The sequence below is a fragment of the Mobula hypostoma genome, chromosome 10, assembly GCF_963921235.1.
Source record: "Mobula hypostoma chromosome 10, sMobHyp1.1, whole genome shotgun sequence".
NCBI classification, from domain to species: Eukaryota; Metazoa; Chordata; class Chondrichthyes; order Myliobatiformes; family Myliobatidae; genus Mobula; species Mobula hypostoma.
The window spans coordinates 120,104,551-120,225,927 of record NC_086106.1 but is presented as its reverse complement, the minus strand read 5'-3'; the positions used below and the strand labels follow the sequence as shown (position 1 = coordinate 120,225,927).

Below are 121,377 nucleotides of genomic sequence, written 5' to 3'. Positions count from 1 at the left end.
ACCAGCAGGCAGGTTGGCTAGAGTTGTTCGGGAGGGTTTAAACTAATATGGCAGGGGGATGGGAACCAGAGCGATAGGGCTGAAGATGAGGTAGCTGGTTTACAAACAGACAATGTGTAGTGAGGAGAGGCTGTTGATAGGGAAAAATTGCAATCAAAAGGGTGAGTTGCAACGTAAAAAGCAGACAAAATCAAAAAGGGTGAACGCAGGACTGAAAGAGTTATATTTGAATGTGCGCAGAATAAGGTAGCATATTTACAGATTGGCAAGTATGATGCTGTAGGCATCACTGAATCATGGCTGAATAAAGATTATAGCTAGGAGCTCACGTCCAAGGATACACATTCTATCACAAGGATGAGCAGGAAGGCAGAGGGAGTAACATTGCTCTGTTGGTAAAAATGAAATCAAGTCATTAGAAAGAGACAACATAAGGTTGGAAGGTATTGAATCATTATCGTTAGAGCTAAGGAACTGCAAGGGTAAAGAGACCCTGAAAGGAATTGTATACAGGCCCTCAAACAGTGGTAAGACGTGGTCCACCAATTACAATGGGAGATAGAAAATGCATGCCAAAAAGGCAATGTTACAATAGTCAGAGGGGGAATAAGCTCTTCTCAGGCTTCCAGCTGGGTACGGGTATCTATTTTAACCTGCACCTGGCTGGAAGTTTGAGAAGAGTTTACTTGTCATATATGCCAGGAAAGCCATCAGGGGTTTCAATATGCAGGTAGATTGGGAAAATCATATTGGTGCTGGATTCCACAATGGGAAATTTCTAGAATGCCTATGAGATGGCTTTTTAGAGCAGCTCATGGATGATCCAATGAGTGGATCAGCTATTCTGGATTGAGTGTTGTGCAGTGAACCAGAATTGATTAGAGAGCTTAAAGTAAAAGAACCCCAAGGGGAAAGTGATCATAATATGATCAAATTCTCCCTGTCATTTCAGAGGGAGAGGCTAAAGTCAGATGTATCATTATTACAGTGGAGTAAATGGAATTACAGAGGCATGAGAGAGGAGTAGGCCAGAATTGATTGGAAAAGAACACTGGCAGGGATGATGGCAGAGCATCAATGGCCGGAATTTCTGGAAAAAATTTGGAAGGCACAGGATATAGACATCCCAAAGAGGAAGAAGTATTCTAAGAGAAAGATGACACAACCGTGGCTAACAAGAGAAGTCAAAACCAACATAAAATCCAAAGAGAGGGCTTATAATAGAGTAAAAATTAGTGCGAAGTTAGAGAATTGGGAAGCTTTTAAAAACCAACAGAAGGCATCTAAAAAAGTCATTAAGAAGGTAAAGCTAGAATATGAAAGTAAGTGAGCCAACAGTATTAGAGGATACCAAAAGTTTCTTCAGATACATGAAGTGTAAAAGAAAGGTGAGAGTGGATATTAGACTACTGGAAAATGATGTTGGAGGGATAGTAATGGGGGACAATGGAATGGCAGACAAATTGAATAAATGTTTTGCATCAGTATGGCAGAAGTTCCAGATGTCAGGGGTCATGAAGTGTGTGAAGTTACCAATACTAGAAAGAAGGTTCTTGGGAAACTGCAAGGTCTAAAGTTGGTTAAGTCACCTGGACCAGATGGTGTACACCCCAAGGTTCTGAAGGAGGTAGGTGAAGAGATTGTGGAGGCTTTGGAAATGATCTTTAAAGAATCACTAGACTTGGAATGGTTACGGAAGACTGGAAAATTGCAAATGTCACTCCACTCTTCAAGAAGGAAGAGAGGCAGAAGAAAGGAGACTATAGGCCATTTAGTCCGACCTCAGTGGTTGGGAAGATATTGGATTTGATTATTAAGGATGAGGTCTCAGGGTACTTGGAGGCACATGATAAAATATGTCTGAAAATCTTGCCTGACAAATCTGTTGGAATTCTTTGAAGAAATAGCTAGCAGGATGAACAAAGGAGACACAGTTGATGTTGTGTACTTCAATTTTCGGAAGGCCTTTGAGAAGGCGCCACACATGAGGTTGCTAAACAAGCTATGAGCCTATGGTATTACAGGAAAGATTCTAGCATGGATAAAGCAGTGGTGATAAGCAGGAGCAAAGAGTGGGAATAAAGGGACCCTTTTCTATTTGGCTGCCAGTGACTAGCGGTGTTGGGACCAATTCTTTTTACATTATATATCAATGATTTGGATGATGGAATTGATGGCTTTGTTGCAAAGTTTGCAGATGATATGAAGATAGGTGGAGGCACTTAACAAATGTGTTTCCTCAATCTCGTTACAGGTGGTACGGATGCATGGCAGTGATGCTTCAGTCCCAGATGAGCTCGATGTCTTCTATACTCGCTTTGAAAGGGAGAATAAAACTACAGCTATAAGGATCCCTGCAGTGCCTGGTGACACTATGATGTCTTGGAGGCCAGTGACAGGCTGTCTTTCAAGATGGTGAACCCTTGCAAAGTGACAGGCCCCGATGCGGTACCTAATAGGGCTCTGGAAACCTATGCCAACCAACTGGCAGGAGTGTTCAAAGATATTTCAAATCTCTCATTCCTGCAGTCAGAAGTTCCCACCTGCTTCAAAAGGTTCTTTACTCTTGTTATCTTTACCTTTTATTCCGACAGACAGATAAAGGCTTTGTACTCTCAAAATTTCATTTTTGAAGGCCTCCCACTTACCAAGTACACCTTTGCCAGGAAACAGCCCAATCCACACTTGCCAAATACTTTTTGATACCATCAAAATTGGCCTTTCTCCACTTTAGAATCTCAAGTTACATTGAGACCTATCTTTTTGCATATTTAGTTTGAAACTAATGGCATTGTGGTCACCGGATGAAAAGTGTTCCCCTGCACAAACTTCTGTCACCTGCCCTGTCTCATTCCCTAATAGCAGATCCAGTATCGCACACTCTCTCATTGGGACTTCTATGTACTGATGAAGGAAACTTTCCTGAACGCGCTTGACGAACTCTATCCCATCAACTGCTTTTACTGTATGGGAATCCCAGTCAATATGTCGTAAGTTAAAATCACCTACTATAACAGCCTTATGTTTCTTGCAACAGTCTGTGATCTCTTTACCAATTGGTTCTTCTGAATCCTTCGGAATGTTAGATGGTCTGCAATATAGCCCCATTAACGTGGTCATACTTTTCTTATTTCTCAGTTCCACCCATAATGCCTCACTAGTCGAGTTCTCCAGTCTGTCCTGATGGAATACTGCTGTGACTTTTTCCCTGACTAGTAATGCCACCCCTCCCCCTTTAATCTGTCCCGCTCTGTCACGTTTAAAACAATGAAACCCCAGAATACTGAGCTGCCAGTCCTGCTCCTTCTGCAACCAAGTCTCACTAATGGTTACAATATCATAATTCCTGGTGTTGATCCATGCCCTGAACTCATCCTCCTTTCCCATGATCTTCTTGCATAGTTGCACCGTGCTCAACCTTTTGATTCCTGACTTTATCTAAGATCTTAACAACATCTGCCTCCACTCTGCACTAACTCCACTAACTGTTCTGGCAATCTGGTTCCCATCCCACTGAAGCTCTAATTTAAACCCCAGTATGCAGCATTTACAAACCTTCCCACTAGGATATTAGCCCCCTCCAGTTCAGGTGCAAACTGTCCCTTCTGTAAAGGTCCCACCTTCCCCAAAAAAGTACCCAATAATCCAAAAATCTTATGCCCTCCCTCCTATACCAATTCCTTAGCCATGTATAATCTTCCTAGCTCTGGACTCACTAGCACATGGCACAGGTAACCGTCCTGAGATCACAACCCTGGAGGTCCTGCTCTTTAACTTAACACTGAATTCCCTGAACTCCCTGAATCTTGAACTTGAACTCCCTTTGCAGAACCTCATCGCTCATCCTACCCATGTCATTGGTACCTACATGGACCACAGCTTCTGGCTGTTCACCCTCCCATTTAAGAACTCTGAGGCCTCGATCTAAGATGTCCTACACCCAGGCACGCAAGAGGCAACGTAACATTCGGGAATCTCGCTCTCGCCCATAGAAACTCCTGTTCATTCCCATGACTAACAAATCCCCCATCACCGCAGTGCACTTCTTCTCCTCCTTCTCTTCTGAGTCACAGAGGAAGACACAGTGCCAGGGGCTCACCCACAGTGACTTCCCCCTGTTAGGTCATCCCCCCACAACAGTATCTTAAGTGCTACACCTGTTATTGAGGGGGATAGCCACAGGGGTTCTATCACAGGCTGTTTAAACCCTTACCCCTTCCTGACTGTCACCCAGATTCCTTTGTGCTGTATCTTGGGTGTAACTACCTCTCTATAGCTCCTATCTATCACCCCTTTAGCCTCCCGAATAATCCAGAGTTCATCAAGTTCCAGCTCCAGCTCCTTAACACAGAGTGTTAGAAGCTGCAGCTGGATGCACTTCTCACAGTTGTAGTCATCAGGGACGCCGGAGGTCTCCCTGTCTTCCCACATCCCGCAAGAAGAGCATTCAACTATACTGCCTGGAGTCTCTACTCTCAGTACCTCTTTCTCACTCACTCAGATACTGAAGGATAGATATTAATCTAAATCAACAGCGTGCCTTTATTAAACACAAAAAAACTCAGAGAGAGAAAAAGAAATGATTTCCCTGTTGTGTGCTAGATCCTAAAACCATGCAGGTAAAACCAGTTCTGAACTAGGTTTGTATATCAACAAAACAGAGACAAGACTTAGGCCGTATTTCTAAGATGTGTACACACCCAGCATTGGATAATACATGTTAGTCACCAGGCAGACAGACTCCGACACCTGCTAATGCAGATCTTGAACCAGTCTTCTGCAATTTAATGGTGATTACACCTCGAGGCTACTTTATTAGGTACCTCCTGTACTTAATAATATGGTCACTGAGTGTATGATCATGGTTTTTTTGCTGCTGTAGCCCATCCACTTTGTAATGCATGGATCTATTTCTTTTCGTGCATGGACTCCCCTTAGTACTACTTATTGACCATGTGAATTGATCTTTTGTCCTCTCACTGCAAAGTGAATACACCAGTTAACCTCACCTCCATGTGTGTGGTGTTATTTAATTGGTATATAGTTGTAAAGACATAACAAATTGGCAACGAGTACAAACCTGATTGTCAGCGAATATCACCAACTGCACCAACAGTTATCAGATGACAGAATTCAGAGGAAGGGAGAGAGACTGCAAGGGGGAAAGTCTGAATCAATACAGAGAAGGACGACATACACACTAACAAAGGGATGCGTGAGTAATAGTGCACAGGACACAGTGAGAAATGCACAACTAGCAAAGTTAAAGTGAAAATAACATGATGATGGCCTTAGTCGGGAAAGTTGACAAATTTAATAGTGCTAATGAGGACAAGGAATCATATATCAAGATAGTTGAACGGTATTGTAATGCAAACGACATGGATGAGGAAAAGAAAGCCCCTACACTTCTTAGCTTAATGAGTGCTAAAACGTAAAGGTTTTTGTGCAACTTAATAACTCCTGAAAACCCAGCAAGCAAGACATTCGATGAATGTTTTTGCAATTTTGCAAAATCACTTGAGCCCAAAACTGTTAGTAATAGGTGAGAGATTTAGATTTCACAAAAGGAACCAGTCAAAGGATGAAAGCATTTCTGAATCCATTGCAGAACAGTGGACACTTTCCCAATACTGCGACTTTGGAGATGGATTTTTTGATGCATTAAAGGACAGACATGTATTTGGCATGCGTAGTCAAAGCACTCAAAAGAGGCTACTGCCAGAAAGAGACCTAACCCTAGAAAGGGCATTGATAATCGCAATATCATTAGAGACTGCAGCAAAGGATGTGGCAGAACTGCAGAAAAAGAGTTCAGAATGTGAAATGCACAAAATGTCTCTGAATGGTGCAAAAAGCCAAAAATGTTATCGATGCAGCAAAACCTCCCGTGATTCAAATGACTTAGTTCAAAGAAAAGTTTTGCAGAAGGTGTTACAGACAAATCCATATAGAGTGAGTGTGCAAGTCAGATTAAAAAGCACAAACAAAGAGAAAAGCCACATAGAATGAAATTTTCAAACATAAAACTAAACAAATGCATACAGTGACTGAATGTGAAACTGAATCAGATAACACAGAGTCTGAAAAAGAGGAGCTGCCATACCTAGAACTGCATAACATTACAGAAGCAGATCTCAAAATCATATGATCATATGGATTACAACAGATGTGTTCAGTGTAAAACTGAAAATGGAGCTGGATATAGGGTCAGCTTTGTCTATAATTTTAGAGACTGACTCCAACAGGTTGTTTTATGATGTAACGCCCTGGGAAAGGTTTCACTGTTAATATGATGGTTTTTCTGTAGCAGCAAAGTTTGGGTTAAGACTAGAGATAATGGGGGTTTTGGAATGTGCGCCGGCCAATGAGGGGAGTGTTTTTCTTTCATGTGTGCCTGAGAGTGAGGCATTTGTGGTCTTTTGTTCGGCAGAAGATGGAGAGAGAAGATGCCAGAATGGAGAGGTCCTAGACTGCAGGACAGAGCAGACTTGGAATGGGTCCAGGAGTTGACGCTGCCTGGGAAAAATCGATGGATGACTAACCGGCGGGAAACCATGAGCTCCAATGTGCGCATTAGACTGTTTCATTAAAATGGGCCCTTTACTTTTTGTTTTCCTTACTAACCCCCTAGTCAAATTAAGAACTAAAAAAAAAATAAAGCTAAATCATTTAATTGCATATGGTGTACTGTTTGTTATTTCATGGTACTGATTTGTAACAGGGGAACACATCACGCAACATCCACACAAATAAGTGGTTTTGCACCTCAGATTTCACACGTTTGGCAGACCAGAGACTGTCTTCCCTAGACTAATGCCGCCAGCCGAACCTGAGAGTTACACTAAGCTACCAATGTAAAAGACCTTGATGGTGCCGAAGTCCTACACAGATGAGAAAGTGTTTCTCAAGGGCAAACTGAAAGTGAATGTGATGTATGGAGGCCAAACACAGCAGTTAGAGCTTGATGTGTTGAAAAGTGGAGAGCCAGCACTGCTCGGATGTGAATGGTTGAGAAAAATCTAACTAGACTGGCATTCAATGTGTCATTAACAGGTAGCCCAAATGGCAGCACTAACCGGAGACTATCATAGGTGCTTAATCCTAATGAGGAAGTGTTTGAGAAAAGTATTGGTAAACTCAAAGGCATGAACCTCAGAACTGAACTGGATGAAGCATCAACACCAAGGTTCCATAAAGCGCGTCTAGTGCCTTTTGTACTATGTCCTAAAGCGGATGCTGAACTTCAGAACTTGGAGGTATCTAGTATTCTTTCCAAGGATGAGTGGAGCGATTGGTCCATGCCCATTGTCCTGGTGAAAGGGAAGTCTGGAGCTGTTTGCATATGCAGGGACTTCAAAGTGACTATCAATCCTGTGCTGCACAACATGCAGTATCCCCTGCCACGAATAAAAGATATTTTTGTATTTTGCAGTATCCCCTGCCATGAATAAAATATATTTTTGTATCTTGCAGTATCCCCTGCCATGAATAGAAGATATTTTTGCATTTTTGGCAGGCGGGGAGAGGTTTTCAAAGATTGGAGATTGAAGAGTCAAGCAGGAAGTTCCTCACAATCAACACTCACGGAGACTGTTGCAGTATAATTGTCTCGTCTTTGGTGTCGCATCAGCTCCAGCAGTTTGGCAAGAAGCAGTGTTCCTAGTGCTCCAAGATATCCCTGGAATACAATGTTACCTTGATGACATCATTGTGACTGGCAAAAATGATGAAGTGCACCTCCAGGACCTTGGTAAATTGCTTACCAGGCGGAGTGAGTATGGTCTGTGTGCAAAGAGAGAGAAATGTGAGGTTTTCAAGCATGACATCTCATATTGTGGACATATCACTGAAAGCATGGTTTACATAAGCTACAAGAGAAGATTGAAGCAGTGCTACAGGCACCCAAACAGGAAAATGTGCCACAACTCCGGTCATACTTGGGTCTCGTAAACAACTACCACTGGTTTCTCCCAAACATTGCGACCGCACTGCATCCATTGAACACGCTTATACAGACAGGAGCAAAGTGGGAATGGTCAGAAAGGCGTGAAAGAGCATTCAAGGCAGCAAGGAAACTAATAACCTCAGATGAATTGCTCACCCATATTGACCCATTTCTGCCAATCAGATGGCATGCGATGGGTCCCCTTATGGTATTGGTGCCGTTTTGTCACACGTTATGAAAGATGGATCTGAGAGTCCAATTGCATTTGCTTCAAGATCACTGACAAGCACAGAATGCAAATTACACACAGATCAACTGAGAGGCCCTTAGTCTGGTAGGGGGAATAAAGAAGTTCCACCACTACCCCTATGGACAATAATTTACTCTAATGACACACCACCAGCCCCTTGTGTCTATTTTCAACTTTAGGAAGGGAATCACAGTGAGGTCTGCTACCCAGATACAACATTGGGCACTTTTCCTAGGAGCCCATTCTTATGACATAGATTCTTATGATATAGATAAGGGTACCAAACAACAAAGTAACACTGATGGCTTATCATGTCTTCCACTGTTGGCAATTGAAGAAAGAAATACAGGCTCTTTCTCTCATTAACGTGCATAGAAAATAAGAGCAGGTAGACTATGGTCCAAATTTATATTAAAAAAATTGGTTAGGCCAGAGCTAGAGTACTTGGTACAATTTTGATCTCCACTACAGGAAGAATGCAATTAAAATTAAAAGAGTTTACAAAAAAATTCCCCGGGGTGTTATCTGGAACTGTGTGCTGCAGTTATGAGAGATTGGCTAGGCTGGGTGTGTTTTTCTTGGAGCGAAAGTGAATGTGGGGTCTTGAAGGAGGAACATAGACTGGTTAGATGGAAGGAAACATTCCCCAGAGCAAAGGTATCTTAAGAGTAGTGTGCATAGGTTTACGTAAAGTCTGAAAGATTTGGAGGGATCTGAGGAAGAACATTACAATCCAAAAGATAGTTAGAACCTGAAATGGACTTTAGATCATAATAAGACCATAAGACATAGAAGCAGAATTAGGCCAGTCAGTCCATCGAATCTGCTCCACCACTTCATCATGGTAGATCCCAGATCTGTTGGATCCATCCAACCCTATATACCTGCCCTCCCGCTATATCCATTGATGCCCTAGCCAATCAGGAATCTATCAACTTCTGCTTTGAATATACCCATGGTCTTGATCTCCACGACAGTCTGTGGCAGAGTGCTCCCCAGATTCACCACTCCTCGGCTAAAAAAAAATCCTCCTTACTTCTGTTCTATAAGGTCACCCCTCAGTTTTTAGGTTGTGCCCTCTAGTTCTGGATACCCCCACCAGAGCGAACACCCTCTCCACATCCAACTTATCTAGTCCCTTCAACATTCGGTAGGTTTCAATGAGATCCCCACGCATTCTTATAAATTCCAGTGAGTACAGGCCCAAAGCTGTTAACCCCTTCGTTCCCAGAATCATCCTCATGAAGCTCCTCTGGACTCTCTCCAATGACAAGACGTCCTTTCAGAGATAAGGGGCCCAAAACTGTTGACAATATTCCAAGTGTGGCTTGACAAATGTCTTGTAAAGCTTCAGCATTATCTCCTTGCTTTTATATTCTATTCCCCTTGAAATAAATGCCAACATTGCATTTGCCTTCTTTATCACAGACTCAACCTGTGAATTAACCTCCTGGGAGTCTTGCACAGGGACTCCTAATTCCCTCTGCACCTCTGATGCTTGAACCTTCTCTCCATTTAGATAATAATCCACACTATTTTTCCTTTTACCAAAATGCATTATCATGCATTTCCCAACATTATATCCCATCTGACACTTTTTTGCCCATTCTTCCAAGTTGTCTAAATGCTGCTGCAATTGCATTGTTCAGCACTACCTACTGCTCCACCTATCTTCGTGTCATCCTCAAACTTTACCACAAAGCCATCAATTTCACTATCTAAATCATTGAGAAATAATGTGAAAAGTAGCGGTCCCAATACTGACCCCCGAGGAACACCAATAGTCACTGTTAGCCAACCAGAAAAGGCCCCTTTTATTCCCACTCACTGCTTCCTGCCCGTCAGCCATTCCTCTATCCATGCCAGTATCTTTCCTGTAACACCATAGCATTTTATCTTGTTAAGCAACCTTATCTGAGGCACCTTATCAAATGCCTTCTGAAAACCTAAGTAAATGACATCTACTGCTTCTCCTTTGTCCCCCCTGCTTGTTACTTCCTTGAAGAATTCTAACAGATTTGTCTGACAAGATTTTCCTTTACAGAAACCATGCTGACTTTGACTTATTTTATCATTAGTCTCCAAGCACCCTGCAACCTTGTCCTTGATAATAGACTCCAACAATTTCCCAAGCACTGAGGTTAGGCTAACAGGCTGATAATTTCCTCACTTTTGTCTTATTGTGTACAGTGCTCCCAATGCAGTCTTCTTTACATTGGTGAGACTCTTCGTAAATTGGGGGACCACTTCTTCGAGCACCTCTGCACCATCAGCCACAAGCGGGACTTCTCGGTGGTCAAACGTTTTAATTCTGATTCTCCTTCCCATTCTGATGTGTTGGTCCACGGCCTCCTCTTGTGCCAAGATGAGGCCAGCCTCAGGGTAAAACACCTTATATTCTGTCTGAGTAGCCACCAGCTTGATGGCATGAATATCGATTTCTCTTTCTGGTAAACAAATTCTTCCCCCATCCTCTAGTCACCACTTTCTTTTTACTTCTTCTCACCTGCCTATCACTTCCCCCTGGTTCCCCTCCTCCTTCCCTTTCTCCTCTGCTCCACTCTTCTCTCCTATAAGATTCTTTCTTCTCCAACCCTTCCCTCCCACCTGGACTCACCTGTCAACCTTCTAGATAGCCTCTTTCCCATCCGCCCACCTTTTTATTCTGGCACTGTCCTTCTCGGTCCTGAAGAAGGGTATCAGCCCTAAACATCAACCATCTTTCATTTCTATAGATGCTGCCTGACCTGCGGAGTTCCTTCTGCATTTTGTGTGTGGTCCTTTGGATTTCCAGCATCAGCACACGTTCCCATGTTTTCTCTGTTTAGCGTTTTGGAGGAAGCTTGAAAGTTATGAAATCCTGTGGTGTTCTTGGAGAGGGAGTACACAAGCCCTGATGAAGGGTCTCAGCCAGAAACATCGACTATTTATTCTTCTCCATAGATGCTGCCTGACCTGCTGAGTTCCTCCAGTATTTTGTGTGTGTTACTCTTGATTTCCAACATCTGCTGAACTTCTTGTGTTTACTCAAGGCTTTATTTTGAGATTTGTTGATGAAGTCAATGTTTTTTCAAAATAATTTATTTCTTGGAAATTGAGAACAGATGGATATTATTAGGTGCTTGAAGATTAAGGGACTATGGATGCAAGAAATTTGAAATAAAGGGTCTAAAATGAAAAACCTTTAACCTGAAAGGAAAACTCTTCTTCTCTTTCTGCAAATGTTACCTCTGATGTTATTTGCTTGTGATGCTGCTGCAAGCAATCTTTTAACTCTTCGAAATGTATTTCTCTGTACTTGTCAACCTTTATTCTACCTCAATGCACTGTTTTAATGCTTTGACTGTATGAATAGTATGCAACTCAATTTTTTTTTACTGTACCTCAATACAGACATCCCACCCTGCAAAAACTCATTTCAGGGATGTAGCACCCCCGCCTCCCCGCAATCCCACATCCACGCGCCCCCCCCCGTCGACCTCCAAGGGTGTATCGTGTATGTAATACTTTGTTTAGTTTGATTTTGTCTAATCTGTAAACCAAGTTGGGTACATGCAGAAAATGTGACATTAAGATATGTACTTATGTTATATTATCGTGTTTATTCTATTACAGCTTTAAGCAAGTCTACAGGGAGTTTGGCCTCATCACGTAGGACATCAATAGCGTAGCTCCTTGGCAGCTAGCCAGCTAGTTTAAATCAGGGGTCACCAACCTTTTTTGCATCGTGGTCCGGTTTAATATTGACAATATTCTTGTGGACCGGCCGACCCCGGGGGTGGGGGTGGGGGTGGGGGTGGAGTGGGTGTTAAACGCGACCGGAATATAGGTGATACGTCAACTATAGCTCACTTGTAAGTAGCTAATACACTCAATTTCATTTCTAAAGGGGTTTATCTAACGAATTTAATATTAAACACACAGCGCATATTTTTCTCGCATGAATATAGTGATAAGTCAATTATAACAGTGGTCCCAAACCTCCGGACCGCGAAGAATGCAGCGGTACCCAGCACATCTTTAAGAAAAAAACCGAAATAAACAAGCTAATTGATTACGTGCCGGGAGGCACCTAATTAATTAGCTTGTTTATTTTGGCTTTTTTCTTATAGATGTGCTGGGTGCCTTCCGGCCATCGCTGTATTCTTCGTGGCCTGGAGGTTGGGGACCACTGAATTATAAGTCACTTATAAGTCAATAGCATCATAACATTTTAAGTAATGTTCGGATATTAAACACACAGCACATATTTTCCTCGTATGAACATATAAAATCCTTGCAACACACCAATAATACTGAATCAGTGGGAGCCCTGGGCTTGTTTCCTTGCAACAAGACAGTGTCATGGAGGGATGATGGGAGACAGCGATACTCGAAGGAGGTTCCAGTCTATTCCTCAATTTAGTTTTCGTTGCATTCATTGCAGAAAACTCCGATTCGCAGAAATATGTTGGAAATGGAAGCAACGTTTTCGGTGCTTTCGTGGCTATCTCAGGATATTCAGCCTTGACTTTGATCCAGAATGCCGGCAGAGATGTTATGCCAAACATACTTTTCAGTCCACCGTCATTTGCAAGCTTGAGGAGTTGATATTTTTCTCGCGCTGACATGGATGATTCACCGGGGACATTCACAAATGGGTCACGGACCCATTCCTTTGCACGTTTTGGGTCACTGATGACCTCGGGTGCGTTAACATTCAACAGTGCGTGACAGGGAATGAGGAAAGGTGCAGCAAACTCATATCCTTTCATATTGCCAAATCATATCGTTTCCTCGTGGCCCGGTGGTTGGGGACCACTCTTAGCACGAAGAGAGACCAATCAGGATGCTCCCTCTCCCTCTCAAAAAAATCTATTTCCGGGATATTGTATATAATTTCCGGACGTCAGGGAGCCACTATCAATATGCAGGAGACTCCCGGAACTTCTGGGAGAGGTGGGATGTCTGTCAATAGATGTGACAATAATAGACTAATGTACCACATAGGGTTTTCATTGGACTTATGCATATAAACTTGACTTTATTTTTAATTAACCTGCTGTGTTGGGAATATTTTCTTCTTTTATTATCCCGTGAATATTGTATTAAAATCTAACTTCCGGTGACTTTGACCTCCCACGCCTTGGAGCAATAAAGATTTGGCACTGACAATTTTATTTGGACCATCTTGTGATAGTCCATGTTTACACGTGTTTGCGATGTCAACTGGGATTTGTAGTTCGAATACATTCAAGCCTCTCTTGTGTGTGGAACAGAACTGCAACTCCCGGAGTGCCAAGCGCTGAAAACGGGATTACGCAGTTGCATTCGTGTCACTCACGACGGTGGCTTGTCGACGTGGGAGGGTGCGAGGTGTGAGCATGCAGTGAGGTGGCGGGGCGGCGGCGTTTTGTCCCCTCCCCCGGAACCGGGCGCCGAGATGTGGTTGAAACCCGAAGAGGTGCTGCTGAAGAACGCCCTGAAGCTGTGGCTGACGGAGAAAAACCACAAATACTTCGTCTTGCAGCGGCGCAGAGGGTACGGCGAGGGAGGCGGTGGACTAACGGGTAAAGTTGATAGAAGCGACGGGACGGCGAGTTAGCACTTCCTGCCGCTGGGGGCGCCACAACCTGGAGGACTACTCTCCTCAGTGTCAATGGCTAAAAGTTTGACACGAGTAAAGCTTTACATTTAATTACATGTTTATCCGTTAACTTTGTTTACTCTTAGTATTTACTTTGTCTATGATGTAATCATTAGTAATCTTTTCACTCAGTCAAGGGTCGTACACTTGTGTGTACATGCATTTGTGCATATTGTCATTGGATCATGCATGAACAAATGCAATGAAAAACTTGCTCCATTTTCCACTCTGACCTTCACCAGCCTATTACTTCCCCCGGGCCCCCTCCTCCTCCCCTTTTCCTTATGGTCCACTCTCCTGTCCTATCAGATTCTTTCTTCTCCAGCCCTTGACCTTTCCCACCTACCTGGCTTCACCTATCACCTTCCAGTGAGCCTCTTTCCCCTCCCCCTACCTTTTTATTCTGGCACCTTCTCTTTTCCTTCTCAGTCCTGAGGAAGTGTTTTAGCCCGAAACCTCAACTATTTATTTTTTCCCATTGACGTTGCCTAATCTGCTGAGTTCCTCCAGTGTTTTGTGTGTGTTGCAATAAAAAACTTAGATGCAACAGTGTCACAGAGACATAGCATGAGATACGCAGCATTCACAAGAGTAAAAAAATTAAGTATAAATTGTATGCAAATTTTACAAGAAAGAACAATCCAAATAAATGAAGTGTCTATTGTAAGTGATCAAAGTGGTCATAGTGTTGCTCTTACAGCGCAGGTTGGTTCAAGAAGCAAATGTTTGAAGGGAAGTAGCTGTTCTTGAACTTGGTGGTGTGGAGCTTCAGGCTTCTTATTTGTCTGATTAATTTTTTGTCATGCATTAAGTCTAATTTATTAAGGGTGAAAGGTGAAAAGTTTAAGGGGAACATGAGGAGGAAACTTCTTCGTTCCCAGTGTTGTGAGAGTGTGGAACGAGCTGCAAGCACAAGTTTGATTTCAATGCTTAAGAGAAGTTTGGATAGGTACATGGATGGTAGGCTGTAGCCCAGGTGCAGGTCAATGAGAATAAACAGTTTAAATGGTTCAGCATGGATAAGATGGGCCTGTTTCTGTGCTGTACTTTTCTATGACTTTTTTTGTTTTTAACATGTATTCAGTTAGCTACTGGCTGATTAAAGTACTTGTCATTGACTTTTCTGTTATATTATTCAACTGTTGTAACAGCTTGTCATTTATTTGCTGGCTCTCTGTCAGTGTTTATTTGCCGTGTTCAATTTGTTTGGTTCCTATTGGGAGCATCCCATCCTTGGCTCAGATTGTGGTACTGTTTGTCTTTGAAACAGGAGGCTTCAAACATGCAAAGATCTTGGTGTGCCATTGTTAAACACATTTAAGGTGTTTTTCTGTAAAAGAACAAGGGTTTGATTACTGACGCCCGGGCCAATATTTAGTCCTAGCCAGAATCACTAAAGTGTATTATCTTGCAACACATATCAAAGTTGCTGGTGAACACAGCAGGCCAGGCAGCATCTCTAGGAAGAGGTACAGTTGACGTTTCAGGCCGAGACCATTATCTTTTTGTTTTTCCACTGTCGTTTGTGAAGATTGCTGTGTGTAAAAAAAAAATTGGCTTGTTCTTCTGGGTGCACTTACTCTATCCTGCACTTTCCATTCCATGCTAAAACTGAATGGGAAAATGTGCTTCCCAGAGAACAGCTTTATTGAGCACCAGACTGCAAGGGCTTACTTATGTTATCTGTTTGGCAGCTACTTTCTCACATTCTGAAGTTTTATTGTGCAGAGGGGACTGTTGTTTTCTTGTGAAAATTGAACATGATGGCAAAGAAAAGCTAATCTCACATTATGGGCTCTCACATCTGGGGCAACGTTTCGCCGAAATTATAGAATCAAAATGATGCCTTGCTTCCAGCTGGAAGAATGTTCCAGGACATGCAGCCTCGTGATGCATATTTGGCAATGTCATTCAGGGGGCAAAGATAGTTGATGCGAATTGTTCCTCGGGTTAAAATGCACACATTTCAATGCAGCTTCTCAGTTGTAGAAGTTCTGGTTCTTTGTGTCATATTATGTTCACTAATCAATACAGAATGATTACACATAGACTGAACATGGTATGATAAATAAAGTAAAAATGTAACTACAGTGCTACATTTGGTAGACTTTGGTTATGTGCAGTAAATTGTCATTTAAGATAGTTAATACGGTATTCATCCTCTGCTATATTTAAAATGAAGTTTGAATTTAATACAAGCATGTTTAACAATTCCGGATTTAACACTTCTGAACTGTGTTTAATTTAGGTCTTTGTTCTGTTTAATTATTCTCTTTATGTTATTCTCTATTATTCTTTACCCCCTAAATGACATTGTCAAATTTGCATCACGAACTAGCATTTTCTGCAGCATTATTGCTGCTGGAAGTGAGACAGTATTTTGATTCCATTATCTGAGCAGAATGTTCCCCAGAAGTAGAATAAATGATGTCATTATTTCATTTAAATTATTTTCTTGTCTTGCATTTCGCACAGGAGTTACCCACTCATTTTCAAACTCACACTGCTACTGGTGGAAGTTCCCACTTGCTTCAAAAAGGCAAAAATTATACCAGTGCCTAAGAAGAATAATGTGAGCTGCCTTAATGACTATTGCCCAGTAGCACTCACGTCTATAGTGATGAAATGCTTTGAAAGGTAGATCATGACTAGACTGAACTCCTGCTTCAGCAAGGACCTGGACCCACTGTAATTTGCCTATCGCTAAAATAGGTCAATGGCAGATACAATCTCAGTGGCTCTTCACATGGCTTTAGAGCAGTGGTCCTCAACCTCCGGGCCGCGGACTGATACATTGCCGCGAAGAATGCAGTGGTGCAGTGGTAGTCAGAACGCACCCAGCACATCTTTAAGAAAAAAGCCGAAATTATTACCGCCACACCACTGCATTCTTCGCGGCAGTGTATCGGTCCGCGGCCCAGAGGTTGGGGACCACTGTCTTAGAGCACCTGGACAATACAAACACCTATGTCAGGATGTGCTTCATTTAACACCATCATTTCCACAATCCTGATTGAGAAGTTACAGAAACTGGGCCTCTGAACTTCCCTCTGCAATTGGAACCTCGACTTCCTAACTGGAAGACCACAATCTGTGCAAATTGGTGATAATACCTCCTCCTCACTGGCAATCAACACTGGTGCACCTCAGGGGTGTGTGCTTAGCCCACTGCTCTACTCTCTATATATACATGACCGTGTGGCTTGGTATAGCTCAAATACCATCTATAAATTTGCTGATGATACAACTATTGTTGGTAGAATCTAAGATGGAGACGAGAGGGTGTAGAGGAGTGAGATATGACAACTAGTGAAGTGGTGTCACAGCAGCAACTTTGCACTCAACGTTAGTAAGACGCAAGAGCTAGTTGTGGAAGGGTAAGGCGAAGGAACACATACCAATCCTCATAAAGGAATCAGAAGTGGAGATAGTGAGCAGTTTTAAGTTCCTGGGTGTCAAGGCCTCTGAGGACCTAACGTGGTCCCAACATATTGATGCAGCTATAACGAAGGCAAGACAGCGACTGTACCTCATCAGGAGTTTGACAAGATTTGGTATGTCAACAAAAACACTCAAAAACATCTATAGATGTATCGTGGAGAGCATTCTGACAGGCTGCGTTACTGTCTGGTGTTGGGGGGGGGGCGGTGTATTACTGCACAGGACTGGAAGAAGCTGCAGAGGGTTGTAAATTTAGTCAGCTCCATCTTGGGTACTAGCCTACAAAGTACCCAGGTCATCTTCAGTGAGCGGTGTCTCAGAAAGACAGCGTCCATTATTAAGGACCCCCAGCACCCAGGGCATGCCCTTTTCTCACTGTTACCATCAGGTAGGACATACAGAAGCCTGAAGGCACACACTCAGCGATTCAGGAACAGCTTCTTCCCCTTTGATTCCTAAATGGACATTGAACCTGTGGACACTATCTCACTTTTTTAAAATACTATTTCTGTTTTTGTACGATTTAAAATCTATTCAATATACATATACTGTAATTGATTTACTTATTTTTTTTTATCTTTACTTGTATATCATGCACTGGACTGCCAATGCTAAGTTAACAAATTTCACGTCACATGCCGGTGAAAATAAACCAGATTCTGATTCTGTTTTGGTGATTCTGTTTTGGGAGTTTTGTACTGTCACCATAGTTATTTTTCATATGTCTGCCATGGAAATCATTATAGACACCTGATGAGAGTTTTGGGCCTCTTATGTAAGAAAGGATGTGCTGTCATAACATGGGTTCTTGTTAAGCAGCCTCGTGTGGCACCTTTTCAAAGGCCTTCTGGAAATCCAAATACACAACATCCACAGATTTTTCCTTTGTCTATTCTGCTTGTTATTTCCTCAATGAATCACAACAGGTTTGTCTGACAATTTTTTCCTGATTTTTGGCCTATCTTATGTTCTTCTAAGTAGGCTGAGACCTTCCTTGACAATCAAATCCAGCATCTTCCCAACCTCTGAGTTCAGCCTAACTGGCCTGTAATTTTCTGTCTTCTGCCTCCCTCCCTTCTTGAAGAGTGGAGTGACATTTGCAATTTTCCAGTCCTCTGAAGCCATGCCAAAATCTAGTGATTCTTGAAAGATCATTATTAATATCTCCGCAGTCTCTTTCAGAACCCTGGAGTGCAGTCCATCTGCTCCAGGTGATTTACCCTATGTTCAGAACTTTCAGCTTCCCAAGCACTTTCTCCCTAATAAAAGCAATTGCACTCACTTCTGCTTCTTGACACTCTTGAACCTCAGGCATAGTACTAGTTTCTTCCACAATAACGATACTGTAGGTGTAAAATACTTTTTTAAGCTTATCTACCATTTCCTTGTCCCCCATTACTACCTCTCCATTGTCATTTTCTGGAGCTCTGATAGCTGGAAAAAAAAATTGGTATCCTCTAGCTGGCTAGCTTACCTTCATGCTGGATAGTCATTGTGGACATAAGAGTTTCACACCACAGAAATGGTACAGTTGGTCTACGTGGATGCCTGTGGTCTACACCATGCTCTTCCTGCCTTGCTTCATTGCGGTTGTTGTAGGAGGCTTTTATTTCTTTGCTCACGTTTATCAGCTTTCACTTGAATGGTCTGGTTTAAGACAAGGCTGCTGAAATCCCACAACTGCCTACTGGCAGTTAACAAAACAAGGAATACAACTAAATACTTTATTAATAACAGTTTTACTTTAAAAAAAATATGGTAAACAACCACCGCAAACAATGAAGAGGCGCTTGAAGGCGAGGCTGAATCAGGGGTCGAAGCATGTGGGTGCAAGGCAAAGTTGGGGCGAACGTCGGGTACAGGCCGAAACATGGCAGCGGGGTCCAGTCCCAGAATTTTTTAAAAATTCATTTGCGGGATGTGGGTGTTGACAGCTAAGCCAGCATTTATTGCTCATCCCTAGCTGCCCTTGAGGAAGTGGTGATGAGCTGCCTTCTTGAACCGCTGAGGTGTAGGTACACCCACAGTGCTGTTAGGGAGGAGATTCTGTGGTTTTGACCCAGCAACAATGAAGGAATGGCAATATGTTTCTAAGTCAGAATGGTGAGTGACTTGGAGGGGGATTTCCAAGTGCTAGTGTTCCCAGATATCTGCTGTTCTCGTCCTTCTCGGTGGTAGTAGTCATGGGTCTGGAAGTTGCTGGAATTCCAAAGCAACACACACAAACTGCTGAAGGAACTCAGCAGGCCAGGCAGCATCTATGGAAAAGAGTAAGCAGTTGCCGTTTCGGGCGAAGACTCTTCTTCAGGGTCTACCTGAAGAAGGGTCTCAGCCTGAAACATGGACCATTTACTCTTTTCCATAGGTGCCACCTGGCCTACTGAGTTCCTCCAGCATTTTGTATCTGTTGCTTTACCCTACCAGTGCTGGCTTCTTCACTTATTTTTGGAGAAATAGCCCTAGCCTTTTCAATCTTAATTGTGTTTGAATATAGTTGTCTGGTACCCGTTCAGAAAGAATAACCAAAAGTCAGGAGTTAAATTAGTCAATGCCATTGATTTCAACCAACACAAATGCCCGTAGTTAACAATATGTTAATCTGAACATAATATAAACAACCTTCATATGGGATATAGAATATGATAAAACAATCCTTAATTCCGTTTCTCTTCTCACAAATGTGTCCTGAACTGCTCAATATTTCCAGCAGTTTTGTTTTATTTCAGATTTCCAGCATCTCAGTTTTTTTTCATTTTCAATGTGTGAACATATACAGGAAGCCTTCATGTAGCAAAAAGATTGTTACCTGTCATTTATTGTATTTTTTTTGAAGTTCCACCGTATTTTATCAGGTGGCAGGTTGTAGGTAAGCCTCTACATGGAAGTGTAAGGCGCTCCTTCCCTCTGCTAGCTGGCAAGTTCCCCTCGGGTTAGCTGTAGCACCTACATAGCCACCCCTGTCAAAGTCACGTGAAGGCATGGGAGCAGGTGGTGGATGGTTGTATGAGCAGCTGGTGTATGTATGTGTCAAGTCCTGGTTATGCGACCACTAATGCCAGGCAGACAATCTCTGAAGAGTATTGATAATGGCTGGAGTCACCTGTCTTTTAAACACATTGCTCAAAAGAAGGTGGCAAACCACTTTAGAAAAATTTGCCAAGGGCAATCCTGCTCATGGAAAGACCATGATCACCCACGTCATAAGACATGGCATGTAACAAATGAATGAATCCTATTTTATAAAATCAATCTATTTTACATTGTCATTGCAAGAGTGCATAATAGTGTTATATAATTGCACCATAGCTTGTACTGGTCTCAAAAGAATTATCTGCTCCTGTTTTTTTCTGAAAAGTTATCAAGATATTTGCTGTTCTTGATATTTGTTTAACTGCCTTTTGAATGTTATTATTGTTTTTTCTGTGGCCTTTCTGGACAAATCACATCAAAGAATCTTTCCTCAATAAAATCTGAGTTATCGATGCAAGAGATTGTTGTTGTAGTAGTCTGCTTTTGCTTCAGTCAGGCCCGTATTCTGGAATTTTTGCAAAATCCTGAGAAAAGTGCATGCATTTATGTTGTGCCTAGTAATGTTTTCAGCCGATGCAGTCTCTACAGAGTAAAGGTAGCACTAAATATTTGCAGTGTAAGGTCCTGCAAACATCAGTGTGATGACAAGATAATTTGGTTTCAGTAATGTTACAAGAGGGTTTCATATTTTTCAAGTCCCCACTAAGGGTTTCAGAAATAGTACATGGAATCTTTAGTGTGGATGAGGAGGCCAGGAGGTCACTGTGTCAGCACTGAACTTACTGCAAAGTGCTTGCCTGCATTATTGGAATCATAATGTACACTAAATGACACACAGCAGAATTCCTTTTAGTACATCTGTGATCACTGTTTTCATCCTTTTTGTTTGGAGAGGGATATATATGTTGCAATAAAAGCACCATCATTAAAATCTGGGGATAATCTTTTTACAGTAAACTTGAGATCAACTGTTATGACATCTGGTAATTTGTTTACATGGTTATCAATTAATTTTATCTTGGAGAGTTGAATTATCTTGTAGGATGCATGGAATTTTTGACTTCTAGCGCTGAGTGCATAACCAGATGCAGCTTCTGAAGAGATGCTTCCGTCGCTCAGACTCTGAGCCCACTTCTTTAGCGAGAATTCCATACCCTGCACAATGACCCCTTATCCCATCTCCAATCCTTCTCCTCTTGGACACCCCATTCTGGTTCTTTGCCTGCTCTGGATTTTTTCATCTTGAATTGCCGACAAAATATCAACCATCTCGATTTCAGCATTCCTCTCTACTCCTTGAAACTTAGCCCTTCTAGATTCATTGCTTTCTACTCTCTGCATCAATCCCAACCTTACCATCAAACCTGCAGGCAAAGGAAGTGCTGTTGTATTATGGTGCACTGACCTCTATCTTGCTGAGGCCATGTGGCAACTCTCAGACACCTCCTCATATCTACCCCTGAAGAGGATCCCTCTCTGGAATCAGAAACCTAATCAACTCGGGAGAACTCCCATCCACGGCTCCCAAACTCATAGTTCCCTTACCCTGCACTACTCATTTCTACCTCCTACCCAACATCCACAAACTAGACTGTCCAGTTAGACCTGTTGTCTTCGCCTGCTCCTGCCTACTGAACTTGGTGTCCTCATACCTTGATTGCATTCTATCCCCCTTGGTTTAGTCCCTTCTCACCGACATCCACGATACTTGTCATGCTCTCAATCTCCTCAGTAACTTTCAGTTCCCTGGCCGTGACTGCCTCATTTTCACCATGGATGTTCAGTCCCTATGCACTCCTATTCCTCACTGATAAGGCCTCAAAGCCCTCCGCTTCTTTCTTGACAAAAGAACCCGCCAATTCCCCTCCATCACCACCCTCCTCTATCTAGCAGAACTGATCCTCCAACAATTTTTCCTTTGGCTGGCTCCTCCCACTTTCTCCAAACTCAAGGAGTAGCTGTGCACACCTGCATAGGCCCCAGCTATGCCTGTCTCTTTGTTGGCTTTGTAGAACAGTCCATGTTTGAAGCCTTCCTCAGTAATACTCCCCAGCTCTTCCTCCGCTACATAGACTGCATTGCTGCTGCTTCATGCACCCATGTTGAGCTCGTCAATTTCATGAACTTTGCCTCTAACTTCCACCCGACCCTTAAGTTCGCTTGGTCCATCTCTTACATCTCCCTTCCCTTTCTCGATTTCTTTGTCGCCATCTCTGGAGACAAACTGTCAACTGACATCTTTTATAAACCTACTGATTCCCACAGTTATCTTGACTATAACTCTTCCCACCCTATCTTTTGTCATCTATTGTGTTCATGCCAAGATGAGGCCGCCCTCAGGGTGGAGGAGCAGTATTCCATTTGGGTAGCCTCCAACCTGATGGCTTGAATATCAATATCTTCTTTCAATAAAATTTAATTCCTTCCCCCTCCCCTCTTCTGCTATTCACCACACTGGCCTTTTTACCTCTTCTTACCTGCCTTTCATTCCCCCGGGTCCTCTCCTTTCTCCTATGCTCCACTCTCCTCTCCTATCAGATTCTTTCTTCTCCAGACCATGATCTTTCCCAGCCACCTGGCTTCACCTATCACTTCCAGCCAGCCTCCTTTTCTTCCCCTCTTTTTATTCTGGCATGACTCTTCTTTCTTGGTCATGAAGCAGGGTCTTGGCCCAAAATGTTGACTATCTGTTTATTTCTGTAGATGCTGCCCGACCTGAGTTCCTCCAGCATTTTATGTGTGTTACTCTGGATTTCTAGCATCTGCAGAACCTCTTGTGTTTCTGATTTTAAAGAGATTGACAGATGATCTAAAAACCAAATGATTTTTTTATGCCAAGTTTGGCTAGGAATGCCAAACTGCATAAAAGCATTATAGTATGCCCAAAAGAGATCCAGTAGTAGTTTTTGGAGGGAAATGGATAAACATATCAGGGAGGAAATAAATAGTACACATGTGAAACAAGAGCCAAGGAGAGAGTTCCTGTTCAAATGAGCCTGCTCAGAGCAGCTAGTCATTTATAAATTGCTGTTATGTTTAGTTATTCTCAAAAGTGTGTACAATTAAGAGCTGAGTTTACTGCCCTTTGTGCAGGCATATTGACATTCTTGAGTCATGGAGAACCATACCACAGAAACAGGCCCTTCAGCTCATCTAGTCTGGGCTGAATTGTTATCCTGCCCACTCTCTTTGACCTGCATCTGGACCATATCCCTCCATAGCACTCCATACCCCTCTGATCCATATACTTATCCAAACTTCTCTTAATCAAGCCCACATTCCACCACTTCGGCTGTAGCTAGTTCCACACTCTCACCACCCTCTGTGTGAAGTAATTCTCTCTCAGGTTCCCCAGAAATATTTCGCCTTCCACCCTAAACCCATTTATTTTTTAACTTACTATTTGCCTTTTTTAGTTGTTATAGCTCCTGAATTTCAGATATTTTAGTGTACAATTCCCCTTTAATTCAGAGTTTTGATGTGTGTTAATAATCTTCAGTCAATAATTGGAGTGAGGTTTCAGCTTCCAATCACAGTTCCTGTTCGTTATGCATTCCATGGCTTGCTTTAGAGATTTCTGTAACAATAAAGAAACCGTGGCCTGACATCTGGGGAAAGAAATTATGAAGCATAACTAAGAAATATGTTTTGATATTTTATGGTGAATGTGTTTAAATTCTTCATTTTTTTGGTACTATTTAGGTGTGTACTAAAAAAATCCTTGAAGAAAATGTAATATTTCAAATAATAGCTTCATAGAGTTATACACTTCAGCCTAACTCATCATGCTGATCAAGATGCCTATGTTTGATTCAGCTTCCAAAGTAGCTCCATATTTGATGAGATACCAAGATGCCCATTTGACTCTGTTTGGTCCACATCTCTCAAACTTTTCCATCCATGATTTTTAAACATTGTAATTGCCTGTACCACCTCCTCAGGAATTAAAGCTCTTTCCATATATCCACCACTCTCTATGTGGTAAAATTTCTCCTTTAAACCTTTTCTCTCTTGCCTTTAAACCAGGGATCCCCAACCTTTTTTATGCCATGGAGCCTTAGTGTGGACCCCTAGCTGGGAACCCCTGCTTTAAGCCTACACTCTCTAGTTTTAGACTGCCCTGTGATGGACAAAATATTGTGACTAGCTACCTTGTATATGCTCCTGATAATTTTATAAATCCCCTTGTCCCTTTTTTTCTGGGTATTAAAGTTCCAGCTTTTCTAATCCATGTTGAACTGTTTGGTCTGGCAATATCCTTGTGAGTTCACCTTTTCTGACTTAATCACATCCTTCCTATTAATTTAAATATTGAGCTGTTACTACTGACTTAATTTTATGATTTATCCACCAGAATAGCAACAGCTGTATAACATTCACAAATACCTTCACTGCAAAGTTCAAATAAGACCCCGTCACAGTAAGAAGTAGAGAAACACAAATTAATGGATTAAATTACAATTAAGATGTGATGCATATTAGCTGTGGCTTGGATGACATTTGAAAACTAATGTCCTGACAGTTCTCCTAGGACATGTGGACATGATTAATCATTTATCAATATTCTTTTACAGGATTTAATTTGTTAAATATTCTGCTTAGTGATGACATGAGGCTTGTATTATTTTAGAATAACAATGAATGTTAGTAAAGTGACTAAATATTAATGCAGTGTCTCAAAAAAAACTTGGCTGTAAATGAGTCAGTGTTGAAGATCCAAAATAGTCATTGCTTGGGATTGTTTCATATTTAAGACACACAAGCAACTTGCTACCTTGAACTTGTTGAAATAATATCTGATTGGGTCCAAGTGGCTTTTGCAAGTGGTTCCTGGTGGCTTGGCCATCCCTACATGTACAGATGTGTTTCTGTTTGTTTGGTCCTAATAATTTGTAAGATCAGATATTTACAAGAATGGAAATGTACAGTAGTTCCTTACTTGCTTAAAACACTTTTTTTCCCCTTATTCACTTACTAACAATGTGGAAATCACTGGGAAGCTATAGATGATTGTCCATTCCTAATTATCTTTAAAAGTAGTGACGATCCATTTCCCTGAGCCACTGCATTCCTCATGGTGAAGGTACTCCAAAAACGCTGATGCTAAGATATTTTCAGGATTGAGACATAGCATGTTGTACAATAGAAATACTCTAACCTTTGGATATCCTTTGTATTTATCTGAATGATGAAATGTCCTGTTTGTTCTTCCCTTAAGTGCTTTAACTCTGAAAGTAACCGACTGGTAAATTAGTCAAGCAGGCGTATTACTGAGCATACTATATGTACAGGATAATATTTCTTCAATTTATTTTCAAAGCAAAATGAAAATGGAACAGGACAAAGTTTTATATGATCTTGACAGGAGCTTTTTCAGTAATTGTAACAATCTGATACAACAATTCACTATAAATAATTTTTGTTTACAAGCCTTTATGTTTGATCAATATTCTACTCTAATTCTCATTTAAAATACATTTCCAAATGTGTGTGCTTGAATGTACAAGTACCAGAGTATTCAGGTTTAAATTGCAATAAATAACAGGAATTCTGCGCAGCAACTTTTATGTGTGTTAAATTGCAATATCTGTTTTTGGTTTCTACAGGTCTCCTTGTTGGAACACTTGACACTGTGTTTGATTCAACTTCCAAAGTAGCTCCATATCGCATCCTACATCAGATACCAGAATCGCAGATTTATTGGTCAATTGCCTGTGGTAAGTCATAACATTACTTTGTAAATAAAAACTTGTATTAATCATTATAGCTAAATCTTTAATCATCATTAGTTTGGGATTTGCAGAACTTGGTTAGTTGAAGCTATGTTAGTTAACATGTTGAGTTGGAATTGGTTTATTAATGACACGTACCAAAGTACAGGTTTAATCAACGTGTTTTGTGGATTAGACTCTGTAGTTCATGCTATGATCTGTTTCTGGTTACTGTACTCCTATTTTGTTGCATTTTGTGCAATTTCGATTGGGTCCACTGGCTCTGTGACCTGATGTTAACGAACAACGCAGCACTAGATTGAACTGAGTGAACTGAATATGTCTGGACTGGTTTGATGTTTTATATTCTGTGTTTTTCACTTGTTTTTTTTTGCTGTTTGGGCGATTTGTTCTTTTTTTTTGCCCGTTGGGAGTTTGATGTTTTTCTTTGACCTACAAGGTAAAGCAATAACAGAATGCAGAATTAAATGCATTTACAGAGAAAGAACAGTGCAGATAGGCAATAAAGTGAGAGGTCATAATGAGGTAAATCTTGAGTTCTAGACTCCATCTTAGTATACGACAGAACCAGTCGGTAGTGTTATAAGAGCATTGTAGAAACTGTCCTTGAGCCTGGTGGTACGTGCTTTCAGACGTGGTATCTTCTGTCTCTTGGAGAGGTGAGGAGAATATTTAGAATGGTGGGGTCTTTGATTATTCTGGCTTCTTTTACTGAGGCAGTGAGAGGTATTGACAAATTCCATGAAGGATAGGCTAGATTCTGTGATGTGCTGAACTGTGTCCACAGCTCAGCATATTTTTGTGGTCACATGCAGAGCCATTGCCATACCAAGCCGTGATGCATCGAGATAGGATGCTTTCTATGATGCATTGATAAAAATCGGTGAGAGTCAAAGGGGACATACCAAGTTTCTTTAGTTTCCTGGGGAAGTAGAAACTGGTGAGCTTGCACGGCCATGGTGTCTATATGTGGCTGGACAAGGACAGTTTATTGGTGATCTTCACTTCTCGTAACTTGAAGCTCTCAACCCTCTTCACCTTAGCACAGTTCATGTAGACAGGAGCATGTGCACATCTCTTCTCCCCCCCACCCCCCAGATTTCCAGCATTTGCAGATTTCCTCATTTTTGTGGTTGATTCCCACCCCCCCCCGAAGTCAATGACCAGCTCTGTTTTGCTGACATTGAGGGAATCTTTTTTGCTATGATGCCATTAACTTGAGTTCTCCATCTCCTTCCTGTACTCTGACCCATTATTTGAGATACAGCCCACTATGATAGTCTCATTTGCAACTTCTGAATGGAGTTAGACCAGAATCTGTCTGCACAGTCATGAGTTTACAGATTGTAGAGCAGAGCATTGAGGATGCAACCTTGTGGAGCACCAGTGAGTATTGCGAATAATTTTGGTGGTGTTGCTGCCTTTCCTTACTGTTTGTGATCTGTTGGTAAGGAAGTCGATGATCCAGTTGCAGAGGGAGGTGTTGACTCCTTGGTAATGGAGTTTGGTGATGAGTTTGTTTGGAATGATAGTATTGAAGGCAGAGCAATAGTCAATAAACTGTAGTATAATGCAGGTGTCTTCACTCTGCAGTTGGTTCAGAGTTGAATGTAAGGCCAGTGAGATGGTCTCAGTCATAGATCTGTTTGAGTGATAGATGTATTGCAGTGAGTTGACGTTGCACGGGTGCCATGATGAGTCTCTCAAACCGCTTCATGATGATGCACGTCAGAGTTACTGGGCAGCAGTCCAACATATAAAATAATGCATCAGCAAATCCTCATTTAAAAATCTTAAGCATGTAGTCTTTTCTTTTAAGTAACTGCTCTGGTTTAAGATGGCGCTAGTGAAACACAGTGACATTTTACAGACAGCAAACAAATCCGAACTATATTAGTTACACTTTTTCTGGACAATGATCAATGCAATGAATGGCTGGTAACTTACCTTTCAGAGTTGAGCTTTTGAACTGCCTGTATGACCTGGCATTTTTATACTGTGAGCCGAAGTTTTGAAGATGCAGGATGGTTGTAGTGTGGCTTGTATGCGCCGGATTGAGTTGGAGGGGCCCAGGCCTGAGAACGAGGAATGACCCAGTGTTTGATTGTTGCTGGAGTGGAGTTGAAGCTGATTCAAAGTGGCAGATCTAAGGCAAGGTGACCCAAGGCGTGGCAGCAGAGCCTGGGCCCAAGAGCATATCGAAGAGACAGGGCCTGGGTCCGAGAGCGAGGAATAAGCTGAGGTTTGGCCAGTCTAAGTGCTGGGCCAGATTGAAAAGGTCAGGGTGTCAGGGCCAGAGGCGAGGAATGGGCCAGTGTTCAGCTCGCTGCTCGACAAGGTTTACATGTCTCTGACCTGAGCTGAGGCTGTTGTCTGCAATTAACGGGCTCCTGGACTGGCTGCAATGATGATTGGCTACATGGCTGTGAACTCACTTTCGTGAATTTTATTTCTGAATGTTTTTTATTGTTTACATGTTTTGCGCTTTCTTTGCACAAACATTGGGTGTTTAATGGTCTTTTTTTAAAAAAAAAATAGATTTTATTGGGCTTTACTAAAACGCAAACAACAGGAATTCTGCAGATGCTGGAAATTCAAGCAATACACATCAAAGTTGCTGGTGAACGCAGCAGGCCAGGCAGCATCTCTAGGAAGAGGTACAGTCGACGTTTCAGGCCGAGACCCTTCGTCAGGACAGGACAAGTCCTGACGAAGGGTCTCGGCCTGAAACGTCGACTGTACCTCTTCCTAGAGATGCTGCCTGGCCTGCTGCGTTCACCAGCAACTTTGATGTGTGTTGCTTCTATTGGGCTTCTTTGTTTTGTGACTGGCTGTAAGGAGACCAATCTCTTAGTTGTATATAGTATACACTCTTTGATAATGTATTTTGAACTTTGACCCTGCAATTTTTGATGAGAACAGTTAAGTAAAATGGAGCACTTAAAAAAAAAACATTCTCGTCTCCTTTAAATTATGTTTTTTCCATTTCTTTTGTTTGCATCGTTTATTTTTGCTAGTGGAAATGTTTTGTTTTTATTCAGTATAACAAAACTACTCATTATGTTGAATCATTTACTAAATATTTCTTCTCCTCCTGGAGTTGCGAACTTGGATCCAAAGATCCCTCTGTGTATCAAAGCTTCTGAGGATCCTTTCATTGACTGTATTTTTTTACTCTTGAATTTGACCTCCCAAAATGCATTGCCTCACATTCTACTCCATCTGCCATATCTCTATCCAAATTTCAAACTGATGCACACTCAGTGGCCACTTTATTACTTGCTGTATCTAATAATGAATGTATGTTCATGGTCTTCTGCTACTATAGCCTGTCCACTTCAAGGTTTGATGTGCTGGGTGTTCAGAGATGCTCTTCTGATCACCGCTGTTGTAACACATGGTTATATGAATTATTGTTGCCTTCCTGGCAGCTTGAATCAGTTTTGCCATTTTTGTCAGACTTCTCTCATTAACAAGGCATTTCCGCCCACAGAATTGCTGCTCACTGGATGTTTTTTTTTCTCGTGCTATTCTCTGTAAACTCTAGACATTGTTGTGTGTGAAAATCCCAGGAGATCAACAGTTTCTGACATACTCAAGCCACCTCGTCTAGCACTAACAATCATTCCATGGTCAAAGTCACTTAGATCATATTTCATCCCTATTCTGATGTTTGGCTTGAACAACAACTGAATCTCTTGACCATGTCTGAATGCTTTATGCATGGAGTTGCTGCCATATGATTGACTGATAGAGATTTGCAATATCGAGCAGGTTTACTGGTGTTTCTAATATGGTTACTGAGGCTACGTCCACAGTACGCCAGATAATTTTGAAAACAAAGCTTTTACTCTTCGTTTTGACCCTCCGTCCACACTGAAACAGCGTTTTCATCCCCTGAAAATGGAGATTTTCGAAAACACTCTCCAGAGTGTGTAACTTTGAAAACGATTGTTTCGTGTTGTAGTGTGGACGGGGTAAACGGAGAGATTTAAAAACATTGTCATGACAACACCACAACAACAGTGCTTTTTCTGCTTCTGCTTGGTACTGCGCAAGCTCTGCTGACGGCTGTTATAACGCGCAGTCGGTGAGAATGGCGTGAGAGTTAAATTGTAAAGTGAACTTTTTTGAGTATATCCCCTAAATTGATTTGATTGAGTGTGTCTTTAAAAATATTAATGTCATATTAATGTGCAGGTCTGGCGGCAGAAGATTCCACTCACTTGTTGATCTTGGGTAGAGGACGGCTTCATGTGTGTGTTGTTAACTTTATTGTCTACGTTAATACTTGTTTGGAGTTAAACATCTCCCTCCACCTTCTCCACTGCTTTGCTGACTTTGTAGCCATTTGTAACGCGCAGAAACAGCTCGATTTCATTGTCTGTCTAAACGAAGAAGTCCAGTCTGCTTTTTCCAGCGGAGGTTTTCTTTGTATTCCTCGAAGACATTTTTGAAAACTTTCTTTCGCTGTTGTTGTTGGTACTCTAGTTTTTGACCAATGGAAATAGCACAACGCCGCTGCAGAAACGTGAATATTATACCGTTTCCTCTTCGCTTGTTTTCTGTAGATGCATCTGCGCATGCCCAGTAGGAGGAGATTTGCCCAAATATCCGTTTTAGTGTGGACAGAGATATTTTGAAAAATGCATAGTGTGGACGCCTGTCGTTCTTACTCGAAAATGGCATTTTCAAAATTATCCGGCCTAGTGTGGACATAGCCTGACTGTGTATCCTGCAGCATCCTTGAAAACTTGCCTCACAAGGGAAATAAAATCTATGTCCTTGTAATGCCTCCTTTTCTCTTCCATTAGCTGTAAACCCAAGTCTTTCAAAAGTTGGGAATGTCAGTTGCCAGGTTTGTAATCCATGGTTCTGCAGTAATCTGGTTGCATACAGGGCCTCAATTCCTTTCAAATATTAAATATTAATATTATCAGTGGCAAGTTTCCCACAACTTAGTACTTGGCACTTCAGTACAGATCAAATTTCAGACACCTTCACAGCAGTCATTCTGAACCCAAAACCTCGTCTTACATTTCAGGAGGATGTAACTGATACTAAGATGCTGTCATAAGTAATGGTGATTTTTCTTTGATCTGCCAGCTAATAAACTGGTAATCAACCTCAGAGTAATAATTTACCTGGCCAACGTTGTATTAAGCTTTGCAGCAATTATAATTATTATATTATTTGATTGTATTTCTTTGTTATTATTAGCTTTTAGTATCATGTGAGATTTTAAATATTAAGTTTATATTAGGAAATAGTTTAGACGTCCTCACAGTTGTAATTATTCTTGGGAGCATGACATTCTGTTGGATTTAGGCACAACTCCTGTTGAAGGTTTGTATTAGGAAATTACAGAGTTTAGTCTAAAGACTGTTGACAGAACAATTATTTTGCTATTTGGGCATTCAAAACAATACATCCTAGTTACAGTTTAATATTTGTTTTTACTGAAAATAGAGGTTTTGCATAATCAAACATTTGTTTTTTTTAAAGTGGTGGGTGACAGCAAAATTGCTGTAGCATTTGTCATCAGAGAATGCTCGGAGTAAGTGTAGATCACGGTTCGTAGTCCAATGGAGGAGTGATTTTTGTTGCTGCAAATGTTTCGTTGCTGACTGCCAAGAAGCTATCTCTATACAGTCGTCATGGGTATATCTTTATCTTGTTTTTGCTTTCTGCAAATCTATAGTAGTTAAACTTTTTTCTCTCTCTTTTTCTCCCTCTGTCCCTCTCACTATACTCCTTGCCCATCCTCTGGGCTTCCCTCCCCCTTTCTTTCTCCCTAGGGCTCCCGTCCCCTGATCCTCTCATATCCCTTTTGCCAATTACCTGTCCAGCTCTTGGCTCCATCCCTCCCCCTCCTGTCTTCTCCTATCATTTTGGATCTCCCCCTCCCCCTCCCACTTTCAAATCTCCCTTACTATCTCTTATTTCAGTTAGTCCTGACGAAGAGACTCGGCCCAAAACGTCAGCTGTACCTCTTCCTATAGATGCTGCCTGGCCTGCTGCGTTCACCAGCATTTTTTTATGTGTTGCTTGAATTTCCAGTGTCTGCAGATTTCCTGGTGTTATATTAGTTTAACCTTGGTCTGGAGGGTGTGGGGTGGGAGGGGCAGAGAGGTCTTTAACAATATAGTTTTCTTTTATCTTTTTTTTGGAGAGAGAATTCATCTCTTAATCTGATCTTTTATTGCCATTCATTAAGGTTGATGAAATAAGGATTGACAACATTAGCTCAGGATGGGTTGAGCCAATGTGGAGGGAAGGGAGTTGAGTGAAATGGATTGTTGTTGTTAGATTTCAGTGAAACATATTGGTATACAGCTTATATTTTCCATCTGCATCGTTTTCACAGTGGAAGACATTTGCAGTATACCGGACATTCAAGAGTGTCAGGGAAGTGAAGTTTGTGCAGTGAAAACTACGACTGAGAAGGTGCTCAGGAAGCTTAATGGTCTGAGGGTGGATAAATCTCCTGGACTTGATAGAATGAACCCTGGGGTTCTGAAGGAAGTAGCTGGAGAGATTGCGGAGGCATTAACTATGATCTTTCAAGAATCGATAGATTCTGGCATTGCACTAGATAACTGGAAAATTGCAAATGTTACTCTGCTATTTAAAAAGGGTGCAGAAAGGCAGCAGAAAGGAAACTATAGACCTGTTAGCCTGACATCAGTGGTTGGGAAGTTATTGGAGTTGATCATTAGGGATGAGATTACGGAGTACCTGCAGGCACATGACAAAATAGGCGTTGATTGTTAGGGATGAGATTACAGAGTACCTGCAGGCACATGACAAGATAGGCCAAAGCCACATGCTTTCCTGAAAGGAAATTCCTGCCTGACTAACCTACTGCAATTTTTTGAGGAAATTACAAGCAGGGTAGACAAAGGAGATGCAATGGATGTGGTGTACTTGGATTTTCAGAAGGCCTTTGTCAAGGTACTGCACATGAGGTTGCTTAGCAAGATAAGAGTCAATGGAACTACAGAGGAGTTACTAGCATGGCTGGAGCATTAGCTGATAGGCAGAAAACAGAGTGGGAATAAAGGGATCCTATTCTGGCTGGCTGCTGGTTACCAGTGGAATTCCACAGGTGTCGGTGTTGGGAGCACTGCTTTTTACGATGTATGTCAATGATTTGGACAGTGAGATTAATGGATTTGTGGCTAAATTTGCCAATGATACAAAGATAGGTAGAGTAGCGGGTAGTGTTGAGGAAACAGAGAGCCTGCAGTGAGACTTGGATAGTTTATGGGAATGGGCAAAGAAGTGGCAAATGAAATACAATATTGGAAGGTGTATGGCCATACACTTTGGTGGAAGAAATAGATGAGCAGACTGTTATTTAGATGGGGAGAGTATTCAAAATGCAGAGATTGAAAGGGACTTCGGAGTCTTGTGCAGGATACCCTAAAGGTTAACCTCCAGGTTGAGTCGATGAAGAAGCCAAATGCAATGTTGGCGTTCATTTCCAGAGGTATAGAGTATACGAGCAGGGATGTGATGTTGAAGCTCTATAAGGCACTCGTGAGACCACACTTGGAGTATTGTGTGCAGTTTTGGGCTCCTTATTTTAGAAAGGATGTACTGACATTGGAGAGGGTTCAGAGAAGATTCACGAGAAGGATTCCAGGAATGAGAAGGTTACCATATGAGGAACGTCTGGCAGCTCTTGGGCTGTATTCCCTGGAATTCAGGAGAATGAGGGGGGATTTCATAGAAACATTCCAAATGTTAAAAGTCCTGAACAGATTCGATATGGCAAAGTTATTTCCCATGGTAGGGGATTCTAGAACAAGAGGGCACAACTTCAGGATTGAAGGACGTCCATTTAGAACAGAGATACAGAGAAATTACTTTCGTCAGGGGTGGTAAATTTGTGGAATTTGTTGCCACAAGTGGCTGTGGAGGCCAAGTCATTGGATGCATTTACGGCAGAGATGGATAGGTTCTTGATTAGCCAGGGCCTCAAAGGGTATGGGGAGAAGGCAGCGGGGTGGGGATGACCGGAAGAATTGGATCAGCCCATGATTGAATTGCGGAGCAGACTCGATGGGCCGAATGGCCTGATTCTGCTCCTATATCTTGTGGTCTAAGAGGATCAATTGTTCAGCCCAGACATCAAAATGGGAAAGAAATGTGATCCAAGTTTCTTTGACCATGGAATGATTGTTGGTGCTAGATGGGGTGACTTGAGTATCTTATAAACTGCTGATCTCCTGAAATTTTCACACACAACAGTCTCCAGAGTTTACAGAGAATGACGTAGTAACCAAAAACATCCAGAGAGCAGCAGTTCTGTGGGAAAAAAGGCCTTGTCCACCAAATGAGAGAGGTCAGAGGAGAATGGCTAGACTGGTTCAAGGTGACAGGAAGGTGACAGCAACTCACGTGTTACAACCGTAATGCACAGTTGAGCATCTCTGAGCATAAAACACAACAAACCATGAAGTGGATGGGCTACAGCAGTAGAAGATCATGAACATCCACGCAGTGGTCACTTTATTAGGTACAGGAGTGCTAACTACATTGACTTTAGTTAGCGATTCTGTGATGCATCTTTCATCGAAGCCTGAATGATTGTAGTTATCTTAAGCAGTGATCAAAGTTCAAAATAAATTCATTATCAAAATACAAGTATGTCACCACCTACAACCCTGAGATCCATTTTCTTGTGGGCATTCACACTAAATACAAAGAAACACCATAGAATCAATGAAAAACTGCACACTACAAAATGGGTAAACAACCGATGTACAAAATACAACAAACTGCAAATACAAAAAAAATATTTATTATTGAGAACATGAGATAAAGAGTCCTTGAATGCGAGTCCATAGGTTGTGGGAACGGTTCATTCTTGAAGTGAGTGAAGTTGAGCGAAATTATTCCTTCTAGTTCAAGAGCCTGATGGTTGAGGGGTAATTACTGTTCCTGAACCTGGTGGTGTTGGACTTGAAGCTCCAGTACATCCTTTCAGATGGCAGCAGTGAGGAAAGAGGAAGGCCTGGATGATGGATGCTGCTTTCCTGTGCAGTTACGGTTACAGATCCCACAACCCACCTGGGTCGTAGGGGCACTGTACAGAAGAGCGCTGCACCAGTTGCCCCTCTCTCATGGTTGTGGATGAGTGCCTGGGATGCAGCAATGCTCTCTCCAGTCCACTCTGCAATGTTGTCTGCCCATTTTTTTTTTACTCTGTCTGCCCTTTTTTCATTTCCCTGCACTGTTTCCTGAAGAAGGTCTGTGAGAGTCCATTTGATCTTGTTATGTGGCCATACCATCTCAGTTTCCTCTTCTTTACTGTGGACAGTAGATCTTCATAGTGTCTCATGTGCTGGCTGATGGTTCTTCATACTTTGTTGCTGAGATATGGTCTGTATAGATGTGGAGGAGCCTTCTAAGGCATCTCATTTCTACTGCCTGGGTCTTTTTTTTTGTAGTTCTGCTGTCAAAGTCCGTGACTCGCATGCATACAGGAAGATGGAGAGCACAGATGCATGCAGGAGTTTCAACTTGGATCTGAGAGTGATGTTATTGTCCCTCCAGATTGGTTTTAGTTTAACCAGCTTTGCTGTTGTTTGGGCTGTCCTTGCAAGGACTTCAGGGTTTGATCCTTGGTTGATGATGGCGCCAAGATACTTGAACCGTTTGACAGTGGCAGTCTCTCGTTCCTGTCCACTGACTCTGATTTTTGTCATGGTTTGCTCCTCCCTGTTCTTCATCAGTTTGGCTTTCTCTGTGCTGATCTCCATGCCATATCTAGTAGATGTATCACCCAGATAGTTGACGAGGCTGGCCAATTCATCCTTACTTCTTGCCAGCCCATCAGTGTCATCAGCGAACCTGTGGTTGGTTATGATCTGTCCTCCGATCTGTGTTGATATGGCCTTACAGGGCATCTGTTATTATTTGCTCCAGGAAACGTTGACCAGCGTGGGTGAAAAGAGGCAGCCTTGTCGGACTCCAAGTGACTTGTAGAACCACTTCTATTTATGCCTCGAGCAAGTACCACACTTCTAGCTTTGGTGTAGCGTGGCTTGATGGTTTGGATCAGCTTCTGGCCCATGTTGTATCTCTTCATTGTGGCTCAGAATACATCATGCCACACCCTATCGAATACCTTCTTGAAGTTTATGAACATGTAGAAGATGTCCTGTTGACGTGGGCTGTATTTTTCTCACAGTTCTAAGAGGTTGAATATCTGTTCTTTTGTACTACTTCCACTTCTGGATCCAGCCTGCTCTTTGGTGATTATTTCTTCTGTCTGTAGTTTTAGTCTGTTCAATATGACTTTCAATGTCACTTTGCTTGCATGGCTGATAAGATTTATGGTTCTATAATCCTGGCCTCTGCTGTAAGTTGTCTTTCTTTGGGAGAGTGATGGTGAGCGATTTTGTTGCAGATATTGGTGAGCATGTCTGTCACTGTCTCTCCTCCATGTTTTGTCAGCTCAGCTGGGATGTTGTCTATTCCTGCAGCTTTCTCATTTTTCAGCCATCTTATGGCAGCTTCTGCTTCTTGCCGCAGAATTGGAAAGCCATGTCATTTTGACGCGACCTGGCTTGCTAGTATGCTGGGATCTCCTTGGGTCTGATGGTTGGAAAGGTCTGAATAACACTCAGTCCATCCTTTGAGAATGTCTTCATCTTCTGTGAGACAGTTTCCTTCTTTGCGTTGGCTAGTGGTGACTCAGTTTAGTCACTCAGACTCTGCTTAGTGAGGTCCTTCGCATCAACAGGAGCTGTAGCATACAGAGAGATCAGCAAGACGATCAGGAAAAACATGATCAAGGCCAAGGAAGAATGCATTGAGAGACAGTGTACAGAGATAGAAGATATCCTGAACAAGAACAACAGCAGGCAAGCATTTCAAATTGTAAAGGATCTCCTGTGCAGTGCTCAGTACACCAATGATATACTGGGCGGTATCCACTAATTTTTGTAGTTTTTTTTTCCATTTAAGGGCATCAGTGTTCCTATACCATGCTATGATGCAGCTATTCAGTATACTCTCCACTACGCATCTACAGATGTTTACCGAATCTTCGGAAATTGTATGAACGTTGAGATTCCTGCTGTACTTTCTTTGTAATGGCACTTGTGTGCTAGGCTCAGGACAGATCCTTTGAAATGAAACTGCCTAGGAACTTAAAGTTGCCAACCTTTCCACCTCTGATCACCCCAATGAGGACTCGCTCGTGCTCGCTCATGGATGACCAGCTTCCTCCTCCTTCAGTCAGTAATCAACTCATTGGTTTTGCTGACATTTTGTGACAGGTAGTTGTTGTGGCATCACTCAGCCAGACTTTCAAACTCCCTCGTACATGTTGATTTGTCGCAACCGTTGATTTGGTTAATGATAGTGGTCATCTTAAATATGGCATTGGAGCTGTGCTTAGCCTCACAGTCATAAGTTTAAAGCGAGTAGAGCAGGGAGCTAAACACACAGTTCCATGGTGCATGTGTGCTGGTAGTGAATGTGGAGGATTTGTTGCTGCCAACCCAAACTGAATGAGGTCTGCGAGTGAGGAAATGAGTATCCTGTTTCATGATGAGTTTTTGAGGGGATGATGGTATTGAATGCAAAGCTGTAGTCAATGAAGAGCATCTTGATGTATGCATTTTCACTGTCCAGATGTTCCAGAGTTGAGCGAAGAGCTAATGGCATCTGCTGTTGACTTGTTGCGATGGTTGGCAAACCAGAGCGGATCCTAGTTGCTGCTTGGACAGGAATTGTATGCTTCATCATTAGCCTCTCAAAGCAATTCATCACGGTGCATTTCAGTCCTACTGGATGAAAGTCCTCGAGACAGGTTACCATGGTCGTCTTAGGCACCGGTATAATTGAAGCTAGCTTGAAGCAGGTGGGTAAATAAGAATGCTGAAGTGAATGGTTAAAGATATCGGTGAACACTCCAGCCAGTTGATCAGCGTAGGTTTTTGGTACTTGGCCAGGTACCTCATCAGGGCCAGATGCTTTCCATGAGTTCAGCTTCCTGAAGGATGCTCTCACGTTGACCTGAGAGACTGAAAACATAAGTGTTGTTAGGGGCTGTGAAGGTTCATGAAGCTGCCTCCATGTTTTGTGGGTCAAAGTGAGTATGAAGAGCTTTGAGCTTGTCTAGAAGCAAAACCTTTTTGTCAGCTTGGTTTTACTTTATGGGAGGTGACAGCGTTCAAGCTGTGCCACAGTTGTCGAGCATCATTTTGTGATTCTAGTTCGGTCTGGACTTGCCACTTCTCATGTGAGATGGCTTTCCGGCATTTGTACCTGGATCTCTGTATCTTGCTTGGTCACCAGTCCTGAATGCCGCTGATCTGGCCCTCAGCAGATTGTGGATCTCTTAGTTCATTCAGGGCTTCTGGTTGGGGAAGACTTGAAATTATTTTGTGGTTTTCAGGAAAATGACTACCTAATTTTGTGATGGCACCTCTTACATAGTGATGGAGACAGAATGAAGATTTGACCAAAATTCTACTGAACTTAAGGCAGATTTCATGACATATGAAAGTTGCATGTGCCTTCATTATAAGATACAATACTTTGATACATAGCTTTTGACACTATGCCAACTGGTTAATCTAATACAACTTTCATTTTTGTATTGCAGCTATTCCTGCATTATTTTTATTGGAACAAATCTTTGCTATGTTGTCTCCTTTTATAGCCTACTAATAATCTCTTGATATTTGGTGTAAATCTGCCTCAGAGGTCACAGATTCTGTTGGAGTGTATCTTCTGTTGCTTGTGTATAGTATGTGAAAGGCCAGAACATAAGTTTTTTCACTAACCTTATTTATGAGTTTTAGTAAGAGAGTTGAAGATGTTCAGAAAATGAGAACTGTGACAATTGAATAAAGCAATGAAACAGTGGCCAGAACAGTTGGAGTCTCCAGTTATTAATCAAAAGAGTCTGAATCCTGATTTTATTAGCTAAATAGCAATTGGATGATAAGTCTTTGGCCTCTATTTTACCCGTTGTTCACATGCTCTAAGAAATTACCTGCGAGGATGTTCAGGTCTGTCTGTTTTTAAATGTGTGCTGCTTAAGGAGCTTTACTTGCTCAAGTAACCAGAGTGATTCCCATTTGATTGGCTTTGTTTGCTTAAAATGGATAAATGTATATTTAGTCATGGGCTTTAAAAATTTCAAATGGACTTTTTTTTTCTTTTTGTCTAAACTAGGAGCCAGCAGTGAAGAAATAAACCAACACTGGGAATGGCTGGAGAAAAATGTGATGCCAATACTTTCCATATTTGACAGTAATGAAGATGTTACCAGCTTTATTCAGGGAAAAGTACGGGTAAGAGCAGATTTCTCAGCCCACAAGAAGTTGTTTTCTTTTCCATTTTTATTTTTGCTTATATTTCTCTTTTTTTGCTTATTTTCCTATTTTCTGGTTTCAAGCCTTAGTTACAGAAGTTATAAGTTGGGTATGAAGCAAGTAGTGTAATAAATCAAATTCTATTGTAGTAGTTTTTTAACAAACATGATAAATCAACATATTGTTCCACCATGTCCATCTGTTTATAATAGAAACAGAAACATAGCAAACCTACAGCGCCGTACAGGCCCTTTGACCCATAATGCTGTGCCAAATATGTACTTACTTTAGAAATTACCTAAGTTTACCCATAGCCCTCTTTATTTTTCTAAACTCCATGTACCTATGCAGGAGCCTCTTAAAGGACCCTATTATATCCGCCTCCACCACCGTTGCTGGCAGCCCATTCACCACTCACCACTCTCTGCGTTTTAAAAAAAAAAACAACAACTTGCCCCGACATCTCCTCTGTACCTACTTCCAAGCACCTGGAAGGTATGTCTTCTTCTGTTAGCCATTTCAGTTGTAGGGGAAAAAAAACCTCTTGACTATCCACACGATCAATGCCTCTCATCATCTTAAACACCTCTATCAGTTCACCTCTCATCCTACGTCGCTCCAAGGAGAAAAGGCCAAGTTCACTCAACCTAATCTCATAAGGTATGCTCACCAATCCAGGCAACATCCTTGTAAATCTCCTGTACACCCTTTCTATAGTTTCCACATCCTTCCTGTAGTGAGGTGACCAGAACTGAGCACCGTACTCCCAAGTGAGGTCTATCCAGGATCCTATATAGCTATAATGTTACCTCTTGGCTCTTGAACTCAATCCCACAGTTGATAAAGGCCAATACACCGTATGCCTTCTTAACCAGGCAGTCAACCTGTGCAGCAGCTTTGAGTGTCCTATGGACTCAGACCCCAAGATCCCTCTGATTCTCCACACTGCCGAGTCTTACCATTAATACTATATTCTGCCATCATATTTGACCTACCAAAATGAATCACCTCACCTTTATCTGTGTTGAACTCCATCTGCCACTTCTCAGCCCAGTTTTGCATCCTATCAATGTCCCACAGTAACCTCTGACAGCCATCTACACTATCCACAACATCTCTAACCTTTGTGTCATCAGCAAATTTATTAACCCATCCTCCACTTCCTCATCCAGGTCATTTATAAAAATCACAATGAGAAAAGGTCTCAGAACAGATCTCTGAGACACACCACTGGTCACCAACCACCATATACAATATACCCATCTACAACCACTTTTTGCCTGCTGTGTGCAAGCCAGTTCTGAATCCAAAGAGCAATGTCCCCCTGGATCTGATTCCTCCTTACTTTCTCAATCAGCCTTGCATGGGGTACCTTATCAAATGCCTTGCTGAAATCCATATACATTACATCTACTGCTCTGCCTTCATCAATGTGTTGAGTCACATCCTCAAAAAATTCATTCAGGCTCGTAAGGCACGACCTGTCCTTGACAAAGCCATGCTGACTATTCCTATTTATGTTGTGCCTCTCCAAATGTTCATAAATCTTGCCTCTCAGGATCTTCTCCATCAACCTACCAACAACTGAAGTAAGACTCACTGGTTTATAATTTCCTGGGCTATTTCTAACCCTTCTCTTGATCAAGGGAACAACATCTGCAACCCTCCAATCCTCTGGAACATCTCCTGTCCCCATTGATGATGCAAAGATCATTGCCAGAGGCTCAGCAATCTCCTTCCTCACCTCCCACAGTAGCCTGGGGTATATCTTGTCTGGTCCTGGTGACTTATCCAACTGGATGCTTTCCAAATGCTCCAGTACATCCTCTTTCTTATTGTCTATATGCTCAAGCTTTTCAGCCCACTGTAAGTCATCCCTACAATCGCCAAGGTCCTTTTCCGTAGTGAATACTGAAGCAAAGTATTCATTAAGTACCACTGTAACCTCCTCCGGTTCCATACACACTTTTCCACTGTCACACTTGATTGGTTCTATTCTGTCACGTCTTATCCTCTTGCTCTTCACATACTTGTAGAGTGTCTTGGGGTTTTCCTTAATCCTGCTCACCAAGGCCTTCTCATGGCCCCTTCTGGCTCACCCAATTTCAATCTTAAGCTCCTCCTGCTAGCCCTATAATTTTCTAGATCTCTATCATTATCTAGTTTTTTGAACCTTTCATAAGCTTTTCTTTTCTTCTTGACTAGACTTTCAACTGCCTTTGTACACCACAGTTCCTGTACCCTACCATCCTCACCCTGTCTCACTGGAATGTTGTTGTTGTTGTTCTTCGTCCTTCGTAGTCGAAGATGACCATGGATTCAAAGTCAAATAGGAGATTGGTGGCTGTGGGTCCGGAGGTGACTGATGAGGCCAATCCGGGCCCTGAAGGCTTGCCCACATGTGGGACACAAGTGGGTGGGTGCTGTCGTGGCAGTGGATGCTGCTCAGGCCTTGCGCACAGCACGCTTTCATTGCGCCTCGATGATGCGCTGGACTTCAGCTGCACGGGCTCCTGTGGTGATCTTGCTGCGCCAAGCTGGACGGTCAAGGGCAAGCGTCTCCCATGTGTTGATGTCGACACCCAGGCCTTTGAGGGACGCTTTCAGGCAGTCTTTGTAACGTTTCTTCTGCCCCCCGACTGAGCGCTTGCCCTGACACAGTTCTCCGTACAGCAGCTGCTTAGGCAATCGGCTGTCTGGCATTCTGACCACATGTCCAGCCCACCTGGCTTGGGCTTTCAGCAGGAGGGTGTAGACGCTGCAGAGCCCAGCTCGTTCCAGGATTTCCGTGTCGGGGACTTTGTCCTGCCACCTGATGTGGAGGAGTCTGCAGAGACAGCTCAGGTGAAAATGGTTGAGCTGTTTGGCGTGTCTGCTGTAGACAGTCCAGGTCTCGCTGGCGTAAAGGAGGGTGGTAAGGACCACTGCACAGTAGACCTTCAGCTTGGTGGTAAGGCTGAGTCCTCTCCACTCCCAGACGTTCTCAAGGAGTCTCCCAAAGGTGGCGCTGGCTTTGGCAATCCTGTTGTTGACCTCAGCGTCTATGTTCACTGCGCGAGAGAGTATGCTGCCTGGAGGTTCTGGCCCTTCACCGTGATGCGCGGCTCCTGGTATGGCTTTCCTGGGGCAGGCTGGTACATAACTTCGGTCTTTTTGGTGCTGATAGTGAGACTGAAGTTGTTGCAGGCTTGTGAGAAGCAGTCCATTTCACGCTGCATCTCCTGCTCTGTGATGGCGTTGGAATGTACCTATGCAGAACATACCTGTGCAAATATCTCCTGAACATTTGCCACATTTCTGCCATACATTTCCCTAAGCATATCTGTTCCCAATTTATGCTTCCAAGTTCCTGCTTGATAGTTTCATATTTCTACTTACTCCAATTAAACACTTTCCTAACTTGTCTGTCCCTATCCCTCTCCATTGCTATGGTAAAGGAGATAGAATTGTGATCACTATCTGCAAAACGCTCTCCCACTGAGAGATCTGACACCTGACCAGGTTCATTTCCCAATACCAGATCAAGTACAGCTTCTCTCTTTTGTAGGCTTATCTACATACTGTGTCATGACAACCCTGTTATTACTTCACCGTTCCAGAATCTGTCTCCCTATCTGTTCCTCAATGTCCCTGTTACTATTGGGTGGTCTATAAAAACACCCAATAGTGTTATTGACCCCTTTCTGTTTCTAACTTCCACCCACAGACACTCAGTAGACAATCCCTCCATGACTTCCTCCTTTTCTGTAGCCATGACACCATCTCTGATCAGCAGTGCCACACCCCCACCTCTTTTGCCTCCCTCCCTGTCCGTTCTGAAACATCTAAAGCCTGGCACTGTAAGTAGCCGTTCCTGCCCCTGAGCCATCCAAGTTTCTGTAATGGCCACAACATCATAGTTCCAAGTACTGATTCATGTTCTAAGCTCATCTGCTTTGTTCATGATGCTTCTTGCATTAAAATAGACACATATCAAACCATCAGTCTGAGCACATCCCTTCTCTATCACCTGCCTATTCTCCCTCTCACACTGCCAACAAGCTTTCTCTATTTGTGAGGTAACCTCCCCTTCTTCCGTCTCTTCAATTCAGTTTCCACCCCCCCCCCCAGCAATTCTAGTTTAAACTCTCCCCAGTAGCCTTAGCAAACCTCCCTCCCAGGATATTTGTCTCTTTTGGATTTAAGTCACGCCTGCCCCAAAAGAGATCCCAGTGATCCAGAAATCTGAATCCTTGTTCCCTGCTCCAATCCCTCAGCCATGCATTTATCCTCCACCTCATTCTATTCCTATACTCACTGTCGCATGGCTCAGGCAGTAATCCTGAGATTACTACCTTTGAGGTTCTGCTTCTCAGCTTCTTTTCTAACTCCCTGTAGTCTGTTTTCAGGATCGCCTCCCTTTTCCTACCCAAGTTGATGGTATCAGTATGCACCATGACCTCTGGCTGTTCACCTTCCCACATCAGGATATCGTGGATGCAATCAGAAACATCCTGAACCCTGGCACCTGGGAGGCAAACTACCATCCGTGTTTCTTTCCTGTGTCCACAGAATCGCCTGTCTGACCCCCTAACTATAGAGTCCCCTATCACTGCTGCCATCCTCTTCCTTTCCCTACCCTTCTGAGCCACAGGGCCAGACTCTGTGCCAGAGGCGCGGCCACAGTTGCTTCCCCCAGATAGGTCGTCCCCCCAACAGTACTCAAACACTCAAACAGGAGTACTTATTGTTAAGGGGGGGCAGCCACAGGGTACTCTCTAGTATCTTGACTCTTGCCCTTCCCTCTCCTGACTGTTACCCACTTATCTGTCACCCAAGGCCCTGGTGTGACAATTTGTCCATAGGTCCTCTCTATCACTTCCTCACTTTCCCTGTAGACTAAGGTCATCGAGCTGCATCTCCAGTTCCCTAACCTGATCTCTAAAGAGCTGCAGCTGGATGCACCTGGTGCAGATAAGGCCATCCGGGAGGCTGGGAGTCTCCCGGACATCCCACATCTGACACCCAGTACAGAACACCGACCTCACAGACTTACTTCCTGTTTCTATTCTACACACCCAACTCACCTCGCCGAAGCCCCGTTGAGCCAAAGCCCTCCTACTCTGACTCCCTCTACTTTGTTGCCTGCTCTGTAAAGCTGTCTTCTTTTAAAATCATTCCTGCCGGTCTAACTTGCTGCGCTTGCGCAGTCGTGCCTTGATCAAATTCTAGGGTTTTTATGAACTGTATCACCAGTGACCGAGTTGGTATTGGATTCTCAGTAGAAGGAATCCATTCAGTCCATTGTCTAGACTCGTTTTAAATAGATGTTTGTTAAGTCCTCCTTTTCTTACTGACCTGCAGTTTTTTTTAACCCTCCAGGTACTTAACTCCTTCTGTAGGTTACTGTATTCATCACTCTGTCAGGCTGCACATTTCAAATTCCTCCTATCGGGTCATAAAGATGTTTTTTTTCTTCCTTATGCTTTTCCTGTTCTTTTCTCAATTATATTAAATGATACTTTCTGGCTATCAGTCTTTAAGCTACTGGAAATAAATTTAGACACAATTCAATAATTTAGTTTTGCACCTCAGTCAAAGCTTTATTAGATTTCCAGCATTTTGGTTTTTTCTTAAATTCCTCATACTCCTTGATTTAAGAAATGCCCAGATTTTCTCAACTCTCCACTTGTGTTAATGATTTAGATGAAGGAGCTACATGTAATGTCTCTAAGATTGTGGGTAACAAAAAGCTGGACAGGAGTATGAACTGTGAGAAGGATCCAGAGAGGCTCCAGAATAATTTTGACCAGTTGAATGGACATATGCTAAACAGTCACATTATAATGTGGATAATCATGTAGTTATCAACTTTGTTCACAAAATAGAAAGGCAGATTGCTATCTGAACTGCATGACATTGGGACACTGGTGGCTACAGCGAGACCAGGGTGCAGTTTTCAATAGAAATAAGTGTTGAAGTGCAGCAGATGCATAAGAAGGCTTGTTGCCTTTCAGAGCTGGAGGTATCCGATACAAGGGCAGAAATGTCTGTCTTCAGTTGTATGGCATCGTGGTGAGCCTACCCTAGAGTGTAATTTGATCTCCTCATCTGAGGAATGCTGTTCTTGTTAGAGAAGGGGTAGTCCAGTGAAGGTTCACCAGACTGGCCCTTGGTATGGTGGTTTTGGTGCATGAAGGAGATTGAGAAGATGGGGTCTGCATGTGCTTGAGTTGAGAAGAATGAGAGTACACCTTGGTGAAGTTTATAATATACTAATGGGATTGGATAGCCTCGATGCAGAAAGGTGTCCTGGTGTGAAAGTGCAGATTCAGCACTCACAGCCCAAGGATATAGGGTTGGCCACTTACAACTGAGATGAAAAATGTCTTCATCCACCAAATGTTGAATCTGAATTCTCTATCACGGAAGGGAGCTGAGACCAAGTCATTAAGTCCATTCAAAAAGGTGTTAGATATTTCTAATGGGGAGAAATTAGAAACGGGTGAGCTTGGATGATCAGTTATGGTTGTATGAAATAGTAGAACAGGCTGGAAGGACTGAATGGCGTACTCTCGCTCCTTATTCCTGTTTCTCTGTAGTTAACAGATCAGTAAATCTCTGTTGTAGCTTTTCAAAGTCCTTCTGGTCATTCAGGTGTCTGAAATTGGGTACTAGCTTGTAGGGGCTAAACTTGTGTTTTCTGTTTAGCAATGACAGTGGACTGTAATCCTTTGTTCATAAATTCCGGAGTCCCAGTGGCTTTGGTAATCTGTTCTGTTTCTCTCAATGTTGTCTTCAAGCACTTTTTCATGTAGTACACATTTTAAAGTTGTGTTATTTACACACTTTCTCTTTCTATTCTTTCTATGATAATACAATTCACCATCTTGTTTTAACATTGTCTGCCTAGTTTCACCATTCTGCCTGTATCATTTTTGAATTGTTAGAAGCAGCAGTGGGTCCTAATACTGAGCCTTGGAGAACTGAATATTTCCATTCAGTCTTGTCAAAAGTGCTTCTAATTTTGAATCCATTCTGTAGTTTGAAGGCTGCACAAAAAGCTGATCAGACATCTGCTCCTAAAAGTTTCCTGATGTAATTTTGCAACTTTCAGAGCAATGGAATCCAAAGCTATCCCTCATCAAAGACGTACTGTGTATCGGGAAAGATCACAGTAGAAGGCCATCAATATCATGAAGGATCCCACCCACCCTGCTTATAGACCATTTGTTCCACTTCCATCAGGGAAAAGGCTACACAGCATCCATGCCAGGACCACCAGACTCAAAAACAGTTACTTTCTCCAAGCCATCACACTGATCAACACTTTCACCCAATATTCTTCCACCACTGTATGCACAACAGCCACTCCTCTCCACAGCCCCTCCGCACACTGCATCCCCTGTGTATTGTCGCTTTATGCCTATACTCCACACCTCACACAGTCACTGTCCTATTGCATTTTCACATGGCCTGCTGCTACCTAGAAGTTCCTCTTGGCAAGAGTCACTTTTTCACTTTTCTGTCAGTCACCTCGTATACAGATGCTCTTACGCTTTGTGTCACTTCATGTACATACAATCAGTCTTTGTATAAAAACTAATCTTGTGTGTATACGGCCACACTCAGATACTTGTACATTGTGTTTTGTAGGATTGCTTTTGTATTTATATTTAATGTGCTTTTTGTTATTTTTATTGCCGCATTTCTCCTTATTGTTTTTTTTTATGCTGCATCGGATCTGGAGTAACAATCATTTTGTTCTCCTTTGCGTTTGTACTGAAGAATGACAGTAAACAGTCTTGTATCTTGAATCTCTAGATCCATGAATAATAAAAGCAATTAGAATGGTTACTCAAGCAGTTTGAGTACATGCTACCCTAACATCATTGTGCGTTTATACAGAAAAAATTGCAACATTTTACAAGACAACTTGTTTCAAAATGATATTTGTATTTCAACTAAATATGTATCTTTAAGAAATTTCCTTGCGTTTTTTTTGTTTGGATCAGTTTATTGGCTTAATGAGATGTACCACTGTGACTGTTTAAAAATCATATTTGATGTAATCCTGGATTGTTTCTGTCCAAGGGGCTAATAGCAGAAGAATCTCAAAGTACATCAATAAAGCAGGAAGATGACCCTGAGAAATTTCGAGAGGTCTTGTTGAAGTTTGATAAGTGGTTTGGACTGCCTGAGCAAGAGAAGTTGGTGACCTACTATTCGTGCAGTTACTGGAGTGGAAGGGTACCGTGCCAAGGCTGGTTATACCTCAGTGCCAATTTTCTCAGCTTCTATTCCTTTTTCCTGGGCAAGGAAGGTGAGAATCTGTGTCCTACATCCTATTTTCTGATTGATCATAAAAAGCTAATATCCAATTGCAAATATGTGGTCATGGGGAGAATGTAGAACCACTTTACAGACATTAGCGGGAATTGAATCCCGATCTCACAGCCGTGCTGGCCTCTTTTTTGGCTTCTTTTCTGTATGTTCCCGTCCCTCCAACAAGTCTTAATTTTAATCGTACTTTAGTTTTCCAACCTTTTATCCTTCACATTTATCTTTGTGCAGTGTCTTTATCGCTCTTTTTTGGGTGTAATAGTCTGATCCATGCTCGTATGGCAGCTAGATGCAGCTTCTTCAACGTATGTCTCGTAGGCTTCTCGTGCTCCAGTCTCTAGCTCATAAATCTCCAGTACCTCCATAATTCAAAGCAGATACTCATGCCTAAGACTCAAACCTTGGGAGGAATTCCAGAACACAGTTGCATCATTTCAAAATGCTTAATTTCGTATTTAAGATCAGAGGCGATTGCCAATTTCATTGGCACTGATCTGGGCCGACAAATACGTGCTGGGCGGCACCTAATTAATTAGCATGTTTATTTTGGCTTTTTTCTTAAAGATGTGCTGTGTGCGTCCCGGCTACTGTTGCATTTTCCACGAATCGGTATCTGTCCATGGCCTGGGGGTTGGGGTGGTGAGACACTGGCGTGTCATCTCATCATCGATCAGGGCAGGCAGCTCATCTTCTCCTATGACTGCCCGCCTCGATGTCGAAGGTCGAGGTTCGTTGTCTGCTGTGGCTGATGTGGAAGGCTTGCCTGACTGCTGAGCCTCACACATTTTTCTATCACACAGTTCTTTAATAAGGACTCAAACCATCCTGCAAATATCTCCTAAACTGACGTACCCTTTCAAAATTAAAGTCGTACTTTGTCATTACTCATTCGGTTTTGATTGTTATCCTTTTTTCTTCCAATTGCATCAGCTCTTCATCTGTCAGTTCTTGGTGATGGGATGCCAAAACCTCTTCAACATCATGTTCGTCAGCTTCCACAAGCCAAACTTACTTTGTCCTTGTTCACCACGATCAAAATGCATAATTATGTCTAGTTTTACCGTAAGTGTAACACCCTTACGAGCTCTTTCAGGCTTTTCTGATACCATAGAACTCATCTTGTAAACGGCTGCTCATGGGCACGTGTTAAAGCAAAGCAGTTCCCAATCCGGGGCAGAGCGGCTGCTTGGGGCGCGCTCTGCCTTTTATCGTGCGCTGAATTTTTTTTCATAACAGTGAAAACACCTTCTGAAACCGAAAACGGTACTAATGTAGATCTTTTGTAACAGTGAGGTTTCGTAAAGCGAACCTTCGAAAAGCGGGGGACACCTGTAGATGGCTTTGTTGCCAAGTTTGCAGAAGATACGAAGGTTTGTGGAGAAGCAGGTAGTGTTGAGGAAACAGGAAGGCTGCAGAAGGACTTTGAAAGATTAGGAAAATGGGCAGGAAAGTGGCAAATGAAAGTGTTGGAAAATGAATGGACATGCACTTTGGTAGAAGAAATAAATGTGCAGACTATTTTCTAAATGGGGAGAAAATCCAAAAATCGGAGATGCAAAGGGACTTGGGAGTCCTTGGCAGAACATCCTAAAGGTTAACTTGCAGGCTGAGTCAGTGGTGAGGAAGGCAAAGTTAGTATTCATTTTAAGAGGTCTAGAATACCACAGCAGGGATGTGATGCTGAGGCTTTATAAGGCACTGGTGAGGCCTCACCTTGAGCATTGTGAACAGTTTTGGGTTCCTTATGTAAGAAAAGATGTACTGGCTTTGGAAAGAGTTTGGAGGAGGTTCACAAGGACCTGGGAATGAAAGTGTTATCATATGAGGAATGTTTAATGGCTCCAGGCCTACTCTCGCTGGAATTTAGAAGGATGAGGGGTTATCTCTTTTCAAATGTTGAAAGGCCTAGACAGTAGATGTGGAAAAGATATTTCCCATGCTGGGGGAGTCAAGGACAAGAGGGCACAGCCTCAGGATAGAGGGGCGTCCATTAAAAACAGATGCAGAGAAATTTCTTTAGCTGGACAGTGGGGATTTTGTGGAATTTGTTACCACAGGCAGCTATGGAGGCCAGGTGATTGGGTGTATTTATGGTGAAGATTGGTAGGTTCTTGATTGGCTACAACATCGAAGGTTATGGGGGAAGGCGGGGGAGTGGGGCTGAGGTGGGGGGGGTGGGAAGTATCAGCCATGACTGAATGGCAGAGCAGACTCAAATGGCCTAATTCTGCTCCTATGGCTTATGGTGCAGCCAGGAGTGGGCCCAAAGCCTCCGTATTCCGTTCATCATACTAGCGGGACAAGTCACTGCAAGGACATGAAGCACAGCAGCCGGGGGCAGTCTCACAGAGAGAGAGGTGCCCCCAGACTATCTGGGCCAGTGTTTAAATTGTCTGAACCTTGCACTGAGAACTGGGCCCTGCTGCGGCAAATTGCTCCAGGCCTGGATTTTACTGCTGGAGAAGCCGTTCTCAACCTCTCCAAGTTGGTTCGGCACTGAAAGCACTCCAACCTCACCCAACTCTCGACACCCTGCCTGTCTTATCTATCTAGGCCAGTGTTTAGGTTGTTCAATAGCATATTGTACATCGCATTAGGACCCAGGCCTTGCTGCAGCGAATTGGTCCGGGTCAGGATCACACCACCCAGCGATTTTGCTGCCAAAGAAGCTGTTTTCCACCTCACTAAATTGGCTCTGTGCTTAGAGTAATCCACCCTTGCACCCAGGTAAGTTAGACGGGCGTTAGAAATTCCCCCCCTTCCCACCTTCTCTCCTTTGAATCGTCCACTATAACCAACATAGCTCCTACTCCAAATGCGTCAATTTTGCAGCACACCAGCAGGGCACATCTCTCGAATTTGCTTTGCCCTCACTTGCCTCTTTGTTGCTTGTGGTGATAGTTTACCCTAATTTACTGCAAAAAAAAAAGTGTTACTTATGTTTTTAATGGAAATCTTTTGCCTTGGAACTACAAGTAGGCTGTTGCATGTCTCCGGTAGCGCGATCTTTTCTCTTCCCTTTTCTCTTGGTTGTGAATGTTTATGTTTCTCAACCTAAAGAGCAATGGAGATCAAGTAATGGAGTATATTCAAGGCTAAGATAAATTTTTGCAGTCTGGGGGAGCCCAGCCTTGCAGGACATTAGAAACATAAGAAATTTTTTGACAAGAGCAGGCCATTTGGCCCAACAAAGCTTACCAAATTCCTTTTCACATCATGTGTTGAAATAACTATTGAGTTTAGATTTTAAAGTCTCAAAGGTACTACTCTCAACTACACAACTAGGTAGTTTGTTCCGTGTGTCCACAACTTGCTGTGTTTAAAAGAAAAAAAAAATGCTTCCTGATGTTAGTCTGAAATCTCCCTTTAACCAGTCTCCACCCATGGCCCTGTGTCTTCATTGATGGATTAATTTTGAAGTAGCAGCTGCATCCCATAATGATTTATACTTAAACCCTTAAATGATTTTGAACACCTATCATGTCTCCTCTCATTCTATAACTACTTAGGCTAAAAAGATTTAATTCTTTCAATCTTTCTTCATAGCTCTTACCCTGCAGACCTGGGATGAGTCTCGTCACCCTTCTCTGAACTCTCCAGTGCCTTCACATCCCTCACAAAATATGGAGACCAACATTGTGCATAGTACTCAAGGTGTGGCCTCACAAGTGTATTATACAGCTTAGGGAGAACATCTCTGGACTTGTACTCCACTGAGTGCATTATATAGCCCAGCATTCTTTTAGCCTTCCTAATTGCTTCTGAGCATTGTCTAGATGTTGATGGTGGTGAGTCTATCAGGATACACCCTATCCTCGTTATATGCAGGGGATACGTTCCTCGCAGTTGACGCATAATGTGAAATCGCATAATGTGAATAATTATTTAAATGGAGAAAATAGGGATGCGTTCCAGAGGGCTTCCTAAATATGTTTTATCTGTAATTTATTCACATTTTTATACCAATGCGACACAAAAGCAGTACCACAAGACAACATTTGTATTATATTTCATCAATTTAAGGTAATATTCAATGTAATAAATCATAGAAAGTTAACATCCGAGGGTGTACAGTACTCACCAACAGTGGCAGGTGTGTTCGCTCCGGGAGATGAGGGGTTGTTGTGGTGTCGGGCAGCTTTACGCGGATGAGGTGGATGGTTGTGGTCGTCAGGATCATATCAAGCACAGCAAGGGGTGAAGGAAGACTCACTGAACTCTTAGAACTGCTGGAAGTGGGAGATGACACCGATTTGAAGAAAGTGATGAAGGTTGTTTACTTGGCAGCATTTTGTTTTTCAGCATAAATTTGCTTGTAGGGAAGAAGGGTTGACGACAGGGAATGACTGAAATGCTGACTCCGTTCTAAACTTGGGTCCATGTCCATCGCCATTTGTGCCAAGTGTTCCGACTTCCACCATTCCCTCACTGTTGGTAAACTCATGGGATTTTCAAAATCGTCTGTTGCTTGCAGCATCTGAGAGATAGTTCACCGTTAAAAAAAAATCCGTACACCTTGAATGTGGATCACACCTTGGTCGAGTGGTTGAATCAGTAATGTTGTGTTAGGCTGAAGGAAATGCACTGTTATATTAGGATGAATGTCGTGCAAATGTTTAGGATGGTCTGGTTCATTGTCAAGCAACAAAAGAACTTTAAAGGCAAGATTCTGTTCTCGGCAGTAGCGTCCCAGAGCTGTGTTACCTTCAGCTGATGCCGCGCTGTTTATAATTTCCAACTTTTTTTCAAGTGTTAAAGCGGTTCTCTGCTGCTCGGCTGACGGCCCAAGACATGACATCGGATGCTTAGGAGGCATAGTTAAATACTTCAAGCGCAAAATCACTGCACCGTAGGTAAAACCAACAAATGTTTAAGAGCGCAAGATCGCGCATCCCCACCTTGCCAAAACGAATGCGAGACTGGCGGGAGTGAGATTGTGAGGTGCGCGCACCTGTCTTGTATTGGCGGGAAAGCAGTGCTCCTCACATAACTGTGAGTTTTGGACGCATGTAAGGAGACGTTGGTAGAAATAGGTTCCTCGCATAACTGAATCCGCATTGTCTGAAGACGCATATAACGAGGCTAGGGTGTACCTAAATCTTCTCATACAGTGCGCTTTCTAACTCAAGACCACCCCCCCATGTATATCTATATCTAGTATTTCTACTTCCTATATGTATTATTTTACATTTACTACGTTAAATTTCACCTGCCATTTATCTGCCCACATCTGGATTTTGTTTAGATCTAACTGTATTTATTCTGCTGCCTGAATGTTATCACCTGTCCCACTAACTATACTAGTTTATTTGTTATGTGCTTATAATGGGCACACAGGTAGAGTTGAGTGCAAGGTCAGATAAGATATGACCTTACTGAATGCTGGAGTAGATCTGAGGAGTAATATGGACAAGTCCTACCCCACTTCCCATGTTCTTAAATAACGTATGCACATCGTTGTTCTCCATAATGCCATGCTTTTATAACATGGCTCTAATTGAATAGAACATCTTAGCATATTGGTTACAGAAACATTGAAAACCTACAGCACAATACAGACCCTTCAGCCCACAATGCTGTGCCGAACAAGTACTTACTTTAGAAATTACCTAGGGTTATCCACAGCCCTCTATTTTTCTAAGCTCCATGCACCTATCCAGGAGTTTCTACCGCATAGTCCTCTATTTTCCTAAGCTCCATGTAAAAGACTCTGTCGTGTCTGCCTCCACCACCATTGCCGGCAGCCCATTCCATGCACTCACCACTCTCTGCGTTTTTTAAAAAAAAAACCCTTACCTCTGACATTTCCTCTGTACCTACTTCGAAGCACCTTAAGACTGTGCCCTCTCGTGCTAGCCATTTCAGCCCTGGGAAAAAGCCTCTGACTGTCCACACGATCAATGCCTCTCATTATCTTATACACCTTTATCAGGTCACCTCTCATTCTCCGCTGCTTCAAGGAAAAAAGGCCGAGTTCACTCAACCTATTCTCATAACGCATGCTCCCCAATCCAGGCAACATCCTTGTAAATCTCCTGTGCACCCTTTCTATAGTTTAAGTATGTTCTAGGGCATGGAGGGAAAGGTTAGACAAAGTCATTTGAAAGGTAATTGGAAAGATGACTTTACAAAAGCTGCTTAAAGGACTAAAATTAAATGGGAAGTATATTCCAGACAGTGAGGTGGCTGAAGGTTTCATTGCTGTTAGTGGTCAAAGTGCACAAAATGTTAGAGTGAGGGAGGCTACAGCACTGTATTGACTAGAGGTAAGCAAGTTCTAACTGGATAATTTTAACTTTGGGTGGTATTACAAAAGGGAGAATATTAATTGTAATTTTTATCTTATGTTTTCATTTTTCTGAAATTGCTGTAGCTTGCTTTACTTCACAATTTAAAGTATCTAACATGTTCTTACACTTTGAACTACACAACCATCAAAAGCAGTTTCCAATTTTTATTTTTTCCATTTTGTTTTGGATGCTGCTCTCACATTCCTTCACAACACACACAAAATGCTGGAAGAACTCAGCAGGCCAGGCAGCGTCCATGGAAAAGAGTATAGTTTGTGTTTTGGGCCGAGACCCTTCATCAGAACTTGCATTGGTTAAGTCAGGAAACAATTTTAGAAACTAATGCTACAGATCTCCAAAGATTTTAATATTTAAAGATGATCCAATGCATACAGGTTTAAAATAATACTACTGCAAGTATTTCATCTTCATTGGAAAGCAGGGTATGAAGGTCTGTGCATTAGCTACTGTGTTGCCTTGAAATGACCAACTCTACTATAAAGCATTTTTGGTAATTGCTATCTATATATTGATTTTATAACTTCTGTTTAACTTGCAGTTAAGATTATTATTCCCTGGGATGAAGTATCACAGCTTACAAAGACAACAAATGTAATCTTCTCTGAGAGTATACACATTTGCAGTCATGGAGAAGACTATTACTTTTCAATGTTCATGCATTTAAATGAAACATTTTTGCTGATGGAACAGCTGGCAGATTATGCTGTAAAGAGATTATTTGATAAAGAAACCTTTGAAATGGATTTATTGCTCGATGATCATTTACAAATAACAAAAAGGTAATGAAAAAATGTTGCTCTCTACTGAGATACCCAAAGCATTAAGAAATCAAATATACTTTTTTTTTGAACTATGATATTATTGAAGAAGAACTTTTGTCACTGAAGCCAAGCAATGTAGTTTATTTTTAATACATCATAAAGCTGCCCTGTAACAGTGGTTTTATTTTTTCTTCTTTTAGACTTTTGGAGAATCGAGCGAGGAATGAATATTTCACTGCACTCTTTAGGCTTCCCAGGGAAGAAAGTCTGGATGACGTACTTGACTGTTTTCTTTGGATTCCCTTTTACCATACCCATGCATTTGGGAAAATGTTCATTTCGGAAAATTACATCTGCTTCAGTAGCCAGGATGGAAATCATTGTAATGTAGTCATTCCACTGCGGGAGGTAATGAATTATTGGTAAAATTATTATAAATCTGTAGAGCAAAGCTTAATCATGGTCACAGGAGACTGCAGATGCTGTCAAACACGTTTTGTATTTGATATGTAATATTAAAAGAACTTAGGGTTAAAGCCCCTGCTAGACCTTTCTTAGAAATTTCAAAGAAGTGGTTAATGCTAAAATTGTTAAAAATCCAGCTTTAAAGTGTCTTTTCTTGGCACTATAATGAAAAGGTGAAAGATGCTTATCTCCTTATTTGTATCTACATCACACCAAGGAAGCTTATTACTAACCTGCAATGTAGGTTTGGGTTACAGTTTTTCCGCTGCTATCTTTGCAGGGAGGTTCTGGGGAGCTAGGCACTCACTAAGAGGGCCGATGGAAAGGTTGGGAATTATCGACAGTTTGAGAAATGTTCAGGTTCTCTGTTCCCACAAACTAGGCATTTACACCAAAGGAATGCTGTTATAAATCTCACTGATCTGGCTGTAAGGGTTTTTTTAATATTTCACTTCAAACCAATATTTTCCACAGGCAAAATTGCATTATCAATTCTAGCTTCAAAGAGCCATTTTGTTGTAACATACTGTTCTGGTCTTTAAGTAGGGCTACACATTTCTTGCAGAAAGAATGGTCTGTTTTCACATAGCTGCTGTTACAATATTAAACATGTAGCTAATTCTATGATCAATTTTGATGTAACACATCAAACGGGACCTTTGCAGTGCTTAAGTGTCGTAGCCCTACTTGCATTTGTTTGTGTAAGTGCTATAACATCACAAAGTCGTAGTTTTATACAACATCGAAATGGACCCTTCGGCCCAACTCACCCATGCTGACCATGTTGCCTACCCAAGGATGCAGAGGATATTTATTTATTGATACAGCCTGAAGAAGACCCTTCCAGCTCTTTGAGCTACGCTGTCCCAGCAACCCCACAACGTTGAATAACCTTAACCTAATCACATGACAATTTGCAACAACCAGTTAACCTACCCAGTACGTCTTTGGCCTGGCGGGGGGTGGAAACCAGAGCACCCGGGGGAAAACCCACACATTCCATGGGTAGGACATACAGAGAGTCCTTAGAGACCAGCGTCAGAATTAAACTCTGAATTCCGGAATGCCCCGAGCTGTAATAGCGTCATACTAATTTGTTTGTTATCATGGCACCAAGATGCTGCCTGCATTAGAGTGTCTTATGAGGATTAGTTTGGTGAGCTAGGGCTTTTCTCTTTGGAGCAAAGAGGATGACGGATGACTTGATAGAGGTATACAAGATGATAAGCAGCTGAGATAGTCTGGATAACTGGAGAATTTATTTTCCCCAGGGTGGAAATGGCTCATATGAGGGGCCATAATTTTAAGGTGATTGTGGGAATGTATAGTGGAGATGTCAGAGGTAGATTTTCTTACACAGAGAGTGGTCGGTGTGCTTGGAATGCCCTCCCAGGGGAGATGGTAGAGACAGAAACATTAAGGACATTCTAACTCTTAAGATAGGCATATGGATGATGGGAAAATGGAGGGCTATGTAGGAGAGATTGGTCTTTGACTAGGTTAAAAGATTAGCACAATATTGTGGAGTGAAGGATCTATACTATACCACAGTGTTCTATGTTCTGGGCCCGTTCCATTTGGCTAATAACCCCCTCCCTACACCTTTCCTGTCTATCCTCTGAACCTTTCCTATGCATAAATGGTTTGCTTCATGCTTTAGTTATCATTCTTAATGAAGTACAAGTTTAGTGTCATCTGACTATATACACACACATACACACATACATCATGATGCATATGAACTACTTCCAATGTTTTTTCAGCTTCATCCTCACTAACACCTTTAGCTAGAGGCTATGGAAATGTGAACATCAGATTGATGTGAGTTTTCCAACAGGTCACTGGTATGGAAACGCCAGGTGGTTCAGGCAAACACATCTCCTTCAGTACCAGAAGTAAAATAACATTTCGCTTCACTGAAATTAAGGACAGTGATGGTCTGACGAAGAAACTCCAAGGGAAGCTGAAGTGTGGCACGAGTGGAAGCACACAAGACACTTTAGGAAAAGGAGAGGTAAAGATCTTTGGGGGATTGTTATTTGCAAAAGTTCACAGTTTAAAATAAATTTATTTTCAAAGTACGTATATATCACCATATAAACCCTGAGGTTCATTTTCTTGCGGCGTAATAAACCTATGGAATTATAACTCTAACCAAATTAATGATTCTGAGATACATCTGCAGATGCTCTGAGACACATCATCAGGGATGTAACCTGAGGTCATTGGGTGTTTCGGGTCTTTCAACATCATACACCCTCACCCAGGCAACCCAGCCGGGGTTGATCAGACTCCAGCTTGTGTCCCAGTGGCATTCGCCCACGGATCATCCCTCCTGATCCATAGCCATCTGGAGGCTCTCTCAGTGGCCTCTGTGATGGTCCTGATAGCTTTCCTCTTGCCAGCCCTAGTGATCCCAAGTAGGGTGTAGACTCTGCAGAGTGAGTGGCCGGCAAAACCCCTGCATCCTACTTCGATGGGCTTGCAGCGAGCCCTCCAGCCTTGCCTCCAGCACTGCTCCACCAGCTCCTGGTACTTGGCCCACTTCCGCTCATTTGCCTCCTCAATGCGGTCCTCCCAGGGAACTGTCAACTGGATGAGGACAACCTGCTTCAAGGACACTGAAGAAAGGACCACATCTGGCCTCAGTAAAGTTGTTGCTATTTAGTCGGGAAACTTCAGCTGCCTCCCCAGGTCAACTTGAAGCAGCCAATCTGATGCGATGCTAAGCAGGCCCAATGATGATGCTGGTCTGGGCTGACGTAGGGGCTGTGCTCCGGCTCTGTCAAAGGAGATGTTATTCCTCTGACCACTCTTTTTGCTGGTCGTCATGGCCATCGCAATGCTTTCTGCCACTGCCTTCAGCACCTGGTCATGACGCCACCGGTAGCAACCTTCCCCCAAGGCTTTAGGGCAGCTGCTAAGGATGTGCTCCAGTGATCCTCTTTCTGGACAGAGAGGACATGCTGGTGTATCACTCTTGCCCCAGGCATGGAGAGGTTTGCAGGGGTTGGCAAGGCATCATAGACAGTCTGGATCATAAATTTAATGCACTAGGGTTCTGCCTGTCAGATGTCAGACCAGGAAAGACTTCCCAATATGGGCTTTCAGCCAGAGTGTAGAAGATAACAAACTGCAACTACAAAAAGAAAGAAGTTATGATAATACGTAAGCAATAAGTATTGAGAACATGAGATGAGTTGAAGTGAGTTCATTGGCTGTGGGAACCAGTTCAATGAGGGGCAAGTGAAGTTATCCCTTTTGGTTCAAGAGCCTGATGGTTGAGGGTTAACAACTGTTCCTGAACCTGCTAGTGTAAGTCCTGAGGCTCCTGTGCCACCTTCCTGATGGCAACAGTGGGAAGAGAGCGTGACCTGGGTGGTGGGGGTCCCTAATAACGGATGCTACTTTACTGTGATAACGCTTTGTGTAGATGTGCTTAAACGTTGTGGAAGGCTTTATCCTGATGGACTGGACTGTATCACTTTTTGTAGGATTCCACATTCAAGGGCTTTGGCGTTTTCGTACCAGGCCTTGATGCAGCCTGGTATGGAAATACCATAGTAGATTAAAAGTTTGGTACTGGTTGTTTAAGTTATAGAATTGCTGCTGCTAGTATCAGGAACCATGAAAGTCATAGGATTATTATAAAGTTTCTAATCCTCCTTTACTACTCTAGCATTTATGTGTTTGCAAACCTATCTATATGGTGGACTCTTCATTTACTTACGAGGGGTGATTGATAAGTATATGACCTGAGGTAGAAGGAGTCAACTTTAGAAAACCTAGCACATTTATTTTTCAACATAGTCCCCTCCTACATTTACACACTTAGTCCAGCGGTTGTGGAGCATACAGATCCCTTCTTTGTAGAAATCGGCGTCTTGGACCTCCAGAAAGTGGTCCACAGCAGGGGTGATTGATAAGTTTGTGGCCCAAGGTAGAAGGACATGAGTTATTAACTTCAAACTTTCTGCATAATCACTCAGAGTTCTACTGCACATACATGTAATGAAAGCTGTATAACTCATCTCCTTCTACCTTAGGCCACGAACTTATCAATTACCCCTGCTGTGGACCACTCTCTGGAGGTCCAAGACACCAACTTCTACAAAGAAGGGATGCATATGCTCCACGACTGCTGAACTAAATATGTAAATGTAGGAGGGGACCATGCTGAAAAGTAAATGTGCTAGGTTTTCTAAAATTAACTCCTTCTACGTTAGGCCATGAACTTATCAATCACCCGTTGTAAGTCAGGGGTAGTTCGGGATTGATGATAAATGCTGGTGTTGTCAGTGGTGTTCACATACAGTAAACTCTCAACTATTTGCATGTACATCCAGAATTCTAGTGCTAAAATTTCTCAGAATATTAAGCAATTTAATATTTTTTTCTTAAACATAAATTAGAATTTAATTTAATATTTTTTTCTTAAACATAAATCACCACAGTGATTTTAGTCTATTCTCTGTTTCCCATCAACCTTCAGCAGAGCAGATTGTCCTCAGTCTCTCATGTGTACAAATGGTGGTTAGTTCCAATTTTGCTTCTGAAACTGTGTTATTCCTCCTTTCTATCCACTTTGTTGGATAACAATACTCTTGGCTTAGGTACAAATCAGATGCATATTCTTAACATTGAAAATGAAAATGGAAATGTGTAAAGCTAAGACATAGTTTGGCAATATATTTGCAAGTTTATTGCATGCCACTCTCATGTGACTTGGATGCCTTATAGCTGAGAGTTTGCTGTACTATGAAGAAATAAAAAGAATATCTTGTATTTGAAATACCTTATTTGTGGAACCTCTCTAGTAAGCCCTTTTCTGCATTACTCCTAAGATATTATGCCCTTTCTGACAGTAATTTATATACACTGAAATCATTATTTTTTCCATACATGTATCTGGACATTATGGTAAACTTGTTATCAATCTGTAGAGTAACGGTTTAATCATGAAGACACAAGAGATACAGACTGAAGCAGTGGTTTCAATGCGAAATATCAAAATTCTTTTCCTTCTACAGATGCTGATCAACCTGCTGAGTTCCCCCAACTGATTGCTGCAAAGCTTAATCGTGGATTTTAGTTAAATAAGAAATAATTTAGAATCTTTACTTGGAGCAGCTGAGCTAATCCAACTTTCCTTGGTGTAGAAGCTGATTACTCATACTTTGATGTGTGATGCATCTTTTTTTCGGTAGGAATCTTGTCTACAAGTTGCTCAGGGAGATGATGCCTTCCTTGGGCACAGTGATTCCATGTTTTCACTTACTGGTGAACAACATAGTGCATTACTGAAAGAAAGCAATAAAACAGTCAATACCGAAGCATTAATGCGAGCCTTTCATCCACAAGAGGCAGAAAATCTGGATTCAAAAATGGCAAGTAGTTTTTTTTGTTTGTACATAAAAAATTTGGTGTGCAGTTTTTACATATTTTGCTACATCACTTCCGTGTTAACAATCTGGTTAATTGTGTCCATTGATAATTTTTTCCACTTGCAGGTTTAGACCTTTAAGGTACAGGTAACCCCCATGTTACAGCCATTCTTACTTAAACCCATTGGGGCATAGGCTGCTGACACCAGCTCGCCAGAGTTCTCTATCCTGGGCCAGTCTTTCAAGTTGTCCCCTTGTCCACCCCTCCTCCTCTCGTAGCCGGATTTGGGACTATCTATGGCGGAATTTTACAGCCATCCACGTTATGGAAATTCGCTCTTAGGGATTTCACTTACAGAAAATTTGAGAAGCGGAATAAAACTCACTCTTTGTGTGGAGAAAATGTAAAGAAATAAATGCAATTTTTTCCATCTCATGCTTGTTGATGCATGTGCAGATGATGTGGCTTTGGGTTATGGAAAGTCATGATATGGACTGTTCTGTGACATGGAGGTCACCTGTATAATGTCATGTGTTTTGTAGAGTAAATTACTGTTTGAATAGTCTAGAATCCTGAGATTGGTTATGTCATTATATTACTATATATAATATAAAATCATTGTATTATTTTGTCTAACATCAAAGGTTTCAAAGGTACATTTAATGTCAGAAAATGTATACAATAAACATCCTGAAATGCTTTTTCTTCACAACCATCCACAAAAGCAGAGAAGTGCTGCCAAAGAATGAATGATAGTTAAATGTTAGAACCCCAAAGTCCCCCCCAACTCCCCTCCCTCCCGTGCATAAGCGGCAGTAAGCAACAATCCCCCTTCCCCCCACTGGCAAAAAAAAACATTGGCACCCACCACTGAGCACTCCAGTGTGAGCAAGGCAACAGCAAAGACACAGACTTGTAGTACTCCAAAGACTACTAGTTCACCCAGTATTTGACGTACCACAGGCTCCCTTCCTCCTTAATAAAGGAGAAAGAGGTGTCTCCGTTCCACAGTGAGAGGGGAGACATAAACAACTCGCTGGTTTACGATGTTAAAAGTCCGCTGTGTTGCTTTTTCCAAGCTCTGTGCATGAAGATCTTGGGTCAATGGGCACACAGCCTTAGATCTTCCATCTGCCATGACACTCGGATCTCTTGCCCGGACACTGACCTTTGATTCCCACCCTCCCACCCCGTTTCCAGAACCACGAAATCTCAGTCCTCCAAAGGCAAGTGAAGCTTTTAGGCCGAGCCCTAATATAAGAATTTTTATTTAAGCATGTCCTTCAAAATTTGAAAGGCATCTGGGCAGGCAGGTAAACAGGCAAGGATGGAGGGTAACACACATCAAATTTGCTGGTGAACGCAGCAGGCCAGGCAGCATCTCTAGGAAGAGGTACAGTCGACGTTTTGGGCCGAGACCCTTCGTCAGGACCCTGGGTTGGGATGGAGGGTTATAGATCACCTGAAGGCAGATGAAATTAGTTTTTATTGCCATCAGGGTGGGTTGTCACAGCCATTATTGGCTGAAGGTCATATTCCTGTATTGATTTGTTCCATGTAATACTGTGGTTTAAATTTCAAGAACCAGGAGCCCAGTAGTAATCTAGGGGCTACAGTTGTGTTTTATAGAGAGGTAGGAATTGTAAAAACAAAATTGAGTCACTTCAGTGACTTCATTAGATTTGCTTTATTTATCTGGACATTGTTTGTTATCTCGATATGAATTGCTTTTCTCAGCCATGCCAGTAGACGCTTCTTCCTCTCCTAACATGCATAATAAAACAAATTGATTATCAAAGTTGTTTTTGGTTCTTCTTCAATTCTAAATATTGGTAACAGGTTGGTTTGGAAGAGTAATTTGATTCTAGGGTATTTGTTAAAGTCCAAGACAAGAAATTCCAGGTCATGATGGTTCCTTTAATGTGCTCCAGCAAGTTTATTGCAGGCAGAAAATTATTGCTTCATTACCAATATATAAATGTATTGTTTGAGGATGAGATACTAAACTGCAGCTTTTTTTTATGTGTTGCAGTTAAAAGAAAAGATGAAGGTGCAGTCATGGAACATTCATTTTGTAGAATATGGTCAAGGAGTCTGTATGTTTCGTACAAAAAAGACTCGAGAACTGGTAATGAGAGGAATCCCAGAAGCTTTAAGGGGAGAACTTTGGCTGTTGTTTTCAGGTATGCGTTGTCACCTGTGTGGCTATGAAACAAGTCTTTCAAATGATTAGTCATTTAAATTTGCAGAAATGAATGAAATTCTGTTTTTCCAAATTACAGAGTGTGTTTCCACACATTTTTCACAATAGTGGAATCCGTTTTGTGGTTTTCTTTTCTTTGGTATGAGCCTGCTTTAACTCTTGCAGAGTCAGTAGAAGACAAGTTTCAAGAAATGATGCGTGAATTGGGTTGACTGCTCCTTTGGGACTCGACACACCTGTCTGTAACTGGATCTTGTACTTCTTAACAGAAAGACCGCAGTCAATCCAAGATGGTAGCTCCATCCCAGGCCTGTGTGCTCAGCCAGATGCCGCTCACATTGCTGACTCACAACTGCATTGCCAGATCCAGGTGAAACAACATCATCAAGTTCACTGATGATACAACAGTAGTTGGTCTCATCAGCAACAATAATGAGTCAGCATACAGAGAGAATGGAGAGAGGTTTGTCAAATGGTGTGAGAACAGCAATCTGCGTCTCAACATGGACAAGACAAAAGAGATGATTGTGGACTTCGGGACGGTGTAGATGGACCTCTTTCCATTGCATATCAATGGCTCTGCCATGGAGATAGTGAAGAGCACAAAGTTTCTAAGTGTGAATGTAACAGATGATCTAACCTGCACCTACAGCATCTCCTCATTAGTCAAGAAGACACATCAGTGTCTACACTTTGAGGAGGTTGAGGTATGCAAGGTTCCCCGCTCCCATTCTAACAGCTCTCCACAGGAGCACTATCAAAAATGACCTGTCTGACTGCATCGTGTGATATGGAACCTGCAAGGCTTTGGACTGCAAGACCCTACAGAGGGTAGTTAAAACCGCAGTGAGGATCGTTGGGCTCTCCCTCCCTGCTATTTGTGACATTTAGTGGGAACATTGTATACAAAGGGGCTGAAGCATTTTTGAGGACTACCACCTTTCTCATTTGAGGACTACCACCTGTCTATTTCTTTGAGCCTCTCTCATCAGGAAAGAGATACAGGAACATCAGGACTAGGACTATCAGACTGGGTAACAGCTTCCTATGAGACAACTGAGTGACCTGCCACCACCAAGGTCTCGTCACTAGAACAGCGAGCTGTGCACTGTATACTGTTTATCTGTGCTGTGCACTTCATGTGCATTTTGAGCTATATTTCATTGACATTTCTGGTAATATTTTGTTTTATGTGTTGTGTGTAATATATGTATTGTGGGTGCAGTGTGCTCCACAGTATCATTGTTTTTCGTTTGGTTGTCACATGACAATTAACTTGAATTTGAATTAGTGGCAAAACGAGGTATAATGAAAGCTATATAACGCAACAACACAGTACAGGCTTTTTGACCCATGCTGTTGTCTTGACCTTTTAACCTACTCTAAGATCAATCTAACCCTTCCCTCCTACATAGCTGTCCATTCATCCATGTGTCTATCTTAGAGTTGCTTAAATGTCCCTAATATATCTGCCTCTACCACCACCCCTGGCAGGGCATTCCACACACACACCACTCTCTCTGTTTTAAAAAAAAATACATGAGTTGCTACTGACATCCCTTCTATACTTCCCTCCAATCTTAAAATTATGCCCCTGGTATTAGCCATTTCCATCCTGGGGAAAAAAGTCTCTGGCTATCTGCTTGATGTGTGCCTCTTATTATCTTGTACAGCTCCAGCATGTGGCTGCCAGATTGCATGGAAGCTTGTTTGGCTTGGTCCAGACAGGTTGGGACATTAAGGCATTTAGATGGTAATTTCTTGCAAATGAGAGATCCTGATATTTACTAATCAGATTTAATGCAAGTAACTGCAGAAATCTAGAACTGCTGGATTTTGAGCCTTATGGGTGTGTATTTTAATGGTAAATCCTCTATAGTTTGTGGATCATGTGTTTCCCAGACTTATTTCTCTTGTCCCCTAACCAGCCTTCCTTTGTCTGAATTACTCTTTCTTCTGACTCCTTCCTTAGATCTCCTGTCTTTCCCATCCCAGTTACCCACCTTAAGTGTATACATTTCTATCTCCTCTGTCCAGCTGTAGCCTATCACATTAAATTATCCCTTCAGCAGCTGGCTGATCCTCTTAATGTGCCATCATTGGGAAAATGAAATCTTACCACTAAAAACATTTCAGGTTTCTCAGCTTCTTTGATAACTCCAATCAAAATAAACATGTAATGTACTGCAGTGTGATCAATTAACAGAGAATTTTATTTATGACCTAACTGAAAATTCATTATACAGATGCTGGGAGAGCAAATATCTAACTGCATCTTCTTAAGGCAGATTCCAATGCGTGTCCTTTGTTAAGAGCAGAGTTGGTTTTGGATACGCTTTTGGATAACAATCCTTGTATCTGCAAAAAGATGTGTCAGCTGACAGTTTCTGTTCTTAAAAATAAGTCATTTTCAGAACACCAATAAAAATTAGATATTTGATTTTTATATTGGTCGATATTTCTAACTAATAATGCCTTGTTCATTGTCTATGGCAGTATAATAGCAGAGGTAAATTTTGTGAAAATTCAACTTTTAGGTGCAGTTAATGACATGGCTGCTCACCCAGGCTATTATACGCAATTGGTGGAAAGGTCGATGGGCACCTGTACTCTGGCTACTGATGAAATAGAACGTGACCTACATCGCTCACTGCCTGAACATCCAGCTTTTCAAAGTGATACAGGCATCTCTGCACTGAGAAGAGTTCTCACAGCCTATGCTTCCCGGAACCCGAAGATAGGCTATTGTCAGGTTGGATTCGGTAGCTCACTGTCAAACTAACTATTTTCAAGTGTGTTATATATTAATGGGTTATGGAGTGATGATGTATCCCTACCAAAGGAGTAAAGAGCTCATTCCCCCTACTAGCCTGCAAGTTACCATTGAGCAAGGTGTAGCAATTGCTTAGCCTCCCTGATCTGGGTCAAGTGAAGCCATGGGAGCAGGTGGTGGTTGGTGGTCTGAGTAGCTGGTGCATATCACAAGTCCTGGTTATGCGATTGCTAACGCCAGGCAGACTGAACGGTATTGATAATGCCTGGGGTCACCTGTCTTGCAAAGACACTGCCCAGAAGAAGTGGCAAATTACTTCTGTAGAAAAATTTGCCAAGGGCAATCATAATTAAAGGCAATGATTGCCCACATCAGACACCATGACACATAGTGTTGATGACTATGTTAAATCATTGTTTCTTCTTTAATATCCTGGCAAACCTCATATAAAGAAAGATTTGAACTTTATTCTGCAATTGCACGGATAATAAATGTCAGTACATCTGATGAGTGGCCAAAGAATAATTAAGGACACAAGAGGAAATAATTTTCTGGTTAAAGTATTTCTACCTTTAGTACAACTTTCCCAACTGAATTATTGTTTTCTCAGTGAACTGAACAGTATATTTTGTTTTTTGTAAATTTGATGTTTGTTTTGGGTAAGTATGGGGGTATAAGTATCTTCACCAGGATATGTCTGGCAAAGCAAATTTGGAATCAAATTAGTTTCTGTACTTGAACTATGCTGGATCAAGCAGTTAGAGTTCATAAATTGGATTTTGAAGGGTAGTTGGACCTGGCTGGGATAACCCCGGACATGGTGGATGTTTAGGGAAGTTTTTAGAGGTTTCTTTTTCATACATTAATTGGATTCAGCTGAACATAGAGCTAACCCTTAACTCCTCTGGCTGTGGGTTTAAGGTTATGATATCTTGAGATAGTTACGTTCATGGGTACTATATACGTTTGTAAATACAGGTTGCTGCACAGTTCTTTAATTGCTGTTGCTGCCCTACACTATCCTGTTCCATTGGCTAGATCAAAAGTTGGATGTCACTTAACGTTTGAATGGCCTAGGCCAGGAGTTCCCAATTTTCTTTATGCCATGGATCCCTACCATTAATTGAGGGGTAGGCCCCAGGTTGGGACCCCTGGGCCTAGGCAAAATGCATGATGTTGTAACTTCATGAATAGTTGCAAGTTATTTAGTAGAATATATGTTCTTTCTTTCATATTACCTGCAAAGGCGATGAATATTTTGACATCTGTTTTACTACTTTATGCAAAAGAAGAAGAAGCCTTTTGGTTACTGGTTGCTGTGTGTGAAAGGATGTTGCCAGATTATTTCAATCGTCGAATAATTGGTAAGCGTTAGATTCTCTGATGTGCATTTTTGAAGTTTTGTTTCCAAATGCAGTTTCATCTAACAACAGCCTACAGTGGGCACACAGGATTGTTGTCTGTTGAATTTAAAAATAAGCTTTCATTGTGAGTATCTTTGACAATAAGTTTATAACTGCTGTAGTCCCTTGTCATTTGCTGAGAAATGTTCATGAGGTAAATTTATGCCAGCAGATGTTACGTATTGAGTGATTTAATTTTGCTCAGTGGAGTACTTCAGAAGTTTGCTGGACAAGGCTTCCATTTGGTCTCTATAAGCAATCTTTAGTTGTTCAGTGGTGAAACCACATTTTGGTGTGACTTTATTGGACACAATCAAGAATTAAAAGATTGGATTTTGTAAACAACAATTGAGCTGTTACCTTTTGAGTAGAAGCTTTCAGCCACTCCATCCAGTCCTCATTTACCCATCGGTTCTCCTTTTGTGAGTTAGTTTTGAATTGTTTGTTTATTTTCTACCTGTTCCTGACTGTCCTGTGTTGTATCATTTTGTCACTATTACACTTAACGGGATTTTCCTTTCCCGTTTCATGGTGTAAGCAGACATGAAGAACATCTTATGATAAAATAATCTTGTTGTATTCATATCCTGCTTGAACTTAATCTCCTAGTAATCTCTTTAACTCCTGTCATCTACAAGCTTCCACTTCTGTGTGTTTGCACTTAATTTCCACCACTCTGGTATGGGAGCAGTCGCTAAGTTCTGATGTTCTTTCTGTAAGTCGTTCTTATTGTTTACCTTTTTCTGCTGTTATTCTCCTTAATATCTGTTGCATCATATCTTTATTGTTGAATTCTATGCCATAGTGCTCCTGTGATCCTCTTAATATTTCTATTACAAATCAATTTATGCATATATTTAGTGGTTTATGTACAGAGCCCAATAAACACTTATGTAGAATAAGTAGAGCAGGTAAAAAAAATAAGAAAAATAAGCTGATTCTGGTTTTGTCCACAAATTGGAATTTTACAAGCCACACCAATTTTATTGTATGTAGATTGTGTTAAGTTCTGGTTTCCTCATTACAGGACAGGACTGACGTGGAAGCTTTAGAGAGCGTGTGAAGGAGATTTGCCAGGATGTTGCCTAGATTAGAGAGCATAGTTTATGAGCGAGCTAGGGCTTTTCTCTTTGGAGAGGAGGAGGATGAGAGGTAACCTGATAGAGGTGTACAAGTTCATAAGAGGCATAGATAGAACAGGCAGCCAGAGAGTTTTACCCAGGATGGAAATGACTAGTATGTGGGGACATACCTTTAAGGTGTTTGGGGAAAAACGTGTGAGGGGAATGTCACAGGTAGGTTTTTTTTTAAACACAGAGAGTGATATGTAAGTGGAACATGCTGCTGGCTGTGGTGGTAGAGGCATTTACTTTAGGGGCACTTAAGAGACTCTTAGGCATGTGGGTGAAAGAAAAATGGAGGACTGTGGGAGGAGTAGGTTAGATTGATCCGCAAGAGCTTGTACTGGGTGGTTTGTTCTGTATTCTAATGAGTTAATGTTGAAAGTTGTTCCATAAGTAGCTTATTACTTTATTTACTAGGTTAAGTACAACCATGACTAGGTCAGAGATTAACCTACCAAAAAACATTTTGCTGATGATATAAACTCATTTGTAATCACTGAAAATGGGACAATCTTTTGCCATTTTGTTTGAAGAGTTTATGTGCAACCTTGGTCATATCACGCCATTGTTTATCTGTCAAAGATTGAGATCTCTTTGATTTGTTCCAGTAGGTTGTTCCTTACGTTCAGCACTGAGTTATTTTGGCATCTCTTTGAATCAAGTTCGATCCATCCCAAGGGCAAAGTACATCTCATCTCTCCCTAGAGGCAATTACTAGTTTTTCCCAGAATAGCTGTTTATATGATTAATGAGAATGTCCTTCCAAGCTATAATCATGTGACTCAAGTCCTGGTAATCCTGAAAGTGATGTTGTTGCCAGTAACCAGGCTCTGTTTGGCGCAGATACTCTGGACTCAATTTCCACACACATGTGACTGATGTATTTGGGCAACTTCAAATATGCTCAATCTGAAGATGCTTTTTGTAATTACACTGGTTCAATATGTAAACACAGTACATGAATCCTGCTGAAGGGGCTTGGGCCAAAACGTCTACTCTCTTTTCCTCTCTGTAGATGCTGCCTGACCTGCTGAGTTCCTCCAGCATTGTGTTTGTGTGTGTGTGTGTGTGTGTGTGTGTGTGTGTGTGTGTGTGTGTGTGTGTGTGTGTGTGTGTATGTTAGTTACTTGGGTTCAGTAGGTACAATTTTATTTGAAGTATGATTTGCATCCTTGTTCCTGTTTTGAATGCCATATCATCTTTCTCCATCCCCCAGGTAATCTGTCACAATAAGCTGTATTGTGTCTACCTGTAAAAGTTCAACATATTGTCTCCTAACATGTCATGTACTATGTCAGTATAAGTAAAATGGCGTGTGTAAAAGTGACAGTTAGTACTATAACTGTGGCATTTTTTCCTCAATTCAGTTGAGTGCATTTGGATAATAAGCTTAGGTTACTGCATCTTAATGCCATTCATGAATAATTCAGGTCCTTTAATTTTACTAAACATATTGTTCTTGTAAAATGGAAACCTGACAGCACAGAAGCCTTTTGTTTTGAGTTTGACGAAATTGCTAAAATATCCTTGTGAAATTCTTCCCTATATTTGGATCTGTTTGAGATAGTGTCGTAGCAAACCTTTAATATGTAAATCTCTGTGCTGTGTGCTCTAAAATATTTGTGGCTCTGGAATGATAAGCTTCAGTGCCTTTCAAAATGTACATGTTTATAGTTTAATTACATTCAGAATGTCATTTGGCAAAGCTAAAATTATTATTTATTAGCACAGTTTAGACTTAAATTTTATTTTCATTTTAATTGTAACTTGCTAGCTTCAAGGGAAACATGGCCTGTTCAATGAATCTTCAATGAAATTATTTACATTATAGTTGAGCACTGGCACTTGCCACATCCAGATCCCTTCATTGAGAACTTCCTGAATAGCAAGGTAACTAACTTAGCCATCAGCAAATTTAGCGACCATTGCTTTGACAACTTCCCTTAATATAAATTGTAAAAGTCGATCCCTGTAGAATAGCACTGCCCAACCAGAAAATGACAAATTTATTCATGCTCTGATTTCTGGCAATATATCTCTGCCATTGTGTTACTTCCTACATTATCTTTTGTTTTTCTTCATAGTTTTTGATGTTGCACTTTATCACGTGCCTTCTGGAAATCTTAGTACACACAGTACATATGTTTCTCCACAACCATTCTTAATCTGAACCATTTCAATAAATTGGTCAAACATAATTTCAATTACAGAAAACCATATTGACTTTGCCTGATTACACAACAAAAAAAATCAAAGTAATATATTTAATATAGCTTCTAGCATTCATCCCATGACAGATGTTGTGCTATCTAGCCTGCAGTTTCATACCTTATTTTCCTCCCTTTTTGAATAAATGAATTACATTGCTATTTTCTAATCTAATGTATCCTCTCCTGAATTATTGAAATTTTGGAAAATGTAAGTTAATGCATCCAAGATCACACTAACTAATCCATTTTAGAAAATAGTAGGAATTTCTTATTAATCTTTTAGTCATTCTTTACAGCATTTTTGTACTCCATCCAATTCTCTGATTTGCTGTCTATTTCTACATCATTATATCATTGTACAAACGTTTGTATTTTTTTAAAAAGCTTCTTAAAAATAAATGAACCACTGAATTATTTAAAACACTTCAAAGCAAATAAACCATCATTTCAATGATAAGCTCTGCTATCTTCATCAGGGTTGACAGAGTTTGTCATTGAAATGTCGGTTAAAATTGATACCTGTACCTGACTGGAAGCCTGAGAAGAATTTATTTGTTATATATACCGGGAAAGCACCAGATCCTTTTTCACTTAAAAGCAATTCAATACATTTCATTTAGTTCATAAAATGTAAAATATGGTAACAACTAATGCCAGATTCACATTGTAAGTATCTGTTGTTTTTAAATTTTTCATTGCGAAACCAAGGGTTGAAGTTCTCAGTGAAACTGCAGAATTGGTTGTCATTCCACTGCTGTACTTTGGGAGATGTTAGTTAGAATCACAGTAACAAATATTCCTGCTCACTTTGTTGCGTAGGAATTCTGAAATCCCTGATAGCTAAGTGGTGAAGTACCAGTAGTTCATGGAGGAAATTCAGGGTATAATTTTTTTCTCCTCTTGGTTGAAGATTAGGAGATATAAAGTAAGGCTTTGTTTGCAATCAGCTCACTTGTGTGAAGCAGTCATTGGTTAAATTCAAAGTAAGTTGTCTTCTTAGCCTCATTTTCACCCAATCTCATGAGTTTGCAAATATACAAGTATTTTATTTCCTAATCATTATGACAATAAGGAGGCTTATTCTTTATCACATTGTTTTCTCATATCTAATTAAAAATTGGGCTGACAGAAATTCATTTCTCAGCTCTTAATGGAAATTGGAAGTTTATTTGCACTATAATAGAAAGTTAGGTTCATTAAAAAAGTCATGGGTAAGATGAGAATGGATTCGAAAACAAAATACTCCAAATGTTAGATATCTGAAATAAGATTTAATCATCCTTGTGTGAGTATGCTTCAAATCTTTTTTATGGCACTTGCTTTGTTGAAAGATATTTGTGATCTTTATCATGGGATTGGTGAAGGAGCATCCCATTTAACTCTACCTCTAACCTATCCTGTGTCCTTCCAAGTAAGATGAGCTTCACTGCACTAGTCTGTGACAGTTTCAACCTTTCTGAAAGATTAACTTGATGTTATGAATCTCTTATTTCCTTAGTTTAATGTGTGTTAATACTTACTGTGTGTATGTGTTCAGTACAATGGCTGTCCTGTGGTCTGCATTGCAGACTTACTGCCCATTAACCCGCTGGCGTTTAGGGCAGCAATGAAGGCCTCCACCTCTGTTGGTGCTCAGGGCTTCTTTCATTGTGCCAGTAGCTTCCTCTTGGTTTTCTCTACTATCAGCCATGCAAGTCCCAGGTGGAGACTCAAGAATAGCGTCTCACACAAATATAGAAGGATTCTTCATTGCTGTTTCTATAGCAATTTTTTTTAACCAGTTAGGATTGTTAGCCCTGAGCTGAACCCCCAAACCTGGTGGACTGGTGAACCGGTGGTCCACTCTTAGTCTGGCCTCTACCCTTTGACCTGTTTGGCATGACTAACCCTACCAAGAGCCAAAGCACAAGGCCCTGACCCCCGCCGACAGAGCTCTCTAGGTCTACAGGCACACAAGCCTCCAAACCCTGTGACAAGGTTGTAGTCCCTTGGAGGTGCATTGCTAAGTTAAAACATTTTTCCAGTATTTGTATGAGACATTTAACTAGGGTTCTGCCTGATCAAAGCTAATACTAAAGCAAAATGGTGTTGAAATTAATTCGCCAGTCCTGATGAAGGGTCTCAGCCTGAAACGTCGACTGCACCTCTTCCTAGAGATGCTGCCTGGCCTGCTGCGTTCACCAGCAGCTTTGATGTGCGTTGCTTCAATTTCCAGCATCTGCAGAATTCCTGTTGTTTGAAATTAATTGTATTGCTTCTATTGATTTATACTTTTTCTAACACCCAAATGAAAGAGCATTGTATTTATCATTGATTTTAAACTAACTTGTGTAGAAATCCCTTGATTAAATACAAAGATAAGTACCATGATCCCTGCCATTGGGCTCGTAAGATCAATTTTAAGTGCTTTTTGGGAGAAACAGAATTAAAGCAGATTGATTGTGAGAATGTAGCAGGTGCGCAGTCAGCTGATTGATAGTGCAGTGAATCGGTTGGGCCTCACCCTTATGTGCAGGTGTTTGAGTGCACGTTTTGGCTTGGAGGGCGTGGTTCTTCAGTCCCCCACTATAAGTTGCCTAGCATGTACCATTACTAAGACAACTCAGTAAAATGTTTAAGTTTGCTACTCTGTTGTTGTTCGTGCTCCGCACATACGCAACAAAAAATTTGATCACCAGAATCAATACAGCTGAGTGGGGTATGAAAAATAATTGTGTCCTGCATTATTGTCCCTGTTGTTTTAACAGGTGCTTTGGTGGACCAGGCAGTGTTTGAAGAATTCATTAGAAGTCACCTTCCTCAGCTGACTGACCACATGACAGATATGACTTTCTTCTCATCTGTTTCCTTGTCCTGGTTTCTCACTATCTTCATTTCTGTGTTGCCCATCGAGAGTGCAGTGAACGTCGTCGATTGTTTTTTCTTCGATGGTATAAAAGCAATCCTACAGCTGGGCCTGGCCATTCTAGATTATAACATGGACAAGCTGCTACTCTGCAAAGATGATGCTGAGGCAGTCACCATTTTAAACAAGTATGGAATTTAAAACCTTGTAGCCTTCATCAAGAGTTATTCTAGAAACTGTTATGGATTCTAGTTCAAGTATTTATAATAGTACCACCTACTTAATCTAGGAATTATGCTATTCTGCCAAATGGTAGTAATGAGGATCTGGTGACAATTGTGTGTACTTCAGGAAAGATTTCATAATTTATATGCACGGGCATTTATCCAGATGGTGGTGATTCTATGGAATTCATTGTCACAGACAGATGTGGAGCCCAAATCATTGGGTATATTTAAAGCAGAAGGTGATTTGTTCTTGATTAGTAAGGGTGTCAAAGGATATGGGGAAAAGGCAGAAGAATTGGTTGAGAGGGATAATAAATCGGCCGTGATGGAATGCAGAGCAAACTCAATGGGCTGAATGGCCTATTCTGCTCCTATCAATCCGAGATCCACCCTTGTCCACTTTCATTTATTTCCCTTCCATTGCCACTCCTTGCGTCATCACGCAGAACTCACTCAGATGCTTTTTAGTGCTCTCATCTTTCTTAGTGTTTCTATGTGCCTTCATAATTTATGAGCGGCAGGTTGTGGTGGGAAAGCACTTCAGCCAAAATGTATAACTGACCTACAAGTATTCAGCATTGATTTACTTAGATGTCCACATTGATGTCCACATTCACTTCATAATTGACTTTACTCTCTTGCAGCTATAAATACAGTGCCTTGAAAATGTATTCAGCCCTCACAACTATTTTCACATTTTATTGTCTCATTTTCTAAATTTTAAAAATATTCAATTAGAATTTTTGAGCTAACGTATAAATTATGCAACATGTCAAATGAAAAGAAAAATTCCAAAACCTGTCAACAACTTACTAAAAATTTAAAAACCAAAATTGTGAGGCTGAAAAATGAATCCTCTCCTTTGTAATTACTACATTAACTCCACTCAGGTGCAATATACAGTATGACCTCAACTCACCCAATTTGTTGACGTGGAAAACTGGAGGATCACCTGTTTTCAATGAATTCACTTGTGTTGAATACATCCACAATGAATGTACTTGTGTTGTTTGTAGAGCTTTCATAGAGAGAAGGAAGCTTAAATTTGGATCCATTGTCAATGAATATTTGTAGAGTTTATCTAGGAAATATTTTGTGATTTATAAAGTATGATTTGATAATACTGGTTAAAATGTGATTAGATGCATCTTGCCTTTAATACGGCTTTAATACCTCTTTTCAGTAAGGAATATAAAATTGCTTTGTAGATTTTTTGATAACGTCACCAACAAGGATAGCCCTTTACCACCAATGGTGCACCATCCTGTTCTAGATTGTGATGACAAGCATCCTCATCCTAAAGTGGACATAACTGAACTTATCCGGGAATCTTATGAGGTAGGTGAAAAGACTGATGTTCCCACTGTGTGATAATATAATTTCGAAATGTTCTGTAACGCCAAGAAGCAGTAGTCACTGACCCTTGGGGAAAACGAGATGTTAGAATCTCTTCTGACAGGACCCGGCTTTGTGAATGTGGGTTTGATTTTTGACATTTAAGAGATGTTTAGAAAAGTATATGCATGGGAAGGTATGAAGGACTTTGGTCCAGGTGCGGGTCATGGGAATAAACAGAATAACAGTTTGGCATGTGAATGCAGCAGGCCAAGCAGCATCTCTAGGAAGAGGTACAGTCGACGTTTCAGGCCGAGACCCTTCGTCAGGACTAACTGAAGGAAGAGTTAGTAAGAGATTTGAAAGTGGGAGGGGGAGATCCAAAATGATAGGAGAAGACAGGAGGGGGAGGGATGGCCTGGCCTGCTGCGTTCACCAGCAACTTTGATGTATGTTGCTTGAATTTCCAGCATCTGCAGAATTCCTGTTGTAACAGTTTGGCATGGACTAGATGGGCCTAAGGGCCTATTTCTCTGCCGTAGTTCTCTGACTAACCCACAAAAGTGTGTGGAAAGTGCTGAAGTTAGAGGCCACAGTGGTTTATTTAATCTACAGAACGGTGCTAATGTGTGAAAATGAAAAATAGCTCTTCCTTGAACAAGAATCTTCACATATAAAGTTCTCCAGTTTTCATAAATAAAGATGAAATTTGTCTTGACCTGTCGAGCATTTCCCAAGATTTTAGATGAGGGATAAATATCAGCTAATTCCCCTGACTCTTTGTAAAAGTAAATCAATGGGATATTTTGTGTTCACTTGAGAGTTTAGTGGGTCGTTGTTTTAAAATCTGGTTTCAAAGAGCTGGATCTAACAGTGCAGCACACACTCAGTACTGCAGTGTGTACGTTTGGATTTTGGTGTGGGACTAGAATTTCAGACTAGAGATGAGCGCTACCTCTGTGCTATTGAATAGTTTGTTAAAATATGCATGCAATTTTAGTTTTTTTTAAGCTCTGTTATAAGATGGAAAATGTAGCTTGTACATTTGTTGGAGGTTTTGAGTGGCTTATTAATAAAAGATACTTCTGATTCCATGGGATTGAACGCCTATAGTATTTGTTCTTGTAATGGCAGGTTGCTGTTGCAATTAGTTCACTTGCTGATTTTTGCTTCCCTCCCTTGTGTATCTGTCCTCCCACTTTTATGCAGTTAAGATCCAGAGATCTTTAAAACTTCAATGACTTGATAGTCTTCAGTCCTTTCTGTCTGCATTGACTGACTTTCCCATTTTTTCTTGCGTGTATTCCATTAATCAATAAAAGTACAAACGTTTGTACATTCATATTAATATATTTCCCGTAATCTACCAGGTTAAATCACAAACCATTACTTCATGTCTTTATTGTAGATGATGAGGGGAAAAAAACTTTCACTTTTAAACACTGCTAAAGTATTTTAAATCTCTTTATTCCAGAAATATGGTGAGGTTCAATCAATGGAAGTTGAAAGTCTGCGACGTAGGAGCAGGTTATATGTCATTCAGACTCTAGAAGATACTACAAAACAAAATGTGGTAAATTTTTGTTTTCCTTTTAATGAGTGAATACATAATTAATATATTGCTTTTTTATTACATGCTGTGATTATTTTACTTAGTAGAGGTTTTAGAGGGTTCTTAGTTCAAGTACTTTTGATATTTTATTCAATCCTCAGTATAGGGATAATTTGCACTTTTGGTAATTGTTATATCTGAACTGCTCCTGAAAAGGTGATAATGAGATGTCGTGAATTGCCATAGAACCTGAAAAACCAGTTGTGAGTTTAAAGTGTTCTTTGAAAATTGGTTGAATCTGCACTATGTTAAGCACTTATGGTTTGCAGCAGTGATATCTGGTTGCCCAGAGGAACACTTGCAGTGGCATTCTGAGGTAGAGGAGATTGGGTTCAATAGCAATGATTATTGTGTCATATATGACAAAGTTGAGGGAGAATCTGTAGTTTATCTCTGGTTTCTTTTTGACTTCACCTTGTGGTTTTTGGTGCCTTTGGTGGAGAGCATGACCTCATTGACTGACTTATCTGCATTCACTTAAGCCTACTGTTCATAAAGTGGAAATCCTGTGATCAGGAAACGTCTGTTTTCACCACTTGATCATTAGAATGGAAATTAGATTCTTGTGTATGATTTGGAAGGAATCATTTGAATGAATCCTAACAAGTAAATGCTTTCAATGAAAGTTAGAGAACCTACTCTAACCAATACTGGTCAGATTCTTTAATCAGAGTATGCAGAGAAAAACAAAATAAACACTGCAAATGCTGGAAACCGAAGCTAAAATTCTAGCATCCTTCACCTGGGAAGTCAGCAGTTGTGGAGAGAGAAGCAGTTAATGTTTCATGCTGATGGACTTCTATCAATTTGAAACTTGGTTAAAAATTCAGATCAAAAAAGTTCATTGACCTGAAACATGATCTCAGTCGTTTTCTCTCTCCACTGATACTGTCTAGCTTGAGAATTTCCAGCATTTTTGTTTTAATCCATTGTGTACCAGTAAGGTTTTCATTACTGAGAAAGTCATTCCTCTTTCTTTCTGCCTCTTGTCACCTTGGTTGCTCTCTTTTTCTATTTTAATGATGGCTCCAGTGCTGTAATAAGACCACAGGTGAACAGGCTGTTTTTCGCTAAGCTGTGCTCTGCTGCTTGGCATCTGTAATGTGCTACCATATCAAGGAAAATCTGTCAAGCTTTTCCAGATTAGCTTGTGATTCTTACATGTTCCTTTCTTTACATAAGAGACAACCTTTACACAACCTTTTAGTCTAGTAATCTTTAAAAGTAAATTTACTTTCAAAGTACATATAGGTCAGCATATAAACCATGAGATTCATTTACTTGTGTGTATTCACAGTAAATACAAAGAAAAAAAAACAAATTAAATAATAATAAGCAATAAATATTGGGAACATGAGATGAAGAGCCTTTGAAAGTGAGTTCATAGGTTGTGGGAACAGTTCCATGTTAGGATGACTGAAATTGAGTGAAGTTATCCATGTTGATTCAAGAGCTTAATCATTGAGGAGTAATAACTGTTCCTGAACCTGGTGTCTGAGTCCTGAGGCTCCAGTACCACCTCCCTGATGGCATGACCTGTGACAGCGCTGTATGTAGATGTGCTTAATGGTGGAGAAGGCTTTACTCGTGATGGACTGGGCTATATCCTCTACTCTTTGTTTATGCTTTTTAGTTCAAGGGCATCGATATTTCCATACCAGGCTTTGGTGCAACTAGTCAATATACTCTCCACTGCACATCTATAGAAGTTTGTCAAAGTTTTAGATAACGTGCCAAATCTTCACAAACTTCTAAGAAAGTAGAGGCATTGCCATGGTTTCTTTATAATTGCACTTGCATGCTGGGCCCAGGACAGATCCTTGGAAATGATAATACTGAGGAATTTAATGTTGCTGACCCTCTCCACCTTTGATTCTCTAATAAGTACTGGCTGATGGGCCTCTGACTTCAGGAGGAAGAAACCAATTATCAGCTCCTTGGTCTTGCTGACATTGAGTAAGATGTTATTGTTGTAGCACCACTCAGCCAGATTTTCAGTGTCCCTCTATATGCTGATTCATCACCACCTTGATTTGGCTAATGACAGTGGTATTGTCAAGAAACTTAAATATGGCATTTGAGTTGTGCTTGGACTCGATCATTGGTATAGAGCAGGGGGCTAAGCACACAACCTTGTGGTGTATCTGTGCTGATAGTGATTGTGGAGCAGATATTGTTGCCAATCTGAACTGATTGGAGCCTGCAAGTGAGGAAATTAAGGATCTGGTTGGGTGTCAAGGCCTTGGTCTCAGAGCTCATTGAGTAGTTTTGAGGAGATGATGGTATTGAATGCAGACATGTAGTCAATTTTAAGACATCCTGTGTAAGCATCTTCGCTATCCAAGGTTGAGTGAAGTGCCAATAAACTGGCATCAACTGTTAACAATCTTTGCAGGCAGTTGCTCTGTCCAACATAAGACTGTAAGACATAGGAGCAGAAATAGGCCATTTAGCTTATCGCGTCTGCTCTGCATTCCATCATGGCTGATTTATTATCCCTCTCAGCCCACTGCATTCCCAAGCCTTTTTTCAGTAACCTTTGACACCTTGGCTAATCAAGGACCTATCAACCTCCACATTAACTATACTCAATGACTTGATCTCCACAGCTGCCTCTGGAAATTATTTCACAAATTCACCAACCCCTGGCTAAAGAAATGCCACCTCCTTTCTGTTCCAAATGGATATCTCTCTATTCTGAGATGATATACTCACACACAATAGGAAACATCTTCCCTAAATCCACTCCATCCAGACCTTTCAATATTTGATAGGTGTCAATGAGATCCCCTCCCATTCTTTTAGACTCCAGTCAGTACAGACCCAGAGGCATCAACACTCTTCACATGTTAACCCTTTCATTCCAGGAATAATTCTCATGAACCTCATCTGGACCCTTTCCAATGTCAGCATAAATTTTCTTAGATAAGGAGCCCAAAACTGCTATCAATACTCCAGGCACAGTCTGACCAATGCCTTATGAAGCTTCAGCATTACATCCTTTGAGGTTAGGTCATAGAGTATATTTAAAGCAGAGGTTGATAGCTTCTTGATTACATAACAATAAATAAGGCATTTTATTAATATTCGTGACGGCATGGTGATCAATGCTGTGTGTTTATTACCTGGTTAATCCTTATCTTGTTTTCCTCAGAACTATTTATCATTTAGTATGGCATAAATTTCTAATTGTATAACTGCGGTGGTGATGGTTACACCTTAGTTCATGAAATCAAATATTTTTGACCTGCAGTATTCTGCTTAAATCCCCATGAATTGTAAAAAGTGAGATATCAGAGTGATAGTCACAGCACTGAAATGGTCCTTCACACCAACCGGTCCATGTGACCAAAATGCCAATCTAATCTAGTCCCATTTGCCTGCATTTGACATGTATCCCTCTAAACCTTATCTATTGATATACCTGTCCAAGTTTTTAAATATTAATGTATTTGCCTCATCTATTTCCTCTTGTTCTGCTTAGAATTATAACTTTACTAACCGGAAAGTTGATTTAAAGAAGTAAATTACCTTGATCTGTCCTGATTAAAGTTCAGCTGTATTATACATCTGATGTTATACTGCATTCTGATTTGAATATGCTGTCCTCTGTTTAACAATTTGAACCCTTTTGTCTGTGTTTAGCTGCGGGTTGTATCTCAGGAAGTGATGTTCAGCTCTAAAGATTTGGAAGACCTCTATGAGCTATTTAAGGTAAGTCAAACATGAGAAAATTTGCAGATACTGGAAATCCAAGCATCACACACAAAATGCTGGAGGAACTCAGCAGGTTAGACAGCATTTATTGAAAAGAGTAAACAGTCAATGTTTTGGGCCAAGATCCTTAATCAGGACTGGAAAAAAGATGAGAAGTTAGAGCAATAAGGTGGGGGGAGGTGAGGTAGAAGTACAAAGTGGTCGGTGATAGATGAAACCAGGAGCGGGGGTGAGTGAAGTAAAGGGCTGGGAAGTTGATTGGTGAAAGAGATAAAAGGCTCGGGAAGGGGGAATCTGATAGGAGAGGGTAGAAGACCATGGAAGAAAGGGAAGGGTGAAGAGCACCAGAGGGAGATGATAGGCAGGTAAGGAGATAAGGTGAGAGAGGGAAACCAGGAAGGGGGAAAAAGGCAATTACAGAAGTTTGAGAAATTGAATTTCATGCCATCAGGTTGGAGGCTACCTAGACAGAATATAAGGTGTTGCTCCTCCAACCTGAGTGTGGCCTCATTGCAGCAGTAGAGGAGGCCATGGCCTGATGTGTCAAAATGGGAAGTAGAATTGAAATAGGTGGCCAACGGGAGATCCTGCTTTTTCTGCGTGGGTGCTCAGCGAAGCGGACTCCCATCTACGTCAGGTCTCACTGATATACAAGAAGCCACACGGGGAGCACCGATATAGTAGATGACCCCAACAGATTCAGAGGTGAAGTGTTGCTTCACCTGGAAACACTGTTGGTGCCCTGAATAGTAGTGAGAGAGTAGGTGCAGGGGCAGGAATGACATTTGTTCTGCTTGCACAGATAAGTACCGGCAGGGAGATCAGTGGGGAGGGATGAATGGACAAGGGACTTATGTTAGAAGTGATCCCTGTGGAAACCACTAAACTCAAAAAAAAACAAAAAAACAAACCAGCTATTTCCTCTATGCTGTCAGGATAACCAACACCTCCACCCATTAACCCTCCCCACCACACCCTACTACCACTATATCCACGTAGGCCACTCCTCCACAGTCCCTTCATCATCCCCACCATGCACTCACTTTACGCTTACACTTCACACCTCATAGCTACACTTACAGTCACTGTTCTGTTGTGTTTTCTGATGCCCTGCTGCTACTTAGAAGAGTTCCTTTTGCCAAGAGTTACTTTGTCAAATTATTTCCTATCAGTATAGATACTCCTGCAACTAGTGTCAGTTATGTATATACAATCAGTCTTTGTATACAAGCTAATCTTGTGTATATATGGCCACACTTAAAAAGTTACTTGTACATAGAGTTTTATAGAATTGCTTTTATATTTATATTCACTGTGATTAATTTTTTAATCGTTATTGTGTTTTTTATGCTGCATTGGATCCGGAGTAACAATCGTTTGTTCTTCTTTACACTCATTATACTAAAGGATGACAATAAGCAGTCTTGAATCTTGGATCTATAAATTGTTGGAATAGTTTAGTTATATTCTGTCACACCTTTTGTACTCTGATTAAATGTGTAAGATCTTGCAACAAGCAGACATATGCTTGTCCTATCTTTAAAAATGACGCCTGAAAATGTGGCACTTTAGAGACGTGCTAGATCGGGCCTTCACATCCTTTAGGATAAAAACCTGTGACTCAAGGACTCACTTAGCTGCTGTCATCAATCAAATACTTGTTCAAAAATCAGTATTTTCTGTTGAACTGAAACTAATCTGATCGCTAACAATTATTTGATGCTTTTTGACTGCCATTTGTTAAGGTTGGTGTATTGAGTTGGAAATAACTTTTGTTACATAGCAAGTATCAATTTAGCAATACTCATGGTGGAGATAAATATACTGAATTTACTCCTTGAAACCCCTGATAATGTTTCTGTACGTAAAACCCCTTCTCCTGTACCTGCTATTTTAGTCTCACTATTTTTGATTGTTGTTCCTTTCAGTGCCAAAGCCCTAAATTCCCCAATCCTTTGCCTAAATTTTTTCACCTCAGTTATCATATTTTCTTCAAAGTCTCCCCCATTGACCAGGCTTTTTCAAGTTCAATTTCAGGTTTAGTTTATTGTCATTCAGCTGTACACATGTATATCACCAAATGAAACAACATTCCTCCAATCCAAGGTGTTCAATACAGTATGTATGTAAGGCATCAGTTAGTCTTGCGAGACCATGGATCTGCGCCTGGAAAGTCTTCACTCTCCAGGGCGCAGGCCTAGGCAAGGTTGTATGGAAGACCGGCAGTTGCCCATGCTGCAAGTCTCCTCTCTCCATGACACCAATGTCCAAGGGAAGGGCATTAGGACCCATACAGCTTGGCACCAGTGTTGTCGCAGAGCAATGTGTGATTAAGTGCCTCGCTCAAGGACACAACACGCTGCCTCGGCTGGGGCTGGAACTCACGACCTTCAGATCGCTAGTCGAATGCCTTAACCACTTGGTCACGTGCCCACGTGTATGTATATACTCAAACTCGCACATATTCAAAAAAAGTAATATTGTACATAAAGTAATATTAGCACAAATAAATTAACAATTAATAAGGTGCATGCTCAATACAAATTTAAAAAGTAAACAGTATAATGCTACAGCTCTTCATAAGTGATGTGACCTGGGTGGTGGCAGGGAGTTCAGTAGTCTTATGGCCTGAGGGAAGGAGCTGTTTTCTGTCCTTACAGTTCTTGTCCTAATGCTGAGGTACCTCCTGCCTGATGGTAGGGGGTACGTTATCATATCATACTTACTGAGATGCTGGATATCATATGCTATTTGATTAAACCCTTGTGAAGCACCCTATGACATTAGCATTTTACATCTCCATAGATGCTTTATAAATTCAGATTGTCAGAGTTCCTCATCTTCTATTGAGTCTCAACTACCAAAATCATCTGTGCCCATCCATATAGTTCCAAAGAGAAGGAACTTGCTTTGAGTATTTGTATTGCCACAGGAGTCGAAATCAAAAGTAACACACACAAAATACTGGAGGAGCTCATCAGGTCATGCAGCATCTATATAGAGGAATAAATAGTCAACATTTTGGGCCAAGACCCTTCATCATTCCAGTATTTTATGTGTGTTACTCTGGGTTTTCAGAATCTGCATTTGTATCTTTACATGAACTTAGTAAATTCTTCTGTCATATAAATGCTTTTAACTGCATTTATATTCTTTTAATATTTAAAAGAATACAAGAAACAAAGAGGAGTAGGCTATTTGGTCCATCATGCATGTTCTGCCATTCAACAGGATCTTTTACCTCTTTGCTGCTTTACGGCACCAGATCCAGATCTCTTGATTTGCTTGACACCTAAAAGTATAATCAGTCTCTGCTTTGAATGAACTTATCAATTGAGCTTTCACAGCCGCCTTGAGTGGAAAATTTCAGACAACTTTATATGGGGAATAAAAAGTTTTCATCTCTCCTCTGAATGACCGTGCCTTTTGAGACAGTGGACTCTGATCTAGAAACTTCAGTCAGGCAGAGGGAATTGAATATGAAGGATAAAAAGGAAAATCAAAATTGCTCCAGAAATTTAAGTGCAGGGAAAATGTAAGGGAGTGTATTGATCAGTTTAATGCTATTAACTGGTTTGTAATTTGGACTTCTTTAATATTTATGATTTGCTTCCATTTAGTCAGTGCTAACAGTTTGAGATTTCGTGCAAATGATCATCAATAGTTTTGAAAGAGGCTTGTATAAGTGGTGTAGTGGACTCGAGAAGCTAAATGGTCACCTTGTGTTACAATACAGCACAATATTTTGAAATGCAGTGATCTTTATAGATGCAGTCCTGTGCATATGCCACATATATAGCCCACCATAGGTAATCATATATACAATAGCAAAATGCCATGATTGCTGGAAGTAAGTAAAACTCAGCACTATAAGTGGGGAAGTCAACCTATATAGGATTTGTAGTTTAATGTATCAAATTTCAAACGATGTTGTAATTGATTCAAACTTGCATTTATTGTTGTCATAGGCATACATATTTGGGGTATAAATGCAATTAAAATTAGCTTCCTGCAGCAGCACAGTACATAACGAGGGCAAATATGATTAATGTCAGCCACAATTAACATAAATTATATTTAATACTAAAGCAACACACACAAAATGTTTGAGGAGCTCAGCAGGTCAGGCAGCACCTATGGAAAAGAATTAACTGTTGACGTTTTGAGCTGAGATCCTTCTTCAGGATTGAGAAGGAAGGATGAAGATGCCAGAGTAAAAAGGTGGAGGGGAAGGGGAAGGAGGCTAGCTGGAAGGCGATAAGTGAAGCCAGGTGGGTGGAAAAGGTCAAGGAGTGGAAAAGAAGGAATCTGATAGGACCAGAGTAGAAAGGAAGGGAGGAGAGGACCCAGGGGGAAGTGATAGATAGGTAAGAAGAGGTGAAAGGTCAGAGTGGTGAATAGAGGAAGAAGGGAGGTGGGGAATTTCTTTAATGGAAGGAGAAAATGATATTCATGTCATCAGCTTGGAGGCTACCCAGCTGGAATACAAGGTGTTGTTCCTCCACCCGGAGGATGACCTCATCTTGGCACAAGAGGCGGCTATGGACCGATATGCTGTCAGAACAGGAACAGGTATCTGAATTAGAATGTTTACTGGGAAGTTCTGCTTGTGGCGGATGGAGTGGAGGGGCTTGATAAATTGGTCCTCCAATTTACGACAGGTCTCATCAGGGTAGAGGAGTACGAATCAGGAGTACTGGACACAATAGATGACCCCAGCAGATCTGGCGGTGAGGGAGGAGGTGTATGGGCAAGTGTAGCACTTGGGTCACTTGCAGGGATAAGTGCCAGGAGGGAGATTAGTGGCGAGGGATGAATGGACAAGGGTATCCTGGAGGAAATGATCCCTGTGGAACGCCGGGGCTGGAAGGTAAAGGTATGTTTAGTGGTAGGATCCCTTGGAGATGGTGGAAGTTGCGGAGGAAGATATGTTGGAATCAGAGGCTCGTGGGTGGTAGGTAAGGACAACAGGAACTCTATCGCTGTTAAGGTGGCGGCAAGATGGGGTGAGCATGGATGTATGGGAATTGGAGGAGATGTGGGTGAGAACAGCATCAATAGTGGAGGGAGGGAAGCCTCGTTCTTTGAAGGAGGAGGTAATTTCAGATATCCTGGAGTGGAAAGCATCATTCTGGGAATAGATGCGGTAGAGGCAACGGAACTGAGAAAAGGGAATAGCGGCTTTACAGGAGCTAGGGTGGGAAGAATTCTAGTCACGATAACCATGGGAATCTGTAGGTTTCTAAAAGATATCAGTTGACAGTTTGTCTCCAGAGATGGAGACAGAGGGTTCAAGAGAGGGGAGATGATGGACCAAGTGAATTTAAAGGCAAGGTGGAAGTTAGAGGCGAAATTGATAAAATTGACGAGCTCAACGAGGGTGCTTGAAGCAGTGCCAATGTAGTTGTCAATGTAGCAGAGGAATAGCTGGTGAGTATTACCAGGGGAAGACTTCGAACATTGACTGTTCTATGTAACCAACCAAGAGGCAGGCGAAGTTGGGGCCCATGCAGGTGCCCATAGCTACGTTTCAAGTCTGGACAAAATGGGAGAAGCTGAAGGAAAAATTGTTGGGGGTGAGGACCAGTTCTGCCAGATGGTGGAGGGTGACGGTGGTTCTTTCATAAAGAAAGAAGCAGAAGGCTTTGAGGCCGTTTCATGGGGGAATAGAAGTGTATAGGGACTGAATGTCCATGGTGAAGATGAAGCGGTCAGGGCCAGGGAATTGAAAGTTACTGAGCAGATCAAGGGCATGAGAAGTGTCACAGATGTAAGCGGACTGAACCAAGGAGGAAAGTATTGTATCAAGGTATGAAGCCACAAGTTCAGTGGGGCAGGAATAGACAGAGACAATAGGCCTATCTGGGCAGTTTGGTTTGTGGATCTTGGGTAGGAGATAGAAGTGAGCAGTGTGGGGTCGGGCAACTGAGTTTGATTGCAGTGGATGGGAGTTCTACAGAGTTGATAAGTTGATAATATATACATTTGCATAATAACAAAATTTTTAAAAAAGTACTTCTGTAAGAATTAGTCTAATAGGAGAGTCAAGAAAAATATTGCCAAGTATTTTCAGGCTTTTCCATTTTTATTATATGTAGTAATATTTTCTTGTTTTTTTTTAGTTTGATTTAAGTATTGTCCTCTACATAGTGTTTATTTCTACATTTAATTTCTCTGAACCTTTAGAATTTGTAAAGCAGAATTTGAATAGCAGAGTCACTTGCACTTTGATTTTAAGTTAAGCAGATTTTTTTTCTTTTTTTTGGTAAATTTGAATTGTTGCTATTATTACTTGCTCTTTTTCAGTGGATGTGAAGAATATAGCTCTGTATAACATTGTACCTGTGCAACAGACTCTAAGAAAACCCACTTTCTCCAACAATGTGTTTATTGTGATTGGTGTAGTTAATTTCAATCTAAGCCTTAAACATTACTCTTTCCTTTTTGCAGCGAGAGCATTTCCTGAGCTGCTACTGGATTTCACATAGTTCAGCACTCAAACACCATGATTCTAGCCTCCCATATCTAGAACAGTATCAAATCGACAGTAAGCAGTACCGCAGGCTGTTCAAGCACTTGAGTCCGTGGTCTCATTCTGCAAATGCAGATTCATTAGCAATGTGGAGCTTTCGGCTTCTAGATGAAAATTTGGACAACCTGATCAATTTCAAAGAATTTGCGTCTGTTCTAGGTAAAACACCTTAATCTTCAAGCTGTGGGTATCTTTTTTGTAGTACTTGTATTTTTGCTTCAGATTTTTGTAATTAGAAACAACCTGTCTGTATTTGAGAGGATGTTTGCATGTGTGGAATTTGGCATCACGGGTTAACCCTGAAGTATATCAGTGGAGAGCGCTTTAGCTGATGCTGTTCCATGTAAAAGCTAAGTGTGGGTGCATTTAAACCTGAAATTATAATATGCCTTAGAGCAGTATGGTTTATTTAACAGATATTTGATTTCTTTGGAAAATCAGCAGTATTCTCTTGCCTGTTTTTTCTTTAAATATCGGATTCAGTGTGCTGCTACTACAGACATGATAGGTTTGATCAGCATCTCCAGTGTGCATAGACAGTACAACACAGCACAGGCTCCTCAGCTTATGATGTTGTGCCAGCCTTGTAATCTAATCTAAGATCATTATAGCTCTTTGCTCCCACATAGTTCTCCATTTTTTCTTTCATACATGTGCCAATCTTCATACACCTGCCTCTACCAACACCCGTAGCAGTGCGTTCCATGCACCCACTGCTCTGTTTTTATATATATTAAAAATATTCACCTCGCTTGGAATTTTCATGTTTTATTGTTTTCAACATCTAATCACAGTGGATTTAATTTAGTTTTGTTGACACTGTTTGACAGAAATAGACTATCGTGTCAAAGTGAAATCAAATCTCTACAAAGTAATATAAAATACAAAATAATTGATTGTGTAAGTATTCATCCCCTTCAAGTCAGTATTTAGTAGATGCACCTTTGACAGCAATTACCTTTGATTCTGTGTGGATAGGTCTCCGTCAGCTTTGTATATCTGGACACTGCAATTTTTCCCCATTCTTTACAAATGTACTCAACCTCTGCCAGATTGCATAGGGATCGTGAGTGAACAGCTCTTTTCAAGTCCAGCCTCAAATTCTCAATTGGATTGAGGTCTGGACTCTGACTTGGCCACTCCAGGACAGTAACTTTTTTGTTTTTAAGCCATTCCTGTGTAGCTTCGGCTTTATGCTTGGGGTCATTTTCTTGCTGGAAAACAAATCTTCTCCCAAGTCGCAGTTCTCTTGCAGACTGCATCAGGTTTTCATCCAGGATTTTCCTGTATATTCCTGCATTCATTTTATCTTCTACCCTCACAAGCCTTCCAGGGCTTGCTGTAGTGAAGCACCGCCATAGCTTGATGCAGCCACCACCATGCTTCATGGAAGGGATGGTGTGTTTTTGATGATGTGCAGTGTTTAGTCTGATGGCCAATAAGCTCAATTTTGGTCGCTTCAGACCATAGAACATTCTTCCAGCTGACTTCGGAGCCTCCCACATGTCTTCCGGCAAACTCTAGCTGAAATTTCATGAGAGTTTTTTTCAACAGTGGCTTTCTCTTTGCCACTCTTCCATAAAGTCGCGATTGGTGAAGCACCCGGGCAACATTTGTATGTGCAGTCTCTCCCATCTCAGCTTGTAACTCCTTCAGATTTGTCGTAACTCTCTTGGTGGCCTCCCTTACTAGTCCCCTTCTTGCATGGTCACTCAGTTTTTGAGGACAGCCTGCTCTAGGCAGATGTACAGCTGTGCCATATTCTTTCCATTTCTTGATGATTGACTTCACTGTACTCCAAGGGATATTCAGTGACTTGGAAATTTTCTTGTTTCCATCTCCTGACTTGTGCTTTTCAATAACCTTTTCATGGAGTTGCTTGGAGTGTTTTTTTTTTGTCTTAATGATGTAGTTTATTGTCAGGATACTGACCCACCAGCAGCTGGACCTTCCAGGTATAGGTGTATTTTTACTACAATCAATTGAAGCACCTTGACTGCACACAGGTCTCCAAAAACAGATCTCTAAAAACAGATCTCTAACTAATTATGTGACGTTTAAAACCAGTTGGCTGCACCAGTGATGATTTGGTGTGTCATATTAAATTGGGGTGAATATTTGTGCAATCAATTATTTTATGTTTTATATTTGTAATTAATTTATGTCACTTTGTAGAGATCTGTTTTCACTTTGATACGAAAGGCTCTTTTTTTGATGATCAGTGTCAAAAAAGCCAAATTAAATCCACTGTGATTCAATGTTGTAAAACAATAAAACATGAAAACTTCTGGGGGGTGGGGGGGAATACTTTTTATAGACAGGGGAATACAAGCTGACAGGTGATAGTTGAGGCCAGTTGGGGGCGAAGATGGGTGGATTGGGGAGGGGGGATGAAGTGAGAAGCTGGAAGGAGATTCAGTAGGTGGAATAGGTAAAGGGCTGAAGGGAGGAGGAATCTGATAAAGGAGAGTGGAACGTGGAAGGAGGAAGGAGACTAGGGTGAAGTGATGGGCAGGTGAGGAGTAGAGAAAAGGTGAGAGGGTAACCAGAATTTGGGCATAACCTCACCAAGCATAATGAGGTAGATTCAGAGCAACTATAAACAGGGAATGCAGAATAAAGAGAGAGGTTGCACATTTTATGTCAGGACTTCCTGGAGGGAAATTGGGAAATATGTTTTCCTTAAAAAAAAAAGTGCTCTCTTCCTCCAAACTCTGTAATTGTACTCATCTGTCCCACTTCCTCTGACAGCTCATCCATACTCCCACCATCCTTCATGTGGAAAAACCTACCCCTCCGTTTTTGCTCTGGATCTTTCCGCTCTCACTTTAAATCTGTGCCATCTTAGTTTTAGGCTCCTCTACTGTGTAAAAAAGACTGACCATCCAAAATGATGTAGATTTCAGGCACCTGCAGTGGGTGTAGTACAAGGTAGGATGCCTGACATTAACAGGATGTTCTCCTCCTTGTGCTGGATAAAATGTGTTTGATTTTTAACTGTGCCATTCAGGGCATGATTTAAGGTGGGCTACAGTGCTGGTGCTGTCCATGTCTCTCAAATGAATAAATAAATATTTTTTTAAAATGCAGAGTAGTTTATCTTTATTCTTCTATTGAATCTTTAATTAAAATGCAGAAAGGATTTGAGGTCATGGAGTAATGCATTTGTTAATCCTTTGTTGCAGATGTGATGTACAATGGATCATTTACAGACAAAATGAAATTGCTTTTTAAATTACATATTCCACCAGGTAAATCAAGTAATTACTGGAAATCCACTTGAGTATTACAAAATTAAACTCAGTGAATGAATAATGTTCTTAACCCTAGAAGATTATATTTCACTTCATGTAATTATGGTTGCTATCAGTTTTTATTAGTGAAGATACATCATTTTATACTTAATGAGTCATTTCTATTTAAAAATGCAATGGCATGTAATTACCATAGTATTAAGCTGAAGGGTGGAGTTGTTCTCTAAAAAATTGCTGATAGAATTGGCTTGGTTGTAAAGCACATTTGGGCTAACTGTGACAGTCAAATTATTTCCACAATACTAAACGGGATGATTACTCATTTACTAAATTATTGAACTGAAGCAAAATGTGCAATTTCTTCACAGGTTCCATCTCAACACAATGTTACATTTGACTCAAATATTGGGTTCAGTGGTGATGATCACATCTCAAGTAGAAAGTTATAGAAGGCTTTTATTTATTGATGTAGTTAGCACTTGTATCTAAAGCCACACAGTATTCATAGTGATCAGCTCTGACTCACAGAGCACATGATGCAGTTATTTATTTATTTAGAGATGCAGCATAGAATAATCTCTTCTGGTTCTTTGAGCCACACCACACCACCCAGCAGCACCTAATTTAATTACAGGACAATTTACAATGACCAGTTAACCTACCTGGTACGTCTTTGGACTGTGGGAAGAAACCAGGAGACCTGGAGAAAACCCATGCATTCCATGCACAGAGACTCCTTACAGAGGATGCCAGGGCTGAACTTTGAACTCCAACCTGAGCAGGAAGAGCATTGCGCTAATCACTGTGCTGCTGTGGTCAGGAGGCAAATGTACACCATAATTTGGTCAGAATTAGAATCAGGTTTATTATCACTGACATATGTCGTGAAATTTGTTGTTTTGTGGCAGCAGTACAATGCAGACATAACAAATTACTATAAATTACAATAAATAAATAGTGCAGAAGAGGAATAGCAAGGTAGTGTTCATGGGCTTCTGATCAACTCACCTCAACTGCTGGCTTGGTTAATCTCGAGAAATGATTTAAGCTGATGCATAGGCAAAGGAGCTGTTTCATTGCTGAGGTACAAAACTGAGATTGTATCTGCCTTGTTAGAGAGTGTAAAATAATCTATAGCTGTACTTGAATCGCACAGTTTCTTTGTCGGAAACTGTCCCTTGATCAGTTCTATCAAAACAATTTAGTTGCATGTCAATTTTTAGCGTTTGAAAAATTTTGCTCTGTGTTAATTGGCTCTGGAGAACATACAGTAAATGGGAGTCAGCCACCTGGCCTGTCGAGCCTACTCTGCCATTCACTAAGATCATGGCTGATCTGGCCGTGAGGTCAGCTACACCTACCTGTCTTTTCCCTCACAACCCTTAATTATCCTGCCATGTAAAAATCTATCTACTGTCACTGTCTTAATGCATTTGATGATGACTGCTTCCCTGGGCAGAGAATTCCTGATTGCGAAAAGTACGTTCCCCTTATCTCTTTCCTAAACTATTCCTCTAGTTCTGGTCTCTCACACCAGTAGAAACAACTTTCCTGCCTCTATCTTATATATCCCATTCAATTTTATATGCTTCTGTAAGATGCCTTCTGATTCTTCTGAATTTCAACAAGTATAGTGGCATGCGACTCAGTCTCTCCTCGTAGGCTAACCCCACCTTATCTCTGGAATCAATCTGGTGAACCTCCTTTGTGTCACCTCCAAAGCCAGTATTGAGTCCAGAGCTGCATGCAATACTCCAGCTACAGCTTCACCAATACTCTGTACAGTTGCAGCATAACTCAAGGAATTGATCTTAAATTCAATTCCTTTAGCAATAAAGGCCAACATTCCATTTGTCGTCTTGATAACCTGTTGCGGCTGCAAATCAATTTTTTTGTGATTCATGCACAAGTACTCCCAAGTTCCTCTGCACAACAGCATGCTGCAATCTTTAACAATTTAAATAATAACTTGAACTTCTGTTTTCCCTTCCAAAGTGGATGACCTCTTGTTTCCCAACTGTACTCCATTTGCCAGACTTGCCCATTCACTAAGCCTATCTGTATCTATCTGCCCTCTCCGCATCCTCTGCACAACTTGTATTTTCCACTCAATTTACTGTCATCAGCAAATTAGGAAGTTATTGATTTAAACAGTGACCACAATTCACTAATAAATTCACTGTGAAACAGTTTGAAATGTCTTTAAGAAGAATAGATGTAATTTCACAATTAATTTGGTAATGATTTGACTTTGTTAATCTTCTGCTTGCAGCATTTATTGAAGATGAAGGAATAATTCCCATGGCGTCAAAACACCCAGAACTTTTTGAAGGAGCAAAGACCTATGGTGATCAGCTTAATGGTTTGCACTTTTTTGTTCAAATCTTTGACTTTGAGTGGGTACACTGTAAATGGTTGATCACTTACATTCAGTGTTCTCCATGTGACTGATGTGGTTAGAAGACAACACAGTTATCGTAGCACTTTCCAGTGGCTGCTGTAAGAAACATAGAAAATAGGTGCAGGAGTAGGCCATTCGGCCCTTCGAGCCTGCACCGCCATTCAGTATGATCATGGCTGATCATCCAACTCAGAACCCTGTACCAGCCTTCCCTCCATACCCCCGATCCCTTTAGCCACAAGGGCCATATCTAACTCCCTCTTAAATATAGCCAATGAACTGGCCTCAACTGTTTCCTGTGGCAGAGAATTCCACAGATTCGCCACTCTCTGTGTGAAGAAGTTTTTCCTAATCTCGGTCCTAAAAGGCTTCACCTTTATCCTCAAACTGTGACCCCTTGTTCTGGACTTCCCCAACATCGGGAACAATCTTCCTGCATCTAGCCTGTCCAATCCCTTTAGGATTTTTAAACGCAAACAACAGGAATTCTGCAGATGCTGGAAATTCAAGCAACACACATCAAAGTTGCTGGTGAACGCAGCAGGCCAGGCAGCATCTGTAGGAAGAGGTGCAGTCGACGTTTCAGGCCGAGACCCTTTGTCAGACCCTTAGTCCTGACGAAGGGTCTCGGCCTGAAGCATCGACTGCACCTCTTCCTACAGATGCTGCCTGGCCTGCTGCGTTCACCAGCAACTTTGATCTGTGTCCCTTTAGGATTTTATACGTTTTAATAAGATCCCCCCTCAATCTTCTAAATTCCAACGAGTATAAGCCTAGTTCATTCAGTCTTTCATCGTATGAAAGTCCTGCCATCCCAGGAATCAATCTGGTGAACCTTCTTTGTACTCCCTCTATGGCAAGGATGTCTTTCCTCAGATTAGGGGACCAAAACTGCACACAATACTCCAGGTGTGGTCTCACCAAGGCCTTGTACAACTGTAGTAGTACCTCCCTGCTCCCGTACTCGATCAGGGTCGGGGTTCAATCCTTGCTGCCATCTGTAAGGAGTTTTTGCGTTCTCCCTGTGACCATGTGAGTTTCATCCAGTGGTCTGCTTTCCATAGTTGTACAATTGCTATATTGGCGCTGTAAACATGGCAACACTTGCAGGTTTCCCCCAGCACACATCAGAATGTGTCGATCGTTGAAGCAAATGACACATTTCACTGAATGTTTTGATGTACATGTGACAAATAAAGCTGATCTTTAATCTCTGATCTCTACGTTGGTAAGACTAGGCAGCCATTGTACAGAGCAGCAGTATTCTGTCCATAACAGCAGTCATGAGCTTCTGGTAGCATGTAATTTCAACTTCCAATCCCAGTCCCACACTGATCGATCTGTTCTTGATATTCTCCACTGCTGTGCTGCATCACAAAGCAAGCTACAAGAACATCTCATTCTGCTTGGCTCACTTTCCCATTGGCAGGAAAATTGAATTTTCTGATATTGGGTAACCCACTCCATCTGTGTTCCTTCTCCACTCCCATTAGGGTCCTGATGAAGGGTCTTGGCCCAAATCTTCGACTGTTTATTCCTTTCCATACATGCTGCCTGACTTGCTGAGTTCCTCCAGCATTTTGTATATGTTATACTAGGGTCTTCCCCCTCTTTGTTCACCTTGTCCATTTCGCCCCCTCATTACCTAAACATGCTCCTCTCCACCAAGTTCCACGTGCCCAACACCAATGTACCTGGGATATCTCTGTTCCTTTTCCTGTTCCTATCCCCGCTTGGTTCTATAAACCTGTTCTCCCTCACAATGAGCGTTGCACCCCTCTGGTTCCAGGGCAAAGTACCAAGGTGCATGGAAGAGTGAGTAAGCAGAGATGAAGCAATTTTGACAACATTTTAGGTAGCATTGTGCCCAGATACAAAACTCATTATTTTGAATTAAATTGTGCACAGAGTGCACAGTTAAGCTGACCATCGAGCTGGAACATATTTTCAGATTGCAGATGCTTTTTGCCTGACCTGCTTTGTTGATTTGTTGTAAAGGAATGATGTGAGAGTAGCAAGTTTGACCTGGGCATTGGAGGATGGTAATTTTTGACAGGACCTAGAACTAGGGAACCAGAGTTTACCTTCTAGTCTGACATTCCACTTGTAAACCCCTTGACATCTGGACTGTCAAAACAGATGGATGAGAAGCACATTGCTTTATCTGAGGACTTTTATTGTTGTCAACTGAATGGCATTACTTGGATCTTGTGCAGTTTTTATAAACTTTGATTGAAAATGGGTATGTGTAATGGTTTAACAGTGTTGAGGAAGGAGCTGAGAAAAGAAGAGAAATTATGTTTTCTCCCTATGCCCTCGTCACCCCTTCCCTAATTATAGCTTGTATGATTATCATTGTAAGAAATATTTCTAATAAAAAATGGAGTTTCCACATACTCCATGTTTTGCTTGTTTAAAGTGTTACAGAGTGGAAACAGACCCTTCAGTCCAGCTCGACAATGCTGACCACGATGCCAATCTGTGCTAATCTCATTTTCCTGCATTTGACTCATTTCCTTTTATTTCTTTCTTCTCCATGTTCCTGTCCAAATGTTATTTAAATGCAATAATTGTTTCTGCCTCTACCGCTTATTCTGGCAGCTTGTTCCATTAACCCACCTCTTTCTGTATGGATAAACTTGCCCATCGGATCACTTTTTAAATACTTTTCCTTTCACGTTAAACTGATGCCCTCTAGCTTTAGACTTACCTATCCATGGAAAAAGACTATGATCGTTTGCCCTATGTGTGCCCCTCGACCTCCTGCAGTGCAATGTGAACAAACCCAGTCTCTCCTTGTAACTGAAGCCCTCCATTCCAGGCAGCATTTTGGAGAGTTTCCTTTGCATTCTTTCTAGCACTGGCGTATCGTTTCTATAGTGTGGTGACCAGAACTGCACACATTATTCCAAGTGTGGCCTGGCCCTTTGAGGCAGCAAAAGAGTACAGATGTCTCTACAGAATCTCCTTTGTAGACTCCGTCTATATTTTTTCACTGCCTCCGTAACACAGTAATCAAAGACCCACCCACCCACCCACCCCAATCATCCTGTTTTCCCTCTTCCATCAGTCAGAGGATAAAAGCCTGAAAGCATGTACCACCAGGTTCAAAGACTATTGTTTTCAAACTCTTGTGCGGTAAGGTGGACTCTTGGCCTCACCATCTACCTTTACGATCTTACAGTTTTATCATTTACCTGTGTAGCCCCCCCCCGGCCACCCTCAGGGTCGCTCGGCTCGCTGTCGTCTAGAGAAACAGCCTCGGCCCCGCCAAACTGGATAATTTGTTTGTGTGGATGCTGTGTAATGTACCCCACCCTGCCCAAATAACAGACAATACACCAGATGCAATCAAATGATTTACAGTTTATAGATATTACTGGAACTATATAATTAAGAGAGAATAAAATATAAAAGGAAAATAAAAGGCGCCACACTTATCAAAGTTCAATCTCTTCGTGCACAAACAGTTGGAGCTCAAGGACCACCTTCTTCACCCTGCGACCCCTCGGACCACCTCGACCGGCCGCCTAGGACCAACAACGTTGGTCGACCAGACGCTCCACACGAGTCCGAGTCCGTCTCCTCGCCGAACGCCCTCCTCGGGGTCCGACCCTGTTAGCGGACATCACAGCACCTCGTCCATCCTCTGTCTCGCTCTCCCGTCTTCTGCCCCAAAACCCCGCGCATACAGTATCTTCAAATAAACCAAAAACGTAACAACTATCCCAATTGGTTAATAACATATTTCTTATCACACACTAAACCAAAAGAAGCTGCTAGCGCAAACTTTCTCAGCGTTTAACACAACAAAGCCGCATTCCCCAGATTAACATAACAAAGACGCCATTTTAATTAGCCTCCGCAGGAACATAAAAGTCGAAACCCCCTGACACCTGCACTGTACTTTTTCAGTAGCTTTTACACTTTATTCTGCATTGTTATTGTTTTACCTTGTTCTAGCTCAATACACTGTGTAATGATTTGGTATGTATAAGCAGTGTGTAAGACAAGCTGTTCACTGTATCTTGGTACATGTGACAATAATAAATTATTCCAATTCCAGGACCATACCAATGTCTGGTGCAGCTGCAATGTGTTGTCCCAACTCTTGCATCCAGTGTCCCTACTAATGAAAGCAAGCAGGCCCAGCCCCTTCTTCACTACCCTATCCACATGGGTCACCTTTACAGGGAACAAGGAACTTGTGCTTCAGATTACCTCTTATACATCAATTTTCTTATGTAATTTACTAATAAATGTAGTTACATTTGTAAGGCAAGATTTCCTGTACACAAATCCATGCTGACTCCTCTTAATTAATCCCAGTCTTTCCAAGTAATCTCAAATCCTATTGGTAAAATCGCTTCTCCTAATTATTTCGCGACCTCTGATGTAAGGCTTATTCCTACCGCCCTTCTGAATATGGGAACAACGTTAGCTACTTGGAGTCTTCCAGTAACATACCCATGGCTAAAGATGATGCAAAAATTTCTGTCAGAGCTCTAGCAATTTCTACTGTTGCTTCCTGCAACCTTCTGGGATAGATTTCGTCAGGCCCTGGGGATCTTGCTGCCTTGTCAAAGTAGTGATTAGCACAACACCATTACAGCTTGGGGGGCTTCAGAGTTCGGAGATCATTCCTGCTGTCTTCTGTAAGGAGTCTCTCAGTACCTTCTTCCTTGTGGAATGTGTGGGGGTTTTTTTTCAGGTTCTCTGGTTTTCTCCCACGGTACAAAGATATCTTCATGTGTGTGAAGGATGTAAGAAATAAAGTCAATTCAATTCAATTCGATGTAAGAATATAAGAACATAGAAATAGGAGCAGGAGTAGGCTATCTGGCCTGCTGATAAGTTTAATAAGTTCATGGACTCAACTCTACCTACCTGCTTTTTCCCCATAGCCCTTAATACCCCTACTATGCAAAAATCTATCCAGCCTTGTCTTAAATATATTTACTGAGGTAGCCTCTACTGCTTCATTGGGCAGAGACTTCCATAGATTCACCACTCTTTGGGAAAAGCTGTTCCTCCTCATCTCTGTCCTAAACCTACACTCCCGAATCTTGAAACTATGTCCCCTAGTTCTAATCTCACCTACCAGTGGAAACAATTTTCCTGCCTCTATCTTATTTATCCCTATCATAATTTTATTTGTGTCTATAAGATCTCCTCTGGTCCTTCTGAATTCCAGAGAGTGCAGTCCTAGGTGACTCAATATCTCTTCATAGTCTAACTCCCTCATCTCTGGAATCAACCTGGTGAACCTCCTCTGCACCACCTCCAAAGCCAGCATATCCTTCCTCAAGTAAGGAGACCAGAACTGCACTCAGTATTCCAGACGCGGCTTCACCAGTACCCTATACAGTTGCAGCATAACCTCCCTGCTCTTAAATTCAATCCCTCTGGCAATGACAGCCAACAATCCATTTGCTTTCTTGATAGCCTGTTGCACTTGCAAAGCAACCTTTTGCGATTCATGCTCAAGCTTTCCCAATTTTACCATTTAAATAATAATCTGCTCTTTCATTTTTGCTTCTAAAGTGGATGACCTCGCATTTACCAACATTGTGCTCCATCTGCCAGACCCTTGCCCACTCACTTAACCTATCTGTATCTGCCTGTTCCCGCTGCACAATTTGCTTTTTCACTCAATTTAGTGTCATCAGCAAACTTAGATACACTCACACCTAGGCCCCTCTTCCAGATTGTTAATGTATACCATGAACGGTTGCGGGCCCAGCATCAACCCCTGCGGCTCACCGCTGATTGCCAATTAGAGAAACACCCATGTATCCCAAATCTCTGCTTCCTATTGGTTAACCAATTCTCTATCCATGCTAATACATCACCCCAATTTTATGCATCCTTATATTATGGATAAAGCTTTTATGTGGTACCTTATCAATGTCTTCTGGAAATCCAAGTAAGTAATGTCCGTCTGTCCTCCAACTGGGCTTGTTACATCTTCAAAAAATTGCAGTAAGTTTGTCAAACAGGACCTGCCTTTGCTGATTCCATGCAGCATCTGCCTGATGGATCCATTTCTTTCCAGATGCCTCACTATTTCTTCTTTAATGATAGCTTCAAGTATTTTCTCAACTATGGATGTTAAACTAATTGGCCTATAGTTACCTGCCTTTTCCCTACATCCTCTTTTGAACAATGGCATGACATTTGCTGCCTTCCAATCTGCTGAGATCTGCCCAGAGTCCAGAGAATTTTGGTAAGTTATCACCAAAGCCTCAACTATAACCTCTGCTATTTCTTTCAGTACCCTGGGATGAATTCCATCAGGACCAGGGGACTTGTCAATCTTTAGGCCCACAAGTTTGCTCAGCACTATCTCTTTAGTGATAGCTATTGTATTGAGGTCCTCACTTCCCAATGCATCCATGTCATCTCTCTTCGGCATGTTGGACATGTCGTCCATTGTGAAAACTGACACAAAATAGTTTATCAAAGTCTCGGCCATTTCCTCATTACACAACATCAATTTTCCCCTCCTCGTCCTCCACGGGGACCTGCGTTCACTTTAGCAACCCTTTTCCGCTTTATATAATTTTAAAAACTTCTACTATCCATTTTTATTTTGTGCTAGTTTATTTTCATAATCTAACTTTCTTTTCTTTATTGTTCGCTTAGTGGTTCTTAGTTGCTTTTTAAAGTTTTCCCAATCTTCCAGTTTCCCACTACACTTGGCGACTTTGTATGCACAAGTTTTTAGTTTTATGTCTTCTTTTATTTCCTTAGTTATCCATGGCTGTCTCTCCCCACCCTTAAAGTCTTTGCTTTTAACTGGAATATATTTTGTTGAGCACCATGAAAAGTCTCTGAAAGCTTTCTATTGTTTCTCAACCATCCCACCATATAGCCTGTTCCCTGTCTACCCTATCCAACTCCTCCCTCATCCTGTTGTGGTCTCCCTTTTTTAGGCATAATACACTAGTTTTAGATTGAACTATTGCACCCTGCATTTGTATGAGAAACTCAGTCATGCTGTGATCACTCTTTCCAAGGGGATCCCTAACTACAAGATTGCTAATTTTACTTGCTCATTGCACAGGACCAGATTCAGGATAGCATGTTCCCTTGTAGGTTCATAGAATATAGAAATGTACAGCACATTACAGGCTCACAGGCCCTTTGGCCCACAATGTTGTGCCGACCATATCTTCTACTCTAGAAGCTGTCTAGGATATCTCTACTCCATAGCCCTCTGTTTTCCTAAGCTCCATGTAAAAGACCCTATTGTATCCACCTCTACCACTGTGGCTGACTGTGCAATCCATGCACCCACCACTTTCTGTGTGAAAATCTTACCTCTGGCATTCCCCTTGTACCTACTTGTAAGCACCTTAAAACTGTGCCCCCTCATGTTAGCCATTTCAGCCCTGGGAAAAAGCCTCTGGCTATCCACATGATCAGTGCCTCTCATCATCTTGTACACCTCTATCAGATCACCTCTCATCCTTCGTCACTCCAAGGAGAAAAGTCCAAGTTTGCTTAACCTATTTTCATGAGGCATGCTCTCCAATCCATGCACCATCCTTGTAAGTCTCCTCTGCACTTCATCTCACTGATCCTCCACACTGCCAAGAGTCTTATCATTAATATTATATTCTGTCTTCAAATTTGGCTTATCAAAATGAACCACTTCACGCGTATCTGGGTTGAACTCCATCTGTCACTCTCAGCCCAGTTCTGCATCCTACTAATGTCCCGCTGTAACTTCTGACAACCCTGCAGACTATCCACAACACCCCCAACTTTTGTGTCATCAGCAAACTTACTAACCCACCTTCTATTTCCTCATCCAGGTCACTTATAAAAATCACAATGCGGAGGGGTCCCAGAACAGATCCCTATGGAACACCAATGGTCACTGACCTCCATGCAGAATATGAATCATCTACAACCACCCTTTGCCTTTTGTGGGGCAAGCCAGTTCTGGATCCACAAAGAAGATCTCCTTGGTTCCCATTCTTCCTTACTTTTTGAATGAGCCTTGCATGGATAACCTTATCAAATGCCTTATGAAATCCATATGCACTACATAATCTTTGATATCTCTCCAAATGCTCATAAATCCTGCCTCTCAGGATCTTCTCCAACAACTTGCCCACCACTGAAGTAAGGCTTGTCTATATTGTCCTGTGTTATCTCTACTCCCTTTCTTGAACAAGGGAACAACATTTGCAACCTTCTAATCCTTTGCTACTTCTCCCATCCCCATTGATGATGCAAAGGTCATCACCAGAGGCTCAGCAATCTCCTCCCTCGCTTCCCACAGTAGCCTGGGGTATATTTCATCTGGTCCCGGCGACTTGTCTAACTTAATAGATTTCAAAAGCTCTAGCACATCCTGTTTCTTTCTTTCTTTTTTTTGTAATTTTTTTATTGAAGTAAATCATCAAACATTTCCATAAGATGTATTTCAGATATTGTACATAAATATCATATAATCATATTTGCCACAAATCTCCACATAATATTTATCCGAGGTATACACCTATAGAAAAGAGAGGAAAAAAAGAACAAGCAAAAGGAGAAAACTATGTACAAGTTGGGAGTGATCTTTTTTTACAACATATTCCTTGATTTGTGAGAATAAAATCAGGGCTATGAGGTGTTATGTAGTTGAGCCATTTTTCCCAGTATGAATCAAATTGTTCCAACTTATGATTAACAGGTGTCTATACGCTCAAGCGTTTCAGTCTGCTGTTAGTTATCCCCATAATCGCCAAGGTCCTTTTCACTAGTGAATACTAAAGCAAAGCATTCATTAAATACCTCCACTACCTCCTCTGACTCCGTGCACACATTTCCACTATCGCTCCAGATTGGTCCTGTTCTCACACGGCTCATCCTCTTGCTCTTCACATACTTGTAGAATGCCTTGGGGCTTTCCTTAATCCTGCTCACCAAGGCTTTCTCATGGCCCCTTCTAGCTCACCTAATTTCATTCTCGAGCTCCTTCCTGGCAACCATATAATTTTCTAGAGCTCTAACAGTACCTAGTTTCTTGAACCTTTCATGAGTTTTTCTTTTCTTCTTAGCTAGATTTTCTACATATAAAAACCTACAGCACAATACAGGCCCTTTGGCCCTCAAAGTTGTGCCAAACATGTCCCTTCCTTAGAAATCGCTAGGCTTACCTGTAGCCCTCTATTTTTCTAAGCTCCATGTACCTATCCAAAAGTCTCTTAAAAGACCCTATCGTATCCGCCTCCACCACCGTTGCTGGCAGCCCATTCCATGCACTCACCACTCTCTGAGTAAAATATCCTTGGTACACCATGGTTCTTTTACCTTACCATCGTTTCCCTGCTTCAATGGAACATACCTATGCAGAATGTCATGCAAAGGTTCCCTGAACATTTGCCACATTTCTGCCGTGCATTTCCATGAGAACATCTGCTCCCAATTTATGTTCCCAAGTTCATGCCTAGTAGCATCATATTTCCCCCCTACCCCAATTAAATGTCTTCCCAAATTGTCTGATCATATCCCTCTCCAGCTCTATGGTAAAGGAGATAGAGTTGTGATCACTATCTCCAAAATGCTCTCCCACCGAGAGATCCGACACCCGACCAGGTTCATTTCCCAATACCAGATCAAGTACAGCCTCTCCTTTATTTGGCTTATCTATATATTGCAACAGGAAACCTTCCTGAACACACCTAACAAACTCCACTCCATCTAACCCCCTTGCTCTAAGGAAATGCCAGTCAGTATTAGGAAAGTTAAAATCACCCATCAAAACAACCCTATTATTATTGCACTGTTCCAGAATTTGCCTCCCTATCTGCTCCACGATGTCTCTGTTACTATTGGGGGGGTCTATAAAAAACACCCAGTAGAGTTATTGCCCCTTCCTGTTTCTGTCTTACACCCACAATGGCTCAGTAGATAATCCCTTCATGTCTTCTTCCTTTGCTGCAGCCATGATACAACCCCTGATTAGCAATGCCACCCCCACCTCCTTTGCCTCCCTCCCTGTCCTTTTTAAAACATCTAATACTCAGCACACTCAGCAGCCATTCCTGACCTTGAGTCATCCTAGTCTTTGTAATGGCCACAACGTCATAGATCCATGGATTGATCCACGCTCTTAGTGGATCTCTCATGGTCTGAGTCGACGTTCCCTTCCCTCCCCCCCCCCCCAAGTTCATCCGCCTTGTTTATGACTCCTTGCATTAAAATAGACAGATCTCAAACCATCTGAGTGCACCTTTGCTCTATCATCTGTTGCCCTTCCTCACAAACTCCCTACAGGCTGTCTCTACTTGTGCCCCAGCCACCCCACCCTCTACCTCTTCACTTCGGTTCCCACCCCCTGTAAATCTAGCTTAAACCGTCCCCAGTAGCATTAGCAAACTTCCCTCTTAGGATGTTGTTGCTCCTCCAGTTCAGGTGCAACCTGTCCAACTTGTGCAGGTCACCCATCCCCAGAAAAGGTTCCAATGATCCAAGAACTACCCCCTGCACCGTCTCCTCAGCCACTCATTCATCTGACCTTCCGTAGCTCGTGGCACTGGGAGTAATCCGGAGATTACCACCTCGGAGGTGCTGCTTTTCAACCTCCTCCTTGTAACTCCCTAAACTTACTGCACAGGACCTCTATGCTGTTCAGTAACATGCTGTTCAAGAAAGCTATCACATATGCATTCTATGAAGTCCTCCTCAAGACTGCCTCGACCAACTTGATTCACTCAAATATGTGCAAGTCCCCCAAGATAACTGCTGTTCTATTCTTGCATGTCTCAAATATTTTGCTGTTTATTGCCTATGCTACTGTAATGTTACTACGTTTGTATTTGGAGGTCATTAGACAACTCCCACCAATGATTATTTCCCTTTACTGTTCCTAATCTCTACCCAGATGGATTCAACATTCTGCTCCTTGGGTCTTGCATCGTCTCTCACTATCACCCTGATCTCATCCTTAATTAAAAGCGCTAGCCCACTTTCCTTATCTCCTGCCTATCCTTCCATATTACCTGATATCCCTGGATATTTAAGTCCCAATCGTCTCCACCCTGCAACCACGTTTCTGTAATGGCCACTAAAACATACCCCTTTGTACTGATTTGTGCCATAAGTTCACTGACTTTATTATGAATACTACGGGCATTCAGATAAAGTGCCCTTGCACTCATTGTGCCTTTAAAATTTGGTCATTTTTGTCTCTTACGCACTTGGCTTTTCTGCACTCCACCCTTACTTTTCTCTTTTTTAACTATGGCTTTTGCTTTACCTTTATCCACACTTTTCTCTTTAACTTTATCCAGACTTCTCCAATCTATTGACCCCCCCCCCCGCTATTTAATTTAAAGCCCTATCCACAACCCGAGTTATGCGATTTGCCGAGATCCAGGCCCCTTCGCGGTTCAGGTGGAGTAGCTGCTTCCTTCCCCAGTTTCCCATTAATTCAAACCTACTTCTCCCACAACAATCCTTGAGCCAGGCAGACGTCACAGACTTCAGGATGCTCTATTTCTGTGAAAGAGAACTTCGTCTTTTCCTCTAACTATACTAACCCAATTACCACTTCATTTATCTTCTCTCCCACCGCCGCCCCCTGAATGACTCTCTAAGCTACAGTGCCACAGTTAGGTTGCTCAGTCCCCCATTCTCATCCACACAGGGAGCAAGAATCTCAGACCTATTGGACAAGCTTAATGGCTGAGGCTCCTCAAGCGCCTTCTTTTGGATCACGCTACCAGCCTCACTCACAGTCGCACCCTCTTGTCCCACACCACAGATGAATTTGAGGCAGCTGAAAATAATGGGTGTGCCTACCTCCTGAAACAGTGTCCAAGTAGCTCTCACCCTCCCTGATCTGTCACAGTGTTTGAAGCTCAGATTCCAGGTCATCAACTTTGAGCCTGAGTTCCTCGAGCAGTGAACACTTGCTGCAGATGTGGGTCACCAGGAACCACAATGGGGTCCACCAGCTCCCACATAATGCAGCTACAGCGCATCACCTGATCCTGCATCTTCCTTCCTTTATTTAATTAGTTGTTTAATTAGTGACTATTTTCCAACCGCTACAAAAGCTTTACATGCTACTCAGTCTTGCCTCCACACCGAAGCCTCTTGAGCTGAAGTCGGTAAACTTCGCTCTGCTGGTAAACTATACTGTGAAGCAACTTTTAGTCCCACCTTGTTAGGCCTGCAACAACTTTGCGGCTATTCTCATTATCGGTTTGCCTTATTCTTTGTAAACACGCTAAGTGCCTCAATTACTGCTAGCGCTAGCAAACTGGTTATATAAAGGTGAAAAAACCAGCTGCCCAAAACAAGGGACAGGCCAGAAAAAAAATCCCCTTGCAGTCCTTGTAAGGCAACCAAACAAAAGTTGTACAAGTAGCCATGTCCAAAATTTAAATGGAACAAAAGAATGCTACAAGCCAAACCAACCAAACCTCTCTCTCTCTCTCTCTCTCACTCACTCACTCACTCACTCTCATACTCTCCCAAACACCGTGCATAGTCAGACTAGAGTCTGCTAAAACAGCACCAGCTCAACCCGGAAGTCCACTAGCTCAACTGGATAAGTTAACTGGTCATTGTAAATTGTCCCATGGTTAGTTCAGGGTTAAATCAGGGTTGTTCGAGGGTTGTGGGGCAGTGTAGCTCGAAGGGCTGGGAGGGCCTACTCCACACTGCATCTCTAAATAAACCTGCCTATAGTTTTCTGGCTTATCCCTACTGTCCTTCTGGAATATGGAAATACCATTAGCTAGTTGGAGTTTTCCAGTACCTCACCCATGGCTAAAATTGATGCAAAAATTTCTGTTCGAGCCCCAGCAATCTCTTCTTTTGCCTCCCATAGATTGAATCAGGCCTTGATGATTTGTCCATGTTAACAGTTATATGATTTTTCAGTATGTGTGCCTGTCGATACGATTTTTAATGCAAGGAATATAACATAATGTGGATAAAGAGTTAATGAGATAAATGAAGCTGCACAAGTTGCCAAATAGTCACCATTGTTTAATATTTTTCTTTTCTCAATCACTCCAGGAAGTAACAAAGGGAAGGTTGATATCCAGTCCTATTTGAAACAGTGTCATGACGAACTGGTGCGGAAGGAAGAAAGTATCCGAGCCCTCCCCAGGATAAATCAGGTTACAATCCAGTCTATTTCACCACTTACAGCAGACATATCCTGGGAAATGGCTTTCCATGTTGTTCTTTTATTTTGGAATGCCAGATGATTAAGTGAGAGCCTCTTCTTTTGTCACAATGAGGTTACTCTCAGGGTGGAGGAGCAACACCTCATATTTCGTCTAGGTAGCCTTCAACCTGAAGGCATGGTCATCAATTTCTCTTTCCGGTATTTTTATTCCTTTGACCCCCCCACCCTCCCACCAAAACATCCAACTCTGGCCTCTTTCCTCTTTTCCTCCCCTGCCTATAACCTCCCCCTGGTGCTGCTCCTCCTTCCCTTTCTCTCATGGTCCAATTTCTTCTGTCAGTTTCCTTCTTCTCCAGCCCTTTACCTTTCCACCAAGCAAGCTTCACCTTTCAGCTTCTAACTAGTCCTCCTTCCCCTCCTCTCAGCTTTTTTTACTTGGGTGTCTTTCCCTTTCCATTCCTGAAGAAGGGGCTCTGCCCGAAACAAAGACTGTTTATTCATTTCCATAGATGCTGCTTGACTTCCTCCAACATAAGGTTTACTTCAGTAACACAGAATTCTGCAGATGCTGAAATGCAGAGTTAACACTGAACGTAACTTCAGAGTCAGCTTTATAAGAGGTTTAACCAAACTCTTGCATCGAGTTGAAATCCTGTCCCCAGTCTCTTTGGCTCTCTCTTTCTTTTTACACTTTAAGACTTGGTGGAGGAAGTAATCTTTCGGATAGAAACATAGAAAACCTACAGCACAATATAGGCTGTTTGGCCCACAAAGCTGTGCCGAACATGTCCTAACCTTAGAAATTACCTAGAAATAGCTCCAAGTACTGATCCACGCTTTAAGCTCATCTGCTTTGTTCATGATGCATCTTGCATTAAAATAGACACATCTCAAACCGTCAGTCTTAGCGCACCCCTTCTCTATCACCTACCTATCCTCCCTCTCACACTGCCTACAAGCTTTCTCTATTTTGTGAGCTAACCGCCCCTTCCTCTGTCTCTTCAACTCAGTTCCCACCCCCCAGAAATTCTAGTTTAAACTCTCCCCGATAGCTTTAGCAAATCTCCCCACCAGGATATTGGTCCCCCTGGGATTCAAGTGCAACCCGTCCTTTTTGTACAGGTCAGTCCTGCCCCAGAAGAGGTCCCAATGATGCAGAAATCTGAATCCCTGCCCCCTGCTCTAATCCCTCAGCCACACATTTATCCTCCACCTCACTCTATTCCTACATTCACTGTCACGTGGCATAGGCAGTAATCCCGAGATGACTACCTTTGAGGTCCTGCTTCTCAACTTCCTTCCTAACTCCCTGTAGTCTGCTTTCTGGACCTCCTCCCTTTTCCTGCCAATGTCATTGGTACCAATATGTACCATGATCTCTGACTGTTCTCGTTCGCACTTCAGGATATCGTGGATGTGATCAGAAACATCTGGCACCTGGGAGGCAAACTACCATCCGTGTTTCTTTCCTGCATCCACAGAATCGCCTGTCTGACCCCTTAACTATGGAGTCCCCTATCACTGCTGTCACCCTCTTCCTTTCCCTACCCTTCTGAGCCACAGGGCCAGACTCTGTGCCAGAGGTGTGGCCACTGTTGTTTCCCCCAGGTAGGCCATCCTCCCCCCGCCCCCCCCCCCAAAACAGTATTCAAACAGGAGCACTTATTGTCAAGGGGTACAGCTACAGGGGTGCTCTCTAGCCTCTGACTCCTGCCCTTCCCTCTCCTGACTGTTACCCACATCTGTCTCCCCAGGCCCCGGTTTGACTACCTGCCTATAAGCTCCTCTCTATCACCTCCTCACTCTCCCTAACCAGATGAAGGTCATTGAGCTGCATCTCCAGTTCCCTAACACGGTCCCCAAGGAGCTACAGTTTGACGCACCTGGTGCAGATGTGGCCGTCCGGGAGACTGGGAGACTTCCCACATCTGACACCGAGCACAGAACACTGGCCTCACACACATACTTCCTGTCTGTAATATACACAGATAATCTACCTCACCTCGACCCGTTATCACCAGAGCCCCGTTGAGCCAAAGCCTTCCTACTCTGTCTCCCTCTACTCCGTAACCCACTCCTCGGATGCCTGCTCTATAAAGCTGTCTCCTTTCAAACTCTTCTCACTGGCTGACGTCCATGTGCTTGCATAGTCGTGCCCCGATCAAACCACTGAAGAAATAACTGTCTCCTTTTAAACTCTTCTCGCTTTTAAGCTCTTCTTGCTGTTCTCACTGGCTGACATCCACACGCTTGCGCAGTCGTGCCCCGATCAAACTGCTGAAGATAGTTGAACTAATAGGTGGTGCATTTGTCAGATTTGAATATAACATCAATGAAAGGCCTTTAAGTGACATAAATGGAGAGAATAAAGATTCAACATTTCAGGCCAAGACCCTTCATCGGTTCTGATGAAGGGTCTCAGCCCAAAATGTTAACTCTTCATTCCTCTCCATTGCAGTGACCTGACCTGAGTTCCCTCAGCATTTTGTGTGCATTATTCTGGATTTCCAGTATCTGCAGAATCTCTAGTATTTATGAAATGCCTTTAGATGTTTGGCAAATTTATAGAAGCCAAACGAACGCAAGATGTTGGACTTTGCATTTGGTTCAAGTTAGATGTAGATCAACACAATATTATCTATTAGATATTGGTAATTTCATTGATAAGAAATGAAAAATGAATGGATCAGTGGTGCTAGAAGTTTGTGAATCTTATAGAATTTTCTCTATTTCTGCATAAATATAACCTGAAATGTGATCAGATCTTCAGGCAAGTCATAAAACTAGATAGAGAACCCAATGAAATAAATAACACAAAAATCATTATACGTTCATTTATTTATTGAGAAAAATGATCCAATATTATATGTATTAGTTGGAAAAAGTATGTGAACCTCTAGGATTATCACTCATTTAAAGGGGAAATTAGAGTCAGGTGTTTCAATCAATGGGATGACAATCGGGTGAGTGTGGGAGGCCCTTCCCTATTTAATGAACATAAACCTGGGTGTTCACTATTAGCCTAATCATCACCATGCATGTTTTTGGAAACATGCTGTGCCTCAATCAAAGGAGATTGCTGAGGACCTCAGAAAAAAGTTGTTGATGTTCATCAGGCTGGAAAAGAACACAAGACCAATTCTAAAGAGTTTGGACTCGACCAATCCACAGTCAGGCAGATGGTGCACAAATGGAGGAAATTCAACACCGTTGTTGCTCTTCCCTGGAGTGATCGACTGACAGAAATCATTCTAAGAGCAAGGTGTGTAATATGCCAGTTGGTCACAAAGAGCCCCAGGGTAACACCTAAGGAGCTACAGGCCTCTCGCATTGGTTAATGTCAGTGTTCGTGAGTCTACCATCAGGCAAACGCTGAACAACAATGGTGTGCATAGCAGGTTTGCAGGGAGAAAGCCACTACTCTCCAAGACCACGTGGATAAGTTTTAACATTTGCTGAATACCACATGGATAAGCTAGAAGGCTATTGGAAAAATGTTTTGTGGACAGATGAGTCCAAAATAGAACCTTTTGGCTTAAATGAGAAGTGTTATGTTTGGCGAAAAGCAAACACTGTATTCCAGCATAAGTACCTCATTCCATCTGTGAAACACGGTGGTGGCACTGTCATGGTTTGGGCCTGCTTTGTTGCCTCGAGGCCAGGACAGTTTGCCATCATTGATGGAACTATGAATTCTGAATTGTACCAGCAAATTCTACTGGAGAATGTCAGGGTATCGATCTGTAAACTGAAGCACAAAAGAAAGTGGGTCATGCAGCAAGACAACGACACTAAACACACGTCAGTCTGCCATTGAATGGTTAAAGCAGAAGAAATTTCATGTTTTGGAATGGCTGAGTCAAAGTCATGACCTTAATCCTGTAGAAATGTTGTGGAAGGATCTGAAGCAAGCAGTTCATGCAAGAAAGTCCACCAACAGCCCAGAGTTGAAACAGTTTTGTGTGGAGGAATGGCCTAAAATTCCTCCAAGCTGATGTGCAGGACGAATCAACAGTTACCAGAAATGTTTGGTTGAAATTATTACTGGACAAGGGGGTCAGCCAGTTACTGAAAGCAAAGGTTCACATACTTTTTCCAACAAGTACATGTAATATTGGATTATTTGTCTCATTAAATAAATGGAAAAGTATAATGTTTTGTGTTATTTATTGGTTCTGTTTACCTAGTTTTAGGACTTGTGAAAATCCAAATCCATTTTAGGTCATATTTGTGTAGAAATAGAAAAAATTCGAAAGGATTCACAATCTTTCTAGTACCACTGAATGTCTGATCTGTTTGTCCTTGTAGTTTTCCAACCTTGGTAGCCACTCAGTGAATTTAAAGTATTCAGGCTGATTTCAATAGTTTGAAGAAGATACTTCATTCCTTGAATTAACTAATAGTAAAATAATAGGAAAATATAGAAAAAAACACTTACCTACACTTAAATTCTCGGTTAAGCCGTTGACCTAATTCAGATGATCTGGGCCGTACCCATCCCCTGCTCATTATAGCACTGATTACAGGAGCATAGTGGGAGGTCAAATGCACTGGATCTCCAGCTTGCTTCTGATTTTTCTTTAGTGGTGTGCAGGCACAAAATCTAGGGTAATCTTAACCAAAGAACTCCAGTTAGCTGAAAGCTCTGTAGAGAAGTTCAACATGATCCCGCCCAAGATATTAGCATAATGAATTCCTCCAGTGTAAATGAGGGGGTGCCTTTGCCTTATACTTGGAATGTGTTTATGATGTTGAAAATGTCTCCTTGGCACTGATTCACAAAGCTGTGGTAACCTGGCAGAGCAGCACAATGTAAAATCTACTTTGGAATCTTTTTGAAATACCTCCTTCTGGTAACTCTTCTACAGAGCAGATGACCTGTTCACTTCGTAGGAAGCTGAAGTGTAACTTCAAGCAACACACACAAAATGTTAGAGGAACTCAGCAGGCCAGGCAGCGTCTATGGGAAAGTGTATAGTTGAAGACCCTTCATCATGATTGGAGAAAAAAGGTTGAGTCAGAGTTAAAAGTTGGGAGGAGGGGAGGAAGAAACACAAGGTGATAGGTGAAACCAGGAGGGGGGAGGTGAAGTTAAGAGCTGGAAAGTTAATTGGTGAGATACAGGGCTGGAAAAAGGGGAATCTGATAGGAGAGGACAGAAGAACGTGGAAGGAAGAAAAGGGGGAGGAGCACTGGGAAAGGTGATGGGCAGGTAGGGAGATAGTGTGAGAGAGGGAAAAGGGAATGGAGAAGTGGGAGACATTGTCAGAAGTTCGAGAAATCAATTTTCATGCCATCAGGTTGGAGGCTACCCAGACGGAATATAAGGTTTGTTCCTCCAACCTGAGTGTAGCCCTTTGCAACAGTAGAGGAGGCTGTGAACTGACATGTTGGAATGGGAAGTGGAATTAAAACGGATGGCCACTAGGGGATCCTGCTTTTTCTGGCGTATGGAGTGTAGGTGCTCGGAGAAGAGCTCTCCCAATCTCTGTCAGGTCTCACCAGTGTACAGGAGGTCACACTGTGAGCACCCATTACAGTAGATGACTCCAACAGACTCACTGAATGGTATTGAGGGAGGAAGTGTAGAGGCAGGTGTAGCATTTGTTACGCTTGCAAGGATAAGTGCCAAGAGGGAGATCAGTGAGGAGGGACGAATGGACAAGGGAGCCGCATAGGGAGTGATGCCTACGGAAAGCAGAAAGTGGGGTGGAGGGAAAGATGTCCTTGGAGGTGGGATCCTGTTGGAGATGGCGGAAATTACAGAAAATTATGTGCTGGATGTGGAGGCTGGTGGGGTGGTAGGTGAGGACAAGAGGAACCCTATCATTGGTGCAGTGGTGGGAGGATGGCGTGAGGGCAGATCTGCACGAAATGGAAGTGATGCGGTTGAGGGCAGTGTTGATGCTGGAGGAAGGGAAGCCCATTTCTGTGAAGAAGGAGGACATGTCCTATGCTTCAGAATGAAAAGCCTCATCCTGAGGGTGGATGTGGTGGAGACAGAGGAATTGAGAGAAGGGGATGGCATGTAAGTAACAGGGTGGAAAGAGCACTGGGGTTCAGGTAGTTGTGACAGTCAGTGGGTTTATAATCAATATCAATAGATAAGCTGTCTTCAGAGATAGAGACAGATTGAGAAAGGGGTGGGAGGTGTCAGAAATGGACTAGCACTTTGTGTGTGTTGCTTGGATTTCCAGCATCTGCAGATTTTCTTTTTCTTGTCAGGTGTAACTTCATTGTCTGGTCCTCTGATTTTATTCTGAATTAATACAAGCATTGTATGGTCAAATATTAATTATGGGATGTAACTGTCAAAGCAGAGATTATGTTACCACATGGGACCTAATGGTGTAATAACCCACAAACACGTTCAGTGGTGGAATCATATAAATCCAAAATGCAGACATTGAAAAAGTTGATTTTGTAAGCCCAAATTAACACATTAAATACATGAGACTCACTAAAGCCTTAAGAAATCAGTTGTTTCTGACCAGTTTGGCTTGTATATGGTTCCAGACCGATGAAATTTTACTAGACTCAGCTCCTTTCTAGAGAAGTCTAGCAAATCACTAACTGGCGTACACACATCACATGACATGCCATAGTTCTCAAGATGATGTGAAATAAATTCTAGTCGAGCTAGGGATGTTGATGTCTGTGAATAAATGGGAGCAAAGAAAAACATTTGTGATGGTCCCTAATACACTTTTAGATTCATAGAAACATTGAAAACCTACAGCACATTACAGGCCTTTCGGCCCACAAAGCTGTGCCGAACCTGTCCTTACCTTACAAGTTACCTAGGCTTACCCATAGCCCTCTATTTTTCTGAGCTCCAAGTACCTGTCCAGGAGTCTCTCAAAAGACCCTATCGTATCCGCCTCCACCACCATCGCTGGCAGCCCATTCCATGCACTCACCACTCTCTGTGTGAAAAAAGAAACCTTACCCCTGACATCTCCTCTGTACCTACTTCCAAGCACCTTAAAACTGTGCCCCCTCATGCTAGCCATTTCAGTCCTGGGGAAAAAGCCTCTGATTATCCACACAATCAATACCTCTCATCATCTTATACATCTCTATCAGGTTACTTCTCATCCTCCATCGCTACAAGGGAAAAAGGCTCAGTTCACTCAACCTATTCTCATAAGACATGCTTCCCAACCCTTGTAAATCTCCCCCTTTCTATGGCTTCCACATCCTTCCTGTAGTGAGGCGATCAGAACTGAGCACATTACTCCAAGTGGGGTCTGACCAGGGTCCTATATAGCTGCAACATTATCTCTTGGCTCTCAGACTCAATCCCACGATTGATGAAGGCCAATGCACTGTATGACTTCTTAACCACAGAGTCAACCTGCGCAGCAGCTTTAAGTGTCCTTTGGACTCGGACCCCAAGATCCCTCTGATCCTCCACACTCGCCATTAATACTATATTCTGCCATCATATTTGACCTACCAAAATGAACCACCTCCCACTTATCTGGGTTGAACTCCATCTGCCACTTCTGAGCCCATTTTGCATCCTATCAATGTCCCGCTGTAACCTCTGACAGCCCTCCACACTATCCACAACACCCCCAACATTTGTGTCATCAGCAAATTTACTAATCCATCCCTCTACTTCCTCATCCAGGTCATTTATAAAAAATCACAAAGAGTAAGGGTCTCAGAACAGATCCCTGAGGCACTCTACTGGTGACTGACCTCCATGCAGAATATGACTCGTCTGCAACCACTCTTTGCCTCCTGTGGACAAGCCAGTTCTGGATCCACAAAGCAATGTCCCCTTGGATCCCATGCTTCCTTACTTTCTTGATTAGTCTTGCATGGGGTACCTTGTCAAATGCCTTGCTGAAATCCATATACACGACATCTACTGCTCTACCTTCATCAGTGTGTTTAGTCACATCCTCAAAAAATTCAGTCAGGCTTGTAAGACACGACCTGTCTTTCACAAAGCCATGCTGACTATTCCTAATTATATTATGCCTCTCCAAATGTTCGTAAATCCTGCCTCTCAGGAACTTCTCCATCAACTTATCAACCACTGAAGTAAGACTCACAGGTCTGTAATTTCTTGGGCTATCTCTACTCCCTTTCTTGAATAATGGAACAACATCCGCAACCCTCCAATCCTCCAGAACATCACCTGTCCTCATTGATGATGCAAAAATCATTGCCAGAGGCTCAGCAATCTCCTCCCTTGCCTCCCACAGTAGCTTGGGTACATCTCGTCTGGTCCTGGTGCCTTATCCAACCTGATGCTTTCCAAAAGCTCTAGCACATCCTCTTTCTTAATATCCACATGCTCAAGCTTTTCAGTCCGCTGTAAGTCATCCCTACAATCACCAAGATCCTTTTCTGTAGTGAATACTGAAGCTGAGTACTCATTAAGTACCTCTGCTATCTCCTCCGGTTCCATACACACTTTTCCACTGTCACACTTGATTGGCCCTATTCTCACCTCTTATCCACTTGCTCTTCATGTACTTGTAGAATGCCTCGGGGTTTTCTTTAGTCTGGTCTGCCAAGGTCTTCTCATGGCCCCTTCTGGCTCTCCTAATTTCTTTCTGAAGCTCCTTCGTGTTAGCCTTATAATCTTCCAGATCTCTATCATTATCTAGTTTTTTGAATCTTTCATAAGCTCTTATTTTCTTCTTGACTAGATTTACAGCAGCCTTTGTACACCATGGTTCCTGTACCCTACCATCCTTTCCCTGTCTCATTGGAACGAACCCATGCAGAAATCCACGCAAATATCCCTTGAACATTTGCAACGTTTCTTCCGTACATTTCCCTGAGAACATCTATTCCTAATTTATGCTTCCAAGTTCCTGCCTGATTGCCTCATATTTTCCCTTACTACAATTAAACACTTTCCTAACTTAAACAACAGGAATTCTGCAGATGCTGGAAATTCAAGCAACATACATCAAAGTTGCTGGTGAACGCAGCAGGCCAGGCAGCATCTATAGGAAGAGGCGCAGTCGACGTTTCAGGCCGAGACCCTTCGTCAGGTGTTCCTATCCATCTCCAACACAATGGTAAAGGAGATAGAAAGGCTCTCCCACTAAGAAATCTGACACCTGACCAGGTTCATTTTCCAATAGCAGATCAAGTACAGCGTCTCCTCTTGTAGGCTTATCAAGAAACCTTCCTGAACACACCTAACAAGCTCCACCCCATCTAAACCCCTCGCTCTAGGGACACGCCAATCGATATTCGGGAATTAAAATCTCCTACCATGACAACCCTGTTATTATTACACCTTTCCAGAATCTGTCTCCCTATCTGCTCCTTGATGTCCTGTTACTATTGTGTGGTTTATAAAAAAACACCCAGTAGAGTTATTGACCCCTTCCCGTTCCTAACTTGCACCCACAGAGACTCCGTAGACAATCCCTCCATGTCTTCCTCCTTTCCTGCAGCCGTAACACTATCTCTGATCAACAGTGCCACGCCCCCACCTCTTTTGCCTCCCTCCCTGTCCTTTCTGAAATATCTAAAGCCTGGCACTTGAAGTAACCATTCCTGCCCCTGAGCCATCCAAGTCTCTGTAATGGCCACAACGTCATATCTCCAAGTAGTCTGAGCTCATCCGCTTTGTTCATAATACCCCGTGCATTATGATAGACACATCTCAAACCATCGGTCTGAGCACGCCCCTTCTCTTATCACCTGCCTGTCCTCCCTCTCGCACTGTCTCCAAGCTTTCTGTAGTTGTGAGCAAACTGCCTCCTCCTCTGTCTCTTCAGTTTGGTTCCCACCCCCCAGCAATCCTAGTTTAAACTCTCGCCAATAGCCTTAACAAACTTCCCTGTCGGAATATTGGTCCCCCTGGGATTCAAGTACAGGTCACTCCTGCCCCAAAAGTGCTCCCAGTGATCCTGAAATCTGAATCCCTGCCCCCTGCTTCAATCCCTCAGCCATGCATTCATCCTGCACCTTACTCTATTCATATACCCACTGTCACGTGGCACAGGCTGTAATCATGAGATGACTACCTTTGTGGTCCTGTTTCTCAACTTCCTTCCTAACTCCCTGTAGTCTGCTTTTAGGACCTCCTCCCTTTTCTTGCCTATGTCGTTGTACCACGCCCTCTGGCTGTTCTCCTTCCCACTTCAGGATATCGTGGACACGATCAGAAACATCCCGGACCCTGGCACCTGGGAGGCAATCCGTGCTTCTTTCCTGTGTCCTCCAGGTAGGCTGTCTCCCAGACCCCCCCCCCCCCACTCCAACGGTACTCAAGCAGGAGTACTTCTTGTCAAGGGGTACAGCCACAGGGGTGCTTTCTAGCATCTGACTCCTACCCTTCCCTCTCCTGACTGTTACCCACTTACCTGTCTCCCGAGGCCCTAGTGTGACTACCTGCCTATAGCTCCTCTCTATCACCTCCTCACTTTCCCTGACCAGACAAAGGTCATCGAGCTGCAACTCCATTCATATTCAGTTATTTATCACATGTACATCTAAACATACAATGAAATGTGTTCTTTGCATTAATGATACTCTTCTAGCCCCAGTGTAGGCTGTCCTATTCAAAGATTCATTTTTACGGAAGTATTTATGCAGTATACAGCTCTGAGATTCTTCTTCTCCAGAAAGCCATGCAACAAAGAAAAACTATGGAAGTCAGTTCAGAGAGAAACAGTAACACACCCCCGCACAAAAGGGAAACCCCAAAATCCCCCTCTCACTGCTCAAAAAAAATAACAAAAACACAACAAGATCATCAATTCCCAAATCCCCTCCCCTTGCACGAAACAAACAATAACTGGAAGGAACAGTCAAAAACACCAGATATAAAAACTATAAGACTGCGGGGGGGACGGGGGACATTGGGAGTCCAAAGTCCTAATCTGTAAATGCAGAAAACATTAGTAACATCCTTCAACATCATTGAAAGAGAGAACCAGCAGCATACCCTCTGGGCGCATTGGTTTTGATTTAACTTGAAAATCGTACTTGCACCATGTGCTCTTACTCATGTCATTCCTTTTGCACCTGCCTCAGTTTTCTTGATACTGTGCTTATATTTGCATTCTGAACCTTTCCCTTTGCTTTCAATTCTCTCTTCTTTAAGATGTTTCCAAAGGCCCAGTTCTTAGACTATCATTCTTCTTTCTTCATCATTTTCAGCCCACAATAACCTGATGAACTTTGTTAGATTTATGTTAGAAGTGCTGTTATCAGTACAATTTGATGCTGTTTCTATTACATTCTTCAGTACAATGATAAGTTGATATCCTTAGTTCCATAGCATATGACCTGAATGATCTATAATTTGACTGTTTTTTTTCTCCTCTACCACATCAACCACCACCAGCCTCCAATGTCAAAGTTATTAAGTGATGAGCCTAATTATTGCAAATTATAATACTTCAGTGAAAGAATTTTTAAATTAGTGATATTGTCAGTATGATTAAAAGAAGCTCTAGAAAGGAAGCACAAAATGTTGGAGGAACTCAGCAAGTCAGGCAGCGTTTATGGAGGGGAATAAGCAATTGATATTTTGGCCAAGACTCTTCATCCTCGGCCTGAAATGGCAACTATTTATTCCCCTCCATAGCAGCTGAGTTCTTCCAACATTTTGCGTGTGTTGCTCAAGATTTCCAGCATCTGCAGAATCACTTGCATGTACAGACAGGGAAACAGTTCTCAGTTTGTTTCATAGGCAGCTAGATCCTTACAGCTATATGTCAGGAGAGGCACGTAGAACATAGAAAACCTACAGCACAATACAGGCCCTTCGGCCCTCAAAGTTGTGCCGAACATGTCCCTACCTTAGAAATTACTAGGCTTAGCCGTAGCCCTCTATTTTTCTAAGTTCCATGTACCTATCCAAAAATCTCTTAAAAGACCCTATCGTATCCGCCTCCACCACCATCGCCGGCAGCCCATTCCTCGCACTCACCACTCTCTGAGTAAAAAAACTTACCCCTGACATCTCCTCTGTACCTACTCTCCAGCACCTTAAACCTGTGTCCTCTCATGTTGGCCATTTCAGTCCTGGGAAAACGCCTCTGACTATCCACACGATCAATGCCCCTCATCATCTTATACACCTCTATCAGGTCACCTCTCATCCTCCGTCGCTCAAAGAAGAAGAAAAGGCCGAGTTCACTCAACCTATTCTCGTAAGGCATGCTCCCCAATCCAGGCAACATCCTTGTAAATCTCCTCTGCACCCTTTCTATGGCTTCCGCATCCTTCCTGTAGTGAGGCGACCAGAACTGAGCACAGTACTCCCAAGCGGGGTTTTTTTAATGGGACCAGTAAGCTGCAGAGCGTTACCCAGTTATGATTTTTTTTTAAAAAAACCTGTAAAATAGAAAACACACTTCACAATCATCAGTCAAGCAGCCAATTCTGAGGAAGCTCTTGGGCCTAGGGTCGGCTTCACGCCTGTGGAGTTATGAACATATTAAATATGCTGCCAGTTCTATCCCACCAAAGACTCTGCATTTAGCAAGAAAGAAGTGAACATTTGCAATCTGTGTTCCTCGTCTGCAGACGAATGATAACAGATGGAATGTCATCTGTCCTCTCCTGAAGGCCATGATTCATCATGGCACACTGCTTAAGAGGTGTGAGCAGCTCCTGAGCTCCTTGCCAACTTGGCCTCTGTTTATGTTACCTTAGGAAATTAGCTAACTTTGGCCTGTTAAGCTAGATTAAAGAAGTGTATTGCATCTTGCTGCAATACAATTCATATTCAGTAAGTTTAAATATGATTGAAATGTAACTAACTCATTATTTTGACCATATCTAATCAGATGCAATTTGACTGAAAGACTTGAGGAAATAAATGTCATTGCTCTTTTTTTATCCTGAGAAAAATGTGACCTTTATTGTTTTTTTTTGTTGTTTCCTTCCCGTCTCACCTTGCTGATGTATAATGTTGATTGTGACACAGTGTAGCACAGCCAATAAAATTATGAACGTATCTCCCAAAAATGTTCCTTCAAAACACTAGATCCTTAGTGATGGACATTTTGGTCCATTTCTCCATAGGACTGTCTCAGTTGTCTTTCACTAGTTGTGTCAAAAATAAGTAAACTGTCAAGAGATATATGTTCTACACCTCAGCATAGTAAACTATAGTGCATCCTGAAACATTTAAATTAAAATAACCTTTGGAATAAACACCTATATTGTTTCTGATTAGTTTATACGTCCTCAAACTATTCATAAGTATAAAGAAAATAATAACTTTAGATTAAACTAGCACTCCTTACCAATATGCAGTTAGGACTCTTTAGCCTCATCTTTGCCAGATTCAAGAGCTTCACTGACAGGAGAATGTATTCTGGCTTTCTACTGTGAATTCTTGTCACTTTGAAATGCAATAAGTACATGAAAAGATGTGACATTAAAGCAAAATCCTCAGTGCTTAAAGAGGATCTTAACTAAAATCTCCATGTCAACAGCTCATTTTGGAGAAACAAGTGGCTGGCAATGTAGCATAGATGCTGGAAATCATAAACACACAATGAAATAATGGATTGAGGGTCTCTCTGAGCTTGTTTCCCCAAATTTACAGGCCACATGAAAGATTATTGCCCTCTAAATAGTGCTTATCTGATTCCCATGAGCCATTATCTTCTGTCCTTTGCAAATAATACGTAAAGAATTTTGAGATCAAAATAATCTTAATGATAGCAAGAAATATGGTTTGATGAAAACTGATGCATCTGATGATTTTCTCAACTCTCTAGTCGCAATTTGTCCACTTTTCCAAGACGCTATACAATCTGTTCCACGGTGATCCCAACGAGGAAGCACTCTACCGAGCTATAACTACTGTCACCAGCCTCTTGCTTCGAATGGAAGAAGTGGGACGAATGTTGAACAGCCCCAACTCCCCCATCCACAGTGCATCAGTTGCAAGCCACAACTGCCGAAGCAGCAGTGATGGCCAAGAGACCCAGAAGGCCGAAGAAGCACTCCAGGAATCTAACACTGACATTGGTTGGACCTTTGCCTTTGAACAGATACTGGCATCGCTGTTGAATGAACCAGTTCTGGTTACATTTTTTGAAAAACATTTTGACGTAAAGGTAAAAATAGAACAAACTAAATCTTTTCAACTGAAGGCTAAATATCAGCCAACAACCAATGACTGAGTTTGTGGTGTGATTCCCATATGCAATATTCCATTCTGCATTGATGCAAGAATATGATGCAAGAAGCTCTGAATCTCTTCATTGGTGGACAATAGGTAAATGCCTCAGCCATTTCGCAAGATGTTTCTCTACTGCCTTGCCTGCCACAGGTTTTACCCTGTTAATTAATGCCTCTGTTAAAATAGCATGGAAATTTGCACAAATGAAGTTATTAATTATTCTCATAACTGACCGTGATGTCTAGGCTGCAGTTTTACTTTGGAGCATAGGATATCAGTTTAATAGATTTTGTACAAGCACAAAACTACCTATCCATTCCTGACACTGAATGAGTTTGTTTGCTCCCCCTGGGCTGGTGTAAGGGTGTTTCTGAGATCTCTTATATGAAATGGGATGCTGAAACATGTTGAAAGACAAACTGACTTAAGGAAATTTGGTCATGAAATCATATTGTTCTGCTCAATTCTGTAGCAGACTTTTGTTTTTGTTCTGTACTTGTTCACCACAATTTTGTTCTGAGCTCTCCTTTCAGCCTGTAGAGGGCGCCCACATAATATTTTTCCCATTGGTTAGAGAATAAGATTTAAAAAATGTGCTGTCCTTTTATAGTTTAAGCAGTCACTGGACCGTAGGCAAATGCATTTGATTTATACTCGTGTTTGTTTTTTAATATTAAAAAAAAAACTATTTGTAGCTCTTCAAATTGTTAGAAAAGGGAATCTTTAAAAACAAATAGTCCTGTATTTTTGAAGTATGTTGCACACTTGTACAATTTCAGAAGTTTATCAATCTATATTAGCTTTCTTGCGTAAAAATGTTTTTGTATGAAACTATAATTATAGCATACAGTATATTTAAAGAGGACTGAGCTATTTAGTGATCTGATCATCCTGATATAGTAATTACAAAAATGTATAATTATGAAATTTATATGCGTCCTTACAGTTCAAATAGCAAGAAAAGAAACATTAGTCACAAAAATATACTTTGGTTTACTTGCTGACGTTCACTGAAGATGGTGCATTGTTCTAATTGAAGTGCAAAGGCAGATTATATTCCATGCAAAAATTATAGCACTATAAATATACCATTGGCTGCTCAAAGTCATTGCTCTTAAACGTAAACTAAACACTAAAATAATTCTGCCAAATCTTAGTTTTTTAGGATCAAATGTAAAAAACAGATTTAAAGTTATAAATGCAACTTTTTGTGCCAATTATTGGGGCAGTTGCTTTATGTTGTATGTTTAATTTCTGTATTCAACTTGTGATGATTCCTTGCTTTAAGTTCCTTAGTTTCACATTGTAAGACAAGCTTACCTCACGGATATGTTAAAAATTAAATCTTTCGGTTTTCAATTTAGTGTTTTTTTTTAGTCTGTGTTCTCTGTTCTTTGTTTCAAAATAAAATAAATGGATGGATTAAATTGGGAAATTCTATTATTTTTAGAAATGACCCTTGGGCTGGCTGGTGGCGCAATGACATTGGCGCCGGACCCGGGAGCGGAGGTTCCCCGGTTCGAAACCAGTCGGGTCCGCTCCCGAGTACGCTTTCCATCCGTGCCGGGTTGAGTGTCGAGATCACAACTCGACCTCGTAAAACAAAGGGGAAAATACTGCGAAAGTGTCTGTGTGAGGAGTGGTGCGCCACACAGTCTCTCTCTCGCTCCGCGCCTTGTAAAAAGCCATGAAAAATTCATCATCACGGACACACGCACAGACTCGCACGCATGCAGGCACACACCAAAGAAAAGAAAGAAAGAAAGAAATGACTATAACAGAAGCAGAGAGGAGGAAGAGAAAGCCATTTGGCCCTTCAAACCTGTTCTGACATTTACTAGAATCAAAG

The 121,377-nt window shown here is 41.7% G+C and overlaps 1 protein-coding gene across 2 annotated transcripts; it reads left to right on the top strand.

Moving 5' to 3' along the window:
• The first annotated feature begins 13,538 nt into the window (after positions 1-13,538).
• Positions 13,539-120,944, top strand: tbc1d8b (TBC1 domain family member 8B). Of its 2 annotated transcripts, none has more exons than XM_063061123.1 (20): positions 13,539-13,747; positions 25,902-26,012; positions 39,231-39,349; positions 47,444-47,672; positions 54,542-54,782; positions 54,965-55,172; positions 57,067-57,243; positions 60,437-60,616; positions 62,647-62,797; positions 65,355-65,569; positions 66,837-66,954; positions 73,075-73,360; positions 74,608-74,737; positions 76,209-76,307; positions 79,992-80,060; positions 86,514-86,754; positions 89,781-89,846; positions 92,122-92,211; positions 105,283-105,386; positions 119,122-120,944. In XM_063061123.1, exons 1-20 carry the CDS (start codon positions 13,621-13,623, stop codon positions 119,527-119,529), a joined length of 3,369 nt encoding a protein of 1,122 aa, XP_062917193.1. In that variant the 5' UTR covers positions 13,539-13,620; the 3' UTR covers positions 119,530-120,944. The 2 variants fall into 2 exon arrangements, with proteins under 2 accessions (XP_062917193.1, XP_062917194.1); XM_063061124.1 differs by having other exon boundaries at positions 13,729-13,857.
• Positions 120,945-121,377: the final 433 nt, after the last annotated feature.

Coding starts and splice junctions, on each gene's coding strand:
- tbc1d8b (XM_063061123.1), top strand. CDS start 13,621: ATGTGGTTGAAACCCGAAGAGGTGCTGCTGAAGAACGCCCTGAAGCTG. Junction 62,798..65,354: donor ACTTTGGCTGTTGTTTTCAG/GTATGCGTTGTC, acceptor TTCAACTTTTAG/GTGCAGTTAATGACATGGCT. Junction 105,387..119,121: donor CCCTCCCCAGGATAAATCAG/GTTACAATCCAG, acceptor TCAACTCTCTAG/TCGCAATTTGTCCACTTTTC.